The sequence below is a fragment of the Melospiza georgiana genome, chromosome 1, assembly GCF_028018845.1.
Source record: "Melospiza georgiana isolate bMelGeo1 chromosome 1, bMelGeo1.pri, whole genome shotgun sequence".
In the NCBI taxonomy this organism is placed as follows: domain Eukaryota; kingdom Metazoa; phylum Chordata; class Aves; order Passeriformes; family Passerellidae; genus Melospiza; species Melospiza georgiana.
In genome coordinates, this window is record NC_080430.1 from 144485689 (window position 1) to 144629368 (window position 143680).

Below are 143680 nucleotides of genomic sequence, written 5' to 3' on the forward strand. Positions count from 1 at the left end.
ACCATTGCCCCTATCACAACAGGCCCTGCAAAAAAGTTTGTCTCCAAAAGGAATCATAAAGAGGTCTAAAAGCCCCAATATATGTTATACAAAGTACATGTAATAAAATAGCTTATTTATTTATGGTTGCACTCTTGTCAGTGGTGACTAAGAAAATGCAGTTGTAATTCGGTGATGGTTTTGTTCGTAATAGACTTTCTGCTCCTAAGCTGAAATTTTTACTTCAAATTTTCTGCAGATTTTGAGTGCTTCAGTTCTTTGTTTAAACTAGTTGTGTCTTCTTAAATAGGGGGCACAGGGGCTGGGGTGAAACACCAAAGCTTTTAGGCAGTGTCATGGTTCACTTGGCTTTCCAGGGCGCTCCTCAGCGCTGTGGGTTTATTGCAGCTTCAGCTCTAATGCACTCGAGTCAGGACTAAAACCTGCTGTGGAGGGTCAGAGAAGCTTTTTGCAGTGGTGCAGTTTGCAGTAGGCATTACTGTGCCATAGATAAGGGGTTTATCTGTCCAGTTGTACTTTTGGTGGCTGTAGTTTGAGGCCCATTGCACTGACTGGCCCTGAGGATTGAACTGTCAGTGCAGAGCAGATGCTGACAGGGGCCCTTGCTTTCCATGCTTCATTTCATCTGTGTGGAAGGAAAGGAGAAACAAAAAGGGAAAAGCCAGCAAAAACAAAAGCAGAATTTCTGCTGCAGCTGTTTGAATCAATGAATGAACTGTTATGTGATGTTGTGGGTGTTTGTTTCATTTTTTCACTCATTTCCTCATCCAACTTTTATTATCTCTCAGGCTTGGAGGTGGGAAGGTCCACTGTCATGACCTGGTGCCTTGTCCTGAATCCTGAATCCAGACATCCCATCCCCCATTAGCTAGAGTGGTGGGGCAAACCCACAAGAATAGAGATATCTGAGATTTAAAAAAATGCTTATATATCTATCTGGAAGTAAGTGGCTGGTTTAAGCACTGGCCTCGTGGTACAGTGGACCTCTGGAGGCTGTGGCAGGTGATCTCCCAGTGATGCAAGCCCCGTGGTAGGTGTTGTCATCTCTGTCAGCTGCTTGCCCTGCATCCTGGAGGCTGCTGTGCTTGCTATGGGTGGCAGAAGGGGAGCTGTGTCAGCTTCTCAGCTGCTACCAGTCAAAGCTGAGGAATTAGTTTAAACTGTTGATTTAATTAAGCTGGAGAATGCAGCAAATAGTTTGTGCATGCCAGTAATGGGTGCCAGCAGGAGTGTCCTCTCCCTCCTGCCAACTCTGCTCTTCAGAACATCTGAGAACCGGATGCTGACTAAGGGTGGTGGTTGGGTTTGATCCCCTCTGGTGATTTTTGTGTCATCATGTTTAAAAAAACATCCCTTTCACTGGGAGGCTCATCACATGGTCTTTGAAGGGTTCACATTCTTCAGAGTTATTCCTAGTGCCTTTTGATAGGCAGAGCTGTGATCCTTGGGTATTGTGCCCGATGTGCCTCAGGCCATCCTGATGAAGAGGACTACATTAGTGCAAAGGAACCACTTAAAATAGTGTACAATAAACTATCACAGGCTTCTGGGCTTCCTGCTTGAGGGCTCGGATTTAGAAGGCAGTTTCACAGAGGTCCCTTTCTTAGGGCATGTGGAGAAGGAGGGTGGCAGGAAATGGTGACATTAAGGCATTTCAGGATCACAGACTCTCTCATCCCCCAGTACCCCACAAATGGGGCTGTTTGTAACCCTTCATTACGCTATGTTAGGGCTGGGAGAGAACAGACTCCTTTCATCCTTCCCAATCCCTGTGTGCCTTCAATGATTTTACACTGTTGTGGGTGTTCATGAGAAGACAGGGAGATTGGATGACCTCATATCATCTTGGGTGCATTGATGCACATCTCTACAAATGGAACTGCTTCAGTTCAAAGAAAACCATCAATTTCCCTTGGTTTCAGGTCCTTACTAGTGGTGTTTCTGGTACTTGAACTGTATGGGGCAGCTGTGCATGTTTCCAAATGTAGCTGAGAGTAGTTAGACCTCCTCAAATAAAGTGTTCTCAGAGCTGATGCAGATACTTAGCTTTTTCTTGCAAGAAGCTGTTTGAATCCAACTTGAGTAGCCAGGTGAGCTGAGGTTGTCAGCTGTGAGGAAATGCAGCCCTGACAGGGTGAGTTCTTACAGACTTGCCCTGTGTCAGTGAGAACAGCAGCTACCAGTTAAATGGGCTTTGTTAACCCAAGGCCAGAACTTCGGTGTGGCTCTGGAAAAAGCAGGCTGGCTTTGGCAGGTTTGGATATCAACATGATGCATTTCCTGGTGGTGGATGGTGGGAAAGCCCACGTGTGCTGTGCAAAGAACACTCTTTCCTTGGAAAAGTATTTACTGAGATAGCGGTGATGGACAAGTCTCTCATGGTAAACGTGACTTCACAGATTGTGTTTTCAGCCTCATGGAAAAAATAGAAAAGGTCTGGAGGTTTGAAGGTAATGTGTTCTAAAAATAAATATTAAGAATTATTCTTGATCTTGGGCCAGGTGGTTTCAAGATCAAAATCAAGGCCAAGGCATTTCAGGTTAGGTTTTCAGGTCATTCTTATTGGCTTTGTTAATTCATGCTGCTTATGAAGTAGGAAAAAATGGTAATATCTAGAAGGATCTTGCCACTTTCTTCCTGGAAAAATGCTCATAAGGTGTTCTGACTTTTCTGCATCTGCTTTGATATACGAGTTGGTATATGATTGGAAAAAAATAGTTTTTGGTGCTTTTTGTGTAATCAAGAGTCTTGTGACATTGTTTTGGTATGGTGACATATATATAATGGCAGTATGTGATTGAATTTAAAGGGTTGTAGGAGGACTTTAAAAGATAGCAAAATAAATAAAGAAATTAGAAATTGCTGTTAATGTGACCCCAGATAGGCAGACCAAAAACATAGCAAATAAATAGCTGGAATAATTTCTTCTTGGGTTTTTTGACATCTTAATGGCAAGCTCCAGCACTTCTGATAGCTTGGAATTCCATCCAGCTGGATGGCAGAGCTGCAGTGAGCACATCAGTGGAGCCACCTTGGCCCTGGGGAGGATGTGGAACAGACCAAAACCCCAGTTGTGACCAGGCCTGCACATCCTGATCCAGCACAGGAGGCAGTGAGAGCATTTTGATGGAACCAAGATCAGATTTGGCTGTAAACACTGCTTGGTGGTGGCTTCTGGTGAGTGCCTCTCAGGCTGATGATTTCTGATGTTTCCTCTCTGAATTTCCCAGTATTTTGTTGCTGGCTCTCAGGTCCCGAGTCTGTCATGCTTTGTTCCTAGGCTGGAGAACCAGGGAATTGGAGCTGAGAAAACCACTGGAGCTTTCTGAGGTGCTGATGCTGTACCCTGGTGCCCCTTTTTGGGAAGGGAGCATCAGTCCCCTGCCTGAGACAGCTGGGCTATTGCTTCCCCCAGCACGGAGCCAGCCTCTGGAGGGGTGGATGGGGCTGAGCCCTTCAGGAGCCACCGGGGATGGGGAGAAATTCTCTTTTCCTGGGAGAACCTGTTCTGATCCCCTATCACTGGGGTTGGCTTTGGGCATAGGGTCCCCCTGTCCTTGGCTTACTGTCCTAGAAGGGCATAACCCTGATCCTGGGAGCAGCTGGAGCCAGCAGCCATGGCAGAGCTTGTTTTCTCAAGATAATCCTATCGGGAACGGCTGGGCAGATGTAGGTGAAAGGTGATGCTGGCACTGCCCAGGCTGGCTGCCACTCTCCAGGCTGAGTCCTCAGCTTTTTATATCACAGTGCAGCTGCCACCCTCCTGCCTGTGCTGAGGATCAGTGGGCAGGGGATCTGAGCACCGTGCCAGCTGCAGGAGCAGTGCCACACACCGCAGTGTTACCGCAGGCTTGCATCAGCCACAGACGTGTCTGACCTGATAGCCCGACTCCCAGACAGCCAGTGCTGGGTCACAGGAGGGCAGGAGTGTCATCTGCTTGAGAGAAAAAAAAAATATTAAATTTAATCTCCTATAACATTTTAATATTGTTGCTCTTTTTTAGCCCTGAATCATGAAGTTTACTTGTCAGTATGCCACTTCCTAGTGTATTCTTGATGTGTTTCTTATGATACTTTTGATGTATTTCAGTGTCCTCTCCTTCTTCCTTTTCTTCTTCTTTAACCTTGGAGCTTCTTTACCAACTATATTCCACATTCTGGTTATCTGCTGTGAGTACCAGCTCTGCACTTGCCATCCTAAGTAAATGGGAAAGGGGTCTGGAAAGGGCACTGATTTCTGCTGCAGCATCATCCCCTGGAGAATTGAATTCAGTCTAGGAAGCAGACTGGTGAAAAGGGTGTCTTAATGAGCAGTCTTCAGAAAGAAGTTATTTCAGGTATTTTAGCCAAATAGCTCTGAGGACTTACTGAGTCGAACAGTATCTTCACTTATGCAAAGATAGTGTCACTTTCAATGATCTCTCTCCATTCTTTGTGAGAAAAGATGGACATGAAAACAGATCTGTCTCTGGAGCAGATTATGCCCATGACAGAGAAGTCCTGACTGCACAGAGAGAGAGGCAGAAGTGGAACTGTTTGCTCCCAGCAAGGATAAGTCAGATGCTTAAGGAAGGCTGAACTTCTCCCAGGCAGCTCTTGGGCAGGAGAGACAAAAGCTCAGGCAGCAGCTTCTCACCTGGGTGCAGTGACAGGTGGATCTGCTCTTGGTGTTAAGGGTTTGCACAAACATCCCTGGCTTCACCTCTAGGTTTGGTGGAGTTTTTGGTGGGCCTTCCTTCTGCAGGGAGGCTGTGTGGAGGCCTTGGCTGAGTCTTGGCAGTGGAGCCATGGAATTGGTGTACAGTCACTGCTGCAGGACCAGTTGTACAGACTCCAGGTTTTCCCTCCCTATTTAGTCAGTTCAAGTTGGTGTTTAAGCAGCTTCATCGGACCCAAGGGTTTTTTAATTTTTTTTTTTTTTTTGAGCAATCAAAGAGCACTCACCTGCATTGCTACCTTTGGAAGGGTGGCAGTGCTGCCATCAGAAGGGCTGTGGCAGAGCAGAGAGGACAGAAGTGCCAAACTGTGGGGTGTGTGGATGGAGAACCCTGCACCCTCCAGGGCAGCATCATCCCTGCAAAAGAGAAGAGGCCTTTTGGGCTTAAAACATTGATGAATGTGACTCTGAGCAACTTGATGGATTTGAAAATGTCCCTGCTCATTGCGGGGGTTACGCTAGGTGACCTTTAAAGATCCTATCCAACCCAAACCATTCATTAAACCTCTGATTCTCTGACTGGAAGTTCTCCTGAGTCTCACAGGCTTTGTATGTAAATACACTATTTAACTGCATTCCCTATAGCAAATGGTATGTGGCAAGGAATTCCTTTGATGCCTTTAGATGCTAATGTGGTGATAAAACAATCCCTTCTTTTTCCCTTGTTTTTCTCACAGCATGTAAGCTCTTCAGAAAATCATGTAATTAAGTATTTAGGAGTCTAGAAGTGATTAAAATAAAAATATTATTAGCAATAAATAAGTGAGAAGTGGTGCAATACTTTGTCAGTCTTGGAATAAAAATTTAGAAATATTCAGGATACAGGAAGGTAAGTTGAATTTGTGAGCACATTCAGGCATCAAAATAATGGGAATTATTTTATATAATAATATATAAATTATTGTATAGAATAATATAAAACCTCCATCCTGGGGAGGTTATCCATCCATACAGCTGAGCTGGACCCTGGCTGATGCCTTGTTTGTGCAGGGTTGGTGGGAGGCAGATCCAGGGTGAGGAGCAAACAGCTGATTCCCTGCAGCTCTGTGCTTCTTTTGCAAACCTGGAGAGGGTTGTACAGGAGCCAGACTTTTCAGAGGTCTTGTTTTTTGTGTTTCTATTTTCTTCCTCTTGAGGTGGCTGCAATAATGTTCACTAAGGATGGAGGTGAAAGCAGAGTGGTAGGAAAAGAGACTTGTTAGGACTGAATTGTTTTTGTTTAGCAGAATTAAATTAAATTGGTGCATGGTCAGGAGTCTCTGTGAGTATAAGACAGTGAGCAAAACATCTGTTCACAAACACATGAGATGGGACAGGTAGAGCTGGAGTGCAGCCCTGATTGGAATCCTTGCATCAGCAGAAAAAGGATTTACTCTTGGATATCAGCAGAAAAATGAGTCCTGGCCTGTAACTTAATAGTATAACTGTGTGATGCAATAAATAGAACCTTTCCATGCTGATTTAATTAAACCACTGCAACATCTATGTTTAGATGAAGCCAAGTCCTACACTGTTACAAAATCTTTTCTAATAATAGTATTTTTTTCACCTCATGAAGGTCCTGATCGCTGAGCTGCGCGTTAAAGCTGCCTGTGACAGCAGGGCAGGCATTTATTTGGATCTGACAAGTCAGAATGAGTCAAGATCATTCCATGGGCTTTGTTATTGTTTACTGAATATTGAACATGTGCCCTTAATAAGAAGGACCTTTCAAAAAAGTAACAGGAAAACAGAGCCCAATGTGCCAAAATGTTTCTGTGCTTGTATTCCCAGTGCTGTTTTGAAATCTTCACCTCAGTTGCCTTTGCAGAGCCTTGTGCCAAGCCCGGAGCACGTGGGGCTTCTCCTGGGCTCCACGGGGCTGCTTGGACCTCAGGCCAAGTGTGAACAGTGCCCAGGGAAAGTCATTACCTCTGGGCTGCTGTCCTGGTCTTGCATGAGGAGGCAGCCGCCAAGGATTCAGCTTTTAAAGGAGCCAGATATTAAGCTGGAAATGCGTCAGTCCTGCAAGGGGTGACTTAATCTCATTAAAAAATGTCTTTTTCCTTCTTGGCCTCTACCTCCTCGCTGCTTCTCAGCAGCTTTGTGCTGATTTGCTTTGCCCACAGTACATACTCGCAGCAAGAGCAGAGTGTGGTTTCCTTTGGGTTGAGGAGTTGAGCTCCAGAGGGATGCAAAGAAGGGTTCATTCAGCAATGTCCCCTTCTGGCCAGCAAATCCAGTGCCACAGGGATAAAACTTCACCAGCACTGGAGCCATTGGCTTGGTTTTGGTCCCACCAGTGCCTTCAGAGGACCAAGCCCATCATCTCAGCTCTGCCTTTTTGGAGCTGAAGCAGGGGCAACATGGATGGCATAAGTAATCACAATGATGGTATAAATTGGGACAATTGTGAATCCATTTTAATAGAGGGATTTCAGGAGGCTGCACTGGTGGGGGAATTGATGAAAGCAAATGTCAACTGCGACCAACATGCCTGGAGTTGGTTGGTTTCATCTTTGAAAAGTAAGGGGCTGGTGTCTTCTGTTCTGTGTTTTTTTGATTTTTTTTTTTTAATAGCATCCAATTAATCTCTCTGTTAGCCACTTTTATAATTTTAGCACAACTCCTTTGCTCCTGGAGTGATGTAGTCTTGTGAGAATTTCAGCATTTATTTGACTACAAAGCATGTTGTTAGCCTGCATGGTGGCAGCCTAGATCCTGAAGGCTTAAAGAATAGGTCTAAGATAAAGAGCTGAAAATGTAATGAGCAGGAGAATTATTTTTGCAGCTGGCATAGTGATTTTTCTTTCCTTTCATTGTAAGCTGGTAACTAATGCTGTGCACTGAAAATCATAAACAAAAGGTAGCAAAAAGAGTCGGCAGGGTTCAGACTGAGCCCTGCTCTGGGCAGCCAGGATGGTTCATGGTGACCAAGCCAGGTGTGGGAGCTGTGGGTCATTTTGGCCAAGGCACAAAGCGAGTTTGCAGTGAATTTTCTCCCAATTTTCTCTGAACTGCAGCAGTGCCCAGCAAGGGAACCTGGCACTGGGTTCTGTGTTGATGTGCAGTGGAGCAGCTCTGGAGAAGGAGCAGCATCTCCATGTCATGCCGGGGCACCTTGGTGCTGGACATGGGATGGTGGGAGAGCCTCTGGGGGCAGAGCTGCTGTGTGCCTGCATTAGGGGCCAGGGAAAAGAAAGAGGCTCTTGGATGAGCTGCTGGCAGCATGGGAGGGGGAATCTCCTCACCTGGGTGTGAACAGCAGGATGGAAGGGCTCTTCCTTCACCCAGGTGTGGGAACCTGACTTTGATTTTGATGTGCAGGTCTTGGCTTCCTGTGGTAGTTGAAGCTAGTGATACAGTGGATATAATTGAGAGACTATTTTAAAAATGCAAACAAACAAAAAGAGTGCAAAAATCCATTCCCTCATGCATTGGAAGGGTTACAGCTTATCTCTGCAAGATTAGCATTGCAACCAGCATTTCTAAAAAACACCCTTTAAGCCAGAATGCAGAGTCTCCTGTGAGAGCAGGAGGCATGAAGTGCTATCCTGAAGTTCTGTCCCTTGCGTTCCTGCATCCACTTCAGCGGATCTGCAGGTCTGATTTTCCCCTGATGTACATCTCGTGCCATAAGTGTTCAGCAGCTGACGTCAGACTGGTCTTTTTTGCATGTCTATTACTGAGTATCCCACACTCTTGGATCAGTGAGTGGTCAGGTGGATGTTCCTCCTTCCCAAGGAGCCTGATTGCATCTCAGAAGGAGTGTGGTCATTGGCTTGAGCTGCAAGTGGTTCAAGGCTGAAATGGTCTTTCTTTGTGGATTTTGTTTCTCAGTGATCTTTCAGTTTTTCTGGTTGAGGCAATCCAGTATCTCTTAAAAATCACACTCTTCAGCTCCTTGTAAAACATCTTTTTCCAAGAGAAGGATGTATGGAATGCTGTGTTCCATATTAGAGGTGATTTTGATAGCATGGAATAGAATTTTTTTTTGTACTATCACCCAAGTTGGGAAACATTCATGTCTTGAATGCTATAAAAAGGCAAGTTAATATTTATCTTACAGTTTGTTCCTTTAGTCTTTTTATCTAACAGTCTACCATTTATCAGGAGAATATCTCCCCCCACTTCTCCTTAGGGAAGGTTTTCAAGATTTTTTTCTCTTACTGTATCTGTGTCAGTTGGTGCAGATTGAGAATAAGGTTATGAAATTTTGCTTTGAAAATGGTCCAAGGTGATGTGAGGTGCTTAAAATGTCAGATCGCGTGACATTTGCTTAAGATTTTCCTTTTTGTCTTCAAAAATGGTTAAGAGAAGGAGGTTAATTGTAAAGCATCTCATCAGTGCTTCAAATTGTAGCACCTCAGCTTGTGATCCATCCTCATGTGGAGTCACTTTGTGAAGTCAGAAGAGCATAGTCATGACCTGCATTTTATGTGAAAGCTACAGCTGTAAATATACAGCCTGCTGGTCACTTGGCTGTTGGTTCAGGTTGGTGGGCAGACCCATCCCAAGTGTGGGTGAGGAGTCCTGGGTCCATTGAGAAGGACACAAATTTGTGATGATTGTGATGATGAATGGAATAGCTAGACTTACACTTTAAAATTACACTTTATTGTGAAACTATTACAGAGTTCTTGGAAACATTTTTGTGTTGCACTTCATGCCTTACCAAACAATGCTTCTTTGCTTGCCTTTTTTCAACCTTCCCCTTTTTTATTGGAGTTTCCAGAAAGGAATTGATTTTTAGGATGAAAAATGGTAGGATGAGGCAAGATGAGTGACTCTTGCCTCCAGCTTGTTTTCCTCAAAGACTCAGACTTTGGACATGGACTTGTCTTTGCCTGGTCACAGACTGGTGGAGCATCTGCAGTGCCCTCTTCTCATTAATCATGTCCCAGCCATAGCTGCTTTTTCTTCATCTGGGAGCAAAAGCCCCAACTCCAGAGTCTGCCTGAGATGTTGACCAAGCCCTCAAAAGCCACCAGGTTACTCCAAAAACTTGGTGTTGCTAAGTGAGGAGAAAAAGCCACAGCAGGCTTTACAGTTTTTTCCTTTGTGTTTTTCTTTGGGAAATAATTGGTTTTGTTTATTTATCTTTTATAAGGACTTAAATATTGTGGGCACATGATATAAGAGATTGTTAACTGGTGTCCTGCCATAATTCCATAAAGCAAACAAGTTCATGTTTCCTCACTGATACAAAACACAAGTCCCATTGACCCAGAACTCTGTGATTTTGCCACCCTCACTTCTATGTCAGATTCAGTCTATAGCTGTTCTAAAATTTCATGGCTACGAACAGAAAGTCAAGGAGAGGTTTTGGAGGTGGCTTGAGCTGATTCATCATCTGGATGTTATTGGAGAGGACAGTCTGGGCTTGATCCTCTTCTTCCTCCAGTGGTGGTGCTGAGCCTTCTCACTAAATCAGGAGAAATGCAATCCCTTGTGGTAGCTGAGAGCAAACCGCTGCCCTTCAGGAAATACACCTGCAGTCATTTTCTGGAGAATTTGTAAAAAACCAGGTTGAATTGTTTTCTTTTTTTCCCTTTCTATTCTCTGTTGGGTGACATTGACCTTGATAAGCCATCTCAGTATCTGGAGACGTTCTTCTGCATGGAGATGTAAGAAAGCCATTTTGGGATGCTCACCTTGTGTTTAGTGATTTTGGTGTTGGTAAACTGAGCACATACTGCTCACAGTGCCTGGTGGCAGGAGCAGCAGACATGAATACCCCAGTTTCATTCTTACCCACCGTAAAGTCACTGCTGGAGCTTACTGAAGTGATCCTGAGGTTTAACAGGTCCCTTACTGCATTTAACTCACATGGCTGGGTTGTAATGAACATGTTTGAGTGTAAAAAACCCAGCCTTTTCCTTCAAATAAAACACAGGCACAGAAAACATCCCTTGTTTTTTAAAATGAGCCATTGCACTTGAGACTCTTTTAACATTCAAAATTTAACAGGCGGGACTCCTTCTCTCTTCCTCACCTATTTTTCAACTAATGAGGAACAAGTCTTTTCACTCTTTTTGTGTGTTTATTAATAATTTGGGGTCTCTGTATTGCAGGGCACACTTTGCTCATTGCTGGCTCCCTAAAGCTCATGTTGACAGGCTCTTGCTGCCCTTGGAGAGGAGCCATGGCTCAGGGTGCTTCTCTCGTGTTGAGGGTGATGCTTTGTTTGCTCAGAGCTGCCACGTGCCCAGCCCGTGGTGTTTCTGTGTGTGAGTGATTCAACCCTTGTTGTGTACAAGTAATGGAGTAGCTCTTGTCAAGGGATGGAGAAGATGAATGTGTTTTTCAGGTGCTGGCCCATGACTTGAAAAACCTGGATGTGTTTCAGAGCTCTGCTGCCAACCAACTGTATGACCTTCAGTGAGCTGTTAAGGGCAAGCCCTCTCCTGTTGGGGTTGGAGAGCACTCTGCAGGGAAGACCCTCCCTCCAGTCTGAGGGGGAAGCAGCAGTGGAGTGAGCTGGAGTGATGTTCTTTCCAGCAGGCAGTGTGCTCAGTCTTAAACATCTGGCACATTTTAAGGGTAGAGTCCGGAGAACGGGAAAGTTGTCTTTTCAGGCATGTGCTGGGAACAAGGCTTTGAACTTCATCTGCCTCTCAAACAGGGTAGCAATGAGACAGTATCTTCTCCTTACATCAGGGGGTGAAGTTCCTCCATACCACAAAGGAAGATGCTTAAAATGAGCATTAATCATCTGCAGTTGGTTTATCTGTTACAGTCTAACTAGAAAAGCCCATATGTTTATGTAAAAACACAACTTGTACGAGATGCTGGTCACTGAGCTCTTGCGTAGTCCGTGAGTCCTGCTGCCATCCAACTGGCCTTGAAGGCAGATGATGGGAGTGCTGTGAGAGGTGTGGTATATGCAAGATGGGGGGAGATACAAAAGTTAGAAAACAAAAAAAAATAAAAATTACATTTTCGCTTGTTGGACTGCGGGGCTCGTCTCCCAGGAGAGCTGAGCAAAGTACATATTGACACATCCTTGTTGGAGCCTGGAGAACGAGTCCTGCTGGTGCATCAGGCACAGCACAGCAAGGTTGGTGGGACAAGCCTCATTTCTCTGGAAGCAGAGATTCATCTCAGTTTGCATGCTCATATTTTACAGGTAATTGGTTTATGGAGAAAACAGTTAGCTCGAGGATTTTGGGCAGGCGTTCTTGCTGTAGAGAAATAGGTTTTACAGGCATTTTCCATGTCATAAAGTTATCAAGAGTGGTTGAGATTGGCTGTGTAATTAGTGTGATGGGAGTTATTTTGGGAGATACAAATCCTTTTCCAAAGTGTTTTCATCAGCTCAGGGACTTGGGTCAGACCTTCCTCAGCTTCATTTCCTTTAACTGGGGGGAAGTTAGGGAATATTTCATTTCCTAACCCTCCCTATCACTGGGAAAACACTAGAAGCAAGGACAAGGCAATTCGGATTTCTTTTTCCACAAATTAGCAGGCTTCAAGTCTTCAGACTTCCAGTTGCCTTGTACCAACCTGCTTGCTGGGTTTTGTAACAACAAAACACGTTGGAGGCACACCAGATTTTTGTGGGTTATGATGTTGTCCCCATAAGCCAGCTTAGCCTGGGTTGTACTAAGGTAATGGTGCATCTTTGCTGCAAAGAAGGCAATTTTTATTATTTTCCCAAGGGAAGAAGTAGTTTTGGTTCAAAGTAGATTTTGTATGTGAGATGACTTAAACATGATCAAAGTCAGTGGAATTTTATTTCAAATAAACATGTGATTCTCCTAATCAACCCTTTAAAGAGAACATCTGGGGAAAAAATGTCAGGGTTTTGTACATTTAATTATTCACTTGATTTTTCCCTTTTAAATATCTGATGATGTTTCCGCTGTTTGAGGGTAGATAGGACTTTATTGACACAATTAGCAAAACAAATGATTATCACACCTTTTCCTTAGCCCTGTCCTATTTGATCTATTTGCTTGCACTTTCATTACTCCTGTGCTTGGTTACATTACACACAATGTTATCACCTTCCTGTGCTTCTGTAGCTAAAACAAAGTAAAAAAACCTTTTTTGGCTCTCAGCTGCTCTCTGCTGTTTTTTTACAGCTGAACTAGAAAGCAATGTCAGGCAAAGAGTTATTTGAGTTTCCTTTCAGCACTTGCTGGGCATTATATCCGGGCCTGGCACTTGCCTGTGTTTATGCGACAGCGTTCATATTTTAAAATAACAAACAGAAATCCCAGCAACTCTACTCCCAGCACAATTAGTGAGATCAGATTAAAAGAACTGTAAAAACAAACAACCAAAACCCCCCAGATCACGATGGGCTCATATACGTCAAATACCAGAATTTTTATGACTAATTCCTCGGGTATTTTGAGCCACTTTGCTGGGATGTGTTTATTTTCTCTGAAAGCAGAGGTGGGAAGTGTGGCTCTGTCTGGTCGGAGGTCACATTGGGCTGTTGTGCTGAAGGGCAGAGTGTTTCTGCTCTGTCACTGGTGGGTTGTGCCAGGCTTTGCTGTGGGTTGCTGAAGGTGTGATTCTCCTGATGGTGGAGAGACATTTTCCACTGAGGTCAGGAAGGCAGATGGTGCTGCTGGCCTGCTGCCCTACAACCCTTTCCATCCTTCTCTTCCCTGGTAGTGGAAATACCTCATTAGGTTTAGGAAGTGTGGCAAAAAGAGAGGGAAGGAAAACTCTGTTCTTTCACCTGACAAAAAGAAAAAGAATAGTTTTGAAAAGATCTGTTGGCTAGGTGAGAACTACTTTCAGTTGCTGACTTCTCCTCCTCCTCCTTTCACATCCCCCAGAACCCATGTGGCAGCTGGAGGTGGTGATCCATGCTGTGTCTGTGGTCAGTGTTACATTATATTAAATAAATCATACAAATTTAAAAAAAAAAAAGAAGCAAACTCTAAAACCTTCCTTTTATGCAAAAATAAATCAAGAGATTGGAGTGGGAATAAACTCTGTGCAATGTGGTAAGAGCTGTAATGTAATGGCCTGTCCCTTTCTTCTCTCTGAAGGTCCCAAGCCCATGTGTCCCACTTGTCTGGAAGAACATTTGGAGTCTGGCAGCCTGGTCCTTTTCGTAGCTCCAGAGGATTTTTAGGAGCATGGGGAGCATGGGATGCATGGACCTGAGGACCACAAAACCTTCTGGAGAATGCTCGCTGTGGATAAAAGCATCTGGAAGTTTCTACCATCTTTTTACCCTGTTTTTTCCTGGGTCACCCTGTGTCATTTGTGGCTCTGTCCTGAGGATTATAGCACACAGTCACTTACTGGAATACCTCCCCATGCATCTTCTTGAAATGGAGCCACTGCTTTACCCAGCTGGCAGATATTTTCTCCTCTTCCAGAGCTTTTCCAGTGCAGCAGCAGCACTCCTGTCCAGCAGGTATGTAAATGGTTTTCTCATTGACTGCCCAGTTTGCTGTCTTGATCTTCAGTTCAGTCTTTTTTTTTTTCCCTACTAGCTTCTGCTAAAGGTAAGACCTACCAAGGCCCTGGTGCCATATTCTAAGGGTGACTTTTCTTTGTTGGGGCAGACCCAGTTTGAGATGTAGGTTCTCATGGATCAGTAGTGTCAGCTGCTCAAGGTTCTGATGACCAACCATAGCCTCATACATGAGGGAAAGGATGGATGTGATGGATGGATCTCTTCATTCTTCCACCCGGGTCCTCCAGGACCCTTGGGCAGCTGTGTTTGTAACCCACAGCTGCCATCAGCCATGTGTGCATCAGCTTTTCAGGCTTCATGGTCTCCTTTCAAAAAAGATGACACAAGTGGTTTTTCTCTTCTTGGTTCAAGAGAATTTCTGCTGAAGAAAGTAAGGTTGAGGATGACTTATCCCATAAAAAATGAGATGCTTTTAGCTCTAAAATTAAACTATTCCTATTCCATATAGACGTGTATAACTCAACAGCACTAGTGGTAACAACCAAATTTGCATTGTTAGAGTCATTTACAATGAATCAGATGTTTTTGTGGAGGTGAAAAGTTTTTTTCCATTCTTTCTAGCAGAGAATTATTGTTTTGGTTTCTGTGGGTATCAATTTGCTGTGAAAATCATTCTCTTTGGCACTTGTGCTGTTTTGGTCAAATGCTCAGGTGTGCTGGTGTGTTGAACAGATCTCTCCTTCTTACAGGGTAGATAAAAAATTTGCTCTTTGTCTCTAAATTTTATTTTCACCATACAAAGAGGAGGTGCTGAAGGAAAAGGGCTGAAAATGCTTTGATGTACATTTATTCTGCATTCCCCTCAGCATTTGTGAGGCATTAAAAGTTTCATCTTGCATTGTAAGCAAAATTTTGCATCAAAGGAAGGAAATGAGAGGGGTAGGGTGGATAGATCATGTTCAGTGGGAAAGATAATCAGTTGCCTCACTCTTCAGTTTGCCTGTGACTCGTAGGCCAGATGGAGATGGTAGACAGAGATTGGGGATAGAGATGTTCTTTGCTTTATCAATGAGCAAAGTCAAGTGCTTGCTGTGCTTGTAGGAGAGGCTGGAGCTAACAGCAGGGATTTGGAGGTGGAAGCAGCATCCTGCCAGGCCGGTGGGGATGGTCCATGCTCACCCCAGCAGTGTGGTCATGTGCCAGGGCAGAGCCTTCTCCAGCCACACTGCCTGGAGCTCTGCCCAGCAGGGCCAGACCATTTGTGTGCTTGCATGGACTCTGCTCTGCTGCAGAGACGTCCCCTGGAACCAGCTCTTCATTTGCACATGGTTTTCCTTCCTTAACCTGAATTAACAGCTTTCCCATCACTGAAGTCCCTAGTGTTTCATTAACTAGCTCCTAACAACTTCTAAAGCACCTGAGAAAGCCAGATCACTTGCAGTTGTTCTTTTTATCTACAATTAAAGCAAGCACCATTGATAATTTAATTTTTTTTTTTGTGGTCAGCTGATTGACAGAGACATTGCAAACCAAATCTCCCCTTGTTGCTGTAAGATGTGAAAGGGTCTTTTGTCAGCAGCACATTGTAGTGGAATGAGCTTTATCTTTTATAAGTAACTGGGAGCAAATGGGGCATCAGTTGCTCTGCTCTGGTGCTGCCAGGCCCTTTGGTGCTTCTGGACACTGAACAAAACCTGCCTGTGACCTGGATAACCCAGAGCAGCCCCAGGGTGCTTGACCTCTCATCGTAGGGTCAGCACTGACAGTGAGCAGGGAGAAAGGCCATGGTGGATGTACCCTGAATTTTGTGTTCTGCATGGCCCCTTGCAGGGTGACTCCCCAGTCACGCTCAGTCTGGCAGGCACCTGGCACATCTGGGCCACCTGGGATGGCCCAGGAATTAAGAGTTTGGCCAGGAATGATGTTTCAGTTGTAAATGTGCGGCTGTCCTTTACAGGGAGGAAAAATCGTCTCAGCTTTTCTTCAGAGCAGGTCTCACCCTGCACAGATGTGGGGCAGCTTCAGAGGGTAAGCAGTTTAAGGGATTTGCTGTCGGTCAGCTTGAGCATCCAGGCAGGGGGCTGCTGGCTGCATCCCTAGGTGCTAATTAAAAGATGAACTCCATTAGCATTCAAGATATTTGCTGGTAAAGTAGCAAAGATTTGCTTTGAGTCAGGTTGTGGATCCTTGGATCAAAATGTCCTTTAGGGGGTTGGTCTGTACACAGATGCATGTTATTAATAATAATAAAAAATACAGAAAGCTTCTATTTGGCTGCCTGAGAGGGTTATGTATGTGGGTGTGTGTTTCAAAAGCACATAACTGATTATAAAAATCATTGATGGTCTAAGTCAGTATTAAGGATGGTTGGATGACAGTGAAAAGCAGCCCTGGCACATTGCAGGGATGTTCTTGTCATGACTAACCCCTCTCACTCTCACCCCTGTGGAATTTTTCAGTGCCCAGCACAGACCAGCACTGAAATTGCAGGTTTGCAGAAGTTTTTAAATCTCTCCCCAGCTGGCAGCAAATTAAGGAATTGCAAGTATTTATTGGTTTAAGGATAAAAAATAACCTCAAAAGCTATAAAAATTTTTGACAATGAGGCTTTTTTAAGGGAGTCATACTTTCTTTATGGTTTTGTGAGTCCAATGTGTCAAAGCCTGACAGAGGAAGAGGTTTTAATCTACAGGTGCTGTCTCTTGCTTGATGGTTTCCTGCTTCTAAAATTACTTCCAGGTTTTTTGGAATTGGGTCTGAAACTAGTTTCAGTTTTCAGTTTGTGGGCAACCTTGCTTACCACTTCAGCAGGCTGGATTTGTGAGGGGTGGGGGCAGCAAATGCTAGCGCTTTTAAACATTCTTATTTTGGCTGCCAAAAGTCCATTTGCCACTTTTAAAATATTTACAGCTGAATCTTTGGATTCACATCTTCTTTTGCTCGAGGAAAATGCTGAAGCTGGCAATGCTGAAATGTTGCTTTGATCTTCCTTCCCCTGCCCTACATGGGGAGTTTGGAGGAGAGCGTGCCCAGGGTGAAGGATGTTGATTCACCTGTGCTCATCCTGCACAGGCTGACTTTGCTCATCGTGCAGCAGTGAAAGTCAACATGAGCAAAGCAAATTAAAGGTGGATGTCAGTCCTTAGTTTATGCTAAAAACATCAACCACTTTTGAAGTGTGCGTTTTCTCTCCTTAAGGGCTGTCCCTCCTTTGGGGCACCTATTAATGAATGCCATTTGTGCCCAAACTTTGTGCTCTTACTGCAAGGTAGGTAATTGGGGATACATTCGGCCATATTTCTGTTTATTCATATAAGTAAATAAATATTCATATATTTTTAAAGATCTGGAATAATCCTCCTAGTATGTCTTTAATGATCCTCTATTGATGACTTTAAGACCTTGCTTGGAATGTCGTATTAACCGAAGCATCCCAATCATTGCTTTCAGAATAAAAATCTTTCTTTTTGTGTGATCTTTGCTTTTCCACAAGCACCTGCATCTGCAGGTACTGACTTACTGTGCACAGTAAACACTGAGCTATCTGCTGACTTTCTGTGCTCTTCAGGTTAGAAGCACTTTCTGTGCTCTTCACTGCAAAGAAGCAGTGACCTAACACAAGACATATTGTTAATGCCAGCAAGAAAGCAAGAGGTGTTTGCTTGTCTTCTGAATCCTTTGTGTTGCTTTGAGGGGTTCTGTGCAGAGCTGGAGGTGCTGACAGGCTGTTTTCTGGTGCTCCCAGCTGCTGGGCAGTGTTATGAGGATTAGCATTGAGGAACTCTGAGCAAAATTTGTCTCATGCCACGAAAATGTAAAGCCTCCAAAGCTGGCTGGCATCCCAAGGCTGTGAGAGGCCCTTGGAGGGGCTCTTGGTGAAGGTGGCAGGATTTGCACTGTTCCCTCTGTGAATGGGACATGATCTGAAGAGTTTCTGATTAAGCTTTAATAATTTCCAAGCTGGTTTGGTTGCTTACATAGGGCAGCAGAGAAAAACTGCTGAGCAGGAATGGCTGCTATGGGACCAGTCTGCCATCATAGGAGGGCTTCTACCTCATCTTCCTGTCCTGCACTGTGGAGCCCAGTTCAGAAACACAAAATGCCATTTTGGGCAGTATTTTGTTCTCAGGGTGTTTCCTGAGCTGAGATCAAACCCAGCCTCCTGGTTTTTCCCTGGCAGTGTTTTGGGTATCCTGTGACTTTGCTGACTCTACTTTTGCAGGGTACCATCAATGTGCTGCCTTCTCTTTATTTTTGCAGTGTCAAAATCAGGAGGTCAGATTAGAGACCTGAGGCTCCAGCAGCAGAAACAGGGCCTGAGTGTGTGCAAAAAAACAAAGTCCCAATATTTATAACAATTATTGTAGACAGCTTGGGGGATGAGGCACAAGCTGCATTGCAGCCCTGGTGCCTCTGGAAGGTGGATCTCTAACTGTCCTGATTAGAAGTGTATCCTCAGCCCAGGCTCAGCAGCCCAGTTTGCCTGGCTGGGGGCATTCCCTGGGGAGCTGAGTGATCTGGAGACCCCACACTGCCCTGGCTTGGCCCCTTCCACAGCTTGGATGTGCCCTCCTGCCACTGGCAGCATTCTTGTGGCACATGGATGTGGGGTTGCCATCATCCTCCCCACTGGCACTATCTCTTGGCTTTCACTGAGCTTTTTGCACAGAGCAGCTCTTTGTGGTGGCCCCTGTGCAGTTTTATCCAGGGCTCCATTTGCATCACCATCAGGTGGTTTTCGTTTGACCTTTGCCTTGCTTAAAAATTAAGTACCAAGGTACTAGGGAGAGAAGTAATTTCCCAGATAAGCACTTCTCCCCTGCTCTTCTGTAGTTCATGGGGGAGCTGGCTTACCCTGCCTGTGGATGACTAAGGAGGAAATTCTTTTTTGGTTAGGATAATGCTGACAGTTCACTGGAATTTTTTTATCATGGGTTTATCATTTCCTCCCTACGAATTCTTATGTTCAGGGCAGGAAAAAAAATTGGTGGTGACCACAAGTTATGGAATTTGCCTTCTGTGGAAAAGATGCTGAACAGGTAAATCGTGCTGTCAGGTTTGCCATGGTTTACATGGAGGATTTGCTTCATATCCAGTTATATAAACAGGCTGGTGAGAGTCATGAATATTCTAGCAGCTATCATCTTTCAGATGTGTTTTTTTAATGTTAGAGTTAATTAATGCTGATATCTGTTGAATATAGGTGAGTGTAAGCCTGCTCATCTTTCAGGTGGGGAGGAGGTTTGCATTTATCACTTGTCTCTCTGAGATGGCAGGGTCAAAGTCGAGTTTATGTGTAAGGGGCTTCTGGGTCACCTTGTTAATCTCCCTACCTCCCTTTTTTTTGTAGAGAGATCTGGATGTGTGTCTCTAGAGAAGGCAGATGGAGTTTGGCCAGAGAGACTCTGCCTTTTGGTTAAACATGTGTGTGTTCTTGCAGTGTTTGCTTCCCAGTGATTGCACTGTTGATCTTTCTGCAAAGGCTTGACACTGCTGCTGAAAAGCTTTGACACTGCAAAGCATTGTTTACTTATGAAAGTGTTATTATGTTTTGAATATCTATTATTCATCTCTTGTGCTAAAAGTGACATTATGTCATAAAATTGCTCTTAGATTTCAGAGCTTTGAGGAAAAGCTGTTTTTTTGTCCCAGACTCCCTGTGACAGTACTGGAAAGTGCCTTACCCTTTGTATCTCTGTAGACCCCTTTTATGAATTGTGAGTGACAGCAGGAAAAGTATAAAAGAGTGCAGAGGAGCTGGTTTTGATGTTTATAAAGGGCTTTGATAAAAGATGCAGCACACAGACTTGATGTTATTTCCTATTTTTAACTTCTTAGGAGCATAAACTGCTCAGATCCAATATTTATGTAAAAAGGGAAAGAGGGGGGCTGTATTTCTTCTTTATTTTCTCTTTTATTTTTCTTTTTTAGGGCCAGGTAAATTAAAATAGAAAAGTGTCTCTCTTCTATGCCCTAGTAAAATTTTCTTCCATGAAGCATCAGTAAAGCCAGCTCCATGGTGCTGAATGTGTGGATGGTGCTGGAGGAGACCAACTGCAGTTTTGAAGGCTCCTTGTGTGCAGGCTTGTGCCTTCAACCTCCCAGCCATGGCTGGCTCCAGTGGACCCAGCAGCTGTGGTGATGTGTGTGGTGATTCCCCAGTAATGGGGAATGAGAGTCAGAGAAATCAAACATGGAAGAGCTGGGGCAGTTCCTCCCCTTTCTCTAAAAGTCAGTTCACAGTAGAGGCATCTCTCTAATAAGTAGATTTGCTTGCCCCACAGAGGTGCAAGGCTGTGCTGGCTGGGTAATTGCAGTTTTACTGATGAGAGTGCTTGTCATTATTTCCAGCTTTCTTGTTGCAGTCTCCTCTTTGGTCTTGTCTGCCAGCATGGCTGGCTTGTGGTGGGCCTCTGTACTCCTGCATGTGAACTCCTGCATATTCCCATGCATGTGACACATCAGGAGCTTCATGGCACTTTCCATGTGTGTGTGCACAGGCACTTCTGGATAGAAAACACGTGTGAGGGTGGGTGTGGGCTGTGAGTGCATGCATGACATTGGCATGGACATTTCCACAATTGGTCCTTCATCCGTGCATGGACCTTCATGCTGGAAGGTGAGTAATGAGAGTGCAAACCTGTCCTTGAGATCTACCTGATGACAAAAGTTATCCTCTTCCTTGAAACACCACATTTTCTATTTTATTTGGGCTAAATTCCTTGTAACACCCTGTGCAAGGAGTTCTACTCTCCCTTGGAGGGCGCCAGGATGGAGCAACTTTGCTGAGTCCCATCTTGCTGCAGTGGAAGAATTCCTCTTGATGGGATAGACACAGCAGGAGCTGTCAGTGGGGGTTTTGAGTTCTTCAGCAACCTCCACCCATCCAAGGGGCTGTTCAAAGCAGGTGCTGCTTTGAGGTGGCTGGACTTTAGCAAACACATCCCAACTCTCACCCATCTGAGGGGAATAAGCACTTTCTGCTCTGTTCTTCATGCAGGATCTTGTATGTGAAACCATTAAAAAAGGGAATTACCAGCCTTGGGTGGTCATTGGGAGTGTGTTTGCTTGGGTGTTGTCTCCCAGCCTCTGCTGTCCCTCTAGAAGATTGCCAGGCTGAACACTGAGGTCTGCAGGGTGGGATGTTCATTTGGGATGTGTTGTTGTAGAGCTGTGCCTGTTTGGTAGCCTTGCATCTCCTTTGTGGTGATGAGTCCCCAGTTACGTGCCAAAAGGACGACTCTGGTTGCACACAATTACAGAGGATGAGGCACAGTTTTATTTTCTTCTTGCCTCACCCATGAAACTGTGTAACAGCATAGGTGAGCAGCTGACTAGCTGGACTTGGCTAGCTTATAGCAGCAGTGTGTCAGCTCATACAGGTGTCTTTTCAACTTCTGACAGGCTGTCCAGTTAGGCAGAAAGTGTGGCTATCCTTAGTTCTTTTATAAGGTATGGGAGGACTGTTTTGTTCAACTGGAGTGGACACCATGGTAAATTGGAAAAGCTGTTGCTGAGTCCAGAAGAGATGAGTCGGGGTAGAACTTGTTCAGCTGAAGTGACAGATGCTGCCTGTGCCCCAGCTCTGGCACTGCTGTTGGAGGGTTCTTGCCGTGCCTTGGTGCCTTCTTGGTTCAGCAGGTTGGGTGCTCCCATTGCATTTCCAGCAGCAATCCATATGCTCTGGAGCCCAGTGGGGGCCCCCCAAAACCTGGGGCTCTGTGTCATTGAGCAGAGCTGTGCCAAAGTGTCAGATGAAACATGGATATTGGCTGGCAAGAGCTGCAGTTCCTCTTCTTTTGAAAGAAGCTGGGAAAGGCTCCCCAAAACAAGTAGTGGAGAAAGTGTCCAGATGAAAGATCTGGTAAGTCTCAGTGTCCCCTCTGTGGTGTTTTCAGGCTCTTCTGTAATCAGCTGTCATTTCAGGATCTGGGCATATTGGACTTCAGGGAGTATGGATTGAAACTTAAACAAACAGTGATTCTTCTATAAATATTTAGCTCACACTGTTTAGGAGCTGCTGGGAGTTGGAGACAAAAAATGGTTTAAAGTTCATGACTGTCTGGAAAAGCTATCGGAGGGAGGCACTTGGTCACCAGATTGCCTGGCATGTCGGTTTTGAATATCTAATCCTCCTTCCCCCCCCCCCGAGGAAGAGGATGTGTTAAGCATCCTTTGGAGAGGCATAAGGTTGCATTTTTCCAGTGCTTACATGGGTGCACCGGGGACTCAAATCAAAGAGGTTTTGTTCAAGAGAAGACATTGCATGGAGTAAATGGATGGTGCACCCTGGCAGTACACATCTTTTCAAATCTGGACTGGTCATCTGAAGTTCATACATCTGCATGGGAGAGGGGGGATGTGTCTCCAAGTGCTTTTGTCTGGCCACCTTGATAGCAGGACAGAGGTTTGTGCCTGGGCCAGCTGCTGCTGAAGGAGGTGGGGTCCCTGATGGGGGATACCATGGATCTTGGGCTGCCACATTGTTCCTGCTCTTGCAAAACCTTGATAGTGAGGCAGACCTTTCTCTGCCAGCCTTTTTTTTTTCCTCTTAAATATGGAGATAATACACTTTTTTTTTGAATTGCAAAGCTCTTTAAAGAATAGAAAAGAACAAAATGTGATGATAAAAAAGGCATTGATGAGACGGGCAGGGGCATACAGGCTTTGAATAAGCAGGGATCTTCACCATGCACAGGAGTCTGGGGTTACTGATTAAAAAGAAGAGAAAATAATTGATTGTTTTCTCTCTCCCCCGTCTTGCTCTTCTAACACAAAGTACTTGCAGTTGAACTAGATGAAGGTTGTAGGTCTCTTCCCATCCCATCCCATCCCATCCCATCCCATCCCATCCCATCCCATCCCATCCCATCCCATCCCATCCCATCCCATCCCATCCCATCCCATCCCACTAATATAACAGTAAACACGAAATTTTTGCCATGTCCTGTGAAACATTTTACAACTGTTTGCACCACCCCTGCCCCTGATTACATCCTGGGTCTTTTTGTACCAGGATGATTGGAGTGCCCTGTCCTTGTGGCCGACTGCTTTGCCTGGAAGGTTAATGGCAGAGGAGAAAATGTGAAGGAAGGACAGGTAAGAAAAATGTAAATTTCTCATTTGTCAGGTTGTTGAAACTACTTTTGAGGTTTGAGAGAAAATGTCAGTATTTGAGTTGGAAGTGGTGGCAAGCTTGATGGTTTTTCCCTTTCAATAGTTTCTTTTAGTGCCCTTCCTAATTTAAAAGAAGGTGTTTAAATTATTAATGTTTCAGCGGTGAAGCAGAGGGATTCCAAAGCCTTTGGCAAATATCTGCTAAAGCATCTATCTTAAAAAAGAGCTTCATGTTTTTTTCTGACACCGTCTTTGACAGAAGCTCCCCTTCTGTGAGAAGTACCGAATTCACAGAGGTGGACAAAGAACTTGATTTATGTAGAAGGTAATTTTCTCCAGTGGTGTTTGGCCAGAAAACATAAAGATGATAATGATTTTTATTTTTTGGCATAGCCTTTACCAATCTCTGTGCTTCTGCCTGTGCCTGAAGCAACACTGTGCCATGGGCGAGTGCCAGCACACTGTCTGTGATGCTCAGGTGCTGCCTGTGAGAGGTGGGTACCCTTATCTGGTCCTTCTGGCTGCAACATCCTGGAGATGAGAGGCAGCTGAGGCTTCAGATACTTTCCCCAAAGCTGTAGTTTGAGCTCAGTCCTCCCATTAGATTTACCACACATTTTCCTCCCTATTCCCTTTAGGTATTTGTACTGATTTTGTACCAAATCTCCTTCTTGCTACTTGAACTGAAGAATAAGGTATTATAACTCTGGCTTGGGGCAACTGTCCAAGGGATATATTGGGATACACTTGGCCTCTGAAAACAAGGACTTCAGTCTCCAGCCCTGTCAGTCCTTCTGGCTCCTGGAAGTTTTTCTTCCAAATGGTTATTTCAAACCTCAGAGAAGAAGTTTGTGTTTTTTCAGAGCTATGATTAATACCATTTTTACGCTTCGTTGCAAAATGCCACACAATGAATGAGACCAGCAGGGTGGTGGTTTATGGGTGGCAGGAAAAAGAAAAAATCAAACAAACACTTTTAAATGCTGTTTTGGAAGAGTGATGTGTGTGTACATGTTTTATAATCTTCTGTGAGCTGGGGGTTACGTTCCTATTAAAAAGAAAAGAGGAAAAAAGGTTTAAACTTCATCTGTGGAAAGAATGTCAGAAATAGTTGAGAAACTGAATAATTACAGTCTTTTTGTGGGTCAGTGAAAACAAAGGATTGCTATGCAGTTGGCTTTGCAATTAAAAAGTCACAGGATGGTTGAGGCTGGCAGGGACCTGTGCAGGTGGTAGGTAGCTACAGCCAGCTGCCCAGGACCATGTCCAGATGGCTTTTGCATGTCTCCACAGATGGGGAATCCACAATCTTCCTGAGCAAGCTTGGTCACCCTCATGGTAAAATGAGGCATAGTGCATGGTATTTCAGCACATTGGCCACCGGTTTCTGCTGGCTTCTGTTGCAGCCTGGGAAGTCTGTGGGGGTGTGTGGTGTTGGGACAGAATGTGTTGAGCGCAGGGGAGCCTGGGCTGCAGCTGAACCCCATGGCTCGGGCTTGGCAGTGCTTGGCTGCGACTTGGGAGAGTTGGGCTTGGCATAAGATGGCAAAAATTATCTCTTCAGTGGTGTGCAGGGAGCCTTGCTGCCTGGTGGCTGGGTCTGGGCCACTCTGATTTGCTTTTGAGGCTGTGCTTATACCTGAGCCTTCAGCCAACTCTGCTGTCTTTTGCTTCCCTTCCATTGACAGTGTGGCTATTCCCAGCTGGGGGTCACTTTGCCACTGGAATCTTGGACTCATTTATCAGCATAACATCAGGGTAATTACACCTTTGAAGTGTTCAGCTTCAGTAGTGCTGCAGAATCAGTTGCTTCCCACAAAACTCCGTGTTAGTGGCAAACCCTGGGGAAAAGAGGCCTAGAGGTTTCTTGTGGCTGTGTGCCTAATGTGTCCCCATCCTGAGGACAAAGAGGATGCCAGTGCATGTGGGAGGTCACCTAAGCCCCCATAGAGACATTTGGGTCAGCACAGATTTGCTTCCTGGTGGCTTCATGTGTATCCCTCACACATGGAAAATAAGCAAAGCCTAAGACTACACTCAGCCTCACCTTGGTCTCTAGTGTTTCCTCCTGTCTTCCATCCGCGGAGAACAGTAGCCCTTGTTTGTTGCCCTGGATACATTTTTCTTTTCCTCTAAGCCATGTTCTTTTAATCCTGTTTTTGTTGCTGATAAGTGATGGGAATAGCAGCAGTGAGATGATACCTCCCAGTGCACACTCCCACTGTCCACAGACAGGTCCCATATAGCCCATGTGCCAGTGATGGGTATTTTCTCATTAAAAATAGACCACAGACAATGGCACTTCCTAAGGACTGTGATTTATCATTTAATAACAAGTGGTTACTCATTTCCTTCAGAAAACTTTCTGAAAGTGTTATTTTTCTTTTCCCCCTTGCTTCCCATTTTTTAATTTCCTTCAAAACCCTTTATTACTCATCAGAGCCACTGTGTCTGTTAAATGAAGTGTTCCCTTTTCAAGTGGAAATTATATTTATGATTTAAAGTTAATGAAAATAACAACTCTTAACCCGTTGGGCATGAGCTTTTCTTTCTAAGTGCCTGGAGCCCTGAAATCTTAGCTCAGCCGCAGGAAATAGCAACAGAGAGCTGGGTAGGTAAGACTTGAAAAACTGTGATGCTGATCCTAAATGGAGAATGGATGATTTGCTTGAGCTGACTTCAAAGAAAATGTCAAGAAATTTTAGAACTCATATTGTCTTGAGTTGCCAGCCCTTAGCTGTGATACCTCCAAGTTCTCCTGAAGGATGGAGAGCCTGCAGAACTGCTAGGCAGTCTCATACCAGGTCTGGTATTATAGTGACTTAAGTTCAGAAAGCTGTAGAGTAGTTCTTGAGGAAATCCCAACAGCTCAGTAAACAAACTTGGGAAATGTGTTGAAGATGAAATCATTGTAAGTTGGTATTTAAGAAGCTAAAAGAAATAGTTCTGTGTTGGATCGGAAGTCATTTGCAGGGTCAGTAGCAGATCATATGGTAGATTGCAGATGATACAGGAGATGAAATGCAAACAGGGACATTGCAGGTACTTCAGATCATAACATCTTCCCTTACAGTTGCCTTAATGAGCTGCAAGGGTAGTTTAAAGATACGAAAAATAAATTCAATAAAGACAAGTGCAAAGCAGCACTCCTGGAAAACGGATGCACGTACCCAAAATGAGCAGTAACTCTCAAAATGAGCAGGTTAACTACAGAAAGGAATCTGTGAGCTGCAGTGAATCACAGGCTTGTTGTGAATTGCAGTCAGATGCTGTTAGAAGACAGGTAGATCTTGAATAGCCCAGACAAAAATGGCAAAGGTAATAATTTGTCCTATAAAAACCCTGTTTGAAACACAGCATCCAGTCTCAGCCCCTCTATTTTAAATATGAAAGCAGGCAGCTTGGGAAGATGAAACTTCTGTTTGGGAAAATTTACTTACAAGGAATAGCTGGAAGATTTGCATATGTTAAACATGGGGAAAAAAGCCCCAAACCAACAGCCCACAGGTGTCAGGCTGTGGTTTGATGGTATGCTGTCTTCAGCAGTAGTTTTGGGGCTAAGTATCTCTGCTCTCCTGGTATTGACTGTGCTGCAGCTCATTGTGTGGTCAATTGTGTAGTCACAACTTGTGTCCACACTGTGAGCTGGGACAAGGAATTTCATTCAGTATAGAAAAAAGCTGAAGTGTCTCCAAATTTATTTCAAAGTATGGCCATGCAGACAGCAGATGTTATGCAGGAGGAAGGAGGGCAAGGAGAAGAACTGGAGATTGTGAGCACCTGCTAGAGCTGAGACTTGAAGGAAACACAGCAGATTTGAGACATCCAGAAAGGTGGTGTGAGGAGCCCACAATGTCTCTCCATGTCTGAAGACAGGACTAGACAAAAATTGCATTACATGAATTCCTTTTCTGGGCACGATCTTCCCGTGCATCGTCTCTGTCACGCCTGGTATCAGCGGGGTAGGCTGGCATTTCTCAGTGTGGGTTCCAGCTCCTGGTGGTGGTGGTGAAGGAGAATGAGTGAGGCTGGAGCTGAACCAAAAAGCATTAGAAACCTCTTTGTTAGCAGCACAGCAGCCCTTCCTGGGTGGTGGGGCAAGCGATACTCATTGCTGGGAACTGCAGCAGAGTCCTGCTTGCTCTTGGCAGGGCTGTGCCGGTGTTGCCTTGGAGAGCAGCACAAAGACAAGCCAAGAGAGGGTTCAGGGCTTGGTGGCTGCTTGACTTCCCTCCTGGCCCAGCATTTCTGCAGTCCTTGCATCCAGATTTTGGCATGGCTTCTGCCCCTGTCGGTCCTGCTGAGGCTGAGTGTCTCAACGCCTCCTGATGTTCTAAATCCAAATTCCTGTCATTACTGCTTTGCACTTGGCTTTTTGGCTCTTGGAAGTAGTTTGGTTGACCACAAATTGGTCACTCTCTGCTGTGATGTAAGCTGATGATCTCCTCTGCTGTGGGTGCTAAACCAAATATCCCTGCAACTGCTGGGATGTTACCAGGCTGGTGTTTGCAGCTGATGGGAATGTGCTGGAGCTGTGCAAGCCTTGGTGATTCAAGCTGATACTTAGGTTTATGATGAAATGCTAAATGCCTGGTCTGTTCTGTCCAACCAGCTCTACCCCTAGGGAAAAAAAGGGGGTTTACTGCAAGAAGAAAGGATATTCCGGTATTGGTTGGTTGATAATGAGAACACAGAGCATCAAAGCTGAAACAGTATGTGCTGGGTTTTGAAATCACTGGAGGATATAGAAGTGCCTTGAAGAGGAAGATCACAGATAGGCAGACCTACAGGATATGCTTGGCTGATTTTTTGTAGGCTGCAGAGCTTTCCCCTGTGGTTTGCAGGGTTCCCTTGCCTTGCTGCATCTCTGTACAGCTCAAAGCACAGCATCTTTGTCCATGATCTTGGAGGATATAGACGTGAGCCTTGCTAGGAAGATCTAGGCTTCAGTTCCAGTCTTGTTAATGCTAAAATACCCTAGGGAAGAAAAAAAAGGCAGTTTGCTATGTTTGCTTGTGACGTGTTTGACATTTTGTCACTGAATCTGGCTTGTGCTGATCTTGGTTCCTTAAAGAATAAAAGAAGCATGGTAATTTGTCTTAAGATGGATACAGAGAAAGTGAAGAAGAGAACAAGTTGTTTACTAATCATTGCCTTTTTCAGAATGAAAGGCTGGGGCTTACTCTGGGAAGAAGTCAAATCCCCAGACAGTTAGTTCCATATAACATCACCAGATGAAGGGGTGGCCACCACATGAAGCTGACTGATGGCAGGGCTGGTGTGGCAGGACTGCTGAGAGTGGAGCTGCTGAGCTCTTCAGTAGGGCCAGCAGAGTTGTAGTGGCATCTCAGGGATATGTCTTTGGACACACAGAAAACCCATCTTTGGTGGTTTGGGTGATGCTGAAGGCTCCAAACTGCATTCCTGAAACCCCAGGGTGCTGTACAGGTGACTCAACAGCATCAGCTCTAAACGAGGAAGTGCAGAGTCTAGCAACTGCTGGACTTCAGAGGACAGGTTAAAAGGACTGCAAAGACATTGGCACAAAGGATTTTTAAAATATTTTTAAGGAAGACAAACTAATAACAACTAACTTTCTCTAGAAATATCCTTTCAAGGAACAGATCTATTATGTTAATGACAGTGGTGAATATAATTATGTGTAAGGATGAAATCTTGGCTTTGGTGACTTCACAGGCCTTGTATTTCATGCAAAGAGGTGTTCTTGGAAGGCAATCTGGAAGTATAGTCATGGCAAGAGGATGTAGGGCTGAGCAGGACTTATCTGACAGCCACAGGAAATGTTTAATGTTGTTTTTACCTTGATGTATTTGTTCCAGGGCTGTTGGTACTGCAGGGCATTCTGAGCAGGTGGATACCAAACAGCATTTGTGACCAGGTAGGCCACCCATCTTCTGGTCAGTTTTCCTGTAAGAGCATCTCTCAGGCAGGATCAGCACCTCTCCTGGATGGTACCCACAGGGAGCTGTGTGGCACCTTCCTGGGGTGGGTGCTGGTGTGTCAGGACTGCCAGAGCTTTGCTTTCACCTGCTCATCTCCCCACACGCTTGCTCAGGGTGCTGAAAGCAGAGAACCTTAACATCCACCGAATGCTGACAGAGCACACACGCCTCTCCACCCCAGCTCTTTTTCCCCATCATTGTTCCCAGTTTTCTGTTCACCTCCCTCCAGCAATGTGGCTGGGGGCTGCTGTGACCGCAGTGAAGCCTCGCTGGCATCTTCCTCCTCCTCTCTTCTATCCTGCCTCTCCTTCCCTCTCCAGCTGCTGGGTTGCTCTAAGCAACTTTGGCTCCTGTCCCAAGAACAATCTCTCAACACACAAAAACCAGGAAGGCTAAAATAACACTTTAAAATTGTTAAATAAATAGTGATGGAGCTCTGCTTAAATGGGAAACGCAGCATAATTTGTTAAAGGCTTTTTGTGCTCCCTTGGACAGGGATTGGCCGTGTGTGTGTGTGTGTGTGTGTGTGTGTGTGTGTGTGTGTGTGTGTGTGAAGCATTTCTTGTAGCTTCTAAGCTGCATCTCGTGGCCCCAAGTGGGCAGAGAGGGTTATGTGAGTCTGAGTTATTAAACACTTACAGTAAAAGTGTAGTCATCCTGAACCTCAGCCAAAGAGCTGGAGGTTTTGTAAGGCTTTTTTTTTTTTTACGTTTTCCCTTCTCTCCCTGCAGGATACTGCTGCGTCACTTGCATTCTTCACCCCAGCCCAGCAGTAACTCTTTCCAGACTACCAGCAGCAGTCCAGGCCCTTACATCCTGCTCCATCCCCTCTCCAAGGGCTTTGTGCATAGGGCAAGTGCATCCGTCCCCTCTCCCTCAGCAGAGGAGCTGCTGCCAGCTCAGACAGAGGTTCCCATCTTTCTGAAACATGAAAACACTCATTTCTCTCTCACACTTTTTCAAAACTGGAGCAAAAATAGAATAGCAGTTACTGCCATATGAGAGAGTGAGAATGGGAGGCTCTGGATAAGCATTTGTAAAATATCCAGGGGAAATGGATGCCGGCAAAGGCTCTGCTGAGTGGGAGCGGGTGTACCAAAATGTATGTGTCAGGATGAGAAATGTATTTCTTGGGAAGGACATGGAGAACTGGCTGCTTCCCAGCACACAGCTCCTCCTGGGGCTCTTCCTGTGGGAGCTCTCTGCATTTCTTTTTTTTTAACACATGGACTATCTCCCCAGCCCACTCTTCTGAGTAGAAACTAATCTGTGTTTTGAGAGAGTTGTTTCTTATTAACTCTCTGAATGGGGAAAAATAACCTCCGCTCCCTGTAGTGGGAATTTCACAAGTCAAAATTTTACATTCCCTTCTTCAAACTCCAAAGTCATTCCTGGAAGGATGAGCTGTGGGTCAGAGAGGGGCTGTGCCCTCCTGCCAACCTGCTGTGAGAGCTGCCAGGTCTGGCTGTCAGCCTGAATGCATGATGAGAGCAGAGTAAAACTGCAGTCATGGCCTGAGCAGGGATACCCAAAATTAACATCAAAAGGAAAGCAGGGAGTTGTCCAAATACAGCCTGAAAACCTTTAATTCTGTAACAGTGATACCCCTAGGTATCACTGATTACCCCTAGCCAGGTAATCTCCAGCATCAGTGTTGCTGCAGTAATGGAAGCAGCTGATTCTGTGGGAAGATGAAGGTTTGATGGAAGGTATAATAATCCATCTTAGATGTTTTAATTTTCCTTTTTCATCCCAAACATAAGAAGCAGAATTTCCTCCACTTTGAACGGGTCTTTTTATGTTCTCTTTTTACAATTGGGTATAACAAAATCATGTTTCTTCAGTATATAAAATGAATCTGGCAGTCTGGTTTTGTACTTTAGCCTCCCAAAGAAACAAGCAAGCATAAAGCAAGAAGATACACTGCCTACTAAAATGTCCTACTTATTAAAAAATCCACAATAAAATCCTCTTTGAACATCCTGTTTCAACTCTGCAGTAAAACTCACTGGTCACTTAACGGTGGATCTCCTGTTCCCATGGAGAAAGGCAGTTGCAGACTTAAGAGGTTGCTGTGGGAAAGGGGGAAAAAAATAAAATTAAAAAGATCCAGTCTTGGTCTTGCAAACAAAGGTTGCCTTGGATTGCAGTCACATGTTGCAGTTCAGCTGATCTTGCTCATGCCAAAAGGGGAAAGATTTCTAGTGCTTGCCTGAGCCCCACTGAACTGGTTTAGGGAATTAATTAGAAGAAAATTACTCGCCTTTTGTGTTTTTTCCTATCTAGTTTCCTCTTAGATTCAACTACCCTGCCTTAGCTCACTAGGTCAGGGGGTCAGGGGCAGCTGGGACAGGATACTTGGCCATTGTGTGAATTTAACAGTGATTTAAAATTACACTACTGACAAATGTCTTCTGGCTTTTCCTAGCTGGGGAAGAAGAAGTCTTTAAGTACCCAAATCTGGGATACCACTGAGCTTTGTACATCCTACCCCTGGTGGCTGAGTTGCATCAGCAATATCAGGGCAGAAGCCCCTGAAAGAACATTCTGGGGCCAATTGCAGTCCCCAGGCACATCAGATGAACTGATAAGCTGGTGTTGGTAAAAACCTCACCATGCATATGTCTGCATTCAGTAAATAGTTCTGGTCTGGTCAAGCTCCTTCCCTGGGGTGCACCACTCTGTGCTAGGGGGAAATGTCCAGAAGACCCTCATATGGCTCATGTGGACATCATGTGAAATGACACAGAATCCACTGGTTTGGCTTCACAGGGTTGGTAGTGAGGTGTGCATTACATGGCTTTTTGGGGCAAAGCCAGCATAACAGGTTTATCTCTCCTCCTGGGTGGTTTACTAAGGCCTTAGGGCTCATTTCTGATCTTTATAAGGTGTACCAGGCCCCTGGGTTTCAGAGGGTCAGAGGATACTTTGACTGAAGGGTATGATCTCATCAGAGCCAAGTATTGAAAAACTTGCCAGGATTTTGTCACTTTGCCCATATGTGTTCTGTGTCTGGCTGTGTCTACAGAGCTGCTGGGCTGGCAGTTGCCAGGAGCTCCACTGCCCAGCTCAGTCCATCCAGGCTTTTTCTTCCTTGGTACCATGCCATGTACCTTTATTGTGGTGAAAAAAAAATCTAGTGCTTGTTAGATCCCCAGACCTGTTCATTTTTAATAGGTTGGTGTTTTTTTTTTTTTTTTTCTAACCCTGAGACATTATGGATTAGGGCTGCTGAATAAAAATAAAAGTGAAAAATCAAGCATGTTTATAAATTTTGATTTTACAGTGAAAAGACATATCTCTTCTTCTTGGCTGAGGTGGTATGAAATGCTTGCCCCATCCCAAGTTTCCTGTGCTCCCTGGTGGCTTCGAGGTCCTTGTTTGCAGCACCCCATGGAAAAGATAAAAAGCTTTGGTGTGTGTTCCCTTCGGGGCAATGTGGATTTCTCCTCAAAAACCTCAGTTCTGGTGACCGGTTTTATAAATGCCTAAAAAATGAGGCTTGTGCCTTATCTCTTGAGAGATCGTTGATGGATCCATTTCTCAGAAAGATATTTTATTCAGTCCTTTAATGCCATGCCACTCCCTTCATTCAGATGCCTGGAGTCTTTTATCACGGCTCCTCTTACTCATTGCTTAGCCAGGTTGGGCATATTTAGTTCTTTTAATCTTTCCTGCACCTCAGCTGTCTTTAATCATCCTTCTTGATGTCAGAACGTTTGATGCCCACTTCTGCCGAGAACAAGCCTAGGTTAGTTCTTTTTTTTTTTTTTTTTTTTTTTTTTTTTTTTTTTTTTTTTTTTTTTTTTTTTTTTTTGTGTGTATGCGTGTGAATTGCTTGGGAAATGTCTCCGGCCGCTTGCCCAGGCTCATGCCTGGATTCCTCAAAAGCTCCCTCGAATGTCTCAGTGGATACTGAGGAAAATTTCTGGCTCACCATGTACACCACTGGACTTGGCACCCTCTGGGATTAATTAACATGTTTATTTGTTGGGTGTGGGCAGCAGCACATTTGCCCCCCCCAGATGTTGCATGGATTGTGTTTCCAGGGGCAGATTTCTCTGGGCATCTGGAGAAAGGTGCAGGTGCTGATGGTGTTTATAGAGAACAGGTCCAGAAAGGTTACTGTAACCTTTGTTTCCTTCCTGTACCTGCCAGCAACAAGGAGAGAGAGGTTTAATTGTTCCTATGATCTCAAAAGCAAAGCCTGATGGTAACTTTGTAGGTGCCTGTGCTTCAGGTCAGGGCAATGCTTCTCTGGAATCGTGACCCCTTCTTGCTGCAGGTATTGGTGCTGTCCTTCCTGAGCAGTTAATCTGTTTTGCACCCAAAAATAGTCATTCAGAGCTTCCTAAATGAGTTTGAAGGTGAGGATTGCTGCTAGCTGGTACCAGGCTGAGCACTGCATCCCTTCAGGGCAGGGTCTTCAAACTCACTGTCTGAAGCTGATGTGTGGAGGTGTCCAGAATTCCGTCCATATACCTCCTGGATACCTGCTATTTCCGTGGGAGCTGTTTCCTAAAGCCTGATTCAATAATTTTCTTCAAATAGGCAGGCTTAGATGCTGACTGGAAGGGGTTAAGGCACTGATCTCCAGGTTTGCTGGGTCTAGGCCATGGCTGTGCAGCCAGGGGTGGCTTCCCTGACATGGACTTTGAATTACAGAGCACTTGGCAGGAGTTAAAGAAGGCCAGAAGCTGCCTCTCCCTCCCCCACCTCCCATTAGGAGGGAATGCTTCTCATACTCTCCCAAATTTAGCAGTGCAAATGTGGCTGGGTTTAAGTAGGCTGAGCTATGAGGAGATTTTGATGGTGATAAAGGTCCCCTTCCCTCCTCTGCCTCACACTTACACTGCCTGTGTGATAGAAAGCTGTTTGATATATGGCTGTGTGAATTGTTGGTTGTGCCAACAAGGGCTTTGTGGCCTGAGATGGAGAGGATGGGGACCTGGATGGTGGGATAAAACAGTCTGTGAGGACCACCACCCAGCAGAGCACTGGGAACCTGAACATGCTGCTGCCTGATGTCCACGTGGCCGTCCTGTTTGACTCTTGGGCAGTAATGAGAGGGCTCAGCAATGTCTGGAGGTCACCATGAGGAAAAGCCACATCCTCTCCATGGTGACACTGGGATGCTCTGGGTCATGGAGCTGCTTCCATTCCTTTTCCTCACAGCCCTGGGCCACCCAGGCTCCCTGTCACTCCTGTCTCTATTTCCTCCTGTTACTCCTTAGGAGTGTTTGAGGGATTGCTCTGGAGCTGGCAGTGGACATCTCAGGAGGACCTTGACAGGCATTTTCATGCCACTGGGTCACTGTGGGAGTCCAGCATGGGACAGGCTATAGGGCTCCATCACTGATGCCTGAACTTTGCTGGCTGCAGAGGAATATGCTGCTGCTTCAGCCATGTCCCTTCACCAATTTATATATTTATACATATGTATGTATATATGTATATATTTAAATAAGTAATATGCATTAAATAGATATATAAATATTATCAATATTTAAATGTATACATAAGCTGCTATTTATATAAACTATAATTTATATATAACTGGTTTCCACTGCAGCCTTATGTTGAAAAATTAAGGCAATTGAAGGTTTTTGGTTGGAGGGAGGGGACAAGATTGAGCTTGCTGACATTTCTTTTGTTGCAATGTTATACAGGTCTCGATTGACTGCAGAAAGGAGAAGGGAGGAGCGTGTCAAAAGGAGGACAGATCCTGCCAGGGTTTCCTGGCAAATGAGGTGAGTGGTGATGTCTTTCAGCATTCATAAGCCTGGAGATAGAAGCCCTCTGGGTCTTCCCTGCACCCTTTGTGTGAGAACTCTCCTGTTGATCCTCCAGATTTCCTTTTGGTACAGGTTTCACTGTGTTTGCCTCTCCAGGCCTGATGGGAGGATTGTAGACTGCTCTTGTGCTTGGGAGTCTCAGAAGGGCTGGAGACTCTCTGGAATATGTTGGGGTTTGTGCATCACACAGGACTTGTTTTGGGCTGTATTTGGGCTTCCCAGCAGGTTACTTTACTCATCTGGGTTTAGAGAACTCTGCTGCAATTACCTGCTACTGATCCAGCCCCCTCCACCCCCAGCCTCCTTTTACAGTCACTGGCGGGAAATGGGTATTTTTAGGAAGTGCCTGACCCTGACCTGCTATAGGCATCCGAATGGATTGAATCATTCCCTACAATACCTGTTTCTCTGCATTGTCAGCACAGCCGGGGCAGCTTGTTTGGTTGTAGGGTCTGCAAGGCATGTGTAATGTCTGTACCCTGCGTAGGAGGGCCAGAGTTCAGGGTGCTTGCTTGTGGCTTGGGGTGTCCAAAGCCACTGCATGAAAGCTTGGCCTCTCCTAAGCTGCCCTTAAATTTTCTTCAATGTTTGGACACAGCTTAAATCTGTGAGCCACTTGTCTGAGCCTGCTCTCGGCAGTTATACACCCTGACTGGCAGCATATGTGCATTCCTGAAGGATAGGGTATGATTGCTGAGGAGGTTTCAGTCCAACTGGGTCATCTCACACTGGTTGTTGCAGCCCCAGTGAGAATCAGCAAGAGATTCCAGCCTCAGGAGTTTATTCCAGCTGCACTAAGGCCTAGTGAGGCTGCTTGGGCTGCCCTGTAACCTCCTGGGAACCAGCCCTGGAGCTGCTCTGCTCTTTGGCTTTCTCAGTGATGTGGCTTGTGGCTTTTCAGCCACAGGAAGGTTTGGAACAATGCTTGCCATCTCCCCATGGGAACCTGACACCTGTAGAGGGAGCATCCACATCCTGGTACCTTGGCTAAGGTGTAGAATCCCCCAGGAGTGGTTCTGTGAAGAACTGGGGCCTGCATGTCAGCTCTCCATTGATTAGAATCTCCATCCAGAGCTTTTGTGCACATCCCTGCATCTCTCAGCCAGGGGAAATCCTGCACAGACATCTGTCTGACTTTGCTAGGCCACCCCCTCTGCTTCCCCTCCTAGTTCTTGGAGGTGGAGATGTGTTCTGCTTGTGTTTGCAGAGTGCTCAGCCTGGGCTGGCTCATCCCTACTGCAGTGAAGATAAATATTGACACTGGTTGAAATTTAGATGTACAAGGTGTTGTACCTAAGCAGAGGTAACTCTGGAAGATTTTTGGTGTGTTTATGCTTCTGCTGATGCCCTCAACATGTTTGTTCTCTGAGGGCAGTCTGTTCAGAAATTAAGATTGATGATGATGGTCCGTTATCAAGATTGTCACCTCTAAGTCAAAGAACAAATATAATTTGCTCTAGTATGTCACTCTTGTTTAGTTGTAATTGGGCAAAGGAAATGTGTGTGTGTGTGTGTGTTATTCTTCATTTATTTAATGTTTTCTCTGCAATTTACTGTTAGCTTTTCTGTATTGCTGATAATTGGAGTGTTTTCATTGCCACCCTGGAGAGAGGAATCTCTCCTTTTTATAGCACGGGAAACTGTCACAGTGAAATGATGGAGTGGTTACGGTGTGGTTACTGCTGCCCTTTGCCTGAGCCTGACACATCCCTCTCCTGCCTTCTGTCTGTCTGTCTGTCTGTCTGCCTTGGGGACCAGGAGATGTTGCAGGGTTTCACGGTGCCCTTGTATTTGATGCTTGCTTCTCCCACTGGTCTCTTTGCTCTGACCTGTGCCTCGATTCTCCATCCAAAGAGCAGGAATAAGCTGATTCTTTGGAGCTGGGAGAATTGGTGTTAAGGATGAGCAATTCAAGCGGAGATGCAAGGGCTGTGTCTAAGAGGGGGGATGCTTTTTGCAGTATCAGTGATTCGAGGAAACAGCCTCATTTTTACTTGGCTGCTGGACGTCTCTCTGGGTTTCTCACAATTAAGTTCACTCCATCTGGCTTTCTTTCTCTGTCACTCCATTTTTTTTGAAGCATTTTTGTGCTGGGCTGACACTGTGGATATCAGCAAGGATATTCAGGGCTCATGAAATGCAAAGCCAGGAAGCTTTCTGTGCTTTTCTCTGCTTTCTTTGAGTTTAGGATTTCCTTGAGCTGGGATGCTTTGGGATTCTGGGACATGGTAAGCAGGAGAATGTTGTCATCTCCATCTTGACCAATATGAAATGAGCAGCCTGCCTGAAGTGAGGAGGGTTTTGTAAGCCTCAGTGACACCATTTAAGTACTCGGAAGGGGTGTGAATTGGGGGTGGGTGGAGAAGGAGGTTTCTTGTGTGCTTCCCGGCAGCTAAAAGCAGGTGTTCAGTCAACTGAGAGTTACCCTAAAGGCAGAGAATAAGGATGCAAATGATCTGTGAAACATAAAAGGAACCATCTGAATGCCCCTTTTCTTGGTTTACCTCCACCCTGGGTAGTTTGCATGACACAGGTTGATCAACCCTGAGAAAAAGCAGTTCTGTCCAACTGGAGAAGATAACTTTGTCAAACCTAACGACCTTGCAAAGAGGCGAAAAAAGCAAAGCCCAGAGGCCAGGACACAGACGGAAAAGTGTGGGCTGTGGCTGTGCTCTCTTGGTGGGGATGTGGGGCCCTGGTTGGCGCCTGTGGGGTCCCTGCTTCCCCCAGCTTTCACAGCAGCCCAGCTGAGTCAGTGGCGGTCCCAGAACGGGTCTGTGATTGCAGCTTCAGCCCTCCTTGATGAGGCAGTGTGGGGAACACTGGGTGAGCAGAGCCCACCCAGCTCCTGCCCCAACAGGCAGCACATGGGACTGGCTGCTTTACACCCACCTGGAGCGGCTTCCAGGCCGAGCTTTGCCTCATCTCTGATGCAGCAGCAATGCACGAATCCAAGGGGTTGCTGCAGCTCCAGGGCTGCCTGCTCAGGTGGGGGCAATGCCTTAACTCGAAACTGGTGTGGATTTAGGACTCTCCTTGGCCAGCCTGGAGATGCTGAGTGCAGGGTGGAGCAGTGCTCAGCTGTTGCTCTGCTCATCCTCCTCAGTCGAATTCTACACCCAGCCTGCATTTGCACCACATCCTAAATGAACTTTTAACAGAGTTTATTTCTGTGCTGTGATTTGGACCTGCACATGTGTCTCTTGGGTGTTGTCAGCTCAGCTGTAGCTGCAGCTGGCTGGTCTTCCCCCACCTCTCACCTGTGCTCTCCTGTCCTGTGGGTGACCTCTTCATTTCATTGATAGTTTCGCTAATTTTCCCAGTGTTAATGAGTTCTTCCCCAGCTACCATCCCCCCCCCCCCCCCCCCCCCGCTTCCCCAAAGCCAAGACGTTGGCTCTTGCACTGTGAGGGTTAATTGCTTATTTATTTTGTGGACTGCACCTCCCTCTTTCTGATTTCACTTGATATGTGCAGGATGTGGCGATAAAAATCTGTTTGAGCTGTCTCCTGTTTCAGACATTTTTGCTTCTTTAAAGAAGCTTCATGGGACAATGAGTGTGTACAGGGCTGCTTGGATAGGAAGGTGGAGAGGGAGCAGCAGGCTCGACCCTGTGCTCTCTGCATGTTCCATCCTTGCACCCAGGTGCTTGAACAAAGGTTTTGAGGTGTTCTGTCCTCACAGAGCCACTGTTATAAATCTGGGGGAAAATTGTGACATTGTTCAGTCTGCTCTCCCTTCAGCTCCTTGCAGACTTCTCTTCAAGATCCAGCTGCTTTCCATCAGCAGCTCCCGGGGTTGTCTGGGCCAGCCGGCAGCTTGCCACGTTCAGTGGTGACACGTCTGTGTCTGGAGAGAGCACAGCATCCCTGTGGATCTGTGCAGTCTCCTTTGCAGACTGCCTGGTGTGTATGGCTCTGTGGCCCCTTCCAGCCTTACCCATTCTGTCATTCTGTGCCTTTCTCTGTGTTCATGGAGGCCATCCAGTTGCAGCCTGCTGAACCAGGTGTTTTCTGCCTTTTTTTTTAGGTTTTGCATCAGTGGTTTGTTTGGTTCTGCTGTTTCCTCTTAAAGTTAATGTGGTTTACTCGCATAAGTTAACAGTGTCTATGGGTGGTTTACTCTCATGCATGAAAAAGCTGGTCTCAGAGGTGGTTTGTATTGTCTGTATTTTTATCTTGAGTGTCTGATCTGCAGCATGTCCTGCAGAGATTGCTCCTTTGGGGGGATGTTGCTGGTGTTTGGATGCTTTTCCTTAATAAATTTGGCCCATTTGAAGAAAACTGTTCATTTTATGAATTAGGAAGTTGTGTATTGAAAACCAATATGGAGTAAAGGGGGCTGAAGTCAAGAAGGGTTAGTTATGAAAACTGGGGTGTATTCTGCTAACATCTCAGCGCCCCAGGGGCAATGCTTCTGAGCTGTAACCCTGAGTCATAACTGCCCGCCCCAGTGCAACTTCCAACCAAGGCAGTGTCACATTGGAGAAGCTAGCATGGAAACTGGATCCTAGAGGCTTGAGGGGCCTCAGTGATGGGGCTGCTGGGTACATGATGCTGATATACCCCCGTGGAAAGGGGGATTAAAAATTGGGCAGGAAAACACAGGGTCCAAGCTGCCGAATGGCTGCATGTGTTGCGTTTCCTTTTTTTTTTTTTTTTTTTTTTAAATTCTTTCTCTTTTGTTTGTCTGTTTGCCTGGATTTGGATTCCTCCCAAAAAGAGTACCTGAGAGGTCTCTAATAGCAATAAAGGGAGCTCATCTGAGGAGGAAAGGGGTTACCCTTATTGCATCAAGCAGACAGACTGGGAGCTGCTGACTTGGGATGAGATGGGTGGTGGTTTTCCATCTTGTCTTTCCGCATGGTCATGACAGGGAGAGCTGATGTTCGTTCTAATTGGGAATGTGTATGGACATGCCAGGAATACATCCTTGCTGGATTGCATTCTTCTGTGGGAAGGCATCAGCTATACATTGTAATGGGGATTAGACCTTACTGTATAGATAGTGCTTTGCAAATATATTTTCCTGGGAAGTTTTCCTAACTGGGCATAGTCTCAAAGAGCGTGAATTGGATGGTTCTGACTTTTTTATGTTATTCCCATGCCATGGTGTTTTGAAAGAACAGGCTGCAGCCCTTTCCATGTGCTCTGCTGTGATGGTCCCACTGGTGTGGGCAGGGCTGCTGGGCAGTTGGGCAGAAAGGGCATTCCTTGTGTTTGATTGCTGGCAAATCCCATGGTTATCCATGGAGAGATGTCGCAATGATGAAGGAAAATGGAGAGTCTTGTTGAATTAAATTTTCATATTTCTTTAACAGTTGTACTAAAAAACAAAGCCCTCAAAAAAGCTTGATACTTCTTGGGTTTAATTTTTGTGTGTTTTCTGAGAGCACAGATAAAGGCTATAAAAGGAGTTTCATTTTCCAAAAGGGAGAAGAGCTCAAGCCTGAGTGTGAACTGCCCTGCAGCCTACTTCCCAAGTGACCTTGGGCAGGTCAGACAGCTGGACTAGAAATATCCAAAAGTGTGACTGGGCATCCAAAATGCTGACCCACTTGGACATGTTGTACCAGCATTACTGTGCCAGTCTCAACTGCTGTTTGGTGGACTTCATGGCTCTTGAATGCTGTGGTTTGGAGTCAGGTGAGGTTGGGTGTGAAATAAAAAAAAATGGTTTTTCAGTGTAAACACCACTTAATTCTGTGGGAAGAGTGGGAACAAATAATGCTTTGGACCAGGATCCTCTATGGATCATGAAAATTTTCTGGACATTTGTCTTATGTTAGATGACCAATTTCCAGACAGCTAAAATTAGGGAGAGAGCAGTAGTAGCTGTAGTTTCTTGATATTTCTGTTGCTTGTGTGTAAAATGAATTCAGTATTAAGTCCTTGTTTCCCTGAAACAGAGAATAAATATAAAACTTGGAGCTGTTTCCTGGCTACAGCAGCAAATGAATGCCTGTGTTTGGGATAACAGGCTGATGTTGGCCATGGGTGGCATCTTTGAAACTGCCAGCATGCTGAGAGTTAATGAATGTGCTTGTATTTCTCTTGATGAGCTGGCGTGTTAAGGCTTTGAAATCAATTTTACAGCTGCACACCACCACAAACCTTTTTATTTAAGGTGTTCATTTCATGAAGTTCAAATAGCACCCATGTTGGACTGAATTCCAAATCTCCAGGAGAGTTTCGGACAATTTTGCTTGAGGTTTCTCTTGTGGTTGTTTGCAGGAGAAAAAAACCAGAGTAAAGTAACCAAGGTCAGCACCTCACTTCAAGCTGCCAGTAGGACTCCTCCAGGGAGAGAGGGATTGAGTTACCCTCTGCCTGCAATCCATCCCTCATGCCTATAATCAAATAATCCAGTGAAACGGCGTCAAAAAGGATGGGAAAGTTTGGAAAAATTTTTGCTGTAAGTTGAGCTGGGCAAATGATGCTCAGAGCTGTGTTGGTGTCTTGGGCACAGATTTCTCCTCAGAAAGTGCTGGGGTGTTATTTTACCCAAGGTATTGCATTGAAGTCCTGATGTCCATAATGTGTGGAGCCGAATGGACGCATCTTCAAATCACCATACTTGCCCCCATCTTGGTAGTAAGTCTTAATTTTTGAGTGCTGTGATTCTGATTACATTTTGCTCTTATTATTGATCAATATATGTAGTGCCTTCATTTGAATTTAATTAGTTCATGTTTAATATTATAGTAGGCTTTATTACAGATAAGTACTACCTTGCATTTATTAGTTTTTCCATTCTAGAGGATCTGTAAAGTCTTCCCAGGGTTGATTCCTAACCTGAGGATGCTCCTGACCCCTTCAATGCCCTTGGAAACATTATCTAATTGTGGTAAAAACTGTCCAGCCCATTTTCATTTATTTTCCATCTCCTTTTTCCTCCTTAACTTGATTGTTATGAAGTCATTGAGCTAACAACAGTATTATTTTGTTCCAATTTACATTATTGACATTTCAGCTTTCTCTGGGTTAAATGGCATCCTGGTATTCCCTGCCAACATTGCTTTTTGTCTCGTTAATGTTGGACTAACCTTCAAGGAGGAATAGATTTAAAAAAAATATTTCTGAGGTTTTGCTAATTTTTGCCATGTAAGGGCTGTGTGACTCTCAGAAAGTTGCAGTTCAGCAGCAGGCTGGACTAGACAGAACACTGGTGCACTCTGTGATGCCAAGGAAATAATTTGCTGCAGCGCCCTACCACATGCAATCCTTGTTTTTCTTGGGATATCTCCCATGGACCTTCTGGCTGATTTTTCTCATTCTTCAATCTGATGTGATTGTCGTATGTTGTGGTATGTAGGGCTCCAAGCCAAGGATATCCAATATTTTTGGAATGTGTTCATTACTGTTTAAAATAGGCCTTTTTTCCATTCTCTTATAAGATTGTGCCACTTCTCTAATATGCTAATTTTACCTCCTCTTTGACATCCATACTCCTTGGTGTTATTTTGGTGTGTACTGTATATATATCTTATGTATAGCTCTGTGTGAGTATGCATTACTGTATATGATTTATATAAAGCTTGTCTGTGCTGTCAGAAGGAAATAACTCTCACTTTTGTGGTGGGATCTTGGCTTGGATCTGCTGTGTGTAACCAGTCCATTGCCAGGTGTCTCTGTCTTGCTTCCCTTCATTCCCAAGCAAGGCCATTGCTCCAGCCAGGCAAGGGAAGGCTCAAACTATGGAGCACCATTGCAGGTGACTGCAGGTGAGGGATGTGGGGGCTTTGGAGCTGCTGGGTGGAGGTCTCCAGATCCCTGACTTACACACATTCCTGTGTGCAAATGAGCATGAGTCCACAAATGTGGTCAAGGTGTACATGGAGAAAATGGCTTTTAAAATGGGGATAAAACTGCCCTGAAATAGAGAGGGAGACATATTGGACCATGACTAGAGTATCACAGGTATGGATGAAGGCTGGAGACAGCAGCCAGGGCAGAGGTGGAACGTGTGTGTGGGTGGAGAAGATCAGTGTGAGAAACTGCACTGGATGGCAAACTTGAAAGGAAAGTTCTGATTTAGATGGGAAGATCATTAATTGGGCAAATTGATTCCCCTGTAGTTTTTTGAACACCTACCTTACTTAGCTATTTTGCTTTCCTAATGTACCTACTTGGGTCACATGCATGGACCCAAAAACTGGGTAGAAGGACTGTGACAGTGCCAATATGTTTGGGGACAGGAAAGGAGCCAGAGTTAACTGTGGCATCCAGTCACGGAGGAAGAATGAATCTTTGTGGTCAACTCTGACTTGAGGGAACCAGTGGAGCAACGTGACCATTTAATGGTGTTCATGTCTTTTGGTTCTGCTTAGAAGAGGGTGATCTCTATTGCCTGGACATTCATGGTCTTTGTTATATGATGGCATCTCTTTTAGGCCTCCACATTGTCATGATGGTGTCTACCAAGGGGATGGAGACCTGGCTCATTGTGGCTTTGTCAGTTTTACGTATTTGCCCAGATGAATTGTGATGGTCTTTGTTGTAGGCAGGTAAAGGTTTCCAAGAAGCTCTGGAGTTCCTGGACTGATGACCTGAAAACAGAGACATAAAATATGTGAGGTGAAAAGTGGGAGGATGGGTTGTTCCTTTGGGACAGTTGGATGTTTATTAGGAGGAGGATGTGAGGCTGAAGTGATTGCAGGTAAGTTCACTGTGTACCTTGGCTGCCAGTTTCTAGGCTGTCAGCTGAGGCAGGTGTTATGCCAAAGCAGGATATTGCCACCTCCAGCAAAGGTCTCGATGGGTCTGGCATGACAGGGAAGGCTCTAAACTGGATTTCTACTCAGTATTACACCAGATTTCTGGGCTGAAGGGACAGCTCTTGGTCTAAGGAGCACCATGGCTTGTCACCAAAAGGGCTGTGCCTGATTAGTGCTGATGGAGCTGCTGTTGGTGATGGTATCACAAATACTGATCCTTTCCTACAAAGGAGGACATCTTACAGTGTGATAGAGGCCAGAAAGGTGTTAAACTGTTGGACCTGTTTTGTCACTAAATGTGACAAATGTCACCATCAGTCAGCTAGAGCTCTGAAGATGGAAAACTTTCATAGGGTGAAGTTACTGAAGGAGGGGAGACACTCAACATGATTAGCTTCATTCACTGGAGCCTTAGGAAGTTGAGGATGGGTTGGTGACTGTATGGGTGTGAGCAAGCCTCCTGAATTGGTTTTCTTTATGTCAGCCAAAGGGGGATTTTCCAAGATTGGTCCTTATGTTCTCCAAGAGAAGCAGGCTGAATGTTGTTGTGTCTGACTCTGCAGGAAAGCTGACACGGTGGCAGGAGCACTCAAAATTGTGTATTATTCCCTTCACAGCCAAAACTAGAACAAGAAAAATATCTTGTGTCAACCTGGCCTTTGAAATACAAATGAGTGAGCTCAAGCTCACTTGTAAATGTCACTGTGTGCTTTGTGCTCTCGCTCCCTAATGTGGTTGCTTTGCTTTCCCAGGTAACACATTTTCAGGCTTTTACTTCAAGTGATGCTTTGACAAAGGGAGAGGAGAAGAGAGTCACTGTGCTTTGTGTTGAGTCCTTCAGGGCTGTTTTCCCACTGAGAAGCTGCACTGACCCTGAGCCAACTCAAACCCATCAGCACAGGCACTGTGCTCCCATGAAAGCCCAGCTGCAGCCTCAGGTTCTTCTGCTGTCAGACTTGGGGGCATGGTGTATGAAGGGGCACTGTGCAACTCCGACAGCCTTGGCTTTCTTTATGTGCTGTAAGTCTTTCTTAGGCATTTTTATGTCCCTCTGTCAGGGAGTCTGTGCTTACTTGCTGAAACTCATTCATCTTGTTTTAAGGGATGAGTTGTCCTGTACTGGACCACCAGCAAACAGCTGTGCCTGGCTAAGCCTGCTGCAGGTCTGAGGGAGCAGAGGGGCAAGCACTGATCTCTTCTCTCTGGTGAGCAGTGATAGCACTTGAGAGAATGGCATGAAGCTGAGTCGGGACTGGAGGGGTATAGGTTGGTTATGAGGGAAAAGCTCTTCATACAGAGGGTGTTTTGGTACTGGAATAGGCTCCCCCAGGGTGTGGTCACAGCTCAAAGCCTACCTGAGTTCAGGAAGTGTTTGGAGAATGCTCTCAGGCATATGGAGGAACCCCTGGAGTTGTGCTGTGCAGGGTCAGGAGCTGGACTCAATGATCTCTGTGAGTCCCCCTCAGCTCAGGACAGTTAATGATTCTGTATTTCTATGGCAAAGCATTGCACCTGTGCAGTCACCTTTAGGGTCCTCTCTGCTGCCTTTTGCAGGATGCACTTCTGGGATTCACACTAACTCCTGCAGCTTCTTCGTGAACTTCTTCCCCTCCAAATTGAATCACAAGGCATGTAGAGAGCCAAGACTGCAACAGGATATGTTGCGTTGGTAGAGAAGCCCAATGTGGAAATGAACTGTGCTATTTTGGGTTATACCACGATGGGCTGGCTGGGTTTGGTGATGTTTCTGTCCTGTCTGGGATTAACCTGATAGGGACAGTTAGACAAAAAATAACATTCAAAACTTCAGAACTTCATTTTGGAGTGCTAGAAGATGCTCATTCTCAAAACCTAATTGTTTTAAACCAATTTGCTGATTAGTTCAAGCCAACTTTGAGACTCCTGTCTGAGTAAGAGGCATTTCTGTGGAGTTAATCAGAAAGAACTGCAGTTTCTTTTACCATGAGCAAAAATAAATGTCAGACTGAGGACAATGTGTAACAGCAATGACTGGATTTGTTGACTTAGCCAGAAATATGCAGCCAGTAAAAAATAAAATCATGTGGAAATACCTCACAGGCCTCTGAATCAGTGCTGACAATTCCTCTGAGCTTTATTGCAGTTGATGAATAAAGTTGTTGAGAGGAGTAGCAGGAGATTCTCTCATCTACCAGCGCTGGTGAGGGTCTTCTCCATAGGCTGCAGGTGGATCTCTGTTCCCCTGTGGTCCTCCATGGGCTGCAGGGGCACAGCTGCCTCACCTTGGGCTGCACCACAGGCTGCAGGTGCCTGAAGCACCTCCTGCTGCTCCTCCACTGACTCCACAGGGAGTTCATCACTAATCCAACTATGTGAGTTTGGCATGACATTGGGGTTCTGTATGGCGTGGAGGAGGCAGCTACAGTGTACCTTCTTTCTGGCTGGTTAATACCCCTAGTTTGCAGGGAATCTACCCTTGCCCACACCTCTGCTTTTACCATTTTAGTTAAAAACATAAACAGCCTGGTGCTGTGTAAGGCTGCTGGGCTGTTGCTCATTCCCCACGATGCTCAGCCACACAGCGTATGCACAGGGACTGAGTTCTGCCTGGGTTCCTCCCCATGCATGACTGTGATTTAGAAATATGTAGTGGGAGACTTCCCAGACTGAAAAGGGCTTAATCTTCCCTGGATGAGCTCAGCTTTTTTTACAACACTCCATTTACACCAGTTGATGTCTTTCCAAGAGTCTGAAATCAAGATAGTGACCCACAGCTGGAGCATCTGCCAGAGCTCCCTGGGCAAAGTGCTGAGTGTGCTGTTCTCTGGGCAGGAGCCTGCCAAGAGGTTTGCCCACAAACCTGGTATTTAGTGTGGTAAAACAGGGGTTTATAAAAAGTTTTAGAGGTGGCAAGGCTGTGCCAGTGTACTTAGATGTATTCATGAAATAGGGTTGTTGTTTGAAGGAAGTTACTGAAATGGTACCCATGGCCCCATACAAAAAGCTGGTACCATCAGGGAAGATCTATCTTCTCTCCATTTCTCCTTCTGTTTCCTGCCCATCTCTTTTGATAATTTTGAGTCTTTCTGCTTTGTACTTATTTCACTTTTTGCTTGCTTACAAACCTCCAAGGTGTGCTGGTAACTTCACTGAGTTTTAGTGCTTTTGCCTTTGCTGTGGTGAGCGGTGCATGCTGGTTGGATCACTGCTGTTACTTTGGGTTTTCCCAAAGTCTTCCCACAGGCTGCTTTTGGTTTCAAAGGTACTTGTTGAAAAAAGGAAGATTTCCACAAAAAAAGCCTCTCACACCTCTGATGCATTCAAGCATGACTCCTGTTGAGCATCTGCACTGGATGTACTTGGCAATTAAAAGCTGATTAAAGGGGTAGGAGTACTGATTTCAGCTATTTTTATGGCACATATATCACTTTGATACTATTGCAGTGGGATGTCCAGCAGATTACTGGGTGATGGGTGCAGAGACTTGGGGGCATACCTGTGAGCCCCAAAGTATTGCTGCCTGTCTGTCAGGGCACTGCAGTGCTGAGCATTGGAGTGGCAGCCCCTTGGGGCCATCAGCAGCAGAGGCTGGGAGTTTGGTGAAGCTCTGCAGGAGCAGCATCTGCTTCATGTGATTGAACCCTCTCCTTTGGAAGCTGGCAATAGGTCCCACTTGCTGTACCTTTCCTCTGTGCAAGCTCTCCCCGCTCCTCCTCCTTGATTGCTTTCCATTTCCCAGCACTGCAGCTGACACTGATCTGGGTAGGAGCATCATGGCCTTCTGTGCAGCACATCAGCCTTGTTCTGCATGCTGACTTCCCTCAGTGGGGTAGGGACAGCAGTGGTGATAGATACCTGCTCTCACTCAGAAATACCCCTCTCAGTGCAATCCTGCTGTATGGGGTGTGTTTCCCACCCTGCATGGAGACAGCCAGAAGAGTCCTCTGAAACCTAAGCATCACCTTGTACAGGTGGAACCTCTTTTGGTTATGAATCAGGAGGCAGCGTCCCTAATTTGGACTGACATTGCAGTGTTGGAGCCACAGCTCAAATCTGTCAGAGCCTTTTCTGGCAAATCACTTCAAGAAGGGTGAAGAGAAAGCCCAGCACTGGACACAGACAGGTTGCAAGGTAGGAGTTACCAGCTACAGGTACCTCCAGGAGCAGCCAGAGCTTCATGGAACCATAGCCAGTGCCCAGGCCAAGAGCAACATTCATGTCTGTTCACTTACTTTGATTTGTCACCTGAGTGTTTTGTGCAATTTTCAAAGCATTGTTCGCATATCCAGATTCTCTTCTCCTGGACTAAACACGTGTCCTCCTTTCCCTTAGAGGGTTTCTTCACACAGGGGTAGGGACTGGCAAAATATTTGTTCAGAGATAAAATGAATGTGTTTATCTGATCAGGAAACCCAGGTATGGGCAATACCCGAGTAACGTTTTTGTTTGTTTGAAGCAGCTTGGAATTTTTAGGAAAATCAGAGGAATTTCCCTTAGGTGCCAACCAAGCTAATAAATGCCAAGCAAATCCAAAACAGAGCACAGCACTGTTCTCTCCAGCTGCCAAGTTTGTGTTTGCTTTGGGGTTTTAATTAGAGGCAGTTCCCCAAAACAAAATGTTTTATTTGTTTCCATCTTCCTTTCTTCCTCCTCTTCCTTGTCCACTCCTCCCTTCTGCTGCTGTTGGCTGTGTGCTCAGCTGTGCTGGGCTTTGCTGGGCTGTCACCATTCCTGCCACCATGGGGATGGCACTGCTCTTTTCTCCAGCTCTCCTCAGCCCCTGCACTTGCTCCAGCACTGATCCACCCACAGCTCACTGTGCTGGTAGGAATTCAGCATGTGTCTGTACTGAGGGAGCTTCCTGCTGGTCAGTGAAGTACATCAGCAGCTGGAGAGGTTTGGTGAGCACCAGGGCCAGCAGTGGCTTTAGGAAGTGAGAAAGGTTACTTAGTCTTTTTCAGTGATGAAGTGTTCGAGTTGCACACATTGTGAAGTTTTCAACCCAGTCCATCTCACCCATCAAGGTTGCATCCACATCACTTAGAGAGATTAAAAGGTTTTGTGTATTTTTCCCCCTCTCCAAATAAGATTTTTCCTCTCTCCAACTGCTTTGAGAGTCTCGAAAGCGCCAAGGTATAGAAAGATGGTCATTGACTTTTTCCCCTCTATCTTGAAAGTAACCCAAGTCCTCTGCAGATAATCCTGGCATATGGTAAAATTTTATTTCAATAGAAGGGGAGAGCTTGGTAGACCATCAGCTCCTTTTATTTCAGTGTAGCATTGTTTTGTCACCCTCACACATATAGAAATATGCTTTGTTCTCCTTTTCACTGGTGCATCCAAGCTAAATGTGATTGAGCCTGGTGGCTGCTTGGATGGGTTATAGGGTGTTTCCAGGTGCCATTTGTACATGAGGACTCTGGTGATGCAGGGAATAGTTGTTTTCTCATTGTGGCTTTTAATGATCATTCAGAGTATTAAAGCATTTCTGTGTACATTCATGTTTATCTTTGTATTGGCTAAATTTCAATTCACTTTCTTCCTTCTGAACACTTTCATTTTTGTTGAATAAACTCTTCCTCACAAACCATACTAGTGAGGTCCCTGATGTTGTGAGGGGTTTGGGTGATTGGGTTTTTAACAACTCTTTCCACCCTATTGTGGATTTCCTTTCATTATGCACGCTCTAACTGGTTTTCCAAGCCTTTCTCACCTTGTGAGTTTCTAAATGTGTTGTTTTTTTGTTTGTTTGTTTTTTGTTGTAATGAAGATGTAGGATCCTTTCAAATAAATTGAAGCCTTCTGACAATAGAGTTGCATTTTTTATGTTATTTTCCACAGACACATACAATATGGAACATTGTTCCCCAAGGACCAGATGGCTTGAAATCCATCATTCAACCAGGGTAGAGTAGCACACTTGTTCTCTTAAATCTGTTCTTTCTAATAGTTACCAGTTACGGTTATTAGGAATTTTCTATGCTGTTGGTGATTTATAACCCTTTCATTCTCATATAACTGTTGTGGACAGGAAAATCAAAGGTCTTGTTGGTGTTTGCCCAGGGCACCCACTTTGGTCATATGAGCTTGGGCAGAGTGCTGTACTAATGTGGCTCTGTGGCTTTTGTCTTAAGCTGGATTGAGTCCCAGTCAGCTTTAGGCACAAGCAGAGCAAGCCCAGGTCTGTCTGCACATGTCTGGGTGGACACATCCCACTTGGGTCATGTGAAATCCCAGCTCATCAGAGCCTTGGAGGGACCTTCTCGCCCTTGGCTGTGCCTGTGAACTGTGTAGCACTGGATATACAAAGTAATCACAGGGAGCCTGAAAATGCCTGTGATGTGAAATTGTAACATTAATAAAAACAAAGGAATTGTTTGTGTTCAACCAAGCAGAGTCTTGCCTGTTTCTCAGAGAACAGTGTTTCCAGCCTTGCAGTCCTTGGGGAAACCCTGATCAAGAGCGCTGTTGCTGACCTGCAGCACAGGTGATTAAAGGTGGCAGGCACAAGCTCTTGCCCAAGAAACTTTTTCATGTGCACATGTGCAAAATGTCTGAGGTGAGCATGGGAAGTGCTTCCTAGCAGGGAAGGCAGGGTCTGTGTTGCTCAGTGCAGATGCTGTGGTGTCTCTCTGTATGGGGCGAATCAATCCCGAATCTGCAGAGAGGCAGCCCAAGAGATGCAGCCCAGCCCCAGTGAGAAGCACTGAAGGAGGTAGGGGAGCTCTCGCTGTGTGTCTGAAGTCTGTAAAGTCTGTGATTTATGCCTGGCTTCTGTCACTGAAGCGTTAGTTCAGGTCAAGTTCATCTAATGGATGAGAGCAAACCCATCCCTGCTGTGTGAGCATCTCTGTCTGGGCTGCAGAGCACACGTCCCATGTGGCTGCTGGATTCTCACCAGAGTGTCCTGCTTGGGGCTGCTGGGTCCTGCTTGGGGCTGCTGGCACTGGTGGCCGAGCAGGGCAGGCTCAGCCCTGCCCACAGCATGGCCAGCACTGGAGTCTGGTGGAAGAACCTTCCTTGCAAGTCTCTCCTGGGCAGTGCAGGGAAAGTCATCTCCATGTGGGCTTGCTTTTTCCCCCTGTGTCTTGCAGTTTGGTAGAAGCTGTGTGTCAGAGCTGCCCAGGGTGTGAAATGTGATCTTCACAGGTTGTCTTCCTGGCCAGTTCGGCATCTCCTTGACGGGACAGCAGAGATGTCAGTGCACATGTGGAGGTTGGAGCTACTGGCAGAATCTGGACCAGAACACTCTGAGGTCCTTGCTCAAGGCTGCTTCTGCTCCTGGGGCCAAACAGTAGCAAGGGATGCTGGTGTTGGTCACCTTTAGATGACAAACATGGAGGGATGGGAAAGATTCAGGGATCCAGACCAGCTCACCCCGTCTCAAAGTGACCCTGATGAGGACAGGCTGAGAGAGCTGGGGTTGTTCAGCACAGAGAAGAGAAGGCTCCTGGGAAACCTTTTTTGTAGCCTTTTAGTACTTAGAGAGAGTTTATAAGAAAGATGGGGACAGACTTTTTAGCAGGGCCTGTAATGATAAAGGGTAATGGCTTTAAACTAAAGAGGGTAAATTCAGACTAAATAAAAGGAAGACAGTTTTTTACAATGTGTGTGGTGAAATGATGGAACAGGTTGCCCAGAGTAGATGGAGTAGATGCCCAATCCCAAGGTTGTTGTAAGTAGATGCAACAACAGGACACTGGGTCTTGGTGCGCTGTGAAGTGTCCTCAGGTAACTTGTGCCTCCCTGACATTATGCAAGTGAACTTCTTGGTCATGTTGTCTGCTGTTAGCCTGGGGATCATACCTAGTATCTCTTGATCTTGATGGGTCTTTAAAAGTGTTATTTTCCACTGGGACAGTAGGAGCACTAACCATGCCCCTGGTCTATTGTCCTTAGTACAAATGTTGAATCAAAGGCTGTCCACCCCCCAGGGAGCTCGTGGTCTGGATCAATGACAGGAGGTTGTGATTGGTACATGCATGTATATAAAATAAAAACACCAGGACACTATTGATCATCTTGACAGACATGTCTCAGAACACCAGCAGCCTCACAGTTATTGAGTGTTCTTGTAAATGTCACACAAAGAAGAGTTTTGATGAAGTCACTGAGGTAGTTTGGCAGACATTTGAGATGAATTTCTGCCAGACAAGGGGCAGGAAGGGAAAAATGTCAGTCAATATCAAAAGCATTTTCCATTGACTGGCCCAGGAGAACAAGTTCCTGAGTAATAGTCAACAATATAAGAATCAGCAGCAGATAGTGGGTACTGTAGGGCATGGGGTAAGCATTGAGAGTTACAGAGCTCTTGTGTAATGAGACAGGGAAAGGGGCTATCCTTGGGAAGATGAGGTGGGATAGAAGCCATGACCCATGTGGTAGTACTCTTGCTGGTCAGGAGAAGTTAAAAGTGTCTCAGGGAAGGGTGTTGGCTGTGATGTGAGAAAGCAAGAGCTTCAATGACAATGGCAGATTTGGATGCTGGATGAAAGAGCATTAAAAAGATGTCCTGATACTTAATTTCAAACAGAAGGAGACCAGTCTGGAGTAGAGTCTGCATGGAGGAGGGCACAGACCATCATAACAATACAAATTTCTGGTGTAGGTGAAAGGGAGGTAGAGAAGGATGGGAGCATGAGTTGAACCACAGGGCCTATGGGGAGGGAAATCTGAAGTTAAACTGGGGGATGATGAAGAGCAAGGAAGGGAGAGATGAGAGATAGTGCTGACAGAGGCAGGTTGGAGAAGCCAAGGCCAAGCAGAGGGACATATGGATTTTGACCTTTGGCTAAGGAGCCACTGCTTTTTTCAGTAGAATCATGAATAGGTAATATTATTGCTTCCAGACCCAGGCAGGATCCTCTGCAGATAAACCAGTGCAGACAGGGAAAAGCTTTGCATGTAACATCATTCTGGGGTGCATCAAACACAGATGGGCAAAAGTGGTGATTATCCTACTGTGGCCAGCATTGGGGTGTGTGGCTTCACCTGGACCTCTGTGTGCCGTTCTAGGCCCCACCAGTGTAGAAGGTTGTGAAAGTCCTTGAATGTGTCCCAAGGAGGGCAGCCAAGTTGGTGGAATTGCTGAAAGTCATGTCATGTGAGGAGTGTCTGAGGGCTCTGGGCTTGTCTGATTTGGAGAAGAGGAGGTTGAGGGGTGACTTCATTGCTCTCTAACAGCTTCCTGAGGAGGGGAAGGGGAGAAGGCAGTGCTGAGCTCCTCTCCCTGCGATCCAGTAGCAGGATGTGTGGGAATGGTCCAAAGCTCATGAAGGAAGGCTCAGACTGGACATCATAAATCATTTCTTTGCCAGTAGAGTAGTCAGACACTGAAACAGGCTTCCTAAAGAGGTAGTCAGTGAGCCTGCCAGTGTTTAAGAGGCATTTGGATAGTGCCTTTGATTATATTCTTTAACTGTTGGTCACTCCTGAATCAGTCAGGCATTTGGACTGCTGGTAGTTGCAGGTCCCTTCCAACTGAAATTATTTATTCTATTTTATTCTATTCCATTCAATTCTAATCCTGTCCTGTCCAGTGCTATGCTATCCTATCCTGCTCTGTCACCAGAAGTGGCTCTGTGTGTGTGCTCTGGTCAGGGACCCCTGCTTCACTCCTGCCTGGGAAGGGATGTGCCTGGCTCCAGTGCTTTCTGTCCCATCTCCCTGCTTGTGATGGGGACGCTGTTCCCATAAAACAGGCATGTGCTGATGTCTCTGCCTGGCTACACAAGCCAGCTCTGGAAAACCTCAGCTCCTAGATTACCAGCATAGCAGGGCTCTCTGTCTGCAAAGGTGTAAGATTACAAAACACACACTCGAAAAGCTTAACCAAAACCACCTCATTTTTAGCAGTTTGTGAGGGTTTATTCATTACACTTCAGCAGAGGAATGCAGGAATGTGAGCAGCATTAAACCTATTCATTTGGCAGCGAGGCATCTCCTCTCCCCTGCTCCAGCCTGCTTGGCTTTAATGATAATTGCACCTCTTGAGTTGTTGAGTTGGCTCTCTGCCACAGGGCCCTCCCCACACAGATGTGTGTGGCACAGTGCTGGGAAGGAAGGCTGGAGCCTTTGGGAAAGCTCAGATGATGCTTTGGAGCGGGGCCGTGCTTCCTTTCCCGCTGGGATGCGCTCCACCACTGCTCTGCATCCTGCCCTGCATCCCAGCCTGCATCCCATCCTGCTCACACCCCCTCCCAGACTCCTCTGCTCTGGGCAGCTGCCTGATTCAAAAAAAAGCTTTGCTCTCTCCCTGACAAGCCCTAAGCCCTGCAAATGACTTAGGCTGAGGTTTGAATGGTCCTACCTTTCCAAAGAGCCTGTTCTGCATGTCCTGGGCCACCCTGCTTTTCTGGGACTGCCCCAGTGCCAGCATGGGCAGAGACTCATGGGTGTGCTTCTGCTCTTGACTCTAGGCAGGGAAGAGAGCAACAGTCACTCCCCCACTCTTAACATATCCTGCTGGGGAATTCATGTTGTTGTCGTCATGATTATTATTATTTCTTTAATGACTCTGATTAACCATCCCCAAACACACCTAACAGTACCCTAGCATCTAAAATGTACCTATTGATTTAAAAAGCCTTGTCACTTTAAAAATGGGAAATAATAATAAAAAAAATAAAAAAGCAGCAGTAATATTTGTTGGCTTGTTAAGAATTTGAAAGATGCAATAAAATCGGATTTTGGGTTTATTCGTGTTGCCCGTTCCCAGAGGAGGAATGTGGTGCTCTGCATAACCTGGCTGCTTGCAGCAGCTGCTGCTGTCACTGCAGTTTCACAGAAAGGGCCTGGGAAGCTTCGGGAACTGGTAGCACTGGATCCCTAATGAGGAGACAAGTACTGTGTGAGCTGTGGATGCACAGGCTGGGCAGCTGGAGAATTAGTCAGCAGAAGTGAGCACCATGGCTACAATAGCCCTGTTGACCTATTAGAAGCTGGTACATTTGAATTTGAGGCACAGAGACATGGAGGAGGTTTTATTGAAAGTAGCTTCAAGGTCTCTGTTTAAAGGACGCTGTTTTGAAGGGTCTGTAATGAGAATGAACCGGCCTAATTCAGTTAATTAGCTGGGGCCCAGCCATCAGCTGGGCATCCCAAGGTTTCACCTGCTGCACAGGGCTGAAGAGGAGACAGCCTGTTCCTAGATGCTGAGATGAAACTAATTGTGTTTAAGCAGCTGGGATGAATTTGGACAGAGTCTATTATTGCACTTGTGCTTGAAACATTAATTAAACCCTCTCTTGGCAGGACTGAGCAATGGAAAATTAAGTGGTAAAGAGTTTTTTTTAGCCCCCATGTCCCATGTTTGGGATCCTCAGGTGCAGTGCTTTGATACCCAACTCCTGGATATTGGTCAAGTCACTAAACTGCTTCATGCCCATGCTCCACAGCTGTACAGCAAGAGCTAGGGCAGAGGTGGTCTTCCATGCTCTGTATCAGCCTCAGTTTTGAAACTCACTTCTGGGTATCATCAGTAGATATACTGACAGTTCCTGTCCAGTTTCCTCTTGGTTAAGTTGGAGCTCTCTGAAGGTGTGACTCTTGGACGCATAATCCTCAATGGCTACGATGATAATCCCTTAATTGTTCATTTGTACAGTAATTTTAGCATTTACAAGAAGGCCAAATGAATTAATCTGAGGAAGATGAGAGGATGGGATGGACAAGATGGGTCCACTAGCACAAATGAAGGAATTAAAGAAGAGCAAATAAGTCTGTGGCAAGGTGAGAGACTTTTCTGTCTGCATTCTCCACCTAACACATTCACTGCCCTGAGCTGAGAAGAGGCAGCTCCTTGTACTACTTGATAGTACACTGCAGAATATATATAGCAAATAGAAATACTTAGTATTATCTTCTGTCTTAGTGATCCTCCAGTCAGGGTGGACTGCTGACTATGGTGTGTCCTCCATGGTCACCTGTACAAGTGATTCAAGAAGTCAAGCACCATTAGAGCCATAGCCCCTGGCAATGTGTCTGCTGCTGCTGGAGGGATCCAACTTTGCAACCTTTGGGCAACTCTTAAGGTCATGTTTGCTTTAACAGGGACTCTGTATGGCAAGGTCCACACACTGGTAGCTCCTGGTTCACTGAAATGCCCTCTCCCAGTCACCTTAATGCGCAGTTGTATAACTCAGACCTTGGACACAGAGGGTTTGGGATAGTAAGCACAGAACAAAAATCCTTGGTGATTTTTTGGTGTTTTGTTTTGTTTGTAAACACCTGCAAGTATCTATGTTATTCAATAATGGAGAAACTGAGCCACATGTGCTACCTGCCCTGACAGCCCTTGCTCCCTGCAGGAGGTCTGCACTCCTGAGCTTTAAACACAGAAAATTTATAGTGAGGAAAGCAACAAACAAGCACGAAACAAAAGAAAAAAGTGATGCCTTTCCGATTAGCCCCTTAGCAGGGACAGTGCCCAGTGCTTTCCAGCACCTGTAAAGGTGGGGCACACCCTATCCTGGGAAATGGCTGTGCCATGGAACAGCCCTGCCCTGCCCTCCTGCCGGTAACTCATACCCTGCAGCGAGACAGCGCAGAGGGATGGATAGACTTGTGCTCAACCAGTCCTGCTTTCTCCTCGCCCAACGGGTTGTTGGGCAACTTCAGGATTGCTCAACCCAGTGGAAGTTTCTCCATCGGGATGATGGGTGCTAACAACACTTAAGTAGTTGTTAAGTGCTTTGGGATCTGCGGTAGCAAATCAAAAGATAAGGAGAAGAGGTGGGGGAGAGGATACAAGTGTCAGGAATTTAATTGAGAAATCCTTCTCATTGTATCACCTTTGTATTTATTCTGAACCCACTGCTACTGTTGGCTTTCTAGAGCTAGGTGAAGACTGCGGTGAATCCAAGACCCTGAGCCTTGCTGCTGCCGCTGGGTTATGCTTGACATCATTACCGTGCTAACAGCAGCGGTAAGGCCGATAAAAAATATTTGTGTCTCCTGGAGCATAACCTCTTTGGGATGAGAAGAGGTCCTGGCACTGCACTCTGCCCAGATTTAGCTACAGATAATGGAGTTTTTCCTACCGACATCTTGGGACGATGGGCGGTTGTACGACACGGTCCTTTCGTGGCGTCCTTGCAGTGCCAGCTCTTCTCCGTGGTCTGTCCTGTCCGATGGCGGGTGCTTGGCTGCCATGTGGGGCTCAGGCTGTGCCAGCCATGTGCTGCCCAGTCAGGCAGGGCGCAGCTGGTGACTTGCTCTGCGGTTGCTGCAACCCTCTCCCAGGATCTCTGGCTGAGCTCAGCTCTGCATGTATGCACATGCAGGGGAGCATCGCGAGAGCCGGCGGTCCTTCCTCCTCCTCCTCCCTGGTGCCGGAGCTCGCTGACGAGCCAGCATCAAAGCAAAATTTCCCACTGGTGTCTCTTTTCTCAGAGGCTGCCTGTCTCCATCGCTGGCTTTCAGTGGCATTGAAGCCTGCCTGGGAATGGGCGCCACTCCCACATAGCTCCTGGGTCGACTCTCATTAGGAAGGGCGTATTCCTTGGAGAGCGTGAGCTGTGCCTCTCGTTTTGTTTCTCCACGTAGGAGCGGGGCTGCAAAGCCAGGACACAGAGCTGTGTTTCTTCCCCAGGGCTCGTTCTCACTGGTGCTGGCTGTGGCTGGCAGCCCTATCAGTCGTGGCGTCGCGATTAATGCTGGCACAGTGGCAGTGCCTGGGTGGCCGAGCCCTTCCTGCGTGTGTTGGGCTGCTCTGCTGGACCCTGGGCAGGTGCCCCACTAGAGCCATGTCCTGTTTTGGGATGGGGATCTCATCCCATGCCCTGAGTTTCCCCATGGACTCTGGTGGTAAAAGGCATCTTCAGGGAAAATGTTGCAGTCCCCTGCTCTGTGCTGCTGTTCCCCAGGGTTCTTCCAGAGCTGCTGGCCCTGGTGTAGCTCAAAACCCCAAACTGAGTACTTTGCTAGTGAAAGAAGGGTAGCAATGTGTGCCAGAGACAAGGAGTGAGTTGCTGTGCGCTCTCCAAACCAAGTGAAGAGATCTGACCTTCAGAATCTCCCAGAGTGCCATCTCCTCTAGGCACTACCTGGCGTTACTGCAGTTACGGGATAAAACACCTTTATGTGTTCAACAGTGATCAACAATGATCTTGTCCCCACATCTTCCCACTGACTGTCATCATCATTTATACTTTGGCTTTATCAGGGCACAGCAACTGTTGCAGCTTGGGTGCTCACTGATCTCCTTCGAGGAGAAGAAGAGAGGAGGAGGGCAGGAAGGAATGGGTTGCCCAGAGAGGTGATAGATGTGCCATCCCTGGAAACATTAAAGATCATGTGGGACTGGGCTTTGAGCAATCTGCTCGAGTTGATGTCCCTGCTCACTTGAGGGGTTTGGAGTAGATGGTCGCTAAAGGTCTCTCACAACCCAAATGATTTGATGAGGGCAATCCCCAGCCTGGCTAACCCAGAGGGTTAGGTTGGATTCAGGGCATCCCCCGACCTTGTTGCAGAGCTGCAGGAGTGGAGAAGAGAGGCTGAGCCAGCAACAAAGGGATAGTTGCATGCATTGAGGGGAGATCTGAGCACTCACATTGCTCAGCTACAAATTCCTCTCTAAATGGGTATCTCAGGACCTTTTTAAAGGCTAGTGCTAATAAATACAGACTCTACCTGTGCTTGCTCTTCAACAGCAGGATATGTCAGTCTGAAAGCAGGCTGGAGAGGTAAAACAAGTTTTGGGTTTTTTAAATCTTCCCACAAGACATGCCTTTCTGAGCACTGAAGGACATATTTGCATTTTTTGGGACATAGTGTGAATACTTTCGGCAAATACTGAAATAAATACACACATCCATCCCACATGAGTACATACAAGGCAGTAGAAGATAACTGCACTTGAAGGGCTCAGCATCTTGTTACTCCTGCATAGCTTGTTGGTCAGGGAATTTGTCATGTCCTTTGACAGTGTTTCAGCTCACCTGTATTGCCTCTGGTGTATAACAAGCTTCAGCTGTGGGCTTCTCTCTTCAGCACCTAGTCCAAAACAGCTTGCCTTGGGTTTGCAGTCAATGTTGCTAGCTGGTTCCTCTGGTGCTGCAGGACCACACAGTAAGCCAGTCAGCTCAGAAATGGGATCACTTCAGCAAATTCAGTCCAGTTTTTTGATAGCACATAAAAATACAGCTAGTCACTAAAAACCAAAAAGCCCAAGGTGGCATTCGGTGGTCATCCCTTCAGCAGCTGAGCAGTGTTACTGTAATATCTGTCTGTCCTTCTGCACTGCTACACCCAAAACCAACCTCAGGCTGCCGACAACAAAGGATGTTGCTGAACACACTCACAGCAGGGAACCCATCCAGCTGACATTTTTTCCCTCCCTTGGGTTGCTATTCTGTAGATTTGGTTGTCCAGTCCAGTTTGCAGTCTCGCATGGCAAACTGGCATGCACTGGCATGTCTGAGAGGGAGGAACTAATAGGAACAATATCATGGGCTGGTCCCAGTGCCAGAAAACTTGTGGGGGAGAGTCACCAGCCTAATCACATTGAAACCTTGGGAGTTGCTGCTGAACTGGGAACCTCCTTGGGCTTTGTGCCTGCCCTACTTCCCAGGGCAGTTTGGTTGATGGTGATAAATGGTAAAGTCTCAGTGCCCAGTTCCCTGCACACGCAGGTTGTTCCTTTGTGCTCTTGCTTTTAAAGCTATCAGCACAAAATGGTAGAGGTTGGGAGAGTGTTTGATAAATCTTTTCACATTCTCATCTTTTTCTATATTTGCTTCCCATCCTGATGCTCTCTATTAGCATCAGTTCAGAGCAAGGCCAGCTCTGGTAGATGTGAGGCTGGGAGGAGCTGGGCTGAGTGCCAGGCTTGGGGCTGGATGCCACATGTATGGTTTTTGGCCTTCTTGCCCCAGATAATCCAAGATCCCCCTCCCAGGAGCCATGTTTCTGTTTGGCTTGTGTGGAGCTGGGTTTTGAACCTTCTGCTGACTGATCTCAGCAGTGGGTTGCTTACCAGCATCTTTGCTGCAGCATGAGGATGGAATTGATGTCCGTGCTCATTGCAGGGGCCTTGAACTATGTGACTTTAAAACTCCCTTTCAACCCAAACCATTCTGTGATTCTATCACCCCCAGTTCTGTGGTCAAGCAGGTGAATATTTCTAACAGACCTGAGGGAACCCCTTTTGGAGCAGGGGAGAACAGGCACACCCTTCCTCTCTGCAGCCTTCTTCCAGCATGTAGTACTCCTGAGATTTGCTATTTCCCTGACTCAGTGTGCAGTAACACCAAATCCTCTCTTTCCTTTGATCCGGGGCTTTTAAAAGAGCAGCATGATGCTCCTGTGCCAGCCAAACAGCTTTGATTCTGCCATGCAATGTGGTGTGCATGTGTCCAGGTTGACAGGAGCTGTAAACACCCATTTCCTTGCAGAAGTTGAGAGTAAATTAAACCAAAGCTCACGATTGCATTTTGGTTTATTTATATATTTATTTATTTATTTTTCCTAATGGTCCATGTGTTTTTAGCACTTATTACTGGATGCAAGGGGATGCTGCATCAGTGTGTACCTGCAGCATCCCTTGTTAGCTCACAGCTCTCATCTCTTGTGCAAGAGAGGATGCTAAAAACAGCTGAGTCCCCAAAAGGTGTTTTCCTGCAAATCCTGGAGACAAATCACACTAATGGGAGGTGACTGGCTGCAGACTTGTGGCCAGAGGAAGATGGATGGTTTTGAGCAGGGGTGTTGTGACCTGAAACTTAAGCCTGTAGCTGGGTCACTGCTCCTCTTTCAAGTTGTTTTCACTGGGCTGGAAGCTTTCTTGTTATGCATGGAGTTGCATCCAGGGAGGATCTGAAAGGTCGCTTAACCCTTTGCCTCACAGGGAAAGCAGAAAAGAAATGATAATACAATAAATCCAAAGCAATCCAACCATCCTTCAAAAAAAAAAAGTCTGAAAGCTGAAAAAGTCCACAAAGGAGGATGCTGGGTTTATATTGCTTGTTCAGCAAACAGCCTGCATTGGGTTGAGGTTGCAGTGAAGGTTTATACAGAAATTCAATGCCACTTGGGATGTAACACAGGTAATAGCATTTTCCCCCCTCTTCTCCCTCCTCCTTCATCTTTGCTCTAATGCATTTGACTGAATTACAGTGCAAATCCATGGCTGTATAAATACCAAGTGGGGGAGAAAAAAATGCAGCAGAAGCCACAGGCATTGTTTAGGTGGTTCTTTGATGTATTTCACCCATGAATATCAACTGTTAGCCTTGTGGGATGGTTTTGGGCTAAAAGGGGCTTGAGACTGGTTTGTTGGGTGCCTTATAAAAACACTTCACAGACATTTCACTTCCCATCCTTTCTCTCTTGATGTGTGTGCCTTGCAAAAATGTACTTATACTCTCAGTTCCCAAGATTAAACCACTTTTACTGCACAAATACTATTTGAGATCCACAATTTGTTCATATGTTGGGATGCCTTGAAGGATATAAGTCCAAGTTCTGGCACTGCCAGATCAAATTCTACATGAGCACCTTAGGTTTTGCCAGGCTTGTTGGGAAACACTTGTTCCTCAGGGCAGATCCTACAGCCTAGGCTGGAGTCAGGAGTGGGACCGTGCTGGGAGTGGTGGGTCTGCAGCGATGAAGGAAAGGACAGGGGGGTTTGGCAGCTGGGCTTGTTTGTTTGTTTGGGAGTACAGGGGGAGGACTAGTCTGTGATGCTTGGCATTAAATTTGGCCTGATACTTAAGTACCAGTCCCAGGAAATTGCCATCAGAGTAATTAGCATGTGCTGACTTATTTGTACAGTGATAACAGCAGGAAAGTATTGAAGCAGGAAAAACAAACACATTATTCATTTGAACCTTCAATCCACAGCCTTTGCTTGACAGTTCACTCTTTGCAATACACAGGTCTATTTTTAGGCTTCCAAGTCAGGTGAGCTTTTTTTCATTTTTGTTTTGCATTTTGGTCTTTCTTTTGCTGACATAAATTGGAAATTAATCTGTGCTTAGAGATAAACAAACCCAATTTTAAAATAAACCTTTTGAATACCAAAGACTCTGTGAAAGTGCTGAAGCTTCAGTACAAGGCTCGTGAAAGCTGTACCCATGCAAATGGGATGAGCTGCAGATGGCAGCTAGGGTAGGCAAGAGGAGCTCTCTGTGCAGATGCAGCTCTGGGTAGTGGAATGTGATCCCTGTTTCTATCGGATGTATTTGCTGTGAGCATCTTCTTCAGCCCAGGTTTCCCTGCCTGGTGGTAAGTGCTGCTTAGCCAGCCAGGTTAGAGCTGTCCTTTGACAGGTGAGCACTGAGGAGCAGGTTTAGTAACTTGGGTAATAATTATTGTTAACGAGACTGTGGGAGTGTGGCACAGGGTCACAGGAGTTTGTGGTTGTGAGGTATCTGAGGAGGATATTTGGGGAAAGGCAGCCTTGTATGTGTGAGTATATGGAAAAGCTGGTAAGAGAGCAGAACATGTTTGGGGGTGGGGGGAAATGGGTGTGGAGAAATGTGTGGCTTCACCTTGGAATGGAAACAATGGGGATGAAAGTGTTTGCTCTGCCTTTCCTTTCCTCCCCTCTTCTGCTTACCAGCCACCCGCAGAAGCAATTCCCTGCCAGGCACTTGTGCTAAATCCTTTGAAAGCTCCTCTTCTCCTTTGGCTAATATAAATTCAGAAAAAAGGGTGGAGGCAGAAGACAGGCTGTCTGCAGGGGAAGAGAGGCCCCAGGGTTTCTCCTGGAGATGGATTTGTGAACAGCTGAGAAAATCAGGCAAAGCATCTCCCTCAGCCAGCAGCTATATCACAGGCACCCCTGGCCACAAATGCAGTGCAGATAAGTCAGAGTTAAAGTGCCCTTTTTAAATACCAAAGGCTTTTAAGTATTTGAACCAGCCATCAAAAAGGTGACTTACCATCTCCATATCTTGAGCTCTTTGCATGGAGCCTGCATGCCTCTCTGGAAGGTGGGGCTTAGGCAAACACTAGCAGTACTGCTCAAATCAAAGGTAGGAATGAAACTTGTGACCTCCCTTATGCAAGATTCAGACTGGGTGACCCAATGGCCCTAAAGTCTTTGGGAGTGATTGCTGTGCTTTGCAGCCCCAGAAGTTCGTCCCCATCCCTGGTTCCCTTTGTAGTTTCCAGCTACCAAGTGCAGGTTTAGGGTTGGTGGAGGTTGGTGGATTCTGACTGCAGCCTCCAGGTTTCTTAGGAAGCAGTACCAGCTCCTTGATTTTTGTGCCACAGGTTAGTTACCCCTTTAATCCTATGGCTGTCACAATGAGCCCCCCACGTTTTAAGCCCTAAAGGAAGAAGGGGCAGGAATGAGGGAAGGTATTGCAAATGCACAACCATGAACCAGTACCATGATGATGAAAACTTTAAACAAACCAGGCAGGAGCTGAAATTTGCTTTCTGTTTGAGGGAGGGCTTTCCAGCTCTTTGAGAGACTATATCCTGGGATATGCCTTTGAGGCTTAGAGGAACCCAGCAGATGTGAAGATCCTGGAATCAAGAAGCACAAAGGGAACCTGCAAGCATAATTATGATAAACATCAATGGGTGGTTTCAGAGTGTCAGAACTGGGAGCTTCATTCCTTTGGCTCGAGTGCTTGTAGTCAGGAAAGTTTTGTGTGCCTTTCGTAGAGCCACAGACCAGCCCAGACTGGAAGGAATTGTCTGGTTCAGTCTTTTGTGGGAAAGGGAGCCAAGGTGATTGCAGCAACCTTGTCCAGTTGTGTCTTTGAGACCTCCAGTGATGGAGACTTTGCCATCTCCCTGGGGAGGTTATTCCAATGAGTGACTGTTCTCACTGTAAAATGCTTATTTCTTATGTTATGCTTTGTTTCTGGTCAGTGGGGGTATTTTTTTTTTAATTCACTTTTGCCTGGATATGATTTTTCCTGTTGTTTTTAGCTGGGAAAAAACATCAGAGTTGGTTTCTTGGTTTAACAGCATTTTGTTTTGCTGCTTGTGGTATGGATCTGGCACTTTTGCTGCTCTTCAGAATCCACACCTGGGTAGTCATGGGATACAGAGGACCTTTGGATGGGGCAGGGATGTCTGGGGCTGTACAAGCCCGACCACTGATAGTGGGGCAGCTTGTTCTTCACACCACCAGCAGCTGAGCCTCTTGTTCTTTGTTCCTCATGGATTTCTAGGCTTTGAGGACATTGTGCATGCTTAGTCTGACCTGCTGTATAACAGAGATTCCTTGAATTAATTTCTACTCTGCAGTCAGCAGTTGTGAATGCAACCAAGCATACATTTTTGGGGGAGCAAGAGAAGCAAGGTGGAAGCATCCCATCTTATTTTGAAAATTGCCAGTACTAGATCCTTGGCCATGCCAGATGGAGGACTTTTCTCTCTGTTAATTACTTGAAGTTTAGAAAAATGGTATCGTCACTTCTGGTTTGTTTTCTGTTGAACTTCAACTTTCAACCTTTGGTCTCGTTATGCCTTTGTCTGGCAGGCTGAGAGCACTCTTCTGACAGGTACCTACAGGCTGCGAGGTGCCTTTTAACTTTCTCTTTGATTGACTTCCTTGAGCTCCATGCTACAAGCCCAGGTTTGTTCTTGTGGTTGTCCTCTGAACTCTCTCCAGTTTTTCCAGCAGTAGTCTTGAAGTGTGGGTACAGGTATGAAACCTCACACTCCCATCAGCTGTGCCAGCCCAAGGCCTGCAGATAACAGGGCCTCTGCTGGTACGTGACATCCCTGGTCTGTGGAGCCAGGCACCATGGAGCTGCCTTGTGAGCTCACCTTGGGCTAATTATGCCTCTTAGCTCAGCCAGTCCTGTAGGTCTTGTATTTTTAAAAAGTTTCCACGCACCCCTTTGTTTAATATGCCAAACATCTCTTTAATCTTTTTGATGTATTATTATTTTTTTTTTATTCTGAAAGGAGCTTTAGTCCAACCTTTCTCCCTGTACCAGCCGCACGTCAAAAATCTTTACAAAACTGGGAGCTGCTAGGAATGTGTTTTACAGAGCTGGAGGAAGGAAAGTAGTTCACAAGGGGGAAATAACACTGAGATCTCCAGTGGATGGTGGGACAGGACCGATGCCTACCACTGGCTCCAAAGTTCTGCAGGCTTTTTTGACCTCTTTGGATCTTCACAGATTGTTTTCTCCTGTGAAGATGGTTAACCTGCAAGCACTGTGCCAGTCAAACCTGTCATTGCTGGCTGTGGAGTGTAGCACCAAGCTTCTTGCCTGGGGGTCATGGACTGGCTGCTTCCATTGGGGTATGGGTCAGTGCTGGTGAATTTCTAGATACTAGACACAGAGATTTAAGACAACTGAGATGTTTTTATCATTGGTTCTATGTTGCTTTTTATGTGTAATGATTCAGAGGAAACAGAGGTGTTGATCTGATGGGGAACCTAGAAAGCTTTTTGGTAATATCATCCAGATGTTTCCTTAGCACATCTGCTTAAGCCACTGTTGAAGTCAATGCCTTCAGCAGTGCTGCTGCTGTGTTTTACTGCCTGCTGCTGTGTGTGATGCTAATTTATGAGTAATGCAGAAATGGAGGAGGGGGAAGTTTAGCAGTAAAAGCAAGGACAGCCAGCTGCTGAGGAAGCGTGGGAAAGGAAGGCAATCCAGACTGTAACCCAAATAATTCTTGCTTTTACCATTCATGCAGGGTGTTTGGAAGTAATCTTGCATGTAATTTTAAGTACTGTGCCCCAGGTTTGCCTGGTTACAGGTCACTGTGTACCTGTGCTGGTGCAACTCAGCCATGTGGCCAAGACATTTGTCTGTCTGAACACTGACTTCAGCTGAGAGCAGGGCTCACACAAGCTCTCCTTGTGTGAGGAGATACTGCTGCCTGTCCCCTCATTAGTGGGAAGCTGTTTCTCTCCCTGGTTGTATCTGTTTAGCACTTCAGCACTGCCTTGCTAATCCCTGTGCCAGGATTGTCAGCATGTGCTGTTCCTCCAGGGAGGGTCAGCTTTGGGACAGCTCAGCTGCCTCATGCCAGGGCTTTGGGCAGCCAGGATACTACTGGGAGCTGTGCTTTTAATGTCACTGTGTCAGCCTTGTGCCCTGCCCACAGGAACATTGCCAGCAGCCTGAGGATAATGTTCCATAATTCCCAGTGCCCTGAGCTGTGCAGTCTTTCTAGGCTGCACACTCCAAGCCCTGGGTCACAGCCCTTCCAATATGGACTCAGATCTGGTGAGCAGCTCCTTACATCACGCTGTTCTTCCTCCCTCTTCCCCAATGACTTCTGCTGCTGGCTCATTTTCTGTGTCACAGAGAGCACGTCTTCAGAGCAGACCAGTTTGTGGTGCTCACTGCAAACTACTGATGTGGAAAGGTCATGGCAGCCACAAGGTCTTTGAAGAAAAGAGAATCTCATCTCCCCATATGAAGGCTGGTTTGTCACCTCCCTCCAGGGATGATGGGGTGACGTTGGAGGTTATGCAGGTTAAAATGGGGGAAGAAGGTGGAAACGTGTGGTTGGGGTGTGGCAAAGCCCTTCTGCGAGGAGATGTTGGTGTGGTAGGTGCCTGTGAGATGAATGGCCCAAAGGCGTAGATCTCATCCTATTTCTGCCTCTTTCTCTCTAATGAGTGACACAGCACCGTGAGCTGGCCAAGGAAGGGCCATCCAGTGCTCTTGGTTACGTGTCAGAGAGCGGCCCAGCTGGGTGATTCACAGGATGGAGGTGGACATTGCACAGTCCCAGAGGAGCCTGCAGCACCTTGTTTGTGTGTGTGGTCCTTCAGAGAGTAAAGATGCTGAAACAGCACTGCAGATCTTGGAGCAGGAGAGACAGTGTGGCTTCTAAATGTTTGTCACGTGAACACAGAAAGCAGCAAGAGATGGTCAGAGACACGTTTCTGGAGCTGTGGATGCATTACCACCCTCATGGCTTGGGGCCCATCTTGTTTCCAGTTGCCACCTTGTTAGCTGTGCTCCCCATGCTCCCAGGCAGTGCAGAGCCATTTGCTTCCACCACATCAAGCTATGATCTTGTTTCTTCTGGCAATGGACCACGCTGCTTTGCTTCCCTAGCCAAGGTGTGTTTGAGCGTCAGTGGCTTTGTACCTCCTGTGCCACATCCTGCACTCAAGGAAGAGGTTTCTTCTGCAGCATAGACCAACTTTCCTGCTTCTCATAGAATGATATCATAGAAAGGCCTGGAAGAAGCTGTAGAGATCATCTATTCCAACCCCTCTGCCATGGGCAAGGCCCTTACTTCACTGTTAATCTCTGTAACTAGGAACATTAAATCTGGGTAGGACCAAGCTTCCATTAATATTACAGGGCTCTTCTTTTATGAGGCTAAACTACAAGTTATTCCCAGCTGCCTCCTAAACCTGACTTTCTATGTCACTGGCCCACCCTGGCAATCCTCTCTTTGCTGGGTTGGAGTTAGTTTGCAGGTCCTCCCTAATGGGATAGGGCTGCTGGCCTCTTCTTCTGCAGCTCTTCCCACCCAAAGAAACCTTGTGGACATCTCCATTGTGTTTACTTTCCGTCTCTTTCAAATGTCCCCTGAACACAGATGAAGGCTGCTTCTTTCTTGCTCAAGTCCTTTATGTTGGGTTGCTTGTGCCTGGCTAGTGTCCAGTGGAGGAGCTCCTGGACATCATGAAAGTCTTTAGTTTAGATAAAGTATCTAAATGCTTCCATTTCTCTCTGCACACAAAAAAAATGGCTATTTTTGATAAAACTTAGAATTTAATCTAAATCTGATTTCTGGAGTTGTTCCTGCCTCCTCAGTGGAGCAGTGTGTTATACCCAGCAGAGCAATGTCTGCATTAGTGTTAATGAGCACACAGTGTAGTCATTTTGCTGGTTTGTGACAGTCTGCACTCGAACACTTATGTTGTCTTAGGGCAGAATTTACATGTAAAGCTAACTGTGTTGTATTGTGTATTAAAATCCACTTAATTTGATTACAGTACCTTTGATTACAGTTTCCTTTGTCAGCATTTGAGCTGACTGTTACTTTGTCACTAATCCCCTGTGATGCTGCAGTTGAACGCACCCTCAGGAGACAGTCAGCCTCAGTAATCCTCCTTTTTGGGGAAAGTGTAGTAAAATTTGGAGAGGGTTGGCTACTGACAGTACGCCTAAACTTCCTGACTCCATTTTGGCTTGTATTTGAAAGGAGTCTTTGTTTCTAATGGAAGTTATAATACAAAATGTAAAAGTTTGTGACTCCAAAGGGAAATTTTCCAACTGCTGAAACAAAGTGTTTCAAGTCAAAATGAGTTTCAATTCAGCAACTTTCAAAATGTCAAGTTTTTTATATTTCTTTCCACTTATTCAGAATGGTTGAAAAAAACCAACAAGATGTTTAAATCTCACAAGGATGATAGAACTGTATTTTTCTTTGACATCTCTTATTCATCTCAGTTAGACTAGTACCTTCCATTGGCTGCATCTTGAGGCAACAACAAGATATTCTTTTGTCAGTACTGCAAGGTCAGGGTGTCCTTTGATGGGTGAATCAGTATCACTCTCTTGATACTAATAGAAATCTTGTATAAAACCTGAAGATTTGTCAATCTGTCCTGATCCAGATATTAAAACTGTGTTTTCTTTATAGGTCTATCCACTGTTTGGAAGATGAAACCTGATGAGCTGCAATTTGGGTTGGATTACAGTATTTCAGAAGACTTTCTGAACTTGCCAGGCAACCCTTCCCCTTGACTTTGGGGACAGAGGAAGTTAAATTTATATTTCCAGTGTCACACAAGGAGATAGAATGGAGTTGGCTGCTTTACACAAGTAATGAAAACCAATGCTGTGCTGCTCTTGGAAGGAGTGCTCAAAAGGAGAAAAGTGTGGCATACACATCTTGGTTTAGAGACAGATTTTATTTGGGAAAGTGTGCCCAGGGGAAGATAGAAGAAAGAGAAGAGGTGAGGCTACAAGCCAGCTTCCTGACCTCCAGAGTGGGACTGAAGCTTTTTAACAAGGTAAAAAAACCAACAAACAAATGCAAAACATTTTCTTTCCTTCATACCTCACTGAAGTATCCATCAGACAAGAAATGTGAAGAGTAATGAGCCCATGCATTGAGTAGTTTCTCCTACTGTCCCCAGTCTCTGTCCCGTTCCCTGGCCACTTCCTGTGTCCTGCATCACCCATGCCTTGAGCAGGCTTCATGTAAAAATCATCAGCAAATCTTGACTGCCTTAATTGTCCATATATCTAAGACTTAATTTTTCAAGCATCTGTGCTCACACACACACATATCCATATTAAATGTGCTGTTTCTGGAGATCACTTGTGCCTTTGCTTTATGCCTGAGGATCTTGCTGCTCTGTTGTTGGCAGTGAGGATGACAAGTCCCTCACACTGTTTGCACTGCACTCTTTGTAGCTCCAGAGCAGGACAGTGATGTGTTTTTGTGTTTTCCAAACTGATGAGATACAGAGGGAGCTGAAATGTATGGGCTTTCACATTGCTTTGTCCAAAGCCACAAGAGGAGAAAGGCAGAAAATAGAGTGAAATTACCTGTTTCCAGTTTACTACCTTCAGAGAACTGAAAAACATAGGTTGTGGAAAAGAAAGTTGAAGCTTGATTTATTTTTTAGCTTCTTTCCTGCTGCAAATGTTTTTCCTCATAAACGTGCATGGCTCCTCCCATGTTGGACCCTGGGCTCTGGAGCGCTGGAAGCATTCCTTGGAGGAGAAGACTGGCCAGGATGACAGAGGGGTGCCAGGCTTGGTCTGTTCTAGCAGTACAGCTCCATGGGCATGGGGGACATTCAGCTTTCCTTGGAAAGTGCACTTGGCGCACTCCGTGCACTCTGAAGGCTGGATGGTGGTGAGGGTGGAAAGGGTTCATCAGACTTTCCCTCTGAGTATGTGTGGTGTGTGTGATGGTACCATGAAGGCCATGCCAGTGTGTGCATGGGGACCTATACTGTCATGGCAATATGCCCTAATAAATTTGGCAATGATGAAAAATGCTGAACTGAACTCCACTGAGGTGAAAATCTCCTCCTTCTCCTCAGATCAGAGATTTCCTGGCTGTCCCTCACCCTCATGTCTCAGCACTGAGCTGGAAGGACCATCACTTTGTATCAGAAGTTTTTAATCTCTGTGACTCATTCAGCTGTTGGTTTAACTGCTGATTTTTCCAGTGAGAATGCTAGTGACATGGGTAGATGTGGTGGTGGGAAGGTACCACTATCTGGGAAGCAACAATAGTTTCACATCTATGAAGAGACTATCTATGACTAAATGTGTAGCTGCTACATTTCTAAAGCAGATTTGAATCAGAGAGATGAAGAACTCTTTCAAAGTCTGGCTCTGGCCCAGTTCCTTGGAAGAACCAAATTTAAGTATTTGTTCGTTAAGCCAAAGTTTCTGTTTCAGAGTGGATGTTTAGATGTTAATCTTGCATTGAAATTCCCCCATTTAAAGGTGAGGTGACAAAATGTGTGATACACGTTGAACAGCAGCCACACTGTTGAAGATGAAAGGGAGTAGAAATGGCTGTACAGAGCGAGACCATCTAGTTTGGTATCTCTCTTGGTGATAGCTAAGAGAGGAAAGAGTGCTTTGGGAATGAGCTTTTCTCAGGAGATCCTTGCAGAATCCAGTGGTTAAATGTGCTAAGTGTTTCTTAGGCGTGTCCTTTATGTCCATTTGTCCCCATGGATCAGATGCTCCTGTTGTGCTCAGGTTATGGAGCTCATTACTCTGAGCAACCCAAGCCATGCAGCCGCTGGCCCAGTGTTGTGTTTATATGGATTAGCCAAGGTCACCTAAATCAGAGGTGCTAAGTTGGATTCAGCCAGGGGACATCACAGCACCTGGTTGGCTGATGGTCCTGCTCCAATGACCAGGAGATTGGAATTCACCCTCACTCCTGTGTAATTCTGTCATTTAACCCCTCCACTTCTTCCCCTGGGAAGCATCTACTGGCACTTCACAGAGAGCACCAATCCTATCTGTGGGTGTGAATTCCTATGTAACAAATGGGATTAATGAGAAGAACAGACCTTAGAAAATGCTGTGCAGCTCAGTCTTCAATTAGTCATGTAGGAGGGACTGTTGTCTTCTTGGTGGCTTGAAGGAGAGAGATAGAACCCCTTGTATCTCACAGGAGCCTCTTCCAGGTCTCCAAAGAAGAATAGAGTGTAATTTGGCACTTATTATTTCATTGCATCAGCTTTTCTGGGTCTGGGAGTGCTCTTAGCACAAGCAAATAAATTACCCGTCTCATTTTGCTGCATGCACTGCAGCCAGCCATATGTTTGAGACTGATAGAGATTCTTATCTCATGGGCTAAAATTACTGAATGGAGGATGACATTTCTTATCAGGGGCTTTGCTGAATCAGAGAGTGGCCCTGGCACCCAGCTCTGAGACACCACTCCTCTTTGTCCAGCCTCCCAGCCCAGCAGTAAATGGATTTGTGTCTGTAGGTCAGAGGTGCTTGTGTCAAGGTTTTGTTGTTGCAGATCGAAGCTCTGAGGATTTTCTGTGTGCCTGGGAGGATGTGGGATTGAGGAGGGGAAGGGAGACTGTTCATGTGTCTAAAACAGGGCATCTTAGAGCTGTGCAAATGCATCTTCACTTAGAAGTCCTTGTGTGCACAGCTGGTAACTTTAGGCTTCACATCCAGGGACTCTTTTCTCCCATTGGACAAAGGCTTTGCTTCCAGTTCTGTGGTGTGAAAAGCCATCCCCTCCTGCTGACAGCAAGAGCTTTTCTCCAGACTTCGAGCTTGCATCTCTCCGTCCTCCCATCTCTTTCAGGACAGGTTCTTTTCCTTCCTCTTTCCCTTTCTGTCTTTGGAGGTTAACCTGGTAGCTGCTGATGAGTCAAGGGGTTGTCTGGGTGTTTATCAGGTAGGAGAAAGACAGAGAAGCTTCTCCCACCAAGCCCAAGCAGCTTCTTTGTGCCTTGTCTTTGCCTCTTAGAGCAGGACTGACAGCATGAGATGTTCAGCTTCTGCAGTGCATCTGGGCAAAGCTCTTGATGGAGAGTGGCCTTGGTGAACTCCCCTAACTGAGCACTGTCCACAAAGGCAAGTTTGCTCCTAGGAGTCCTTCTGGGCAGGAAGCAAGACTGGCTCCCCACCCAGCCACCCAAGCATGGTCAAACTTCCTGTAAGAGGTTCCTAGGAAGGGCACTCTGAATTACCATGTGGTTTTCCTCACAGGGGAGTGTCTTCCACACAACAATACTCTTGTAGTGTTGTACTAAGGGCAGGGTCATCTTCACAGATCAGAACAAATCTACTGAAATGCCATCCTTGATGGAGAGAGACTCAATGTGCAACATCAGTTTCTTCTGCCAGGTGGTCCCAAAGGAGTTTTTCAGTTTATCTGTGACCATCGCAAGGTACTTCACTTCCCCTTTAATTACAAGTATCTTCCAGCTGGCCTGTGGCAGCCCTGTAATGCACAGCAGGGGGTCAAGCCCCAGGGCCCAGCAGAAACCATTCTTTAGGTCAGTATAAGAATGGTGGCTATGGCCAGCACAGTCAGTGAGGACATTGTGGCTGAAAGTCCCACTGTTTGCACCCTCCTGGCTCAATCCTGGCATGCTCTTGCAAGCATGGGACTCATCTTTGAGTGATGCTGCCCACGGAAGACCACTTTATTTCAGAGCCAAACCACCAGCACTGCTTTCTGCAGTGCCCCATGAGATGCCCAGAGATAGCAGCCCTCTGTGGTGTGGCTGTGGGCCAAGGCTGTGCTCTGAGTGCCTCCTTGGGGAGGCTCCTCTGCTATCTGCAGCAGCTGTCAAGAAATGCTGGGGCTGATGGGTGCAGCATCCCCGGGGTGCCCCATCCCCAAGGTAGGGCAGGGCTCAGAGAGCAGGACAGTGCCACCCTTCTCATGGAATGGCACCTCTGGGCATGTGCAGCCACCTTCCTCCTCTTGAAACAGCACCCATAGCCTGATTTTCAGGTGTTTCTCTGTCCTCCCTCCTGCATTCTGATGGTGCAGCCCAGCATCCATCACAGCTTGCAGCATGGGGGTTCCAGGCACCTGCAGATGCTGTCACATGTGGGCTGAGTCTTGCTTCCTTCAGACCTTTTCACCATTTTCCCCCTGAATCATGCTGAGTCACCCTGACCTCAGTGGAGCAACCTCAGGCCTGCCCATCAGCCCTGGCCCTGCACCAGCAGTTGAGCAACCACTGCCCTGAGGTCATGCTGGAGTGGAGGTCTCCAGGGCACTGGATGACCAGCTGGCCCTTGGGCTTTGCTCCCCAGCAGTGTCTGCATGCCATTGCACCACAGTCATGCTTTCCCCTGTTACCTGGCTCCTGCTGAGGTGACTGTTTGTTGCCTGTTTGCCCTGGATGCTGTGATCTCCTGTCCTGTGGGAATAGCCAGTTGCCTCAGTGGGGGATTGGGGAGGTTATGGGGAAGTGCTGTGTGTAGGGCTAGTGACCATCTGAGGTGACCAGCTGGTAACTCCCACTTGTCAGCCTGGCCTGTCCAACTGGATGCCTGCCTTTAATAAAATCACAGGATCATGTTTGATTTGTTAAAAGAAAGAGCAGAGGGGGTTTCCTCCAACTGCCAAGTGCACGCACTGCCTGACCATTGTCTCAGGCATCGTGTCTGCCTGTGACTTCTGAATTGTCACAGATAACCTCGGTGAGCTGGGTCTGGCAGCACACCCACCATGGAGCTCACCCCAAATGCCTGTGGGGTGCACCCTGCATGTGCACAGCATGCACCCTCCACACTCACAGTAAGCATGCTGCACACCCCTGACATGCAGCCCATGCACCCATGGCATCATGGCATGTGCCCCACACAGCCGGCATGCCCAGTTCCATGCACACTGCAGCCTTGTCGAGGTGACGTGCTGGGTGGCAGTGCTTGAGGTGATGAGAGCTCACATCTTTGCTTTCAGTTCCCAGACCGAGTTTGCAGTTGGAAAAAAAAAGCAAAACCTGTCATTTTATTTATCAGCTGAGATAATTTTTTTTTTTCTAGAAGCTGCTAAGGCACAGTCATCCTGGAACCCGCAGGCTCTTACTAGAAACCATTATCTGGGTTAGACTGACACACATAATGGGAAGGATGAATTGGCCCTAACACATGGCTGGAACATTGTTAGTGCCCAGTGCTGCTCCTGCTCTGGTGCAGCCAAGGGTGATGTAGTAGCCTGTGGAGCAGCTACAGCTCTCTTGCAGTTGATGGTGGCTGTCAGATGTCCCATGTGTAGCTCTGGGAGTATGGGAATGGAGACTGAACAGGCTGAATTTCCAAATATTCCCAAATACTCATATCCATAAATCTGTTCATCATAGATACTGCCAGCCAGGTATGAGTTGTGGAGTGTAGGGGAGTCTCCAAAACTTCTGCTCCATGCTCAGGGCTTCCCAGTACCAGCACAGGCCTATGCAAGCAGAGCAGGACAAGCCAGCAGAAATGCATTACACATGGGGGAAAAGCAGACTGGCTTGGTTCCTACCATTTTAAGCAAGCCAGAATACATCTTTTAGAAGGGTAGTCTTCAGTAAAAGTACCTGGGAACCTCTCCTTTCTGATTTTGGTGTCTTGAAAACAGCCTGTTGTCAGAGGTGCTGTGAGCAAGCCCTGTGTCCTGCACCTTGTGCTTGTTCAAGTGCCAGCTTTTCCCCATCCAGTTTCTGTCCTCGTGTCTTGTACTTGATTATCTTCCCATCTGATTTGTCACAGTAACAAGCAGCTCATTTAGGTAATTTCCATCTAGCTCTAATTAAGATTCTCCATGCCTTTTTATTCCAATGAAGAAAGGGGTTCCTCTTGATTGCTTTTGCGCATGGAGCGTGCAGCCGGGTGCCCTTGACTTGGGCAGTGTTTAGGAGCACGTGTAAGTGCTTTCCTGATCTGAACTAAAACTGCAGTAAATCTTGACAACTCTCAGCAGGAGTCTTTCATCTGCATGAAGCCCTGTAAGTGAAGGAAGTGTTGGCAACTCTTGGAGCCAACAGAAAGAATGTGTAAATCCTGGCAAGGAGGTGAATTACCGTGGAGTTCAAAGCATGACATGCTCCTTTATGTACTCTATCTCCGTTGTCAGGAGGGAGTTAGCTCTTAAAATGTGGTGCTAGGGTTGGGGACTGGGTTATTTTGTGCTTTTGTTTTTGGATTTGCCAAGCATTCAGGTGAATGGGTGCTGCCCCATCCCACAAACTCCAGCTGGCTGAGCATTGTGGGAGGAAGGATGAAGCTGCTCTGGAGTTCTTTATTTACTTTGGTGCTACAGGAGAAACTTTACAAAGCAGTCAGTCCATAGCTCAGGAAATATTTTTCTGCTGACCACATCCCTAGCTAGCAACTGCTCTCCCACTCTGGGAGTGAAGGCAGGAAGAACAAAGTTCTGGCTGAAAGTCCTCTTTTTTCAAAATTAGTCTGATTTTTAGTTTTTTAAGTACTTGATTGCTGGGTTATTCTTGGAGGTATCTTTAACTAGGCCTTGCAGAATATTTCATGTCTTTGGCAAACTTTCAAGAAGGAGGTGTCTTAGTGATTCTGTACTACTCCAGAGAGCTGCAGAGGGTGCAGGCAGGTGGTAATGCCAGAAGGAAGGGATTAGGAGTCAAAGTAAATGCAATTTATGCAAAGGCTTCATGAAGAAATTCAGCCTGATGAGGGCATGGAGCAGCAAAACACCTTCTTAAGGACAGACAGAGCATCACTGCTTTGCTCGTGTGACACGGGGAAGGATCCAGCTCTCTTCCCCAGGGGATGGGCTGGTGCATCTTTTCCATCTCTAATGTCTCTGCTTCCTCATATCTGATGTAAATAATTTATAAGGCTCGAAATGTGATCATGGGGCCGTCTGTGCAGGAGGAAGATTAAAGCCTGGGGCCAGCAGTGTGCAGGAGACTTGCTACCTAATGCAGTGCCTGTTCTCCATGGGCAGTATGCCAGGTGAACAAGTGCTGGATTAGTGCCTGAACCATACCACAGATATCCCACCCAGTCCTTTTGTTCTTTCCACCCCTTTTCCCATGTCTCTTTCCCTCCCCCTCTCCCTTATTTTCCTTTTTCTTGGTTTTTTTTTTTTTTTTCATTCCTCCTTCCTTTTTTTTTTCCTCTTCTGTTTTTTGCTGTTTTCCCCTATTCTGTATATGAAAAGTCAGCATCTCTTTTTTTTTTAGGTAGTAGTTTTTGGCTGTAATTGAGCTGTGGGTATTCTGACCACATTAGAACTAAACAGAGGGGTTCTCACTTCTGTACTAGTCTGGCTTCAACCTGGGGATGAAAAATCACCTGTGGACAGAGAGTGGAAGTCTGTGGAAAGCTGTGCTGGTAGTGGTCTGAGAGATGACTTGAAGTGCCCAAGTTCAAGACCCTTGAATTCATCCTAAGTAGCCAGTGAAGGTCAGTCAAACCTGTAGGGCAGGCTCTTGTGTGTGTGAGTACTGCAGAGCAACTGCAGCACAGTTTCACTGGCACATCCTAGGACAGCTGCACAGGTGTTTTAAACTTTCTGGAAAGCAACACAATGTAGAGACAAATCTTGCTGGTTGTGTTGCTCCCTCACTTGGCAGACTTGCTCCTCGCCTAGAGCTCCAGAGACTGAAGACAATCAGAGTCCATTAGCCATTCTGAAGCAGCAGCCAGAGGTGTTGATCAAATATATAAATAAACAGAGCCCAAACTCAGAGATGGGCTCACTTCCAGGAGAGCTGCCTTTATCTACTCTGGTGTCCCAATGGAGCACCTCTTCTGTGAGGTAAAACAGAGACAGCTTGGGATGTTCAGCATGGAGAAGAGAATGTTGTAGGAAGATCATAGAGCACCTTCCAGTACCTAAAGGGGGCTACCAGAAAGCTGGAAAGGGACTTTTTACAAGGGCATGGGGTGACAGGACAAGGGGGAATGGCTTCAGACTGAAAGATGGCAGGTTTAGGTTGGACATAAGGCAGCAACTTTTTACTGTGAGGTGGTGGGATGCTGGCAACAGATTGCCCAGAGAAGTTATTGATGTCTCATGGCTGGAAGTGTTCATGGCCAGGCTGAATGGGGCTTTGAGCAACCTGGTCTAGTGGAAGGTGTCCCTGCCCATGGCAGGAGGATTGGAACTAAATGAAGCTTTGAAACTCCCTTCTTACCCAGAACACTTTGTTATTCTTGAAATCCTGCAAGTTGTGATCTCCTATTTCACTTGATCCATTTGCATTAATTGAGAGGGAAGAAATATGACATTTTCAGTCCATTCAGCAGCAGAGACATGCTTGTGCCAAGACACTGCTGGCAACTGCTGAGGTGGCAGTTTCAGTAGAAAAGTGGAGGAATGACTGAGCCCAGAGCCTGAGTATAGCATCCCTTCACCTACACAGGTGAGCTGGATCAAAACACCATAAAATACCCTGAAAAAATGTTAGTGAACCTACAGAAATATTCTCTCAGAATATCACTTCTCTCTGATTGTTGAGGGAAACAGGTCAGCCTACCAAATGCAACAGGAGTCAACAATGATTACATTTATAAGGGGCATTTGCTGACTTAATCTCTCCATGGCTTTGTCTTGGTATCTCTTGCTCTGTTTGTGGAGAGCTCATTTAAATGGATAGTTGCTTGTCTCTGTGCCTGGGTGGCTGGTCTTGTCAATTCCCCTCGTATCACTCATGGAAGTAAATTGTAAATACATATATTTTTTAACTCAGGGCTTTCATTACATCACATTCAGCAGCATGGTCTCCTTTTTGTACCATCTCAAATTTATCCTTCAAATAACGCACATTATTTTTTAGCATCATTTCAAAATGCTGCAATAATGTTATTGTAGACACAACTATTGTAGCTATTTATAAGAACAGGATGCTCTCCGTTTCCTGGGACTGTACACAGTATTTTCATTTTTTGGCTTCTCTTTGAGAATTGTGCAAACCACTCTTTATTTTCAGCAAAGCATCTGTTTTAGCTTCGCCATTACTTTGTCTTTCAGACTGAAAGGGGCCTCAGAGCGTTTTAACCTCCTGCTTCCCCTGCCTTGTAATCCCCCCAGGGCTTGCCAGGCTCCTTCCCAACATGAATGGGGGCCGGAGGGGGAGCAGGGGAAGGGGGATTCACTTCCGATGAAGTCAGCCGGGCTCCGTGGGCTCCGTGCTGGGAGGAGCCGGGCAGGACCCCCCATCCCGTCCCGGCTCCGCGCTGCCAGGGCTGGATCAGCCCCGAGCTCGGGAGCCAGGGCTGACTTCACTCCCCTGCCCCTGACCTCGTGGGAAGCTTTTCCCAGCAGGAAGATGCATAAGGTTGTTAAATGCTTCCCAATGTCTGGCTGAAGTTTCCCCTTTCCTATTTTAATTTCACTTTGCTTAGTTTGATTTAGGTGATGATTTAAGAAAAGGAAAAAAAATCATTTTCCTTGACAGTTTATATATTTTTTTTCAGTTTGAAACATCTTGCTCTACTTTTAAGTAGATAAAAATCCTTTGGTCTGTCACAGGTGCAATGGATATTGGCTTTAGAGAGCATCTCCATCTCCACAAATTGCTTTGTCCCAATGTGAAGGGATATTTTAGAAAAAACTAAGTCATAGGTTAGAAAAAAAAGAAGAGTGTTTGAAAAAGAAGGATGCACCATATCTGTTCTTTTTTTCCCACAGTCATAATTTGGTGCTGATTTCTTTTCATGTTTCCATTGGTGGTTTATGGAGTTCCACCCCTGAGCACCCATCAGCAGCAGAGACTCAGTGCTGGGCAGTCCTCGTGTGTCTGCCCAGGTCCTGGGCTGCAGCAGGCCTGCAGATGAGTTCCTGTGAGGACCAAAATGCAGAAGAGTGGGTCATCCTTCCTTCTTCTGTGGAGTTCTGTGGAATGTAAAACACCTCACCCAAATCCAGGGAGGGTTTTGGCATGGTAGAGCTGGAGCTCGAAGCCCTGCTGAAGTTCCAGCGCCTCAGCCTTGGGCAAGGTCTTCTCCCAGGGCTGTTAGTGCTCAGTGGGAACTCTGGCTGCATTGGGCCATGCTTGGCTCTTGAAGCATCTTTGACTTCCATTGAGCTTCTGCTCTTGAGGATGGTGAAGGAATTTATTCCAATAGAAAACACAACGGGTGTCAGAAGCCTGGAGAGATTTTGTATCACGAGAGCAAGGAGGAAGGAGACTGCTCCTCCTTCCTGTGTCTCTTCCTTCCCCTCTCCATCCTTCCTCTTCCTGCTTGGCACTCTCCTCTGGGACTCAAACTCCACTTAAGGGGATGCCACCACCCCTCCTGGTCAGGAAGCCGGTTGTGCAGCTGAGAGGTGCTGATTTTTGGAAGCACTGTTAGATGTTTTTGTTTGCTCATCTTGCAGATTAAATGTGGGAACAGTTGCAGCCTGAGATGCCATTAGCTTACAGTTGCATCTGACATATATTTCAATTTTTGTTATCTTCCTGCAGCTGTTTTCACAACACTCATATGAAAGGTCCACTTATCTCACTCCTTCCATGGTAGAAAAGGCTTAAGAAAACATTCCTGTTTGTTTGTATTGAAACTGGTATGGTTTGTGGCTTTTATGTTTTCTTGCAGGGTTTTTTGTTTTGTTGGGCTTTTTTTTTATCATCTTGAACTCTTGACCAGAAGGTAACAAAACACTCAAGGGCAGAGTCTTATCTCTTCTACATCAGTGCAAAAGTAGAACTGTCACTGACTGTGGGATTGCACTGTCTTGTTTCAGAGGCATGCGCTCTGTTTTAAATAAATATATGAATCCCTCTGCAAATGCACATTAATTTTCCACTCCCCTTTCTTACTCATTAAGGTATGTTGTATTATAGTTACTAGGAGTCACGCAGCTCTCCTGTAACACATCAGTTGCATCATTATCAAGACCTTTTGTTTTTTCTCTTCATAGGAACAGCTGTATCAGAGGGATGTAGAGGGCTTAATTTGGCATCCTGGAGCAGTGCGCTGATCTGCTGTATTTGAAACTCAAATACAGCTTTGCATGTATGGACCAGGGGTTGCACACATCTCACTGCTCTGCATGTAGCCAAGCACTGTGAAGTTTCAAAGAAAGTCTGGGAGCTGGGGAGATGGAGCTTGCATGGTGCCTGCAAGCCTGGCCAAGTTTGGCACTGGAGCTTCTCTGGGACATGAAGGATTTGGGACACGAGCTGTGGCTCCTCACGTCCTTTCCTTCTGATGGCTGGTGTGGTCTCCTGCCGTTCAGGAGATGTTCTCCAACACAGCAGTGGTATTTGTCCAGCTTGGAAGGGTAGTCAGGGTCCTGTTTGCTCTTGTTATTAGATTGGCTGAGAGGCTGCAGACGGGGGGAAGGAAAAGCTTGATTTCTCATGTGTGTGCTCTCAGGTGCTGGGCTGAGACTGAGCTTGTCTGGTGGGGGATGCAGAGGGGTTTATGGTGTCATTGCTAGTCTTTGTGCCTCTGGTTATTAGGAAGATGCAAATCATACGATTTTTTAATTGGCTAAAGTTGGCATGGAATAAGTGAGTCAGATGCTTCCCCCTTTGCAATGGTTTTCCTGTCTGCAGATCGGTGGCGGGCACCGAGGGCTTCACTTGCTGCTCTGCTCCAGCAGCCCCAGGTCAACTGGAAACCGTTTCCAAAGGCTGCATTCCTTTGATCAGTGACTAGTGAACTCAGGTATTTAAGGTAAATGTTACAGCTTTCTGGGAACTGTCGCCTGAGTTGCCACATAAATGGCGTGAAATTATTGTCACGGAGCCAGTTTGGCTGACACAGGAATGTTTTCCACTTGTGTGGAGGTACAAGAGAAGACCTCTCAGTGCTCCAGGATGCTGAGGAATTCAGCCTCTCAGCCTTTCTGAGAAGAGGTTTTCCTGCCTGCTTTGTAAGTTGTGAAAACAAAACACACAGATGAAGAGAATTACCCAGGATCACGTAGGATGCTGCTGCGCTCAAGATCAAAACCGTCATCTTCCGTGTCCCAGTTTTCACTCCATCTATTAATACACCACGCTATTTTTAGCCCTCTAAGTAGCCATGTTGTTTGTAATTAGCTTCACTAATAACTGCTCTTCCATACGCTGCAGGACCCACCAGCGGAGCAGCACGCTTTTCCGAGCCAAGCTAAATACAAGGGCGGCTAATAAAAGGCATCCGCATTTCCAGTTGGTTGCTGCTGAGCAGACACGTGTCCTTGCAGCTCTTGTGATCAGTCAGCTGCCTAAATACAGCTCCTGTACTTGGGTTAAGGACGAGGTGTTGCTACTCAGGGTTTCCGGGGCGTTCCCCTGCTGACCTTTCAAGAAAGTGAAGCAGCACGGCCTCTCCCTCTCTCCGGCGTGTGCTGAGTCAAGGCTGCTGCTTTCGAAGAGAGGTACGCAGTACCTAGAGCAGGAAATTTAATTAATGGCTGCAGACATCTCAGGAGACAGCTATATTTCCACCCCAGGAGAATTGCTAGTTACTGTAGGGATTGGGAGGTGCACTTGGAGCAGCTGCATGGAGCTGAGTGACCAAACCAGATGCAAATCCAGCAGAGGAGATGATGCTGAGCTGCGCTTCTCTTGAATTCCACCAGTGACTGCAATTTTGCTCCATTAAAAACACAATTGCTTCACCAGTACCAGCACAAAGACACACTAGCAGTTAGGAGGAGCAGACTGTTTTCACACATTTGCTTTTAAGAATCCAGTCTCCAAACTTTCAAGCCCAAAATAAGGAATCCAAAAATGTTCTCCAGCATGCAGAAAATGAGAAGCTAAATGACTGCAGTGCTGCATCACCTCACCATGTGCTTGCTATGTGACTTTTGCACCAGCTTTGTGTACAACAGCAGTTGTAGGGGCAGCCAAATGAGGTCCCCTTTCGGAAAACCCACGTCAGAGGGTTATTAACTCCAGAGCTGTGACCTCTTGTGAGAGCGCAGCTCAGTTGCCTCCAGATCTGCAAGATCTGTGAGAACGTCACCATGTTTTGCATGTGAGGTTTTTTTCGCTCTCCCTCTTTGATATAAATATATTGAGATGGTTATCTTTAACTGTGCACACACACATGCAGGCCAAGCTGGTTCACTGAACACTGGCACAAGCCTTGTGTGCTTAAACCAGCGGTCTTTATTCAGGCAAAGCCCCTGTTGATTTTTCCTTGCTTCTGTAAATTCCAGAGCCTTGGTCCAAAGCTGGCAGTGCACATTTGTTTGCCTTTGTATCGTAATAGAGATGGGCAATCCTTGTAATACAGCTAAATTTATTTACTGATAGAAATGTGCAGAACTGTGATAGGTTGCTACATAGGTTATTATTGATTTTGTTCTTTTTATTCCTGCAAAACTGGGTAGGCTAAATGCTATATTAGACCAAATAGACCTCTCTTGCTTTTTATCTTTTTTTTTTTTTTTTTCACTGAAAATTGAGCTGGCAAAGTGGTCTTTTCATTCGTAAGAATCTCCTAATTTGGGTCTAATATTGTATCACACATGCTCCAAAGCACCGACAAGGCTAGATTACATCTGTGGCCAGTTCAGTTCCTACTCAGCACTTCATTTGCATCTTGGCAAGAAAATAGGACAGTTTCCCCCCCCTCTTCCCTGCATACTAATTTCATATGTAATGCATCTTTAGCCATTTTAAAGGCAATTAAAAGGCTGATCATATAGCATAACTGAAACAAAAAACACCAAATCAAGCCCCAAACCCAAAATTAAAAAGGCTAATAGGAGGGTCTCAGAGGAGAACCTAGAAAGGTTCTAGGTAAGAACCAAGAGTGCTTACTGGGTCCAGTTCTCATGTTTATCAGATAAATTCACACATGGGAAGAGGTGGACAGGAAGATCTGGGATGGGAAAGCTGGAGCAGCAGATTGCTTGTTCAACACAGTGCAGGTGTATCTGGGAGGAGATGGATGACCTGCTGAGACAGAAGGATGCTGATGCTTCAGGAGCAAATGGGTCTCACCTGTTATGGTGGTAATTAGGCTGAACATAGAAAGAAAGTTTCTAATTTTTGGGGAAGCTTTTTAATAAAAGTGTTGGGATTAAGGTGTTTGGTTTGTTTCTGGGCAGGATTATGTATTTGTCTGAGGTGGGTGCTTATGGAATTCATGCTCCAGTGAGGCCTTTCTCAATCCTATTAAAAAAAAAAGGGAGAAAAATATGTATATGAAAATAAGTCTGAGGTTTCAGGAGAGACTAAGTTGGCCTGGTTTTATTTCTAAATGGCTGTCCCCGTACAGAGCTTGTGCTCCAGTGAAGGAATCAGTTTTATTACGAGGCTGTTAAAATTAAGTGCTGAAAATGACATGTGAGGGTGGGGTTATGTATCCCTTCTCACCTGGTGTGAGTGTGCCCATGCCACAGGAGTTGGTCCCACTGTCTTTACTCTTTCAAACTGATCCCATCCCTGCTGGTGGTGCCTGGGTGCGCATGATTTTACAGCACTGCAACACTGACTTGAACAAAATCCATCCCAGAGAAAAATCACAGTCTAGCTTGTTCTTGATTGTGTCAGTTCCTGCACTTGTCTGACGAGAGCCTTTGTCCCCAGGGCAGGGAGGGAAAGCAGAGATCACCCTGAGCAGTGCTGGGGCTGCAGTGTGAAATGCCCAGCAGTGGGTCCCCAGTCTGAGAGGAACATGGACCTGTTTTAGCAGTCCAGAGGAGGCCATGGAGATGATCAGAGGGCTGGAGCATCTCACCTGTGAGGAAAGGCTGAGAGAGCTGGGGTTGTTCAGCCTGGAGAAGAGAAGGCTCTGGGGAGACCTTAGAACACCTGAAGGGGCTACAAGAGGTCTGAAGAGGGACTTTTGACAAAGACAGGGAGTGATAGGGCAAGGGTGAATGGCTTCATACTAAAAGACACTAGGTTTGGTTTGGACATGAGGAAGAAATTTTTTTATGATGAGGGTGATGAGATGCTGTGACAGTTTGCCCACAGAAGTTGTAGATGCCCATGCCTGGAAGTGTACAAGACCAGAATGAGGCTTTAAGCAACTTGGAAACTGTCCCTGCCCATGGCAGTTATTTGGACAGGATGATCTTTAAGGTCAACTTCCAACCCAAACCATTCTGTGATTCTATGAAATGCTAGCCATGACAAGAGCTCTTATTTTCCAGTCCCTTCCAGTTAGGAGGAGATTAAGGTGGCCATCTCAGGCTTCAGTATTGGGTGTGGAGGTCTTGGGGTTTGGTGGATGTGTGTTGGTTCCCACAGCCATGCCCTTGTGCCTGTCCCCACTTGCAGGCAAGCTGACAGGAGCATTGTGCCCACCCTGGGCTCCCCTTGCCCACAAAGCCCCACAGCTGGGCTGCAGGAACAGCAAACGGGCTCCTCTGTTCTGGCAGGAGGCTGCATGGCAGCCTGTGTGAAACACTTTAGTGGCTCTGAGGTATCAGCACAGGGTGATTCATACATGGGGTTTTCTCTCACTTTCTGGCATGTGAAGTTGGGGAGGTGTTTGGAATTTTCTCCCCTCACAGCCCCTGCTCCCCAGCTCCCCTCTGAAATTTCTGTGAGGCACCCATACCCCCTTGGGAGACCCTTGGGGTATTTCCTCCACCCCCCCAGCAGTAATTTCTCTGTGAGAAAGTTTTCTGAGGCTTGGCCTCACCTCCTGTGGCTCACCAGAGTCTACAAGGCGCAGGCAGGCAGCGAACACAAAGGTTGCAAATGACTGGGTGCAAAAGAGCCTTTGTGGTCATTCAGAGTTCCTTTCCTCAAACAGACTTGAAAGAAGGTGTCTTTATCTTTTCCTGTCATTATTTTCACCACTAAATTATTTGTAATTTAGTTGTTGTCCTTTAGTAAAAACTGGGGGAGGTGGGGAAGCATCCCCCATGTTTAGGATTGTTTTGTACCCAGTGTGTGGCTGGATTGGGGTTTCCCTGCTGTTGGGGATGTTAAAGACCCTGACCCCAAGCAAATCTTCCTGAGCACTGTGTCCTCACTTGGACAATCACTGCCAGGCAGGGAAGTGATGAGCACAAACCCCCAGGCTGACACCAACTGTACATTGGAGTCCCAGTTCCAAAAGCTGTGTCATGCACAGTCCCTGCCACGGGTGCTGGCTGAAGCATCCACCAGCAGGAAGGGTCACATTGTGGTTGATTTAGTGGTACTTCACTCATATGGACCCTGATGTTTGTCTTGGAGCTCCTGGTGTGCATGTTTCATCCAATGACCCCCAAACCACCTTTTCCTCTGCCACTTTGTGTGCTGTCTTGCTGACCAGATACCATGTCCTACATTTTATTTCTCTGATAACATGTTCTGATAGGTTTTTTCTTCCTTCTTGTTTTCTTCACAGATTTATCTGGAAAGTATGACTGACAGGAGCAGCTTACTCACCATTAGATAAGTATTGCAGATGACTCATGCTGGAGTATTGATAGCTGCTGCTGAGATGGATATCCTGTTTTAAAACAGCTGTAGTGTGATGCCAAGAGCCAGAAACCTGAATTTCACCATCCATGCTTTTCTGTGAATGTGCTTTGGGTCTCTGGCACCTTTTCTCCTTGGTTTGTCCATCTAAAGGGTTCACGGGGAGGGGAGGTTTTGCTTCCCTCAGTGGGGTACAGGGTATTGGGCAGTTCATGTCACCTTGAAATGAAAGCTAGTATTGAAAGGCTGCAGCTTTTATAGCTGTTCTTCAGGACATGCAATATTTGTCTTTTTAATAGATGCTATTAGTGTCTTTCCTCGATTCTTTGGGTTTTTTTGTTTTGTTTGTGTTTTTTCAGAGCCATTACACCCCTTCTTCAACAGAACAAACCAGAAGGTGTAGAAACAGGTAAGGCAGCTGCTGTTGCAGCATGTTACTTTTGAATCATTAAGGGAAAAATACTGGCTGCAGTAAAGTGCAAAAAAAAAACCCTGTTGACTCAATGGCAAGTGAGAGCTGTACCCGATGAACTCAGCTCCATGAGAGGCCCTGGAATTGCTACATTCAGGGACAAATTTGCTACCTGAGAGCACCTGTCTGAACCTCCTTCTGCTTCCAAAACCACTGGCCTCAAGGCTGTGTGAGCAATAGGTGATGAGATTTAAGAAGTGATGAGCAAGAGAAAGGAGCCTGCCCTTGGGGCAGATGCAGCAGGAGCTGAGCTGTGAAGGTGGGGGATATGTGCAGGATGGCAGGAGCTCCTGGGGAGGTGTTAACCCACGTGGGATGGCAGGGGACTGAGGTGGCTTTAACTTGGATGGGTGCAAAGGGCCATACAGCAATGAGGAAATTTGAAGATAAAAGGAGAAATTTTTCAAGGGAGCATTGCAGCAAAGGCCGTGCTGCCAGTGATGGCAGCACATGTGGCTCTGCCTGATGTACCTACCTGTGTGTGGGTGGTGTCACTGGGGATGGCTGGGACCCCACCTGTACCACATTCTTGGGCATCACCTGTGGTTCACACCATCTTTAAACTGCTGAGGATGTTTGGTTTCCATGAAGGTGCTTACCATGACTGAGAAGCTGTGGCTTGAGCAGTGTGTCCCTTTCACCAGCAGGATCCTGGGGCAGGACCTTCCAGTGGGGCAGTGGAGGCATGTCAGGTGCTGCACCTGATTTCTCAGCAAACATGAACCAGAGCCTGGAAGAAAAATCTGTGTTGTGTCCCAGCAGCATGATTTGGGTCTCAGCAGTTACTGTGAGAGTGATGAGACACTAGAGCAGGTTACCCAGAGAAACTGTGGATGCTTCATGTGGAACACGTCATCCTTGGAAGTGTTCAAGGTTGGGCTGGACAGAGCTCCAACCTGATCTAGTGAGATATGTCCCTGCCCATAGCAGGGGGTTGGATTAGATCATCTTTGAGGATCCCTTACATCCCAGCGCATTCTATGGTTCTGTGTTTTTGATACTTTGCTACATTCATTGGAGCTTGTGTCCTTTAGGCTGTAACAGCCCTTTGGAGTAAAGAACTGGATCCTGATGTTGTGTAAAATAAAAAAAACTTATTGCATCTGGCTCCAGCAGAAACTCCTGCATGATGGCTTGTAACATAGTCTCAGTTAGGTCCCTGCTTCATAGAGTAGAAAATGCCTTTAAGGCCTCCTCTCTTTAGGGTCTGCATCAGAGATATTCACGTGCTATGAAACTACCTCAGGACTAAATTTTTTTGAGTGATAATCTGATGTTGCTCTTGGTAGAAAGGATGGGAGTTTGGCATTTGGGGATCATGTAGCATCAGTCAGTGAATGCAAGGGCCAGGGCCGCAGGAATTTACCGGCAGGTTCTTCCACTTTGGCCATATCCTCCCTCACTGGCATGTCTAAAAAAGCCCCAAAATTCTGATGAATGCTCTTAACCATCACTTAGTGGAAATATTTTTGGGGTAGAGAAATGAGAGCACTTGTCCCTGCCCCATTCACCTTGCATCACTGGGGTCAGGGTGGCAGCTCAGAGGCAGGATCTGTGCTTCCCCCGTGGGTGGTCTCAGCTCTACATATTCAAATTGAGCACCCAGGCATGTCACCTCAGTGCAGCACAAACTGAGAGAGGCACAGGGGCTTTCCAGCCCTGCAGGCCAGTATTAGTAAGATGGTTTGTGTGTGGTGTGTCTTTGGGTTCAAGCTGTGAACTGCCACTGGGCTCTATAAACTGCTGGTGAGCCTTGGTAATAGCATTGCAAAAAGTTTCCGAGAAGCGTAATAACTTCCCTAAATCTGTATATTTTTTATGTCTAAAGATGTTTGGGCATTTGTTTGTGATGAAAGTTTGCTCACCCCAGTAGAGGGGCTTTGTGCTCTTGCCATCATTTGGGAAGCTCAGGCAGGTAGTGGATAAGGATAAGGAGGTGATTGTTGGGATTTTGCTTCTCTCTCTGTCATTTTGGGATGGTGGATTTGGGGGCATATTTGAGGGTTTGGTGAGTAGGTAGAACAATTTATAGCAACGTGAATGGCCTGTATGGCAACTTCAAGATTGTGCCAGCTAAGCAACTAAATCAGGGATTACAGATCCCAAGGCACCTGAAGTCCAAATAGGTTTTTAAATCACACAGGTCATTTTAAAAGAGATAATTAAGTTTCTGAGTTCCTCAGTAGTGCCTACAAATGTTCCTGCAAATGGCTCATGAAGCACTCGCAGTCTATAAGTTCTGCCAAAGGAAAATGTGCTATTAGGTGGAAATTAGCTGCCCATGTGGCATTTTCTGTCTTGGAGTCTCAGGGAGTTTTATTGAGACGTGTTAATACAGCTGTGCTGAAGGTACTACTCATCTGCACGCTCTGATAACCATCCTCATGTGAAATGAATCCCTGTGGAGCTGTTTGAGATCTTGCTGCTCCTAGTTCCCAACCTACCTGGTTGCCAAAAGCTGCTACCCACAGAGGCAGGGCTAAGGATGAGCTAATGTGCATCTGCAGCTTACCCCTTGTTCTGTATGAGCACAAACCCATCTTTGCTTGCTGGGAGAACTGGAGCAGCAGGTGGGAAGCTGAAATGTGGCATATCTATTCTGCCTCCCTGTACTGGGGCAGTGGAGGATTAAGGGCTGGAAGTGCACTGAGGTGGAGGCAGTGACATGTCAGGTGCTGAAGTTAGGCTTTGAGAGCAGCTTTGCCCTCTGGAAGTGTCTGCTTTTTTGCACTTGACTGGTTGGCAAGGTGGGAGTCATCTCCCCCGCCATGTAGGTCAGCAGTGCAGCTTTTGGTTTCTGCTGCAGCCAGGGGCAATCTAGTCAACGCTATCCACAGGGTTTCAGGTGTGATGGGCCCCTGATGGATGGGACAAATTGCACCTTCACCTTCCTTGGCTGTGTGGCAGATTCTTCATCACCTGCAGAAGCACCCTGGATGCAGGTGCCAAGGCTGCAAACACCTTTCTTTGATGAGATGTGGCGTGCCCCAGCCAGCTCACTCTGACTAGATAGGATACTTGAGATGACTCTAGGGTGGGTGAGGTGAATCCTACACCTGCTGTAGCAGTGCTCATGCCCTGGGCTGTCTGGGGAGAGAGCGGGGTGTTAGAGCAAGTTTAGTGGGTCCTTCTTGCAGCAAGTCTGACTTGCCATCCTTTTCTGAAGAAGATGGTGGTCAGATCAAGGCCAGCTTGGAGAAGGGAAAACTCCTGTAGGTCACTTGCAACTTGGCAGTGGCTGAGTCACCCACAGTCTGTGCACCCACTGCATCTGTGACCTGTGGATGTGGTGGGGAGGCAAAGTAGGACTTGAGGGCATGGCACAAGAACAGTACAGAATCTTTTCAGGAATAGTGTTGTTTGAGGCAGTATAAAATACTGTCCTTTTCCTCAAAGATTCAATTAGTTTTGTGGCAAATGTTGCTTTCTGTCTTGGCTCAAGGATTTCATAATTTTAACACTTGCCTTCTGGAGATCCCCGGGCCATGTGAGCATGGGGAGCACAGGCTGATGGGTGCTTGGTGAGCATCCTTACACTGGTGCACAGGGAGGGGTGTTCCATTGAGCTCTGTCTGTGTCTCTTCCCAGCTCCCAGCACCTTCTCCCTTTCAGATGGTCCCTGGTGCAGGTGTATGGGGCTGGCTCTGCCATCTGCACTGGTTATGGTGGCAGCAGATTTCCCCCCTGCAAAGGGCCTCTCCCTGGCTGCTGCAAGGCTTGAGCAGGGAGCTGCTCCAGCTAACCCTGCTATTGCAGCAGATCTATAGATGTACTATGAGCAAGGAGGAGGGGAAGCACCTGGAGACACATCTGCATTGGACCATGTCACACACCTGTCCTAAGTGGGCAGCAAGCCCAGTCAGAAGGTCTTCACAGTGCCACTGTCCTGCCCGTGTGGCCTCGCCAGCCTGGCTGCCTGTCCCAGGCAGTGTCAGCCTGTGCAAGAGACTAGTGCTTGTTTGGTTGTGTCTTAAAGCCTTGATTGCTACCAGACCACTACCCTGAGCCTCCCCCAGCCTCATTTTTCTCTTTGCATTTGGAGTTGCAGCCTCAGTTGAGTGAAAACACTCAAGCTAAACCCTGTGCTCCAACGGCTGCTCATCTGAAAGAGCAGAGCCAGCTCTCAGCAGCTGCTAAAATAGCAGAACTGAAGAGGGGAATGAAAAGTGAGCTGGTGATTAAGACCCAATTTCCTGTCGTGGCCCCGCAGTGTTCCTGCCGGCAGGGGAGACATTGGCAGCAGTGGTGTGAAATGTCTCAGCCTCTGCCTTGGGCTGACTGAGCTCTTGCACTGCCCTGTGCTGCTTGCTTCTCTCAGTGCTCTGTGGATGCTGGTTTGTTGGTTTGTTGGCTCCCCTGAGCTCAAGGGGATGATGAAGATCCTTTTAAGGAAGGGGGGAAGGGTAGGGAGTCCATGCAGGCTGGTCCTGGCTGAGTTGGAGTTGAAAGCAGCCGTGGTGAGACCCAGGACAGCCCTGAAGCAGGCTGATGTTAGCTGCTTTGTGTTACCTGGAAGACATGAAAGAGTGCACAGGATTTGGAAACACTGGTAACACCGGTCCTCTCAATCTTTTTCTCCTATCTCTGCCAGTAATTTTCCTTGGACCCACCATTTAGGACTGGGAGAGAATAAAATGCAAGAAATTGCTGCTAAAGGGGTGGTGAAGCTCCCAGGCTGATGCTGTTTGTTCATTTGGGTTGTTCACCTGTCCTACTGTTTGGTCCCTTGTATACTAAATGTTGTAAAAGAGCAAATGCATTAGAATTAATTTATCTTTTTGGACTTCTTGATTCAGAAGTTCATTCAAGAGAAAACATGAAAAATTGAGTACAAAGATGATGCTGAGCTGATGGCTCTTCCTCTAAGGACACTGTTCCACTTGCACTTACTAACATGCTCTGTGTGTATGAGTATCAAAGGCAGCTTCTGGTTTCATTCTCACCCTGGAAGTGCAAATCACTGCTCTCCTGTCTGTGCTCCAACAGCTCCTAGGTCTGTGTTGTAGAACCTGATGTGTTTCAGCAGTCCAAACCACATCATTGTAAACTGTATCCTTACTGATCAGAGCAGTAATGTGCAGCACAGAGATGGGACTTTCTTGTGCCTCTTCATCCTTTGAAAAAAAGCCAGTTGCAAAACCCACTGCAAAGAGCCCAGAACCCCACAGACCGTGGTGCTTGCTCTGCACTTAGTGGTTACCCCATTTCTTTCTGTGTTTGAAAGTCATAGCAACTCCCATCACCCACCCCTCTTAAACCCACCAGAATCTCTCACTAACTTTTACTCTGCAAAGGTGAGTTACTGCTTAATTGGGCAGCATGAGCAACCACTGCTTGAAACTGTTGGCTTTTGCTCTTCCTGGCTTCTCTTGGGGTCACCTGCATCTCCTCCAAGGCTGCCCCTTCCTCTGCATTCATGCAGCTCACAATGTTACTGGCATGGCTGGGAAGGCTTCTGTTGTATGAGGTCACATAATTGCCCTACTCTAATCTGATCAGTTTGAAGGAAATGTAAATAGAAATGTAAATGTATTTTTCACAGAACAAGTAGTGAGCACATGGGAGAGACTCTCACAGACAGTGAGGGAAGATGGGAGGGAGGCTGTTGGGGCAGATGTGCTGTTTCACAGCAGCCAAGGCGATTGCCCTGCATTGGTATCCTCTGCTGCCACTACTTTCCTCCAGCCCAGGAGTACTCCTGCAGGTGTGCAGCCTGGGGCATGCATGGCCAGCATGCAAAAGGCGAGGAAGGGGTGAGAGGGGACTGTTGATCCTGAGCCTGGCAGAGCATCATCACACATCATCTTTCCTGTGTGAGGAGGAGCAGCTTTTTTGTAGCGAAAGACTTCCTGCGCTCGCGAAGAGACTCGTGTGACATCCTCTGCCATGGGGGAGAGGGATATTTTATACTCTTCTGGTACCTTTCATACCAGAGGAGTTCAAAGTGCTTTTAAGACTATTTTCACAGTCCTGAGGAAGGGATCAGCAGTAGGTGTTGCATGAAATGTCCTTTCCTGCCCAGAGAACAGCACCCAACTGTGCAGCTGCAATGCTAGGAGCCAGAGCTTTTCCAACATACTGACTTCTGCTTGCCAGCAAAGCAGCACCTCAGCACAGTGTCATTTCAGGAGTCTGGAGGAAGAGCTACCCAGAATTGTTTTGAGTATTTTAGGAGCTATTTTGAAGGAGAATGGATTAAAGGAGAGGAAATAGTGCAGACATGGAAGGTAAACAGCTGCATTTTGAGCAGGCAGGACAAGTGTGGCTTTGAGGTGATAGCAGGGAACAGACTGCAGATTAATTTCTGTGCATAATGCCACCATACAGATGCAAAACACTCCCCTCTTTGACAGAAAGATCTTTCATATCAATCTATGGAGGAAACAATGCTTGGTTGAAAGAAACTGCATGGGCTTGGTCTCATGGTACCTGGCATATTCCCTAGTCCTGGGTCCCCAGGCCAGCAAGGCTATAGAAAACATGAAAATATGGAAAACCAATAAACTTTCTCCTAGGATCCAAGCCAGAAGGGTGTTCTTCTGGGATGATCCAAATGTCTTTAACTAAACTCCTGCAACTGAGAATGGCGGTTTTGTTGGCATCTGTTAGTCACAGCACAGAAAGGCAGCAGGTTGTGTCACCATCCTGACTTCCAGGTGATGGTCATAGGACAGAGAGGCCATGGCAGAAACAGAAAATCTTGTGGAAGAGGAAGGATCTGCTGTAGTAAAGAGACATGAGAGGTTGGACAGGATGATCCCAGTGTCCATGTCAGTCTGTGGAAGAGGACTGGTGTGGGCAGCTTGCCTGTGTGTCCTGATGTCACTGAGGATGGCGTGCAAATGGCAGATCCTCATGCTGTGGTCTTTGTCTAGAGCTCTGTAGCCATCCACTAGCCTGTCTTGGATGGCTTCTCCAGTGTGATCCCATGGCCACATCTACCAAGCAGTGCTGGCATATGGTGTAAGTCAGGAACTGCATGGGAGAGCAACCAGAGGCGACCCTGGCTGGCATGAGCCATTTCCAGTGGTCTCCCTGCTGCTTTCTGGTGGTGGGAGATGTGCTCCCACCTTGCAGTGTGTCCAGCCCAGCCCAGAGGCTGCAGGTCACACTTTGATGTGCCCGCCTTTTGCCAGCTGTGCCCGCTTGGGTCACTTGCCAAGTCCACACTCAGCATGGAAACTGTCAGCAGCAGAGCCAAAGGATTCCCAGGGTGTGTTGGATGCTGTTTGCAAAGCCTGCAAGGAGATGGAAAAGGTCATTTTGTCTGGAGCAGGAGAGGAGGAAAGAGGCATAAGGAATGATGCCATGTGGATTTGTTTCATTCCCTTGAGGAAAACAAAGCATCTCTGCAACAACTTGATGATCCTGGAGATCTTTTTCAACCTTAATGATTCTGTGACAGGAGAGCAGCATGGAAATAAAAACTGAGATAAGGAAGAGATAAAAAACTGAGAGAAAAAAAGAGATAAAAACTGCCTTGCTCCTTAGCAACCTTCTCTTGCATCTCACCTCACTGGGTCTCTTTACTACCAACAGTAGTGAATAAAACAGCAGAAAAAAAAAAAAGCCACAAGATGAGTTTTGAATGGATGCCAAGGTTGATTTAATTAGATGTATTGAATTTGTTAACTTCTGAACGATGTGGCTGTCACGCAGCACAAGTGACGAGCTGCGAGCGGCGATGGCAGCGTGGCACCGACCTGCCAAAAGGCTCAGCAAAGCAGAAGGATTGACCTACTTCCCTGGGCTCCATGGAGAGCACAGGCGACTGCCCTCCACTTGCTGTTGCTGTGCTCCCTGGAGGGCTGTGCATCCCTCTGTGCAGGGGAGAGCTCACCAGCCCAGCACTGCCCATCATCTCCAGCACGAGCCTGGGGCTGGGTAAATGTCTGTGTGCCCCTGGGAGGCAAATCACTCAAAGCAAGGGCTCCTGCTTTGTCCTGACTTCTGTCTTCTGGCTAACACTGATTTTCAGCTTCTCCCACTTAGTTCACTCTTAAAAAAATACCAGTGTGCTCTGATAATGGGACTAAATGCTGTTGCAGCTGATAAGGGTGATAAAATCACCCATGCACACTGCCATGGCAACCTACGGCTCTTTGGTCTTGATGTGTGTCTGCTCTTTGGTGTGAGCACAGATATGTGGGTTTGTTTGAGACTCGGCCCGGGAATCACCTGAATCTGGAGGATTTCTTTTCTGTTATGAGCTGTGACATGGATGTGGAGCCACTGAACAGCTCCTTGTCTTGCTGGCCACTCTCAGCATGGAGCAGAGCATGGAGCAAAGTGCTTCCCCTTGCACTTTGCTGGGGCCCTGGCAGTGCAAATTGCATCTTGAAAGATTTGTCAGTGCCGGGAAAGAGGCTTCTGAAAGAGAAATTTGTTTCCAAATGAATTCTGTAATGGTTATCAAGAGGAACTGCTGAGTGTCTGCTCCCAGGTCTGCCATCATGCAATGCACGTGTAGATCCCGAGTTCTTCCTGCAGTGACCACAGGATCCCTTTGAGATCAATGTGGTGCATCCTGGACAGGTAACATTCCAGCTAGAGAAGTCCCAACAACCAAGTGGCATGCTAATGTTCTGCCCCTGGTACCAGCCATGAGCCAAACTCCACGCATTTGTTTGACAGTCTTCTCTATCACTCTCATTAGTGTAGATGCAAGAATATGTCCTGTCAAACCATGTCTGTTAATTGGTGAAGAGCGAACGTGGATCTCCTAAGCTTCCACCACAGAAGTGGTGCTGTTGTGATAGGGAGTGCTTGCCAAGATCTTTGGAGCACGAAGACACTGACAGAGATATTTGTGAAGTGCACAAGTATAGAAGTGCTGCACGAAACCATGGTCTGGGTTGTGCTGAATATCACTGTGTGACCAAATGAGATGATGACAAGTAAGGGAAGCTTTGGCACGCCATCAGCCTCCTCTGATTATTGTCAGTATTAAGCCCGGATTGGAAACACCAGGCCAGGTAGTCACCCAGTATGGGTGACTATTGCTATTTCAGTGGGGAAATGAGACAGAGCAGCATTGGGGAGGTTGTCTGAGGTCACGCAGAGAAGACAACTGGATGTTCTTTCCCACCACCCAAGCTCAGGCCTTCTCCTCTTCTTGCCTCAAGTGTGCCTTCTTCTCCTGGCCCTGCAGCACTGCTCAGCTTAAGGAGAGAAGGGTTGTTTGGATGGGGAGATGAAAGAAGAAATGTTATTTCATTGAGCAGTGTCAAGAAGTTATATGGGAAGAAGAAAAAGAGGATGGATGGAAGGAATCCAGCTGTCTTCTGCAGAGAAGAAATTTCATTGTACCATTGAGACTGCTTTCAGGGTTGGTTGTTGATAGTTGAGATGTTTTCATTTTGACTTCATCTGTTGACAAGGCAGTAAGAGCTCTGTGAGGACGCGTATCTCTCCATCACATATGACTAATTGTACTGGGACAGCCATGAGCACAATAACACTTCTGTTTTCCTCCAGAACAGCTCCATTACAGACTGCCTGGTAGCTGAGCCCCAGAAAGTGTTTTTGCAGTTTTGCTGATTGTGCAGCCCAGATAACCTGTGAGAGAGCAAACATGGAAAGTGTTGAATATTCAGCTCAAAACCCAGAAAACAGTCTTGTTACACTGCTTGTCTGAACTGAGCTTTTAACTGCGTGTTGTCAGTGCTTTTCAGGAAAGTCATCTCGTCTGGGACACGTCATCTGGCAGGGAAGTGCTCCCATTTAAGGACAGCCATCAAGAGTTCTGCAAAGGCCAGGGCTCATGGCTAGGCACTGTTGTCTTTGCAGCTCAGTTTTGTGTTTTACTTTTCCCATCTCCTTGGAGAGCAAAATTCAATCTGTGCAAAACAGATGCATTTTAAAACAAAATTTGTCTTAGTCTTACACTGAAACTGTCTCCAAAAAAGCCAGTACATAGCAGAAGCTAGCAGAAGACTTTCTCCAGATGTTTTCTGCTGTTCATCCTATTTCTGCAGCAACCCAGGAGTTTTGGTACAATGTAAGTACTGAATTTAAACTTCTTAGCATTAAACTGGTCACCCCGTGCTCCTGAGGGTAACAGCTGTATTTATGCATGAAAGCCACACTCTCATTCCTCAAGAAGTGTGTCAGCACAGATGAGCCTCTGACCTGAATGTATCAGCTCAATGGTCAACAGCTTTATGCAGAAAGAGCTTTGGTGTGCAACTCTTCCACTTGGTGAGTTTAATCTATGTATGGATTACAACAGAAAGTTCTCTACAAGAGGCCATGCAGGTTTAAGGCTGCCCTTGCCTTTGATGAAATCATTGCTTCCTCCTCAAGGAGATTTGTGATATCTGGAATCTGCATGCATAGTGTGCAGGTGGGCAGTCTGTCCAACACAGGAACGTAGTGGAGATTTTGTGACTCTTCCTCTGTCCCTTTTCCCTAGGAGAGAAGCCAGTGTTCCTGCCTGCAGCAAGGCACTCCATCTGATTTAGGAGTGCAGGAGTACTTCTGTCATGATGCTGTGACAAGGCCATGGTTTCTGTCTGGGTGTTAGAGGAGAGCACTCCTAGTCAGCAGGAGAAGGATGATGCACCAGGAGGCAGCCAGTCAGTGCAGACCTTCTGAGGGCTTTGACTTCTCATAACAAATTCACTGAAGGTCCATTTCAGTTTGTTTCTCCTCTCCTTGCTATGTTGGCTTTGTTGTTTGTTGTTGGAAGACAGGAGTTACCTAAGGAGCTCTGGGCAACTGAATAGAGGAGCTGAGCTTGGGATGTGAACTTGGCAGCTGCAGACACCAAGGAGGAGACTGCTGACTGCTCTCCTCAAAGCGTGAGAAATCTCTGGACATGGAGAGAACGTGCATGTCATTATGGCTGTGATCTGCCCGGGATGAGTGCTCCAAATGCCCCTTGCAGGGGCTAATGCATGTGTCTGCAGCTCTTAAAAATAAGGATGTTTCCCAATGTCCCCTCTCAGCCTTGAGCAGAGTTCCTGTCATTCCTGCTGGATGCCCTGCGGTGGGAAGAGCAGGCGTGCTGGCTGCCAGTTCAGGTCTAAAAATGATGTCTGTGCAAAGTCCATCCCTGTCTGGACTCCAAGGGGCTGCTGTGCACAAGGCCTTCACACAGTTTCCTTAACAGGCTCCTTTTCACTTTTTCCAGGGACTTGCACTGTGCTTCATTTCAGAGTGATCCAGTGAATTAACATATTGTTGCTGCTGCCTGGGTAATTGCATGCCCGGGGTCTGCTCTGCTCCAGCACAGTTTTCCCGGCTTCCCAGACAGAAAGCATCCTTCTCCTTTGGCAAACAAAGTTGCAAAGTATTGCCCTGAGGCCTAGCTCAAAGACTGGAGGAATGGGAGGGTGGAAAGAAGAGAGAGAATCTGTTTCTGAAGGTATATCTGGCTTCAAGAGCTTTCTTATCAATGAGGTGCTGGAGATGGGGTTTTTCAGTCTTTATTTCTGTACAAAAATACTAATTTTGCCTGAAGCTGTGGTTTTCCTGCTGATATATGCAGATATTGGTATGGGTGCAGTTACAGAAATTTAGTTTAGCACAAGTCACCATGAGGACTCAGAACTGCTTGAAATGAGCTGTCCTGGGTCACACAGGAATTTCAGAAGAAGTTGAAACTGAGTGGTCTGATACTCTCTTTGTACTGAAAATAAAACTCTTTGAATAGTTAGGTGTAAAAATGCTTGCTGGTCTCACTTCCAAGTGCAAAAAATGTCACGTGTGGATAAACCCTTAGAGCCTCTAAGTTCCTGTGAGACAAGACCACATCTCAGAACACTTTGGTGAGCATATTATCGAAACAGGGTAGGTTTCTTGATGCAGATGCAAGTTTGCATTTTTGAAAGATGATACTTAGTCAGGACTGACTTCTGGTGGGGAGCTGGCATCCCTTAAGCAATGGTCTCCCAAAAGAAGTGTGGTTATGTGCATCATGAGGAGGGCAACTTTACCTCCTAGCGCAGCTTGGCTATCAAACAGATGCATTAAGAGGATGAGGAGCATCCAAACTCAGGGATAGTGGGGAGGAAGTTGATTTATGGCTCTGCGACTGACTTTCTTAGTGACCTGGGGTAAGAAGATGAACCTCTCCTTTTCTACCTTCTCCTCTTCTGCCCACCCAGCACCTCTGGCAATCGCCTTGTAGTTTGTATAGGTCCTTCTAAAAAGATGGAATTTGGTAGTGCTATCTGTAAAGTCCCTTTTCATCATCTCAGTTGTGGACATTTCCTGTCTGTTAGCAACATAAGCTATTTTGACTGAAAGGAAGACATTTTTCCTACACTTTTTTGACACAAGGGATGGAGAGGATGATGTGGACATGTTGACAGAGTAGCTAGGTCATCCTTGCACCAGAGCTGTGCAGTTTGTGGGGCAGAGGGAAGGCTTCTTGAGGCATCTCCATCCTGTGGAATAGAGGCTGCAGCCTTGGGCAGTGTATGGAGAGCCCTTTTGTGATTGGCCTAGCCATGGGGAATCCTGATTGATCTGTAACTGTGTGTGTGTATTTATGCACATACATAAGGGAGGAAGATGGATGTGTGTGTGCTGCAGATGGGATGTGGACAAAGGTTCCTTGGCTGCTGGCACCCCAGCTGAGATGAACAGCTGCCTGTGGGCTGCTGTGGGACTGCATGCAGGACTGGGGTTTGTTGTGACCTGAGAGGAACATAGACAGAGTGCCCAGGGGTGCCTTCTGGGCCTTCATGGCCTTGGATGTGGTTGTTTCTCAAACTCTTTCACTTGAGGGATATTTCAGTCCCTGAGCACTGAGTGATTCCCACCCTTTCCTCCAAAGCCTTTGCACTGGTGGCAGTTTGGGGATGGCCAATACAGGCTGAAAGGGATCTTGGGTGGGTCAACTGTGAGATCAGACTGCGTTGTTCATGACTTTGTTTGGTCAAGTCCTGCTCTCAGTGAACTCAGTGTGTTCCCAGTGACCTCCTTGCAGGCGTTGGGGCTGCTGCTGCATCCCTCAAAGCCATCCTTGCCCTGGCTGAACAAGCCCAGCTCCCACAGCCTCTTCTCTTTGGGCAAGTTACCAGTGCTCCTCCACTGCACTTGCTCTAGTTTGTCCATGTGTTTCTTGTACCAAAACAAGATGCAGTGTCTGGATGGGGTCTAATGAGGGCTGAGATCTGGCTGTTTCTGCTCCTGCAGACCATGCTGTTGGTCTTTGCTGCAGTTTCTTTCCTAAGGTCCAGTTAGCCTGTGGTCCCAACAACTGTCCCAGCCCTTGAGGAATGGCAGAGCTGCTGGGACATGGGGCTGTGCCTAGCTGATAGTTAAATAGGACCCGTGTAACTGTGCTTGGAGAGCCCTGAGTGTTTCTCCACAGCCAGGAGAGAAGAGGAGCACAGAGGAGCCCTGGGGTGGCAAAGTCTTCTCGCTGCTGATGGTGTGGGCTCCTGTAGGGAGACACACAGAGCCCAGACAGAGGAGGCAATGACCTGAGTTCTGCAGGAAAAAGCAAAGAGGTCTAGTGTTATAACTACCACTGTCTCACTTACTCATCTGGAAAGCAAGATTTTACTCGCTGCTCTGCTTTCCCGTGGGGCTGTGACTGTTGATGGCCATGGACAGCTGAGGTCCTGCAGTACCAGTGCACAGGGCTGTGGAACATACCTCACTGTGCTCACTGCTGGGCTTGAACCACCACCCCTGGAGCCATGAGTGAGGAATATTGTGTATCCATGTATGTATACCACACTCAAACAAAATGCTGCGATTCCGGGCTGCGCTGCCAAGCTGGTGTGTGAGTTTCAAAGCAGCAACCTATATTCTTGATGATCCAAGAGCCTTGGGAAAAGATCCATTTTTTAATGCTGTACTAATTTAATAAATGGCTTTTTTTAGTGTAGGAAGGCAGCAATAAAAGACAAAAAGGAGAAAGAAGACATAAAGACCTGTACAATAATTTTAAATGTTTTCTGCTTTTCCGTTCATGTTCTTTTCAGGAAATGAAACTGGCTATATATGGTATAGGATTGAAACCACATATCACAAGCCACTGTCGAGTTCATGAAGTGACCACATTGAAAAAGTCGTGAAAAAATGGGTTCTTACTGGTGCCTTCCTAGCCTGTAGGAATCCTGGCTGCGGCTAGTGATTGTAGTAGGGTGAAGATTTGCATTTTCAAGTTGGCGGTTTTCCTTTTTGCTCTTCCACTTCCTACAAACTAATTTAGTGCAGTGTTAATTGTGAATCTAGAATGCAAATCAACTCACCTGCTTGTTTTTTCTTTCATTTTCAGATTTTCTAAGTATGGAAGCTCTCCTGAGGAGCTGCATTATGTGCTGCAGCCCCTGGGATGGGATGCAATGCAAGGAGTGAAGAAGAGCTGCAATGTACCACTGTTTTTGTGAGGAGAGGGGCTTTCTGGCATATCATATGGTGCCAAAAGACATTTTACTCTTGGCAGCAAAAATCCTTATCCTTCTTGGTTTTTTTTTTTCCAGGACAGATGCTATTTCCTGTTAGAGATACTTTGTATGCAAATCAAGGTGGTACAACAAGAAAAAAGTCCTGAAAGCAATCACACCGATAAACCCAGCCCACTGGGGAATTCCTGCTTATCATTTATCTTTTGTTTTTTCAGTTCTGTACAAGATACTTCTTTGCCTGTGCTTTCTTACAGTCTTTAATGTTTGTCCTGTCAGACCTCTTGCTTGTGAACTACAATGCTTGCATTTTGCAAGGCTCCATGTCAGTCTGCACAAACAAAAGGCAGTAAGTGCTGGAAATTGGGGTTAACAGTCCCTGTCTTTCAGCTTGATCTTGCATTGATCTGGTGCTTTCTTAAGTTCAAACCAGACGTGAGCCTCACACTACAGATTGCCACATGCCTGTAGTGATGATCTACTGGAAAGGTGATCCCAGAAACCTCAGGAATGAAAAAAAAGAGATAAAAAGCAAAAAGAAGCCAGCAAAAACTTTACCTAGTAACTTAAACAGGAGTAGGATTTGACTTGAGGCACCTCAAGAGATGGTGTGGGCAGCACTGCACTAATGCAGTAACGTGAGTTGATCACCTCAGTGCTCCAGCAGAGCAAACTCACATAGAATCACAGACTGGTTTGGGTGGGAAGGGACTGTAAAGATCATCTAGTTGAACTCCTTTGCCATGGGCAGGGAGACCTTCTATCAGACCAGGTAGTTCAGGGCCCCTTCCAACCTGGCCTTCAACACTTCCAGGGGTTGGGCATCCACAACTTCCCTGGGCATCCGCTCAGCCTGTGCCCTACAGGTGTCTCTATAAGTGGATGGAGCTGATAAAAACCTGCAAAACCAGGCTGCCACCCTGCTGATGTTACAGAAGGCTGTGAGGGTGAAAAAAAGACTCAGAAGCAGAAAAGGATGTGTCAGAGAGCTGCAGAACAGCATTGCCAAAGAACGTTCTCGTGCGTGTCCAGAGATAGCCACTGCAGCCAGGTCCTGTTGAATCATGCTGTGGTTGTTCTGGCCTTTGTGTGGGTAACAGTGATAATCACTGTGTGTGGTGTTGGGTTTTGTTATTTCTTTTTTTCCCCCTTAAATGTAAAATTAACAGTCAAATTAGCATTGGTGAGGCAGCAAGCCTGGTGCAGCTTTTATCTATCCTGAACCTCGGAACAAAGGAGGAGAGGAAAATGGCTTGGCCAGTTTGGCAGCCGTGCACGTAACGGTCCCGGAGTTCAAAGCAAAGGGCACAACAGTCAGATACCCCAACCCGCCTGGGCTGGGGCTGATAACTCACATTTCAAAGTAAAAGGCAATCCTACAGGGGCTCTGCTGAGTGCCTAAAGCTCCAGTGCCGAGTCGTCTTTAAAAGGGGATTTCATAAGGAGTAATATGAACAGAAATGGTTCTTTTGTGGTTTTACACATTCCAGGCATGCCAGGACTGTTCGTGTCAAGGATGGGCAGTCTCTGGGGTTTTGGGTTCTTTTTATTTTTTTTTTACCCCAAATATTTGCCACAAACTAGCAGCTGAAATGGTGAAAAATAAATTAGAGTTGCAAAATCATTACAGTAGCAGTAATGGAAACTGTGAGGCTTATACTTAAATTGGCTGTGGGGTTTCACTCCATCTTCTGCACTGTTGCACTGTGAGGATTTCTACTTTTACCTGCTATGACCACTTCAGGGTGGATGATTTGAAAGCAGAGCTTTAACGGTTGGTTACCCAGGACCTCAAAAAACAATGCTTTGGGATTTTTCAGAAGCAATACCTTTTCAGCTGAACCACTGTTAAGTCTGAATTCTTTCAGTGTCAGTGCAGTTATGTGGCCACACAGCACCTTTATGTGATGATTTCTGCAGGGCTGTGTGGACAGAAATGGGGCCCAGCTGTTCCTGCTTCAGGTGCACTTTTGTTTCACAGAGGTTATGCAGACTTGGGTTTTAATTGATGTAAGAGTTTCAATGCACAAAGTTGTGGTGCCTGAAATCTTAAAGGAGAGCACCTTTGCTCTGTCTTAAGACAGTCTGAAGTTTCATATGCAATAAAACACTAGATGGTTTGTGTAGACCTTCCCTGTTAGATGAGTGTCTAATTCATAAGCCTGCATGTCCTGTTCTTCTCCTGGGTACTGCTCCTGTTGCCATGTCCTGTGTCTGGTGTAGTAGGAGGACCTCATGGACAGCTGGAAAAGCCACAGCCAGAGGTGTTACTGCTGTCACCTCACAAAAGATATGGCTGTAACAATGTGCCATTAAAAGTATGCCTCAGCCCCCCTGAGACACCCTACACAAACTCTCAGTACCTTTATAAGCAGCACACACTGACCACAGTCAGCACAGCACCCTCATGAGCTGGAGCTGCACCTTTACCTGCTCTGCAGGTGACACTAATCCTTCTGTGGGGGAGCAGGAAATGGAGCCAGGCTCATCCCAGCAGAGACTGGACCATGGGACCATAGATATCCATCCTGAGAAGTTGTTTTCAGCCCAAGTTTGACTGAGGCCCAAAGGCAGGCAGAAGGTGAGAAAGCATCTCTTTGAAAGTGGCAATAAAAGAGACATTGTTGGAATGAACCTTCTGGCCTGGTTTTATTAAATGTGAATATGGTTACTTAGTGGTGAACAGGGACTGGAGTGGATTTAGGGGATTGTTCCTGAGGCCCCCTCCCATTCTCCAACATGGGCTGATGTTACAGGAAGTCTCAAGGCTGTTGCCTCAGCTGTTTTGGGTCTGTGGGTGGAGGAACTTAATCACCAGGGTTGCCATCAAATGCTGCACTTACATGATACAAGGAAGAAGTGCTTGTGTTAATTCTGTCCTCAACATACATATTTTTCATCTTGGACAAGTCTGGTCTTCCAGCCTTCTGGACTGCTGCCATTTTGGGTTTGGGAAAAAAGATTTTTTCTTTCTCCATCAGTGCTACCAACCACAGAATTTTGGAAACAAAAAGTCAGAACGGGGCGTTCAGTGGTGAGCTGTCTTTTTACTAGGCTGATCTTTCAGGAGTTGGTTTTGAAGTGGATTTCGTTCTGTCCACTCAAGGTTTCTGCTGTGGAAATATTTATTGCTGTGAAACTGTAGTAAGCTTTGTAAGTGGCAGGAAAAACTGCTTTTGTAACCAAACAAGTGTGCTTTCCCTACAAGTCACACGGGTGTACATTTGGAATTTTTCTGTTTTACTTTTTACCAAAACAATTTTTGCACTGTGTTATCTGTAGTTGGGAAGATGAGTGGACCTTGCATTTTAATATAGATTTCATCCATTTAATCACAGCAGAAGTGTACATAGAGATTCTCTGTTGTTCTTCTTTTTCTGTGTATTTGCTTAGTGTTTTGTGCCTTAGAATCTCTATTTTCCTTCTTTTTGATGGTTTGAGGGTTTTGATAGAGAGCAAAATTTTTTTGAAATATTAATGTCCTTGGGAACGCTACAAAAGTAATGCAGTGGTGAAGAGATGCAGGCAACCTGTAGAAGAGCCAGATTTTGACAGCATGGGAAGTGGTTAGCGCCCCATTGGACATCCTCACATCAAAGCTGGACAGTGGGCTCTTGAGATACTCTGTTTGAACCACAAATTGCTGGGCTTTGGGCAGAAATCACTGTATGAAATTCTGTGGTCTTTATTAGGCAGGCGGACAGACAAAATAATTTTGCTGGTTTCTCTCGGCTCTTAGAATTTATGAATCACATAGTCAGGGTGTTCTGGGGGGTTTGAGTTTCCATGAAAAGTTTGCTGTGGCAGCACGCAGACAACAAAACCCATCTGTTCTCTTGTCCTTTCATCATGCTGTGTTGCTTTCGAATTGTTCCAGAAGGAGGATGAAATTGGGCTTGTTATTTAAATTTCAGTATGGGTGGCCAAAGCAACTCTACCTTGGTTATTATGGGCCTCCTGTGACCACAGGAATGGATGGTGCCTTATGCCAGCCCTGATTTAACAAACACCTGAGGACCAACTCAGCACTGCAGCAGAGCCCATGGGAATTGTGTGCCATGGGATCCTGCAGCAAGGCAGTGTCTGGGAATATCTCCTCACACTCTTTAGTAGTAAGCATGTAATCAGCCTTGTAGGCTGGTATCTGATTAAATAGCACAGTGTGGAAAAAAAATCAAACCCACACTCATTTATGGCAGTTTGACATGTGTAGTTGGGAGGAAAGAATTGAGGTTCTGTCTGAAGTTGTGTGAGCCCGTCTGGGGAGCAGTGTCAGGGAGGAGTCCGTGGGATCCTCGTGTGTGATCATGTGAGAGCGAGCTCCTGATGGAGCTGTGAGACAGAAAGGAACCCTGCACCTCTGGAGAGCCAGCAGGAGCAGGGATGTGACTCCTGACTTTGTCCTTTTAAAGGGGGACACGCTGCCTGCTGTCTGTACTTGAAGAAGGGAGGGGAAGTGCCAGGAAGAATTCATGGAAAGCCACAGATGACTTGGGTCTGCTTTGACTGAAGGTGTGAGGAGTGCAATTTGGTTAACTGGGATGAAGGCTGGCAAGGGGGTGACTTGACTGCCACATCTGGAGGAAGAAAGTTTTGATCAACAGGTTTGGGGTAAGAAGGAACCCTTAGAATTTCTATGTCCTTTTCCAGATTTTAGAGGAAATGTTTCCCTAGCATTGCAGGTTTAATTTAAAATATTTGGATTATTATGTGGATGTCTTGGGTGAAAGGGACTGATAAGCAGTGTAATGAAGGCAGGATGGATTATTTGGATCTTTCTGCATTTATGCTCAGTACTCTGTTACTCCCCAGTACCTTCTTCCCTCAAAGAAGGGAAGCCCCTTCTTCTACCCCTCCCTGGGGTAGGGAAGTTCTGCCACAACACTGGGAATAGCGTAAACTGTCAGCACTTTGGAGCCATCTCATCACAAGACAGGTGTCTTAAGATATCTGCCTTGCCCTCTGGTAATGGCTGTTGTCCTTCAGCAGCTATGTGGGAGACCAGAAATCTGGCTGAGATGTGGATTGCTGTGCTTTGGATGTCTGAAGCTGCATGAAGGGAATGTCCCTCTCACTGCCTGTGTGCATGATGAGGAGTTAGTGGAATAAAGAACTTAACAAAGAACCATCTGACACCACCTGAAATGAAATAATATGGAAAATTTAATCAGCTCTCTGCAGCTGAGCAGTCCCTGGAGGTCCTGAACCAAACCTGACCCACTTGCTGAAGCCCAGCAGTGCAGCACTGGGCACTCCTCTGCCTGCCTTCAGAAGAATGAAAGGACAGCAGTATGAAAAGAGACAAGTACAAGGGACAGCAACCAGTGGTAAGTCTTTACTAAGAAAGAGCTGGGGTATTTTATTTGTTATTAAAAGCAAACCCACCTTCTGCAGCATTTCTCTCTGTGAGGCACTCAGAAAAGAGGGAGGTGTTGGCAGAGGTTTCTTTCCAACTGATTGAATGTTTTCCCAGTTCTTTCCCTGCACTCCAGCTCATCCCATCCCAGTCTTTCCAGCCATGCCATGTTGGGAAGTGGCTGTGAGCTCAGACTCAGGGCTGAGTTCTAACATGGTAACTGTGCTGGGCTAGACTGCTTTGCAGGGGTGGAGGGAGGGCTCTTGCCACTGGCAAGGAGCAGCATGACTCTTTTGCCAGTTGTGCCAGTTTGCTGTCAGGATGGCTCATCATGAGCCCAGCCTCCCATCTCTAAGCTCCCCAGAGATGGTACCACTTGGCCATGGTTTCAGATTTGGACGTCTGAATGGATAAACTGCAGTGGGTAAAAATCAAATCCAAGACTTCTGGGCTTTGAGAGGATGATAGCAGTGGACTGTTGGTAGCAAACTGTAACCCACATCCCCTTTCCAGGTAGATGTTGCTGAGAAGATGATTCCCCTGTGCCCCTCAGAAGGGCTGCTGAGCTGCCAGACCAGCACCAAGCTTTCCCCTTCTGTGTGTACCCATCCTGCTGGCTGCAGCCCTTGCTGCACCCTGGGAGGATGCAAGGCTCCAGCTCTTTGAATGACTGTCCAGAACAGTGAGGGAAAACTGCCTCCTCCCTGGACACAAACCACAATGATTTGGTGGTGTTTTTTTTGTTTGTTTTTTTTTTTTTTAATTTATTTTCTTTTGGCTGTCTGAATAACTAAGTACAAACCTCTTTCACCTATTTGACATTAATTCACTAATGGATGGCAGAAGGTTTCATGTTTGGTTTTTTAGCTGAAAAAGTGATGATGCAATTATAAACATCACATCCATTATGTATCTTTGAACCATGTGACAAGTGTGAATTTTTACAGAAAATGTGAGAACGGTGGGAGTTGTGGAATAAACTTTTTTTGCCTGAATTTTATTCTAAGTCTTGAATGAATGAGATGTATTTCATGGGACTGAGAAAGCTGGGATTTTTTTCCCCTTTTTTTCCTTCAGTGTTGGGCTTGTTTGTTGTTATTTCTGGTTTGGGGGTTTTTGGGAAGGTTGTTGTTGTTGTTTAGCTTTTTTTTGTAATCAAAATATTTACTCCCCAAGTTATATGATTTTTCATAAACAAGTTAATGTCTAAAGAAAAGTGAGGATGAGGAGAGGCCAGACATTGGGTTTTAGTTATCTCCTATTTTTTCCTTTTAAGCTTCAGAAAAATGGCAATTGTTTCATTTTGACCCACTTTCAAATCACATTAGCAAATGAATACAGAATGGGAAGGACAATCACATGAACTTCAGAAATGCAGCAGGTCAGGACAGGAGAGAGCAGCAGCAATCCTGCTCTGACTGTCTGCCCAGAATGGGGTCTTTTAGTGTATCCTACAACATTTTTTGTGTCACCAATAACAAACTTCCAGTGATTGGAAGGGGATAAGGAAAAAGGAGCCCCTAGTGCTCATTTTCCCATTTTCCTTGGGTCCCTTTCAGGAGTCAGCAGTGTGCATCTCAATCTCACAGTCACTGCAGCTGCATCAGGCACTTTCTTCTTGTGTAGAACACATCAGTGCAGGTAAGTGCATGAGGGTGCTTACTCTGGTTCCAGAGCTCTGGAGCCTGCCATTAGTGCCAAGGCTGAGCACAAAAGCCCCACCCAGAGGGAGGGCACATCATCTTCAGTTTGCAGCAGGGAGCTTGGTTGCAATACTCCCAGGGCCCACTGAGCTCACTCACATCTCTCCTGGCTTGTGGGAGGATGGACCTTTGACTATGATTTATCCAAGATTTTGTTAAGATGCTCTTCTCCACAACAGGTCTGCCTTTACAGGGAAAGCATGGCAGCAGCTTCCTCTGGGTTTGGAAAAGTCAACTCCACAGTTACTCTCTTCCTGGAGAAGCACATTTGATTTACCTTAGGAAATTAGTGCTGCTGCATTGGCCTTGATGAATCTAGGCTGTGTGGTTTGTGTTCAGTTCAGGAGAGCTCAGTGGCATTTCTTAATCACTATCAAAACAGTTCACTGTGTGATAACTTCAGCATTCCCAGCTTTGGCCTTACAGCAGAAGTAGCAGTGCTTTATCTTCCATGAGTCCCTGATTTTTTTCTGCACTTGTCAGGTGCAGGGAAGGGTGATCTTGGTGTTGCATCTCCTGAGACCTTCCTCACTGTTATCCTCAGCCAGTGCCTAGGAAAGATGAGCTGGTTATCTATGAAAAAGAATTGTATCTGAATGATTTGTTTGTGGGAATATTCCAGTCTCTGCCTGTCTGCTTTTCTCACTGTGAGACTGAGGCATCACCTCTGTCTTCTGTCCTTATTCCCATTTTGGGGAATGGCTGGCTGAGCAGCTGCAGAAAAGGTAGCAAACCCAAGAGATGTGGGATACTGATACAGCTCCCCAGTGTTTGGTGAGATGCTGCTGGGGGTGTCCAGCCTCAGGTGAGCATGGCAGTGGCACCCTTGGAGTGGCTCTCTCCTGCCTGCCTGGAACCTTGTAGCCCCAGGGTATGAGTTACTACCAAAATTTAACTGTCTCAGTTAAACTGTTAACTGTCTCGGCCTGGTCAACAAAGAAATAACACTCTCTGCTCAACTGGAGGGAGATATGGCTCTGCTTGGCTTCTTGAGAGCTGCCTGGAGTTTGTGCACAACTCCATACCAAAAGCCTCCCTTTGCCTGGTGCCTGACCAGCAGGTGACAAGCAGAGGTACAAAATCCCTGTCCCCAGCCATCTGCAGAGAGAGGAGTTACCCTGGGACCAGCTCTGGCATTGCTCCCTGAGGCTCGTGGAAGTACCACTGCTTCCAGATGTCCTGCCTGTCCCCTGCATGTCCAGTCATGTTTATTAAACCTCTGCAGCATATTGGGATTGGGAATCAAAGGGATGTAGCACAGTTTGGGGTCTGTGAATGGCTACAGAAATCTGGGCTGGGGAGATGGGAGCAAGGAGTGATAATGTGCTAAGCCACTGCAGGTGCTGGATCAACAGAGGGTGAAGCAGCCCCTTGCTGCCCTCCCACCAGCAGGCTCCTGCAGAGATGTGCAATTCAAACAGCAGAAACCTGGGGGGGATTTGCTCCTGACTTGTGGCACCTCCTCTTGCCCTGCTTGGCAGCCACCATTGGATGTGTTGCCTCATGCCAAACTTATCCATGGACACCTAATCCTCTGCAGCCAACCAGCTCGGTGTCAAGGACTTCCTTCCAGGAGCCAGATATGTCAGTGCCATTATGCATGTGGGTCTTGAGTGACTTGTGCAAGGCCAGGCAGCAAGCTTGTGGCTGAGCAGGTGTTGAAAACAAGCTCTCCCAAGCTTTGAGTTGGCAGCCTTTGCACCAGGAAATCCTTCATTTAACTTTCCACCGCAGCAGATGGGCTGCATCGACGTAGGAGGGAAATCTCCATGCGCTCGTGCATTTCTTCCCGTCCTTCTTCACCTCCTCACACTTCTCCCTGAAGGCATCTTCTCTCAGGGTAAAGAAATACTGTTTGGTGTCCAGTAGAGTGCAGAAAGGGAGCTGGATTGCCTCTGGCATCATGCACTGAAGAAAAGAATGGAATCGTTTTGGACAAGGTTCAAGGCAGGTCATGCAAGTTTGCAAAGGGCTTCTGCAGGGCTCCCTCACCAGCTCTTATCCATGAGAGCCTGTCAGGTGTAGCAGCAGATTTCTCTGCCACCCATCACATCTCTCTCCTTCAAAGCAGGAACAAACTGCCCTGGAACAGGCTGACCTTCGGCACAATTATTTCTGGTTTTTTTTCCCCTCAAGTCAGGGGCACCTGAGTAAAAGCTGAGGAAAGCTAAAGCAACCTCAGCTTTTTGTCAGCTTTCCTTGCAACAGTGACAGGGCTGTTGTTCTGCTCTTGGCATTAGGTAAGAAATCACTGTTACCATGGGAGCAAACTCCCAAACAGGTGGCGATCACACACATATTAACCTGAACCAGTGCAGGAGGCACCACGTCCCCCTGCGGATCCGCCAAGGGTAGAGGAGATCTCATTACTCTTTGTTTGTGCTCAGAGTGTGGCTGTCCAGAGGACGGTGCCCAAATAGATAAGGCTCTAGGCACAGATGTCCAGTTTGATTATTGCTTTCCTCTTGCAACAAACCATATGGTGCTGTGGGCAGCACAGATATCTGGCAATCAAAATTCCTGGGCTCCCTCCCTGACTCTGCCATTCGCTCCTTTAATTTTCAAAGCGGTTTTCATGCATCAGCAAAACTTGCTGCCCTTCAACTGCAAAACTTGACTCTCCCCACCCCCTTAAAACAAGAGCTCCCCCACATCACTGGAGGTGCTTTTAAATATAGTCACCATGTCTTGCTTTGCTATCACAAAATTAGGTGCGCTTAATGCTGCTAAACTACTTTGCCACCAACAGATAAAAGGCACTACAGACAGGTTGCTAATCAGTTTGATTAAGTAAAGCACCTAAAGTTTGCCACTGCTGCTGGACGATTGCAGGCTGATCCATCTCTAACCCGCAGGAGTAAGATGAATTAGGCACGATAAGCATTGTTTGGTTTCTGGTGCGTCAACCAGTGAGTGAAATGAGTCGCTGTTTATATGCCAGGTCACAGAGAAAAGTTTCTTGTGATTGGAAATGATTAGGCACACTGATTAATGCTTCCAGTGCTCTTTGATCCAGAGCTGCCAGTTGGAATGAGTCTTGCTGCACGGAGACATCCCAACTGCTTGGTAACAAAAGTGCAGGGGATACAAAAATTGACTGAAAAAATGCGGGCGGGGATGGGAAGGCTCTGCTGTAAGATATGCTCTTTTTCCATGGGGCTCCAGGCCTGCATTCTTTGAAACCATCCTCTTATTCCTGGAAGTCAAGGCAGTTTGTTACTCATATTGTGCTTGTCAGGTTTATTCATTTTAAAGAAAATGTTCAGGAAGATTGCCAAGTCATCTGAACTTCCAGCACTGATAAGGACCTCAGGGCCTGCTAAGTTAAGAAGACAACATCCCAAGTCCAAGAAAAGCTTTAGAATAAAGCACTTTCTGAGTAGTCTCAGCTCTTGTGAAACAGTTATTTCTCTCAGTGTGCAGGTGGCATCTCCTTGTGATCGATGTTTCTTCTTTCAGCCATAGGAATTCCCATTTTTAACCTTCAATTAGAATACCTCCCTTTTATCATAGATGAAATATTTGAAATAATTTCCTATGACAAGACACAGGAAGATTTGCTTGAGTAAGAGGATTCCCCAACATTTCTTACTATTCCCACACCAGCACACCGTTTGTCTTCATTATTTTGCATCTCCTTCATGCTTTGGGTTCTATGGTGGAACCTTGAACTAGCTGGGGACACAAACCTGGCTGCATTGCCCACTACACTTTCTTTACAGCCAGGACTGCATTGTTTTCCATGCTCACTGTCACACCTGCCTATCCGCACTTGGTCCTTCTGGGGTGATGTCCTTTTTTGTGTGATTTGTGTATATCAGGATGAGATTTCAATAAAAATCAAGCATAACCTGTTAGCAGGTGGTGAATGTTCACTCAAAAGAGCTATGGAAAATTAGGAGCGAAGACTCTAAAATGTCTGGATTTATCACAGAGCTGAATTGTGAGTTACCACACCCAAGGACATTAAGCCATTCCCAAATCACTATCTGCTCTCTGTTTTAGGAGAGATCCATAGCAAATTACCTCAGAATTCTTCTACTGCAAACCCAGGTGGTTCAGCAGCTACAGCTGCTTCTGTTCAGGAGGCAGGAGCTGGGGCTGCCCCCTCCTCAGGCTACCCAAGGACATCCCTGCTGCTCATGGCCAGCTCTTGCCTGAGCCCTGCCTGAGCACTGAGCATTCTGGCCATCCCACATCTCTCATGTTTGTGCTGCAGACTCCTGATTTTGCAAAACATGGGATAACTTTTGAGATACTGGAAGTGTTCAGGAGCTGCGAAACCAGTGGATGAAAACTGGTGCTCACTGGGGATGTAGGTCAGTGTAAGGAGGAAATTCTAATGCTTTTTTGACCAAACTTCAGTTTCTTTGGGTATGTCTATGTTTTCCATGTTTTGCCAAGCACAAGAGCTTGCAGAGAGCAGCACTGATGCTTCTTTGACATGGGAGGCCCATGTCCCATCTTCTTCTTGAGTCAGTTGCCTGCAGAGACACCTGGCCAGACACCTTTCCACCACCATATCACATATCCAGAGATTATCTGTGCCTTCCCTGAGCTCGTAGGCCTGGGACCACAGCTGGTCCCCATACAGAGCCTCTGATCTCCAATAGCACATGAACTCACCCAAGGCTGGGCTGGCAGCTTTGGGATTTCTCCTTTGCTCAGCTGTTTTCACAAAATGCATTGAAAGCTGACCATCTTAACTTACTATGTCAGTTCTCTGACATGTTTGGTTCCTTCCAGCCAATGCATTCAGCAGAGGGAGGATGGACAGACAATGAATTCCTGGATATTTTTATGTGGGAAGTTGGTATAAATATGAGTATACATCAGTTTCCTGCCTTTGTGAAGTTGTGCTTCATACCTGTTTTCAAGCCTGTGTTGTCTTCCTGTGCATGGTCTGAATCAGTTAATATCTAATTGCAGATAATTTTCATAAAAATAGATGCCTACTCTGCCTGTTTTCCAATTTCCAGGTGGCTCCATGGTGGCTGCTTGGCTGCTGCCTGCCTTGCTGCTAATGTTCCTGTTTTCCTCCCCAGCTTGTGTGGCTGCCCTGGCATGTTGCTGGGACAGGGAGCAGTGACGCAGGGTCTCCTGGAAGCCTGTGGATGGGCCAAGTAAACACAGCTTGGCATCATCCCAAGTGCCTCAAAGTACTGCTGCACCGAGTGGGTTCCCATTGTCTGAGACATCTCATTGTACTTAATAGCAATGGAGGTGTCTGTATTGCCCTCATTTACAGCAAGTTGGTGACTGGAGCCATGAAAGGGAGGAGTTTGGGGTTAGACATGCCTCCAGCTCCTCAGGATAGGAATTGCTGCTTATCAGAAGCAATTTTGGAAAGGTATTTCAGGTGTGGCCTCCGTGATGGAGACAGTTTCACACTGATGGATGCCGTCCCAGGGGTGTGTGAGAGCACTTGGTGGCCCCGACACTTCCCCAGCCACATGGCCCTGGCACTGCTCCAGCTCACTGCTGCCTTGCCTGCCTGCCACATGCAAGACAAGAAAATGTTGGCGTGACTGATAACCCCATCCTCCTTATCATGTTTATCTTGGTATGGATCCTGGCAGGGATGCAGTGGGTGGGATGATGAGTTCAAAGGTGGCTGGCCAAAAAGTTAGACAGCTCAATCATTTGCCTTGTTATTGCTACCACAGTTAACCCTTTGGCTGCTGGTCCTGGAGTAGGGTATCTGTGAGGCTCTCTTCATCTCATGGCTCATGGCTCAAGCCATGCCAGGTATTTCTGTTAGGTGAGACCTTTGGTTGCAGCCAGTTTTGCCTTTACTGGTAGCAGTTTCTTTTTTTCCTCTTTGGTGAGAAGTTGCTGCTCCCAGTAAGAGGCTGGGCCATGCATGCCTGACCATGCCCATGAGGTGAAGGGCAGGGCTCATGCTGCAGGCTGGCATGACGTGGAGCACAAAACAAAACCATAGCTGGGGAAGCATGGCCAGCAAGCAGCATGAGACTCACAGCCCCTCTGGGCAGGGTTAGACTGGGCAGACACCTGGCAGAGAGAGTATCTGCCAGGTGTCCAGGTTAGGGTGCAACCCAGGGCATTAAATGTATGGGTGTGTGAGGAATGGAGCTGCTGTTTGAGCTAGTTAGAGATCTTAAAGATCTTTGTATGTTGGACATCCACAGAAAGAAATTACTGGTGAATGTTCCTGCTCTCTATTCCAAATAGAAAAGCTCAGGACAATTTTTTCCCCTGACCTAAACACATAGCATAGTATCTCTTGAGAAGATATGGGAAGGAATCACAGAAACAGAGGCAAGACTAGGTTAGAAGGGACCTTCTGACACCATCTGATACAACTTTCCATTAAAAACAGGGTCTTAGATTAGGTTAGCTGAGACCAAATCAATTTACATCTTTCTTATTTCTAGTGAGAAAGATTCTGCTCTCTTCAGGCAACTGACCCTAATGTTGCTCTCACAGAAAACAGTTTTTTGATATTCATGGGGAGCTTCCCTAGAACTTCCCTAGAAGTCAGTTTTACCCATTGCTTTTTCTCCTAGAATAGTGCATCCTTGTGAAGAGATGTGTCTTCTCGAGAACTACTTTTTAGGTATTGAAAGGCAGTGATTTGATTTCCTCACACTAAGCCTTCCCTGCTGAAGCCTGAGCAAGCAAAGTTCATTTATTTGTAAAGTTTTCCACTCCCCTAATCTTTTGGTCCCTTCTGGACCATCTCCAGGTTTTCAATGTCTCTTGAACTGGGAAGAAAGAAACTGAGCAGTGTGTTCCAGGTGTGGCCTAACAGGTGCTGAGCTGAGTGGAAAGATCACATCTCTTAATTTACCAGCGATAGTCTCACTGACTCAGCCCAGGATGCTGTTGGCCATCATTGCTGCCAGGATACTTGGCTGGCTCGTGTTCCTCTTGCTGCCTGCCAAGACACCCTGTGCCTTTTCAGCAGAGCAACTGTCCAGCCAGCCAGTGCTCCTGCTTGGGATTATTCCATCATCCAAGGTTCAGGACTTGACATTTATCTCTGCTGAACCTCATGTTAAACTTCATTCTTGTTGGCCAGATCTTGACAGCCCATTGAGGTCTCTATATGGTGATTTTTTCTTCCAGAACTGCTACCTCTTCACCCAGCTTAGGCTCATCCTCAAATTTGGTGACAGTGCATTCAGGCCTAGCTTCCAGACCACTTATAAAGCTGAATTGCATTGACTTCAGAAGAAATTAATTTGTGCCCAGCTGCCAGCATGACCTTGAGCCTTTTAACTTTTGAGCCTCTGAACTCAACAGTTTAGTCAGATCCTCAGCCATTTGTGTTTCATCTGCCCAGACCATCTCTTACTGACTTGTCAGAAAGGATTTTGAGGGAGGCTGTGTCAAACACTTTGTGAAAATCAAGTTGATGATGATATCCACTACTTTCCTTTCATCCACTGAGCACAATTTTTGTTCAAACAGGATTGACCCTTCAGATTTTCCATGCTGGCTTTTCACATTCAGGTTCTTGAAATGTGTTTGCATGGAAATAGCTTTTGTAGTTCCATAGTTCTCTCAGGGGCTGAAACAAGGCTGACTGGTCTGCAGTTTCCTGGATCTTCTTTCTGGCCCTTTCTGTAGGTAGATATAGTCTCCAGACTGGAAGATATCTCTCCACAAACCTGTTTACTCTTTTGTTTTTCACTTCCCCAGTATGGGGAAATAATGTGTTTGACACCAGACAAATGGTTTAAAGCACTGTGGATGTCAACATGCACAGAACAGAAGATCCTTGTGTCTGTTGATACCAGTGCAAATTAGTTAAAGAGAACAGAATCTGGGCTGGAAAGGACAATAGTTCACGGTGACATTTGGTCATCACCTAAATTCTAAAGGTGCTCTTGTTGATGGTGAAATAATCCTGTCTGCAGATCTAGGTGAACTAAAGTGCAGTTCTCTGTAGCTTGAGCCAACTTTATTACTACTCTTCCAAGTTTTATTTAGCAGGGACTGGTCTTTGGTTTTGCATGCATTCAGCAGTCAGGATTTTGGCCTCTCTGCCAGCAGCTGTAAGCCAGGTCTCTGCAAGGAGTGAGCTTGGTTTCAGGGCACTGTTGTGATATTGCATGCAGCTGATTCGTACCGTGATGATGGAGTCCTTAGATGGAGTTGTCACCTCGTGAGATGCAGCTAGATTTCTTTCAGGTGAAAGGTATGTGTAAAGTTTGCAAAAACCAGAGCAATAAGTGGCCTTTTGAACTTACATTGATATCAATAATTATATATATCCCTATATACATTGTTTAGTCAATGCAGTTATTTGGCAAAATTACCCCAAAATACAGCAACATGCACTCTCAGACTTATATTCCTCCTTCACATTCCAAAACAAGATATACATCTTTAGCTCAGACTTTCCAGTTTTGAAATATTAGGAGTTATCCATTGATACCATAGTAGATGTATTGGAACCTGAGTTTTGCATTTTAATAATCGCCACATTAAATAGGAAATACCTTCTCGCCACTGCCAAAGGATGGGTTTTTCTGCTCCAGCTCAACAAATGCCTAAGTCCTTCATATATCAGCTGTTGGTGGCTCACAGTCTGGCTTCTGAGAAGAGCAAGAGGAGGATAGCAAGGGCTGAATAGGAAGTTGTTGAATGACCAGGAAGGTTCATGTGAGGCCTCTGAATGGGACTATCCTCCCAGCCAGTGATTTGTTAACATTCAGCTGCACATGGGTGTCCTTCTGCACCAATGGATTCAAATTTTAAGGTGTAATTGTAATTACAATTGTAATTGTAAGGCAATTGACATGACATTGCTTAGCACTGTTATTAATATTCACAGAGCAGGTAGCTAAATGTCTTCCATTTAGGAGGGTGGAAGCCCAGCATCCACCCAGACTCTGTTAATACCAACCCCAAGTTATTTCAAGATGCTAAGAAGGAAAGTGTTCTTTTATTCCTATTTTTTCTATTTTCTTTTTTTTTTTTCTTTTTTTTCCCTCCTCACTAGAATTACCTGTTTCTGCTCTGTCTGGAAGGGGTCAATAGAAAACAAGATTCCATTGGAACATTGAGACATGTCATTGCAGCACCCATGGTCAGTGTTATGTGAGTGTACATTAATAGTCAGCTGAGTCTAAATAGACATGCAGAATGCCTGGTTTTGACCAAGAAAGAAGTGGCAGCTGTTTGCACTGGTGTTTCCCCCATGCTGTGGGCTACCTGCTGGCTTTGCAGAGGTGGAACAGCTTGGGGTGCCATTTGCCTGAAGCACTTTGTCATGCCCTCCCACAAGCCCTCCTTCCCTCTGTCTGGCTGCTTGCAGGTTTTCAATGAAAGGCCCTGTTCACACGTGCAGCAACCCAAATTATCCCTAAATAAACCAGTGTATGTGGAGAGTAATTCATGAGCACTTCCAGCACAGTGATAAATGGCAGGCAGGGCCAGTGCATACAAGGTGGGCCCTCAGGCATGTGTCTCAATCAAGTTGTGCAGAGATACTGTAGAGGGGTTTGGAAACATGAACTTAAAATAAGAGCTGTGTCTTTTGGAGCTTTAGAGACCAGATTGTGAATGACAGACATGCACTATTTGATCTGTCACCTCTTGTCCACATTTTATTTCCAGAACTTGTCACATGACTTCAAGTTTTACTCCCTATTCCTCCCCATGTGACTACCAGTCTACTTCCTGAAAAAACAGCAGTCACCTTAGCCTCTTAAAGACAACTTAAACACCCAGATGAGATAAATAATTACAATTTGAAAAGTTTATGTACTGACCAGCTGTTTTCCAGCCCTTGCTGACAAAATTCTTGAAGTGCAGTTGAGCTTTACGTAAGCAGATGCCATTCTTCTGTGGTGACCAAGAGAGAGAGGAGAAATCTGCAAATGCAGGAGCTTTAGGAGGTTGTGGCCAGGTTTATCCCAGCAGGTTAAACAGGGACAAGGCATAACCCTGGGCACTGGTGTCTACCTGTCCATTCTGTAAGCTGTTAGCACAGCTCCAGCCCCAGCCAGAGCTTCTCCAGACAGTGTCTGGGCACCATCTGTGGATGCACACTGGCCAGAGGCCATCACCAGTAGTAATTAGGCAGCAGGCACCTTGCTCTGGTGATGGGAAAGAGCTTGGCTATCTGGATATGAGCAGCTGGGTGGTTGGTTCTGGTGCCAAGGGATGGAGCCAACTTGTCTTATTTACATGTATGGACAAGATGAAGGTTTTGGAGTACAGGAGCCTCGGTGGTGAGGTAGAACAGACGTGAATTTTGCAATTTCTATTAAACTTTCAAGTACTGCTTTCAGATACTATCTCTCTTGAAAATCCTGTGCTTAATGAATTTCTATTATTACTCTGACATGGCAAGGAAGGGAAGAAACTGTTGGACTTCAGATAGCAGACATAAAATAATGTAGAAGAAATGTTAAATGAAGGGAGGAGTTTTGTTCTGGTCCACAGACAAACTATAGGAGATTCACAGATCACTGATGATATAATTAGAAAGTGCGGTGGATCTTCCTATTTGTGAGAAGAGGAAGAAGGCACAGAAGGAAAGACAGCTCAAAAATATGGGAATATTAAACACAAATAGTATGCAACCTGATGTGCAGTGTCTTGCTTGTCACATAGTAGTGTCTGTGCTATGTCTGTACACATCTGTACTAGTGTCTGTTTTATTATTAGGAATAATAAAAGGCATCCACTGTTGTCAAACTGGTCATGCTTGTTGTTGAAAAAATTACTAATTTTCTGCCCTTAAAATTCCAACTGAAATTGATCTGATTCAATGCTGTAAAGTTCATCCTTCATAGTCCTGGAATCCAGCATAGATGAATTATAGATGGAATGTATTTTTGCCCATTATGTCAATGCATTGCCTGTACTGGGGAACCCAAAATTGAACACAATGCTCCAGATGCAATCTCACAAGTGTCAGATAAATGGGAATTGAAACTTCTTTAACTTACACAGTTGTCTCACCATAGGAATAGCCTGGTTGGTCAGCCAAGAGATCAACAGCTCTCTGCTTGTCTACACCAACATGATGGGTTATCTCCAGAGGAGCTGGCATGTCTTTGGCTAAGGCACTAAGCTTGGAAATGTGCCTGGCCTGAAAAGCGGAAGGTGGACCTTGGTCCTGCCTGTTTGCACCACACTGATGTATCTTTGTGTCCTGCTGAAATGGAGTACCATGAGCATAAGACACATGGTCTAAACAAAGATGGAGGCAACAGGGATTATTTTGGTATCTCAGAGGGCTTAGTGTAAAGGATGGTTCTTTCTCTGTCCTGAATGTTCTTTCAACCTATTTCTGTGTTCATTCAGATTTTTGAATCTCCTGCTTTTTAATAAAACCAGACTTGAAGTGACATGCAACTTGACTGAGGTGCTGTGCTGTAGCTGAACTGCTCTGGTTAGTAGAGCTGCAAAAGTGTTTGGAAAATGTTTGCAGGATGGTGAAGTGAAGAGCCAGGTGAATTAATTAGTAGCCCTAAAACACTGAAAATGAAAGCTCTGTGATAGAATGAGGGGCTGGGGGAAAAATCCCCCCTTCGTTGCCCTGCATCCTCTCACCCGCCATCCTTTCATTATGCTCACCAGGGTGGGTGAAGGGGATCCTTACAGGGGGAGCTACAAAGCTCTTGTCCTGTTCCCAAATGTGCACTGAGCCACCCCAGTGCCTCTCCTCTCAGGCTGGGAGGTCTGAGCACTGCCAAAAGCTTCTGGCCCCCTCTGCCAGCCTGATGCTTTGAAAGAGTATCGTTGGCTCCATGACACTGCGGGTCTGTTGACTTGTGTTTGTATGTTTGTGCTGGGATGTGTGCACAGCTCAAAAGCAGGTCTGAGGTTAAGTAAAGCCCCTTGCTTGGTGGGGAACCTTGCTCAACATGTCACAGAACGTGACAGCTTCCATAATGGTTTTTAAAAAATGTGTACAGGGTTAGCTGCCAGCTTCCAAGGAGGGATATGTGTAACCACTTGAAATATTCAACTTCTGAGCTCTGCCATCTTCTCCACAGCAGTTTTGAAGACGTTGTTTGATTTCTCTATGCCAGCCAGTTACTGTACTATTTATCTGACATCTCTGAGTTTTGTGTGGCTTACTGAAGGGTTTTTCATGTCAGAGACTTAATATAGGCTTTAGTGTTCTGATTTTTTTGCTAGTGTTCTAACTGAAAAAGAATTGTTGGCTTTTTAAAAATTTTATATTATTTCTGTCTCTATTTATGTCTCTCTTTATGGGCTGATATTTAATACTTTTGAAAATTTACTCCTTTTATCATGTCTTAATTCAGGCATCCAAAACCATGGCCCACTTTGAATTTAGGCCAGACAGCCCTGCCATGACATGACACAGTTTTCTCTTTGGGCACACAAGTTAGCGCAGATGAGTTTGGAGGTGAGTGTGATAAAAAGATACCTAGGCTGCAAGGATATAACAAAGTTTTGTTCTATGTACATTACTTGTGGCATACTCTTATGTCCCTCCAAGACAGGGGATGTGGATTGTGCTCTTTATGAAAAGCCTGTATAAGCATTAAATACTGAAAATAAAAAGATGGTTGAGAATGATTTTGCAGTCATTATGGACTTCTATTTCAAGAGTAATGTGACTGCTTGGGTCAGTAATAAAAACCAGAGTAGGCCTACCTTTCACATGCACTCATAAACAAATGTTGGGGTATTTACATGGAAAGAGGAATACTTATGATGCACCAAGAAAGATTTTATTAGAGAGGCAGAAACCCAGAATGATACCATAACCTGCCCACTACCTTCTAGGGTCACAGTCACCTCTTCTGCTGATATTGGAGTAATTTGCCACCATTCTCATTTGCTACATACTTTTCAGTACTGTCCTTCTGCTATACATCTTGAAAAAGTTTAGTGTTAAACTGGTTCTCCCATTCCCTCTGGACCTCAGTGCAAATGAGAAATGAGAATCAGGTGAAGGCTTATGAAAACAACTATTTTTGGCTTAGCCCTGATAGGACAACAATTCCGTTGTTCTGCTCTGATATTGTCAGTGTGACTCATCTGTAGAGGACTTTCTGGCCCATTTTCTTTAAAAATGTGCTCTATCCAGAGAACTGACTGGGACTTTCTAAAACTGGAAACACTGAAAAAGAACAGTTGGCCCGTTTGTTGAATGTTGGTTAACACTTTCTATACCACCTGACCTCAAAAGGTAGAACATAGCTGTCTTATGCAGGAAGGTGCTTTCAACCAGAAATGTGTTTTTATGGACTTTTTTCCCCTTTTTTTCCAGGTGGATGGGGATTATGGAGAGATCAGGTTTTAAGGCTGTTGTGGAGACTTAGTTCAGGTATTCTCAGAGACTGAATAGCTGATGGCTGCTTCAGCATGGCAAGAAGGGTCAAGACTGGATAATGCTACTCTGAACCTCATCTGGCCTCTGGTACCTTGCAAGCCTTGGGTTTCAGAGGATTTTCTGGTCTTTGAGATTCCCAAAGCAGGAAGACTCCCGCTGAGCTTTCAGGGTGCCACCACTGACAGAAATGTGATGCTCAGCAAGAGCCTGGAGATATTTCATCCTTTAGTCCCTTGTTGTCTAGGATGCAGAAATGCCACTTTTCCCCAAACTGGGAAAATGTTTTCTTCAGTCACTCATATACCAGAAGACAATGCATTGGAGAGCAAGGGTTAGGGGAAACTCAGTCCTGCCATCCTCCCAGCAAGGATATGTTCCTTCCTTTTCACTTGTGTGTTTTCCCTGAAGCTACAAACTCAGGTTGCAGTTGGATAAGTGTTTAGTTGGTGTAACACTGAATAATCTCTCTTTCGAGCGTTTTAAGTACTACGTTGAATTAGGACTTTGGAAAGGTAAAAGCCAAGCTCCCTTTGCCAAGAGGAACTTCCATTCACAGAGTCAGGAAGTGATCTGACATGGACATTGATGACCTACTTTGTTATCTGTATGTGAAATCTGGCTCTGCTGAAACCAGTGGCAAAACTGCCATTGATTTTAAGAGTTCTGAATTTCATTTTCAGTATGTTTATTTGCATTACTTTTTTTCCTATAATGTTTGATATGTAGGCATAGAGGTCAGGGGGAAAATAATGATATGATTGAGACACACTTTCCATTATGGTAACTGTGGGAAGATACATTCAGAGTTTTGCCTGGCACTTCAAAATGCTTTTAATTTTTTCCTACCTACCATGCTTCAGCCTTCCAGGTTAAACCTGTGTGTGAATGGCAGGTCTTATTATTTTGAGTGTTCTGTGTTTTTCTTCATTATTTAGATACCAAACTTGCAAAATATTCCTCTTAGCAGGGCAATTCATCCTCACTGGATCTTAATGAGACCAGTGCTTCCTTTCCTGGGAAAGTATGTGCCTCTGGTGAGAGAAGCCCACCTTTCACAAACCACAGCTAAAGCTTGTTTTTTCACTGAAGCACAAAGCACACAGCCACTTGCAAATGTCAGTTTTCTTAGCATGAAGCAAATATACATTTTGTAAAAGTGGGAGAGACATGTTTTGATGTGGGTCTTGAACAGGGCTTCAGTATAGAGATAGCTCATCTTTAATTTATAGTTACATGCAATTGAACATTCCAAGAAAAGCCATTTTGTGGTTCTTGGGCCAGGGAAGAAGAAGAAGGAGGAGGAAAATCCTTCTACCCTAAACAGTAACAGACAGGACAGGCAGAACAGATCTATGTTCCCTAGATGTAAACTTAGTAAAGAGCTCTTAAAATGTTTCTCATTATTAAAATCACTGAGAGATTTGTGCTAAAACTCTTTCAGGTATCAGCTCTTCTTTCTCTGGGAAAAAAAGAAACACTCCTTTTTTTGTTTGCTACCTCTGTTGCCCCAAGCAAATTTAGTTAAATTCATTTGGCAGCCAGTCAGGGCTCCCCAGGGCTCAGTACTGGGGCCAGTTCTGCTTAACCTCTTTATCAATGATATTGATGAGGCCACGGAGGGCACCCAGTAAGTTGTGGACAGCATGCAGCTGGATGGGACTGTTGATGTGCCAGAGGGTGGGAGGGCTCTGCAGAGGGATCTGGGCAGGCTGGGTTGATGGGCTGAGGCCAATTGTCTGAGGTTCAACAAGGCCAAGTGCCAGGTCCTGCACTTGGGTCACAGCAACCCCATGCAGTGATACAGTGTAGGGGCAGAATGGCTGGAAAGCTGCCCAGAGGAAAAGGATCTCTGATCAGCAGTGGCTGAACATGAGCCAGTGTGCCCAGGTGGCCAAGAAGGCCAATGGTGCCTGGTCTGCATCCAAAAGAGAGTGGCCAGCAGGGCCAGGGCAGTGATTGTCCCCCGTGCTGGGCACTGCTGAGGCCACACCTCAATCCTGTGCCCAGTTTTGGGCCCCTCACTGCAGGAAAGATGCTGAGGGGCTGAAATGTGTTCAGAGAACAACAGAGCTGGGGAAGGGGCTGGAGCACAAGTGTGAGGAGCAGCTGAGGGAGCTGGGGGTGCTCAGCCTGGAGAAAAGGAGGCTCAGGAGGCACCTTGTCACTCTCTACAGCTCTGTGAAAGGAAGCTGTAGCCAGGTGGGGATCAGTCTTTTCTCCTAGGTAACAAGTGATAGGACAAGAGAAAATGGCTTCATATTGTGTCAGAGGAGGTTTGAATTGAATATTAGAAATAGTTTATTAATTTTTTTCACTTAAAGGGTGTTCAAGCATTAGAACAGGCTCCCTAGGGAATTGGTGAAGTCACAATCCCTATGGAGATTTAAAAGACATGTAGATGTTGCACTTTAGAGGCATGGTTTAGGGGTGAACTTGGAAGTGCTGAATTAATGACTGGACTCAATGATCTTAGAGCTCTTTTCCACCCTAAAGAATTCTATGATTTAAAGATGCAACCACAGGTTTTAATCTGATTATGAGACCTGCTGCAGGAAATTTTCTGTGCCTCTCTTGTGCCCAGTTTTGACTTAGTTGATTCAAAATGGCTTTTTTTTGGCCTGAAAATTCATCAATCATTTGAGTCCAGCCAAAAACTTTAGTCCTGTGGTATGTTTATAGAGGGAGTTACAGTCTTTTAGGAGTCAAAACCATTTTATAAGCAGTAATTGGTTCATACTTTCCTTCTACACATATGCAGACACCACCAAGCATGAGGAGTGTCGTGGGTTTTTGTATCAATGGCAAAGATGTATGTAGGCAGCACGAAATCTTAAAAAAACCCTGAATTTTATCATAACTTTGTATTCATGCTTCTAAAAGAGCTATGGGATTTTTTAGGGGTTTGTACCTGTTGGTCTGAAGAGCACCAGCAGTAATCATAGAATTATAGCATTATTAAGGTTGGAGAAGACCCTCCCAAGATCAAGTCCAACCTTTGACAGAACACTACCATGCCCAGTAAACCATATCATGATGTTCCATGTGTACCCAGGGATGGTAACTCCACCATTTCCCTGGGGAGCCTTCCAATGCTTGACCATTCCTTCAGTGAAGAAATATTTCCTAATATCCAACCCGACCTTCCTTTAGTGCAACTTTGGGTCATTTCCCAATGTCCTATTTCTAACTTTGATTGTTCTGGGGTTAGTGCTACTGTGCTAAGAATGGTAACACATTGCTGGATTATCATTACCTTGGCCTGGAATATCTCAGTGCTCTTTGATCAGCACTTGGGTGAGAGAAATTTCATTGTAGCCCTTGTCTGGTACTGCAGGTGCCTGTGCACTGCAAATACAGCTGCGTGTCTGGCAGCACTGCCTGTGTGCCTGTCCCTGCTCAGAGCAGCTAGCTGCCTCGGGCTCCTTGCTGAAGGCTCTCACCTCAAGCAGCAGGGTTGTTCTGCACTGTGGTGTATTCAGCATTTACTGATGCTCACCATGGCTTCTCCTGACAGGAAAATGGGTCCTTGGCTGATCTGTGAGAAATTGGCTTGTCCTAAATCATAGGAACAAAGAAAAGCTTGTAAGGAAACCGCTGCACTATCTCTATCAGTCAGCCTTTCCTTATTTCTATTACATGCAGCCTTGCTTATGTCTCTGACACTTAAGGGAATACTCAAATTCTGCTCTTCTTTTCTTTTTTTTCAGACCAACTGTCTTTGGGTCTGATCCAGACCCCAGCTGGTTTGAGGGAAGTCTTCCTAATGCTATTGGCTGTCTTTGGATCTTCTTCATCGCTTGCATTGCTCTTTAGTAAATCCAAGGCACACGTTTGACTTCTTAGAAAGCTGATCTCAGGAAGGTAGAAACCAAATAATTCTGGTGTAGCACCTCAATGCCCTGCTTGAAACAAATCTGCCAGAGGGTTGCTCACCTCAAAGAAGGAGATAACAAAGGGAGGATTTTCTCCTGAATATAGTATGGTTTCTAATATTTTCTATTAAATACAATCCAATGGAAAATATAAAAGAGAAAGAAATCTTTTTGTGCAGCTTGCTTTCTCTGCCCCCAGACAAATTGCACAGGATCAACTACTTACACCCTTACTTTCTATAATAAAAGACCTAAAAATGTAGTCAGATCTCAGGCTTTAATATATGCCAACAGGGTGAAATGGATCAAAAGTCTAAATCAGTACTGTCAAATATCTGTAGGAACTAAGGAAATAGGCTTCAAATCCTTACCCCAGAATCAGCAATGAATGTGGATTTTTGTTTTGGAATTCTGTTTTTCTGGGGATGATTATTATTATTATTATTATTATTATTATTATTATTATTATTATTATTATTATTATTACCCTTATACTGAGGAAAAGTCTTTTATGGAAATAGAAATATTGCTTATTTCTGACCTACTGGGCTGAGGTCTAAATTAAAAGAGCAGCTGATTTTCAGAAATCCCAAAGGGATAGAAGAGCACAAGGGCAAAGGGTCCTTGATGGTGCTTCATGGAGAAACAGGAGAAGCACAGAGTCAGTCCCCAGGGAGCAGCTCCATGGTGCCTCCTCTGTGCCAGGGCTTGTGCCTGGCTCACAGTGCCATTGTACCCCAACTCTGGAGCAAAGCATCACTGAAGAGGACAGTGTGAGAGCTCCTCATGTCTGGAAGCATGTCTGGAGAAAGGAACAACTGCCAGAGTCGCTCCAGGTGGATGGGATCAGCTGCTGAGGGAGGACCTGAGCTGGAGATGGGGATCTCTGGAACCCCAGCTGTTCTCCATCTGGGCTGCACCTCTTGGTGCCTGCTGGGCCACCTGCACAGAGTGGTTCTGGTCCTCAGTTCAGATGGGGCTTTCCACCAGCACTCAGGAGCCTTCACTGGAAGAGGGCAAGCTGAGAAAGCTGCACAGTCAGCTTCTGCTTGGGCTGAAAAAAAATAAAATTCAAAGAGAGCAACTGTATGGGGTGGATGGCAGGTTTGAGGGGTAGAAGGTAGTGTGATAGTGAGCGTGGCTTGGTGTTCCCCTCCTTTTTCTAAAGAAAGGATTTCATGTCTTAATTTGGTACTTTGTAAAATGAATCTTGCCTGTGTCAGAGGCAATCTCAGCTGTTGTCCTCAACATATGGGCTGAGACGTGTGCTGATTTTATTGCTGCTCTTCAACAGAGACCTTTGGAGGCTGAATCTGACCCTTTGAGGCTCAGCAGAGATGTTGCAGGTGAGTTGTGTCTTGGTTTTGAAGGCTTTGCTGGAGCCTCTGGATGCCACTGAAATGCTTACATGCAATAACAACAACAAGGGCTTCTCTTCATCTCCTGGTGCTGAGTGGGGTGTTCTCTTTTGGAGATGGCAGCTATGTCTGCCTGGGAGAGCATTAGATTTAACACAGGGGAACGATTGGAAACTGGCCACAAATGTATGGATACTACAGTCGTTTTCCATAGAAAACCTGAAATCCAATGAAAATGTTTATTTATTGTTTTATTTTGGCTTGCTTTCAGATCTTATTATATTACAGCTACAGAGATTTAATTAAGAAAAATATTGAATGTGGTCAACTTTGTGCACACTAAGGATGTGATGAGAACAGCAGATACTGTAAAAACCCTTAAATAGTTCTGTCAGTCTCCTGAAAAAGAGGAAACTTGGTGTTTTCTAACCAGTATTTTCCTATCATGAAATAGGATTGGGGGATTTTAGATGATGATAAATTGACTATGAGTCAGTGGGGCAACATTGTGCTAAAGGAATCTGCTATACTGTACTGCAGATAATGTGGTGTGTACTTCAAAAACTAACTAAAAACTACCCAGACACTCAATTTTCCACTTTCTTCAGCACTGACTGGGCCACAAGATGCAGTTTAGGGCTTCATGTTGTAGAACTGGACAAGTGACAGTGCAGAGCTGAGACCACAGCAGTTGTGGAAAATGAGAATCAGTATTTTTGCAGAAGAGGGTGTTTCCCTGACGGGAAGAGAAAGGAACGAGGGCACCTCATGACAATTACACACATAAACACTCAGACTCTGCAGCAAGACACCTGATCATCAGAGATGCTCTGTCTCCAGGATCCTGCTCTGTATGGGATTAGAACTGCAAAGAAACAGCAAATAGAATAGCATGAGACCATCTCAATGTGAAAGTGGAAACCCAGATGCTTTGTTCTGTTGTTTTTGCATCTGTTCCACATTGCAAGAAGGCTGATAGCAATTCCTATGCAGCCAAATACAGTCAGCAAAGAATCCTGTGTGGTTTAAACCCAAATTCTTGGGGGAGGATTAATCTGAAGGGTGCATTTTTATTGTCTTGACTGGCAAACAGCTGATCTGATGAGAAGCCTGTGGTAGTGCTGAAAGCTCACAAAAGTATTTCAGAAGCATCTTAATTCATGGCTCATATCTCAGTTTGTGCCTCCACATTGCTCGATACTAAATCTTTCAGCATTTGGGCCCAGCTGCCTCTGCTCTTTTCAACAATAAAGATGAGGGTCACTTCTCCTCATTAGTCACTATAAGCTGAATTTAAAAATAACATGCTGATGTTGCTGCACGTAAGTGTTTAAGTTGGATTAAATATGAGAGAAAAATAAATCTGGGAAGAGCAAGCTACAAAGGGAATTGCAGATTCACTTTCCAGTCTGAAAGATTTTTAGGGCAGAGACTGTCAATTATTTTGTTTGTACAACAATCTCAACATAAATGGGGCCTCTAGCTGCTTCCACAATGTAAATTATTGATGCTGTTAGGATCCACAAAAGACATGTGCCTAGCTTTAAGCACAGGGGTAATAAAACTGACATCTAAAGGAATCCTTTAGCTGAAAGTTAAATATGTGCTTATGTTCTTTGGGCTTCTGGTGGCTGCTTTAGGGTTTATGTACCTGATGGGATCTTGAAGTAACAAAGCTTGCCGTGCTGTGATAGGGCATGCAGGTTTAAATAGACATACTTGGGAGTTCCAGATAATTCTTCTGACCTCTCAGAGAAACTCAGCCCTGTTGACTTCGCAGGAAACCACTTGAAATAGATAGTCCTTATCCAAAGTGACAGCAGGTACACGATCCTAATAAAAGAAACATGGACCCGTTGCACATCATCCTGTCATTGCGTTACCCTGCCTGACAAAGGGAGGCACCACACCGTGATCTGAGAGAGATCTGAGGTGACACGGCACCTGACAAGGCATCCTGGCTGATGGAAAGGGAGCTGGGAGGCAGGGAGGGTGGCAAGGAAGCCAGGCTGGAGTCACCTGGAGCTGTGGCTCAGCACTTGCTGATGATCCCTTTGTGTTGGGTGGTCTGTGCCTGCACTCCCAGTGACAGATGTGAGTTCCTGAGGTGCCAAAATGAGCCTTGACTAAGCAGAAATAACAAAAAGGAAAAACTGAAGAGAAAAAAAAGTGAATAATCCTCAGCCTCTGGGGCCTTTTTGGGTAGCTATTTTTCACCCCAGCCTTTAAACAACCTGTGCCGCAGCAGATTGCAAGCCCTTACAGATTTCCTAGCCTTTGCCTTTTGGAAAAAGCCTTGCTTTCTTTTTGGCTCAGTTTACATTCCTTTTCAGCCATCTCTCCCTCTCTTGGAGGTGGAAGTTTGCAATGTATTATGCATGATGTTATTTAAACCTCTGTGTTGATTGTGGTTTCTATGGAGGCTCTTTTTTTGATGTTGTTCTTTTTGAATGTATCACCTGCCTTTGGAGCAAGACACTTCTGGCTTGGCTGTCCTTGCTGTGAAATGTCAGAGGGAGCAACATGAGAGGAGACCTAAGCCCTGCAGAGACAATACCAATACCATGGTGATCAGCAAAAACCTACCTGATCACACCTGTCTGTCCTGCCCAGGGCCTCTGTGCTCTCTGCATCCTTCAGTCTCTCTTCTCTGGTCTCCCTTTCACACATTTGCCCCTTCCTGGGGGATAAGTTGCAGCAGCCCATTCAAGGCAGTGCCTGTGCTTCCATCCAGAGGAACAACCTTCAGGAGGGTGAGCATGCATCAAAGGCATCCAGCTGCTAAGGAAGGAGCTGTGCATTTTCCCTTTTCTTTCCTCTTCCTGGGCAAAAGGGAAAGGGCCTGTGTGATGCCTCCTATCCATCTCTTTATCTGCCCTCTTGAAGTACAGAGCTGAGGGGCAGCTTTCCATTCCTTACAGTTGTCACCATGTGGTTCTTCCTTTCAGGAACAAGGTGACACAAAAGCCTTTGGGAGATGCACAGCAGGAGCCCATGAGGGATCTGCCCCTGATGAGCACAGAGAGGTGGGCTCTGACTCCTGCAAGCAATGCTCTGCTCATCCCAGTGCCTCTGGTTCCACCTCAGCCTCCAAAAAATGAGATTGTGATTCAGTGAGAGTGAGCACAAGTGATCAGGAGAAGGTTTGGCTCTGCAGAAGGAAGGTCAGACTTAGGGTATTCAGTACAAGGTGGCAGCTCCTGCTCCTTGGGCTCAGAAGGAGACCCTTGGCTGAGCCTGGTGGAGTCCATCTGAGCTCTGCTGGTTCCAATGAGCCCTCTGAGCATGGATGGCCACCCATGGTCCTGAGACTCATGAAACACTGAGCCCTCTCACCTGAAGAGATTTCCTTTCTTCCAGCTTCTGGCTGCATCCTCAAAGCCTTTCAGGAAGAGCCTTTTTCAGAGCAGAGTGTACATATGTCCTCCATGGAGTCATTGTTTGGACTGTGCTCACAAGGCACTACGTTATGCGTGAAGCAAAACTGGTATTTCAAACTGCAAGAACTAAAAAGACAAAGGGAGTTACACAGATCAGGAAGGCTTGGATGAGTGAAAGACACTTTTGCCCCTCTGATGAATTGTGTCTGTTAAGTATGTTGCCTTTTTCCCAAGCTGGAAATGAAACTTGAGATAAGCACACAATTTGGTTGTAGTCAATCAACCCTACCTAGGGCAGAGACCTAAGGGGAGGAGATGCCCTTTAAACAAGGAAGATGTGGGAACTGTGTGCTCCTCAAACAGCTGTTGGAGACCTCAGGGACATTCTTGCAAAAGGCAGTGCTGCTGCATCTTCACAGCTTCCCCATCACCAAGCTCCATGGGCTGCAGTGGCACTGCTTGGTTGCAGTGGAAATTGTCTCCCAAACACAGAAAACTCCACACTCTAGTGTGCCAAGCAGCCACGGCCTCTACTATAAGGCCATCAGCCACTGACTGCCTGGGCACTGTGTGAAAATGGACAGATTTCAACTCTTGAAATCAGGTTTTGTTCATTAATCTTCACACTGGGCTGACTCCCAGTCTTACGTGACCTGATTAATTTAAGGTGGAGAACCAAAGAAATTTGAGATTTAGAAGGTAAGGGTTTTCTGACTTTTGGGCTAAAACTTTCTTGTTTCTCTGGAACAAACTGGGGTTCACTCCTCTCTTTGTGATGCCTCTGTGGCCCAGGCAAGGGTTAACATCTCTAAGTCACCCGCTCCACTGCCCACCCTGCAACAGGCTTAGCTTGCCCTTCCATTGTTTGGACTAAACCTTCCCAGATTTACTTACTTCCTTTTGATGTCTGGCAATGTTTGTTTATTAGCGCCAGTGGCCTGTGTTAACTCTGAGTAAGTCTTTGACTAAATCCCATTCTCTGCCTTTCCTCCCTTCACGGGCTTGTGAGCTGATAAACTTCAGTGCTGGCTTTCAAACCCAGTGAGGTTAAACATGAACTTCTTTTACACCTGCCTGCTTTCCCAGCTAATGGACTCTGGTGGCTGCTGAGAGAGGAGTCCTTTTATGGCAAAGAGAAGGCTGCAAAAGTTCATTTCATTTCTGGTTTGTATGTTTGAGAAGTGGGGTTTTAACTCTTGGAGAGGAAAGAATTATTGTAGTGAATTCCCTTCTGTCCTGAGGTCATCTGCTTAACAGTAGCAGAGAAATAATAACAGGACAGGTATTAGCCCATAAGTCACATAGTGTTATATATAGTCCACCAAGCATTGTTTTATTATTCCCTTTTTTTTTCATGGTGCTTAAGTACCAATTTGGGGCTCAGGGTTTAGACAGCTTCAATCTACAGTATGAATCAAGAGAAAGAAGATGAGAGCTGTTTGGGAAATGATAAGTGCTTCCTATGGAAACTTTTGCAACAGTTCTGGTTTTCCTTCAATCATGGAAAAATTCCATTTAAAAGAACAAAGCCTACAAAAAAAAAAAAAAAAAAAAAAAAAGAAGAAAAGAAGAAAAAAGCAAGGAAAACCAATCCCCAAATCCACATACTTTTTTTCACATTTTTTATATTTGAAATTTTTATTTTTGCCATGGGTCTATCTTAGGAAAGAAGGTATTGAAAATCCCCTACAACTATTTGTGGCTTTTCATTTTAAGACAAGCTCCTGACTATATTTGCTCATGTTATTTAATTACAGACATAAGCCCTACTCTCAAATTCTATATAGGTTATGTACTTTATGTATATGCCCTAAGTTTTATGATTCATGATTACAAAATAAGGTTGCATGATAATTTTAAACTAAAGAATCTTTGGATATTTATTACTCCATTATTTTGTCTCATAAAATTCTCTTAATCAGCAGTGATTAATTTTTGAGTCATCAGTATCTAAGAGTCCTAAAATGCCTTGTGGGTGCTTAAATATTCTTTTTACAGGATTTACAAATTCACTGATTTTTAAAATGGTGTTTCAAGGGTCTACAGATGTTCCAGCATGGAGAAGTATCTCTGTGGTGCCAGTCTGAACTTTTCTATGCCATAAAAATATCTTTGCCAAAAAGAATTAATATTCAAACTGCAGGTGATTGACAGATGGCAAAGAGGAAGGAATATGAATTGCAGAGTGAATCCAGATTGCACTGAAAGGTTTTAAAAGCCTAGGGAAAATTTGTGGTAATCCAGAACTGAATTTACATGACAGTCAGATGACATAGTAACAGCTCTCCTTTTTGTCTCCAATATTTTTTCTTCATACATTTTCTTGAATTATAGCTTTTGGTGGAGGGGCTTTTAACTCATTTTACCCATGATTCTTTGGCAGTGCCTTTGATCTCTTTGAGTGTGATGGTGGAAAGACCTCTGCTGAAGGTTTCTGACATCGTTGAAGAAATTGACTGAATTGTCACCAGTTCCTCTCTAGTCCTGTCAGAACAGTGAGGGGAGTAAACATGTACCTTCCCACCCTTCCTATTCCTACCCTAGACTCCATCCCAGCCTTCTCCATCCCAGCCCCACCAGAGATTCTTCTCCAGTGTCCCACTCCAGCTCAGAGCAGACATGTACTGAGTGGCTCTGCAGGGAAGGCAGCAGCAGGGACCACAGGGATGCTTCTGTGCCTGACTTCCACCTCTCTCCACGAGCATCAGGGACCTGGTCACCAAGGCTGCAACACAGACTTCTCAGAGACACTTAGACACTGCAAAGGAGAGCAGACTGTTATTTAACTTTAAAGATCAAAGCTTGACCCTGTCTGCCTGTAAGAGCTATTCCTGTCTATGTAGAAACCTTTTGGTTTCAAGAGGTCTCTGGTTTGCACAACCTGGGTTTTCTCTAGTCCTTTCTGCAGCCAGTTTAATGCTGGGATGTGCACAGAAATACTCTGCAGATGCCTGAAAACAGCTCACTGTGAGTCAAGCGGCACTATTTTCCAACAGGTCAATACTTCTGAGGTTGTTATGATAACCAGTGACAAAAAACCTGTTTACATGGAAAACAGTACTGATGGAGCTAATGTAGTTGCAAATACCATGTGCGTTTCAGCACAAATCTGCATATAGACACAGTTCTTTGTAAATGAATGCCCTAGTGCCACAGCAGCCTTCAGAACAGGAACAGCTTTGCCTTGTCTTTAACTAGGATTGTGAGTCACAGAAAGGTTTTGTTTCTCATTTCTGCATGAAAAAAAAAAACGGCCTCTTGTATGTTCCAAATATCTTCCTTGAAACATTTATTTGCCTGGTGCAGTGCTGGACTGCTTGTGCCCTTTGCCTGAGCAGTCAGGCAGTTCCCTTTGAAGATGTTTACTAATTAAATAAGAACAAAGATGGAATGAATGTTAAGGACCTTCAAACACTTGGTGTATGCTGCAGTTCTATGACTGTACTTCACGAGCTGCTGTAAAATCCATACAATTTGGAATATGCCACATTCCTTTCATGGATTCTCTTTGTTAAAAAGGTTAAGGGGAAACAAAAGGAATTCTGGCTGTTTTATAGCCTGTTTTTTACATCTGCAACTTTTACAGTAGGAAAGGTGTAGAGTTTGTTGGATCTGGCAGAACACTGAGACCCAGCATGGCAGATTCCAGCTCCAGCTGTGGCTTTAAGAAACTTACTGGGTCTGCTTCTTTTCCTTATCCATCAAGCATAGGCTGGTACCTGAAGGCACAAGTGCAAACCAAACCCCAGCTACAAGCGCTGCCAGATTCAGGAGTATCCAAATTCTGAATAACCCTTATTTTTAGGATCTGGGGTAAAGTTTCTTTCTCACTCATTTAGGTGTGACACACTCGTGCTGATCTCAATAGCTGGAGATCTTTTTAATTAAAGAACAATGATAAAAAGCCACATAAAATAGGTTGCATCAAAGCATCATCATACCACAAATGCTAATTATTATAATTATACAAGATTGCTCACGTTTATTTTCTAGGTGGGAAGGCACACCAGCTGACTGGGTTTCAATGTGTGGCTATTTCAGCAAAATTTTAAGGAGTCAGATGTCTTGCCTAGGAGTTGTCCCTTCCAAGCTGCATAGCTATGGTCAGTCTCTCACCTAATGTAAACATCTCAGTGCATGAGAATTGACATAAGGGACTGTCTTTGAGTGAGTTCCAGTCACTTTCTTTGGTCTTCCGGTTTTAGGGACCTCTCCCAGGCTGACAAACTGTACGTCCTCTGGGGAGGCTGTAGGTACATGCAGTGTCCTAGTGGGCTGCTTGTTCACAAGTGGCCCCATCACCCCTACTTAGCCATCCTCCTGGGATTATGTCAGGGTTTGGTCCCTTCCAGAGGAATAACAGGTCCAGCATGACTGGTCCTGCTGTTGGTGCAGGAGCTGGGGCGTGGGGCAATAGCAACACCCTTCTTTTCCCCACCAAGCGGTTTCCTGGGACAGCAAATCTGCAGCCATAGCAGAGACTGTTTGGTTGCTCCAGATAACTTACCAGGGCAATCTTTGTCAGAAAAGTGGGAAGACACAGAGCTCCAGGAGCAAGGCTCTGGTGTAACAGCCAAGGTGGAGAGAAGGAGCCGTGGTGAGCTGGAAAAGGTCAGGAGACAGAGGAAAGCAAAAGCCTCTCAGGGCACAGGAGGAACCACTGCTTGGTTGGGCTGCTCTTTTGAAGTCTGCAATCAGATTTGTTTTACACTGACAAAACTATGTTAGAATATACTTTTGCTGAGCTAATGAGCAGCCCCAACACACCCCTTGAAAAGGCAAGACTGGAGCCCTCGTCTCTATATAAACAAACTGTGAGAGAGATAAAACATCTTGTTAGGAACAAACAAATGAAACAAAGCAATTTTAAACCATTCACAATTAAAAATAATTAAAGGCTGTTAAACATCCAGTCTGAAGAGGATGGGTTTTTGAAAAAACCCACAAAACCCCAAAAACTCTAAGTGAGATGGCTCCAGAATGTAGTGCAATTTTAAAATCTAAAGCAGTTCAGTGGGTTAGAGAAAAACTTGTGAAAAAAGGAGCTGCCAACCCCAGTTTGTGAAAAAAGGAGCTGCCAAGCCCGGTTTATATTTTTCTGGTTAAAAATACCAACCGCCACCTCAAAACCACATTTGGTTGAAATTTTTACTTATCTCTTTTTCCTCTGGGGCTAATGAATGGAGATGTGCAAGACAACTAAATTGGCATCAGGTGATTGTTACAGCTCTTGAGTAAATATTTGCATGATCATAAGATGAATTGGCTTGGAAGGGACCTCAGGAGGTCTCTGGTCCAGACTTCCTCAAAGCAGGGGCAGTGCTGAGATTGGGCTGCCCAGGGCTTTATCCCCGAGGTTTTGGATACTCTGTGGAAGCCCACGAGGTGCTGAATGCAATTGTGTTCCCCATGTGTGCCTAGAGAGGGCTGTGGAGTTGCTCCCTTTCTGTTCTCTGCCCAGGGGTTGGAGCCTGACATTCTACTGTATGTACAGGTCTACCTTCCTGGGGGAGAGTAAAGTTGGGGTTTTTATTTACTGTTTCTGTTCAAAAACTTTTTCCTGGGACAAAACAGCATCACACAGCTCATCCAAAGCCAGGTACAGCATCCCATTTCAGATCACCCAAAGCTAAGGGCACTGATTTCATGGGTGAAAGTCAGACAGTGGGCACATCTGATAGGACAGAGAGAAAAACCTGGGCACAGGGCACTAGTGATGTCTGCACCTTTCTGTTACGGTGTTTCCTTTCCTGCACTGGAAATGAAGACACACACCCTAACATTCCATAGGACTTGTCTCCAGGACTTGAAGCTGCACAGCAAAATTACTTTCATCTTTCAAGCAGCAGATTTTCACTGTGAATTAAGTTGCATTTTCTTTTTGTGCCTAGTGAAGGGAAAGCTAGCATGTATTTCCAGTCTTTATTTTCCATGATACTGCTTTAATACAACTTTCTCTTAATAAAGGCAAAGCACTACTAAAAAGCTCAGATAGTTCCATAAGTAGCAAGGCCAAGGAAGTTTCATTTCCCACAGATTTGTATCTTAAGGTTGCATTTTTATGTGGTGTCTCTGGTGTCTAATGGTAGATGAATCACACACTATGATTTAGGTGGGAAGGGTCCCCTTCACAGAATCACAGAGTCACAAAGTTGGAAGAGACCTTTAAGATCACAGAGTCCAACTCATGCCCTTACACACCTTGAGGTGTCTAATCCAGCATCATGGTCAGAAAAGGTCTAATTCTGGAGGCAGATCAGATTTCTTGGGATCTCATTCATCAAGGTTTGGAAATCTCCAAGGCTGGACAGTGCCCACCCTCTCAGGGGTCTTGTTCCAGCACTGAACTCCTCTGAAGGTGAAACAATTTTCTTCTGTCCAGCTGGAATAGCCTCCAACATAGGTTGCAATTGTTTCAGCTTGTCCTTTTACTGTGCATCTTCCAGAAGGGGCTATCTCCATTTCCCCCATTTTCCTTCCATCAGGCAGTAAAAAGAAAGGAACCTGATCCCCTGCCCATCCTCTCCTGGTTGAACAAAGCCAGCCATCCTAGCCTCTCATTGCTCATTATGAACTTCAATGTCCCTTCCATCCTAGTGCTCTTCACTTGGGTGCCTTCAAGTTTTTCTGACTCTTCTGACTCTTGGGTGATGGTCCCAAAGCCAGATGGAATACAGGGGTTTATTTTGCTATGTGTTTTTTCTTTTCTTCCTCGTCCTTCTATTTGCATAGCTTCTGTGTCTTTCAGTCTTTCACCTCTCTGTCAATGTATTCAATAATTTTTAAGCCTGATAATGGGTTTAAAAATTATTTCTGGAAAGGGTTAATATACAGGTTCACCCAGTCTTACTAAGAGTAATTACACAGACCTGATATTCTTATGAAAGGAGGCTAAAATGCCAGCAATGACAATTTTTTGGTCTTACGTGGAAAGAGGGAGGAAAAGCCTGTGATGATGGGGCAGACGTCATTCCAGAGCAGTTGTGCCTATAGAAGAGGTTTCTTTTCTGAGGTATTTGCCATATTTTCTTCTTGGTATTTATTGATTCCTCAGACAAAATAGTTTCTTATAAAATCAGCTGTGTTAATCTAGACACAGAGTTGAGGCTGTTTCATCTACCCTGGTGGACATTTCTTAATGCAGAAGTGCCAGTAGAGTATCAGCAGATGTTTTGAGGGATGCCCTACTTGGTACTTACTCTAGGTGACCTGAGAGGGTGCATGGAGGGAACTGAAGAACCAACTCATTGCCCTGCACACGGGAAATCTAAAAGGACTTGCCTCTCCAATATTGTATCTTAAAAAATTGTATTAGCCCAAATGAGACCTATACTGGTAAAAAACCTGGTTCCCACCCAAACAATTTTGGTTTTCTCCAATGAACATATTTCAGGCATGGAAAAATGTGGTACAGGTTACATGGGCAAAACTCCTCTTTTGCCTGTGTGGCTTAGTGAAATGCTCTGCCCAGGTTAAGGCACAGCCATTTGGAAATCCATGTGGGCTGGGTACTCAATATCTGTCACACATCACAGTCTGGCACCCCCAGGACTGATTCTGTCCAAATCTGTATTGCAGACATGCTTTAAAGACAACTACTGCAAATATTTTTGCACTAGCATAGCTGTATTGATTCTTGGAGGGTCAAGGATTCTGTTTTGCTCATAAGATTACAGCTAAACTGGCAAACCTTCCTGAGAAGTCACCTCTGCTCGATGGCAATTCATTTTGAGCTTCTCAGAGGTTACCATGAACATGGAAAACATCCAACAAAGGCATTGCAACAAATGCAGATTGAATGGCCCTTGAGTAGGGCTGAGTTTTCAGATGGCAACAGAGCACCATGCCTGTGTTATATTAGTTTTGCATATTTATCAGCTCGTAAGTGTTACACGTTTGACAGGGCAACTCATTGCTCAGCTTCCAAGGGCTCTTTCTAAGACAAACAGGCACTTTCAAAAATCCACAAAATTTTATTTGATTTCTTTTTAGAGGAAGCTGGAGGCTGAAGCTGGAAACATACTTTTCAAAGAGCTAAAGCCAGGGCCCTTCCTCTTTTAAAATACTGGATTTGCTTTTATTTTCTTTAAACCAGTTTTTTGTCTCTTTCCTATGCTATTTCTTTTCTTGCCTACCTGCAAACTTCTGTTCTTTATTCCTCAGGTCTTCATCCAATAGTTAATACTTGAAGGGGCACCTAAGATGGCAGTGGATAATGAAGCCAGCCCTTTGAAGAAACTTTGAATAATAAAATGGTCTTGCAGTGGTCAAGCTGTGGGATATATTTCCCAAAGACTATGAAAAAATGAGCATGAACTCTTCACATTTGTCAATGTTCTGTACATATTTATTTTAATTTTTTCCTCCTTTCCTATGTTTGGATTATGATCACAAATCATCTCTTTACCATGCAGACTTTTTCTTTGTGTCTGGTCTCACAGTCTGTCTTCCTCTAAGTAACTGAGTCATCTGGCTCATCTCTACCTCAGACTTCCCTAGGTGCTGAGTACTGTTCTTTCACAAATTAAAGTCTGGTTTTTTATGACTGGGGACTTTTCCACTTTTTAGCCCTTCCTTCTTTTGGACAGTCTGTACTGGGTGCCTTTTCCTGTTCATGTACTTGTTTTTCTTTCCTGCCCTTCAGGAAGAGCACTGTCATAAAGAACTTACTTCCCCTTTGCTTTGTGTTCCTTCTGGACAGAAGACAGTGTGTGCTGAAGGTCCTGACAGACAGTGGGTTTTCCCCAAAATTCTGCATTTCAGTTTTAGTGACATTTAACATACCAGCACAGTCAGAAATCCCAAGCTGGCTGATGAAGCTGGTTTGTATGCACCTACTTACCCACACACGAACTCTGTACAGAGTGCTCAGTGTCAAATTGAGCATCAGTGACCTGAATCCTGATGGCTCTTGGATTTCAGTGGTAGCCAAGCAGCAGTCTCAGTTCTTCTCTGGTCATTCCTCCCAGCAAGGAGAAAGTGCTTTTGATGTGTTTTTATTTATTAAGGTTGCCATGCTGAAAATGTAGTAGCAGTTGTTATACTCCAGCTTCATGGGTTTTCACTGTCAGTTGTTAACTAGGGGCAGAACCAGAGGTGGGTTTGAGATGGGGCAATCACGATGGCTCAGATCAGAACCTGCCTGCCTGCCAGTAGGGCTGCTGCATCATCTGTGGTTGGATTTGTGCCTTAACATCAACTCATACCACATATAAAGCTAATGCTGTAGAATGCTATGATGCCTGCCCCTAACATTCATGTTTTGTCACCTTCACACCCACTTACTAGAAAAAAACCTTAAAGTTATGGTTGCCTCTTCATTGCTCAGAAAAGGAGTTTTTCTGAAGCAGAAATGAAATGTGCAGCAAGAGCCCACAGGGTCTCATAGGAAGCAAGGTTCAGGTCAGTCACATTTTTAAGTCCAGCGCTGCCAAGCAGTTGAGAAGACCTATTGTGTTAGCCCTGTATTGCCCTGTTGTTAGCTTTCAGGAGATGACTAATGTGCCTTAATTAATCCCTGTGTGAAAAACATACTTTGTCGGCAACACAGACAAGGCCAAAGCTGTGAGCAAGTTATTGGGAGCTGCATCTTTGTGACGTGCTTTTCAGCAGGGAAATGTTGGCCACATAAGGAAACCAGCACAAACTGTGCTCTTTGCTCAAAACCTATTTACTGAAAATGATGAAAACCTGACCCTAGTTCAAGAAAAAGCATCTTCATAAGTAGAAAAATACCAGTAAAAATTGCAATTAACCAGGAAGACATGATTACAGGCTCACAGAGAATGGCAATGAACAGTGGTAATGCCACAGCATAGCAAAGGCACAGTGAGCTCAGATGTACTGCTCTGTATAATCAGGACCTGATTTCTGTATGCAGTGTGAGTGCTGTAGTATTTTTTTCTTTTTAAATCTTGGTAATAAAGTCAAATCCTGACTTAAATCAGGGCATTGGCAGTGATGGCAGATAGACACTGTCACCATCGGCCAAAAGATCTCAAATCTCTTTGTAGATATATATTCAAAGGTCATTTTGTCCAGAGCTGAAAACCAGCCCTCTCTGGAATAAAAATGAAGCAGAAAGTAGAAATGTGCAGAAATATCAGGCCAGGGAGTGAAGACTTCCCCTTCCAATTGAAGGACAGAGGGATGGTTAAATGCCATAAAACTGACAAAACAAAACTGCATTTTCCAGTCTCCTGTAATACAGATGAACACCGCAGGAAATTGAAAATATCTGATCCAAATCTGTGGTGCATGAAATCTTCCTTAGTGTTGGATATTTTCTTGATTTTACTTTGAATATTCTGGCACAATGTGATAACAGCAGTGAGACTGACTACGAGATTAACCCCTGGTCCAGACTGGCAGAATGGAAATTCAGAGTGTGAAAATTGACTCAATGGGGCCTAAAATGCTACATGTATATTGATTATGTGCTTGCATGGGGATATTTATCCTGAGTGTGCTGGTCACACATGTTATACCTATAGGCACCAAGGGAGGTGAAACACATCCCCCTTTCAAAGCACTGGGTTTGAAAGGAAGGCTGAAGTAAAGGTGGGAATATTGACTGGGGGATGGCCTGACCGTAGCAATGCTTGTGAAGCTGAAGAGTTGTTCCTGAGTCTGATCCTTAGCTAGCTGTGGGTATGTCACCACACTGAATGAGGCTGCCTTGGGCTTGTTGGAGTTTGACCCAACTTCAATATTTTATTCCAGGCTCGAGTCAATGGTCTGCCATGGGAATCAGTTAAAATAAACACTAAAACTAGGTTTGGAGTAGGGGAAATTCACTTTGGGAAATGCTGTGTATGGGTGGAGGTAAAAGCAAGCAAGAAAAGCAATTGTGATGCTGTGACACAGGCAGTGGTTTAAGAGCAGAGCAGAATGAGCGCTGAGGTGGACAAAATAAACCCACATTACAAGTTAAAACAACACCTGAATTTGTCTGAAATACTCAGACCAAATCTCCTACTGGGAACACAGTTTATCCTGGTGAGGGTCAGCTTTGCCTTGTGATTTAGGCCTCTCATTTCCATCATCTCATCACCAGCAAAACAAATTCTGCAAGCAAGAGCACTAGAGCTTCTTTCATGCTTCTGGAGCTAGCACAGCTATGCCAGTGCAAATCTGGTAAAGTTGGGATGGCAAAATCTAGCAGCCTTAGCCTGACCTCAGATTCCATCCTCTCATCCTCTTTACTCTCTTGGATGCTGAAGCCTCCTGGTTGTAAAGCCAGATGTGAGATTTCAAATGAGAACATGGGCTGGATCAGAATTTGCATGTTTCACTGCTGGGAGAAGATGGTTTATGGTGGGCTCTGTGAAACAGCTTCTCCCTGCTCTGGAAACCAGGGCAGACCTGAGCAGATTGCAGAATCTCATGGGGGTGTGTGTCTTGCACTGATACAGCTTGAGGTCTAAAGAGGATTGTGAGCATCTGCATATTGTAGTCCTTATCCTGCAGGTTTCAACCATTATTTTTCATAGGAAAGGGACTTCTTTTTACACACCCTGCATAGCTGCTGCTTGACATCCCCAATAAGGTGGGCAACTAGCTAGGAACTAATGAGAATTTTAAGCTAGTGGAAATCTTTGCTGACCTTCCAGTAGTTTCTCTATCAGGTTCAAACTTGGATTCTTCTTAGTAATTGGTAGGTAGCTCTGTGGATGACAGTCTGATGTTTTAGGGATGGCACCATGTGCTCAGGGAGAGCCTAATGTGCTCTAAAAGACTCATCTGAACAAATGCATGTCCATTAACCCAGGAGCAGTTAAGTGATTGCAGCCACTTGTTGTTTTGATCATATTTTCCCAGTTTTAGCCCGCATTCTGTATTCTCAAGGATATTGAGGTACTTGATTCCTATTGATTTTCTCATGATCAAGGTAGCATGTAAATACCTGTAACAATCTGGATAGAGATAAGAGGGTTTCTTTTTGAAGCTGCACTGGATGTTAAACACAGCAATGACTCAAATGCTGGAAACAAAGCTGAAGAGCAGAAGAGACGTGATTGCTTGGGGCCATGAGACAAGGCCTGAAGGACAGGCAGGGAGGAACTGCTCCCGGAGATCTGAAGGCATTCTGTGCTGGCAGTTCATCGATGAAGGTTGCTCATTATTTGCTGATTTTGAACGTGTTGTTTGCTGAAGGCCAAAGCCTGTCAGATCTTAGGAAGGTTCTTTTTCAAGAGCATTTGTTGCCTCAGCAAACAGGTCATGAGTCCAACCCACCCACTCCACAAACAAACATTTCTCCAAATTATCAGGGGAATGGAGTTCATTTGACAGAGATGTCAGTTTGGTAGAGACAGATCACTTAGGGTGTGGGGAGTTTTATTGTGCGTATGTGTCCAAGTCTTTGCCCTCCACTCTTCAGCTTTCTCCCCATGCATCCTGTATAATGACTGTGCGTGTGTGTGTTGATTTCATTCCTTTTGGAGCTGCTTACCTTTCTAATTATACTCACTAAGTATTCAGTACTTCACTTGGCTGTGTTCCCAGAACAAAGGCCATAGCTGAATACAAATAACTGAATTAAAATAACTTTGGCTTTTAATCAGAGGAAGGCCCTGTGTTGCTTAGGAAGTTTGAGATATCACTAAGCAGAAAGGTAATTCTGCCAGCTCTTATGTAAATTGGGTGCCTGTATGCTTCCCAAAGCAGCTTCCACACACACATCTGCCAGATCACTTCTCCTGGTGAGCTTCAAGGATGACTAAAGGGAGGTGATGGCAACAATTACACTAGGATTTGGGACAAGAAGGAACTCTAAATGGGTGAGAGCATTTTTCAGAGACCAGAATTACTCACAGAATGCCCCAGCTTGAGTAGAGGCCATCTGAATCTGTTTGAATTGTTGAAGAAAAAGAAGGGCAGGAAAGATGGTATCTAGTGGTATCTAGAAGACACTTTAGTGGGATCCTGCTGCAGAAATGATGTCTTAATGATGTTCAAGAAGCCAGTTTGGTTTTGAGAAGAAACTGGGAAGAAGAATAGGTGAGAGCAGCTTTTGGAGAATGTCAGACATTGCTCTTGCTCTTCCAAGAGAACAGAGAACAGAACTGACGTGCAAAGATAAAAAGAGCTCATCTCTCTGCACTGATGATAATATATATATTAAAAAAAATCCTGGAAGACTTTGCTCACTGTTTTCATGCATATAAATCCATCCAAATTGTCAATAGTCATTAATTAGAAACTATTTTTGTCAGATTTTAACCTTCTTTTTTTTTTTTTTTTTTCCTTTTAGGGTTGTGGAGTTCATTTTGTGAGAATTTTTGTTTGTTAGGGCTTTTTGAGAGGTAAGAGGGAGAGGAGCTTTTGGATTTATTTTATCTGGTTTTGTTTAATATGGCTGACGCAATCCAGACTTGAGGTGCAAAAATATGTTTGTATTTTTTTCTTTTTGGAACAATTTCGATGATGTTATCATGAAATGAAATAATCTGAGATGATGATGATGATGATGATGATGATGATTATTATTATTATTATTATTATTATTATTATTATTATTATTATTATTAACAGAGAAGTTTTGTCTTTGACTTTTTATTTGTTTCCCTGATGACTTTGATTTCCAGTCTTCACCTCTGTGCTACTGTTTTCTATCTATTCTTTCTTTCCTACAAGCATCAGATGTCTGTCTGCAGAGAGTACTACCATATGACTTGAATTTGAAGAGCATTGAATTTTTAACACATCAAGTGCCCAAAGCTTAGGAAGTTCTTTGTAGTCTTTTGTCACAGATCCAATTGATAAAGAGATGGGGGTGTTAAGTTAGAAGGACACTACCACTGCTGTTGGCTGGTAGTGTCACATGGGCGTCCTGGCATACCTGAGAACAGGTATTTCATGTAGAAGGGAGAGGAGCAAAGTGGCATCAGGGACACTTCAGCCCTCTGGGACACAGGCCTTGGAGGTGCTGGAGTCTTGCCTTGTTGTTGTAATGATCAAGTTTCTCCCAGGACCTCAGGCAGTAAAGGAGTAACAGCAAAAGCTGTGGAAATAGATCAAAAGAACTCAAAAGAAGTATCTGTGAGCCAGGGGCCCCTCAGGCATACACCCTTACCTCACAGAGTCATTCATGGTATCCTTCATTATGGCTGGGAAAGACCTTCAAGATCATCGAGTCCAACCTTTGACCAAACACCACCATGCCAATTAGACCAGAGCACTGAGGGCCATGTTCAGTCATTTGTTGAACATTTCCATGGATGGTGACTCCACCAATTTCCTGAGCAGCCCATTCCAGTGTTTAACCAGTGAAGAAGTTCTTCCTGATGTCCAACCCAAACCTCCCCTGGTGCAATTGGATGCCATTGCCTCTTGTCCTGTCCCTTCCTGCCTGGGAGAAGAGGCCAACCACACCTTGCTCTCTCCTTTCAAGGAATTGTAGAGGTCTCCCCGAGCCTCCTTTTCTCCAGGGTAAACATCTCTATCTCTCTCAGCCACTCCTAATGTGACTCACTCTCCAGACTCTTCCCCAGCTCCACTGCCCTTCTCTGGACACACTCTGGCCCCTCAGTGTCTTTCTGGTTGTGAGAGGCCTAAAATTGAACCCAGGATTCAATGAGATGTGACCTCACCAGTGCTGAGTACAGAGAGACAATCGCTGCCCTGGTCCTGCTGGTGACACTGTTGCTGACACAGTTCAGGATGCCTTTGGCCTTCTTGGCCATCTGAGCTCACACTGGCTCATGTTCAGCTGCTGTCAGCCAAGACCCCCAGATCCTTTTCTTTCAAGCATCTTTCCAGCCACTCTGCTCTACCCTGTATCACTGCAGGAGGTTGTTATGACCCAAGTGCAGGACCTGGCATTTGGCCTTGTTGAACATCACACAATTGACCTCGGCCCATCAACCCAGCCTGCCCAGATCCCCCTGCCCAGAGTCCTCCTGCCCTCTGGTAGATCAACACTCCCACCCAGCTTGGTGTCCTCTGTGGAATTACTGAGGACTCCATCCTCATGTCCCTCCAGCTCTGGGGCTGCCAGGGTTGTCAGGGTTGCTTG

The 143680-nt window shown here is 45.6% G+C and overlaps 1 long non-coding RNA gene across 1 annotated transcript; it reads left to right on the plus strand.

Annotated features, from left to right (window-relative positions):
* The first annotated feature begins 14019 nt into the window (after positions 1-14019).
* LOC131092309 (uncharacterized) lies at positions 14020-68280 on the plus strand. The gene is made up of 3 exons (XR_009115485.1): positions 14020-14081; positions 34834-34914; positions 68195-68280. It is a non-coding gene; the product is annotated as an uncharacterized LOC131092309 (long non-coding RNA).
* The last annotated feature ends 75400 nt before the right edge of the window (positions 68281-143680 follow it).